Genomic DNA, 144,179 nt, shown 5'->3' on the forward strand with positions numbered 1-144,179 from the left:
ATCAAATAAATAAATAAGTCAATTGGTTCATGCTAATGAAAAGGAAAATTAAAAGAATGCGGTTTTAGGTTAATTACAGAAAGAGTGAAATCAACCAGTAGACTTATGGTCCTTTTTTTTAATAAAGGCATTATTTGATTTTATTCAATCAATAAACTCGATCGTAGTCAAATGTCACTTTAAGTCGTGACCCTCGATCATACCTGAGAGTGAGCTCCATGTGTGAGGAATGATCCATGAACGACGAGAACCTTGAGTCCGATCTCACGTGAGATCCAACCGACGACGCATCTGTATCACGTGACAAGGTATCTGCAAATAAACGAAACACAAGAATTGAAACTGACCATAGCTTAATTCACATGTTCCACTTTTCTTCCAAAATTCCCTAGACTGATTTTTGGTAATTTTTTTTTTCTAATTTGAGTCGTATCAATAAATGGAGTCAGAACAGCATGACACCAACAGTGATAAATAATTAGGCGTGTAGTAACTTAGTAAAACGTTCTTCACTGAATGAGGCTTCATTATGCTCGCTCGCGACAATAATTCGTGAATTCACGAATGAACTGTGTTCTCAGACAAATTCATTGCTTGCCGAATTAAATATTTGTCCATAAAGTAGTTCTTCTCACGAAATAGTTCTGTCTTGTAAATAACAATGTAAGAAGTGACTAAGAATTGTGTTTAAATTCAAACTGAAATACATGTTGAGCGCCTTAACATACTGGATAACTTAAGCTGCGTTTACCGAACACGCGGTATGCGGATTGCGGGTCGCGGCAACGGAATGCGGTATGCGAACGCGGTAAATATACCGCACTGTCTACTTATCGGTGGCGGGTATCACTTCAGGTTTCATAAGCATGGGGCCCATCTGGTCCGTCCCTTCTCAATCACGACGCAGCCGAATCCAGCGGGATGTAATCATCGCCGTTGGGGCCTTTGTGATAGCAAGGAAGAGACGTTCTAGATGAAGGCGAAGATGGGCAGTTCATCCTATTTTCAAGAGACGGAAGGAACAAGGAGCATATCACAACCTGGTACAGGAGCTGGGATTAGACGAAGATATGTTTCAACGCTACTTTCGATTCAGACGTGAGCAATTTGCCCAGCTCTTGTTCGTACTACGTGAGGATCTTGTCAAGTTCCATCGATCGACAGAAGTCCTTTGTCCAAGACAACGTTTGGCAATTTGCATAAGGTAATAAATAAACGCAAAGAGCACTTTTCACTACTTGTAATTGTTTCACTGGAATGATAGGAAACCAAATATTGACGTAAGATAGGTGCAAATGACTTAACTTTTTGACTTCACAATATTATGCCGTTAACTTAAGTAGTTTTTTGTCTAAGGCATGGCTTACAGGTAACAATGAAAACAATTAAAATCACAGCAAGTAATCAGAAACCCTTCTTGATTTAGATTCGCAACGCAACATGAGATTACTGTATGCGAAGTTGTTCTGTTCTGCACTGGTACTATTGAAAAGGCATGTGCATAGCCGCAGAAAGCAGGTCGGACGTTGCTCCAGAACACTCCGTTTTGGCTTCCGTATCCCTGTGTCCTCGTAGTGGGTAGATATCGGCGGCAGGTGCTTGTTAGCATATTGAACATTTGGAGCAAAAGGAGCAAGTTCATTTCGTGGTGGTAGAGGCGTTACTGGAATCTGTATTCCACTCTGATTTTCTGCGTTAAAAAAGACTTGTGACAATTGGAGCTTAATAAATGCTTGTGTTTCCTTTGGTAGTTCCTTCAAACGCTTGGCATAACTCACGAATAGCTAGCTCATCGGGATTAGTTTCCGTATTTCCTTGAAGTTCTTCATGATTCTTCTTGCTTTCATTAATGAAATCAGTCAGAGCTGCCTTCAATTGAAGAAGTGTCCTCTGGCTAAGTGTCGTTTTCCACTTCTCTTTGGAGTTTTTACCGACTCTTTCCAGTAGATGTGCTTGGGGTAGGCGAAACTGATGAAGCTGCTGTTTCCAGTGGCAGAGATTCACTAAAGGAGCTAACTTCAGACCTATGAAAAAAAGAATGAAAAAAAAAAGAATGTAGTCAATCTACTTATAACTATGCTATTTTTGCAGGTACCTGGTAACCGGGGAATCATATGCATCGCTCGCCTTCAGCTATCGCGTCGGTGGTCCACTACAATATCTAAGTTGGTACCAGAAGTATGCGATGCTATTTGGAAACAAAGAGATGTTGCGATGTATGTACCCAGCACCAGCGAACGACTGGAGATTGATAGCAGCTAACTTTTGGGAGAATTGGCAATTCCCACACTGCTTAGATGCACTAGATGGGAAACATGTGGTTATGATGAAGCCTTGGAAATCGGGGTCTCTATATTTTAATTATAAAGGGACTTGCTCTATCGTTCTAATGCCCTTGTTGATGCTAACCTTAAGTTCATTGCAATTAATACAGGTTGGTTGGGTAGAAATAGCGACGGAGGAAGCTTTGCCCGAAGTAACATGGGACAACGTTTCGCTAATGGGACATTCAATTTTCCATCTAGCTCTGTGATACCGGGTTTTGAAAGTCTTGGTCCTTTAACATATGTTGCGGTGGGAGATGAGGCGTTCCTCTACTTCCAAACTTAATGCGCCCTTTCCCTGGTAAAGATAACTCTCTGGAAAAGCAAATATTCAACTATAGACTAAGTCGAGCTCGCAGAATAGTTGAAAATGCATTTGGTATTTTGGCCGCTCGATGGAGGGTATTTCACACGAAAATCACCCTGCACCCATCCATGCCAATTCCGTCGTCAAAGCTGCATGTGTACTGCATAACATGTTGCAGAGGACAAGTACTCCAGGCCCAATTGACTCAGCTGATGGAAGAAATGGCAGAAATGGACGCCATCGATGGGCCTCGCTCCTTTGTCACGTATGGGAAACAGGGCCAGTGAAGAAGCAATTTCTGTTCGTAATACCTTCAAGGATTTCTTCATGAGAGATAAATCGCTTCCATGCAGAGACAACACGTGTTGAGAGGTTCTTTTGATGCTGATAACAATTGATGATACGTACCTGTTATCTTCATTAACACTCTGTGTACCAGCGTACGGATCGTTGTCGTCCGTTTCTCAATATCAGGAACATTAGTGTCGGCCCTGGAAAGAAACAAAGAATGGTGTGTTGTCGTTTCAAATGATTTTTCTTTTAGAAAGAACCTTGCAGTATTGCAGACTCGAACACAAACACTGATATAAACAAGACTTGTTGGGTCCTGAAAGTGCATGCATCTCTTGCTTGGATCAGAATCAGCAACACTTCTTCCTGCCAAAGTACATTGTGTTATTCATTTGAAAGTATAGGCCTAGACAATGACCAAGTTGTTTTATTTGTGAACTTACTCATTTTCAGCTATGTATGGTTCCAGAAACGACAGAATATCAAAGAACTTCCATTTTATGGACTTTTTTTAGCTGCGTCACCCACTTTTCTTTTCTTTCAGAAGTCTGCGTTGCTTCAGGGTAGCTATCTCGCAAGTTTTTCCATTTTCCTCGCCATGCCTTTCCTGTAATAATAAACAAAGGCCTTTTCTAGCCCTAGCACTTTTAAATAAGTAATACAATCATGTGCAAATGCGCAGATATCAACTCAAACATGATTGTTTGTTTGTTTGTTTGATTGGTGTTTATAGCCATACTTAAGAATCTTTCACTTATATGAAGGGCTTGCCAGCTTACGGGTTGAGCAAGCCGGAGTACCCGGAGAGAACCACCGACCTTTGTTGTGTGCTGGCCACTCTTTCACATATGTCATACATCCAGTTCCACACACAGAGCGCAACCCAGGAGTACATCACAGTGGTGAAAGGCAAGTGATTTCCAGCGAATGTATCACTGCTTTTTTGCAGATGTACAAGCGTTGTCAATCACTTAGCCACCAAGGCCCCATAACAGTGTGAGCGAAAGAATCATTACAATTCTCTGACCGAGGCTGGATTTGAGCCCGAGCTTCGTATGTCCGAACAGCTGAAAGACGTGCACCTTTAGCTACGCGGCCACGACCGGCTCCAAACTCAAACATGAAGCTCATCATCTAGTCCTTCCACTTTCAACGTTTTTGCTATGCTCTCCCAGGCATTACTCATCTTCTGCCCATCCATATGACTGTCGTCCTTGGCATCGTAGTTGAAAGGCCGTTCCCTGACGAGTCCGACCAAACGTTCGATTGCATCGTCGGGAAGTTGTTTCCCTCTCGGCATTTTAGCTGTATGAGCGCAACTTCGCACGCAGGACTGCATGGAAACAATAAAAGAAAGTTCGGATAATTGCTGCACGTGGACTCTAAACCGTTACGGTATATTATACCTCGCGGAAAGATCGCTACACCGACCGATCGGTTTTACCGCGTACTGCTTGCCGCGACCGACTCGCATAACGCATACCGCGTACCGCGTACGGCGGTCCGGTAAACGGATTTAGGGAAATGGCTTGGAGTGAAAAAATCTCTATACCGCATTCCGTTGCCGCGTCCCGCGATACGCATACCGCGTGTTCGGTAAACGCAGCTTTAGTCTACTTACATCAACCAGTCCAATGAATGCTTTCACCAAATAAATGGCTGTATGCCGTATTTATACTTTTTTTGCACTTGCCTTGTGACAACAAACGACAATCCGCTGTCGGGAAGCATGCACGAGCCACCCGAAGTTGAAAATGTCTGTTGACCAACACAAAGTGTGTTGTTACCAAGGTAACTAGCCATTGAATATCCAGGTAGTTGGCTAGAACCAATTTGTTTCCGCCATCTTGCCCGTCTGTTGCTGAACCAAACCTGAACTCTGGCCTCTGTGAGTTTTGTTCTTTGGGCCAATTCTTCTCTCGTATAGATATCCGGATATTGCGTACGTTCGAAAGCTGTCTCTAATGTGCTCAGCTGCTCCGCTGAAAAAGTAGTCCGACTTCTCCGTACTTTTCGGTTGACACGATACTTGTGTTCAACCGCTTGACCTTGGAAGGGAAAACAGTACATATGACCAAAGTTAAAATGTATGAGTAATCTTTGAAAACATTGATAACTTAGGTCCAAAGTTTATCTGGATTACATGCTTTCAGCATGTTTCCGGAATCACCATAAATGTATATATGTTAGGCTACAACCGAATGGTCACTAATCTATATAGAAGCAATTGTTCTTAATTTGTCGCTTCATCATTTTCTTTTTTTCCCTTGTAAAGTGTTTTGGAGAGTAAAGTGCTTATTCATTCTGAAATTGGAAATACCGGGTGTTGTAGCATGCATCTAATGACGAAATATAAGCGTATAAAGGTACAAATTAATCATATGCTTCCATATTAACAGTTAACAATAATGTTACCGAACTACAAAAAGGAGTATTTAAAATGGATTTAAGTGTTGCAAGAAGGCTAACCATATAAAATTTTTAACCTCTTTTTGAAATAATTGTTTTCCAGAGGTAATTTAAGAACAAAAAATGACGTCACACAGGTCAGCTACGATCACAACCGCAATTGTCCAGAGAGCAGATTGCTGGAACCCGATACGAGGAACTAACAAGGTTATTTGTATGATAATAGACCTAGATTGTCTGAGTACCATAAAATCTGTTGACCCCTGCTGTAACCGGATACACCACGGTGACCCCGCGGGGTCGGGACATGATCTAGCATAGAGTGGAGAACACCTGACCCCCAGACGAGCCGTGTAATCAAGTCCTTGTCCACATTACCTGGGCAATGGTATTTCCTGGTCTTTAACGTCAGGCATTGTTTTATAGCAACCTTCCTTTTGGGTTCGTCTAGAAACTGGTGCTACTAGTACTTGATAAGATGTTACACGTTGATAGTCATGAATTATCAATACTTCCATCCCTTTACATGGACTTTTTCATGAGAATTAACACGTTCTTCGCGTTATTTTACTGAATATTTTTAAATAAATTAATCAATTGGATACATTATCCCTCCTACATTTCCTTATATTTGTTTATTTCATTGGTGTTTTACGTCGTACTCTAGAATATTTCACTTATAAGACGGCGGTCCGCATTATGATGTGAGGAAACCAGTGTCTCAGTGCCCGGTAGAAACCCAAGGCCATCTGCTGGTTGATGGAAGATCTTTCCAACCACGGTCGGAGAGGAAGCCAGTATGAGCTGGATTCAAAGCGACCGTATTGGTAGGAGGGTCTTAAGTCATTGCGCCCCACTGGCACGCTAAAACTACCTTATAAAACCCAAGTATACTGCATATTAAACCGTGTAATTCGTTCAAGTTGAAACTACTGTGGTACAAACCGCAAGCTGACTGTTTTGAGAAAATACAGTTACACACAGATTTTTTTTAAGGCTACACTGGTAAGTGCATGAGATATCATTCAAGGCAATTCCAAGTGGCATCCATTTACAGAATAACTTCGCATACGGGTATATAACATAAAAGTAAATCATAATATGACGAGAATTTGACTTCAAATAAAGCATATCTCATCAGAAAGCCTGTCACAGGGAGTTATAATATAAAGACTCATGGTTATCAGGCACTTCAGAAACCACAGCCCTTGGCGAATGGGATGTTGACAACTGTGGGAACTGGTATAAAGCGTTGCATTATACCAAAAAGCTTGAAAACTCTTATTAGAACTAAAGGCTGATATACAGATTAAATGAACGTTGCTTCGTTCCTGATTTCCCAAATGTTTTAAGTAAAGCAAAGTTGAATGTAAACTTCATGAAACACTGACAGAAATGAATGCATTGCAACACCAAAATCTTGAGCCCTGTGTGCTTGTTAAGCACCACATAATACTTTCTTTACTATGAATACTGTTTAATGGTTACTGGATATTACCGACAACCAAAGTAGATCACGTTTCATTCACTCAAATATTTGTCTGTACGATGTTTTATTTGGTCAATGCAAAACTTTCGAACAAGATCTGAGTGGCCATTAAATGAACCTGGACCCAATATGTCAACATCGAGCTTAAAGGATATTGGAGGGATTTTACACACAACTCGAAGAGTTAAAGAAATTGGGATAAAGAAATTAATAATGGCAAGTTTAGCTGCCTGTATATGATGGCCACGGACAGTGAATTTCGCCACTCCTATTGTGGTGTCTTTGTATGTTCTTACATTCTTTTGGATGACTCTTGGAGTCCAGCAGTTTGGCTTTCAAAACAGCATGTCACTCGTGGAAAAGTTCATCAGTAACATGCCAAAAGTGCAGTTGTTTATGACTGGCCCTCTAAATTCCTCCGTGAATAAAAACTGACAGCCGCTTCGAAGAGAAAAAATCGTGAATACGCCCTTAAATACAATCAAGTAAATAAATAAATTTAGTCTTTTCGTATAAGGGTTGCGGACGACAGGGTGAAGAGGAAGTCATGAAAAACTATTTCACTGAAAAATGATACCAACAATTTTGGTTGAAATATGGACTTAATATTACGTGTCATGGTATGCTGTTCTGCATAAAATTAACTTTTACCTTCACGGTTTGTCTCCTCCTTGCCTTGCATGGAATTTGTCTCTGTCATGATCTCAGTATCACTTTCATCAGACGGACATCTTTGAGACACATCCGGGGAAATGCCCAAGTCAAGGTCCGAGCAAAGTCGTCCGGTTTTCGACCGAAGAACTCTGCTGATGGAACTGACACTGGGAATAGTGCTAGCATCACAAACTCCGTCTTTTAACAAACGGTCACGGATCTCCCAACTGAAGATTCCTGGCTGAGCCCGCTTGTACGCTTCAATCTTGTCTTCAACTTCCGGTGTGGCGACCCTCGGCTTGCTACCGCCAATCATGCCCGGACAAACATTTCCGGTCTCTTGATACCTGAGCAGAATCTTACTGACACAGCCGTGCGAGACCCGCAGTTGACGACTGATGACACAAGGTCTCACTCCACGGGCAGCTAGCTCCACGATCTTAAGGCGGAGATGGGTGGGCAGGGGGCGACCGTTAATGAACAACCCTCCGAGTTGGTTCACTCGGCCCTGTCCTGAAATCAGACGTTGAGAACACGTTGAACTAACGCCAAAGATGACGATAGCAGCCGACTTCCGCCGAAATTGGCTTTATATAATAGTATATTATCCGTTTACACTTTGTCCTTAAAAAACAATGCTTGGTATGAGAATAATCCGAAGAACAGGTAGATTATTGATGCTGTCCCTGGTTATTTTCCAGCCTGGTTCCTTTTCTAGCTTCATGCTCCTGTACAGAACATGGGTTCGAGCTCTTAACTTTGTTGACCAGTTTCTTATTGGGATCAAAGCGTCGCTCAATAAATTATATTTGAAGGCTTGATTATAGAGGGTTCACTCCACTCATGTGACCCGATTACTCTACTAATTATGACAATCAAATCTCGCTATTTTAAATCCCTTTTCTCAATTACGCCAGATTTAATAAATTGCTCTGTGCAGATACCGGTATAAACAGTTTTGAAACAGACCCTATGAAATAGGCCTACACAGAGAATGCTGTGAAACTTAAACCAAATGAGAAAAGGTATAACCGCTTTTCTTTAAATAATATATGGAGTAAATAACTCTAACAGAAGTATTTTTCTGGATAGGTTTGTGCTGTTTGGGTTACGTACACTTCAAATTCCTTTCACAAAAGAGTTAAACTAAAAAGGGCATGTAGATACATATGCGTGTTGTTTTTTTCATTTGTTTGGGTGGGAGATTTATAATATCTAATGTGAATATGCGTTTAAAGAGGAAAAGTCCATAGCGTAAAAGAACGTATTTTAAACACAATGAAATCATATTTTCATTTTTTCGGTGACGTGAACATTCAGAATATTTTATAGTATGTAAACCGAATGGATTTCTTTTAAATAACAAATCTATATATAAAAGTAAAATACGTTTAAACATGGCATTAAACCAAAATAAAGTAATTAACTAAAGTTTATAAGGTTTTTGGGGGATGATATTTAAATTCATTTACATTTCAGCTATTTAGATAGATATATAGTTTCGCTATCAAGCTGTAGCTGTTAAAAGTCATTAAGTAAAATATTTGCGTTTAACATTATTGACGCCATGACGCTCGTACATAGCTTGCTTTTCATCATGCAGTATTTGTATGCCCAGGCTTCGTTCTATCGTTGTTCATCACGTGACACAGTTGATATTTTATGCAGTGGAATCTGATGTCTAGAAATGTAAATAATTTTTTTGCTATTTTTTCAAAAAGAATGACAAATTATTATATTGTTTCATACTTCCATATACCAATGTTTGGCATAACTCGGCTCGACTGATAATTCATTATATTGATAAGAATTTTTTCATTACATTTTTCATCGTATTGTCTGCATTAACCACTTTAATTAGAAAAACTGCATATTTTATAGGTTAAGGTACGTGTAAAATTACAAGAACAAATTTCCCCAATCTGCTCTTTTATACATAGTTATACCAGAATATGTTTGTTTACTCCGCTTTGTTTGAATGAATGAATGATTATGGTTTAACGCCACATCGGCAATATTTCAGCCATATCGTGGCGAGCGCTTTGTTTGATAAATTTTGTTAAATTTTTTAAATATTGGCACATTGATTTGTAGATACAGTTTTCCATGGTCCTGTTTTGTTACACTTATGCACTATTTTTTTGAAATTCACCTTTCATCTTTAAAAATTGCTGAATATCTCATTAGCGTAACAAGATGCACTTCCATGTATTGGCAACAGTGTTACTCTTTTGGAAAGATATTCCGCCCAATATTGGTACAACTTTCGCTTTTTACAGGCATCCTTATTCTGTGTCGACTAATAAAATTATACTTTTTGTGAAGCCATTGAATTGGCAAATCCAACAAGTGTTGTTTTGTCTCCAAAATCAAATTAAAAACTGAAAGCTGCTCTTTTATATGCGAAAAGATTGAGGAATAAGGGTACCAAAGCAAACGAGTCATTCAAACAGGTTTTTTTTGTTTATTTACTTATTTGATTTGTGTTTTACGGCGTACTCAATAATGTTTCACTTATACAACGGCGGCCAGCATTACAGTGGGAGGACACCGGGCAGAGCCCAGGAGAAACCCACGACCATCCACAGATTGCAAATATATTTGATTGGTGTTTTACGCCGTACTCAAGAATATTTCAATTATACTACGGCGGCCAGCATTATGGTGGGTGGAAACCGGGCAGAGCCCACGACCATCCGCGGGTTGCTGGAAGACCTTCCCACTTACGGCCGGAGAGGAAGCCAGCATGAGCTGGACTTGAACTCATAGCGACCGCATTGGTGAGAGACTCCTGGGTCATTACGCTGCGCTATCGCGCTAACCAACTGAGCCACGGAGGTCCCCGCAAACATATTTAGCTTAGCAGGGTAGATACATATCATTAACTTATTCAAATACAGTACGATACGATTGTAAAATAGGGAATTTTTTGAAAATACATTTAGACATAAAGGACAAATGTTACTTTGAATTTAAGAATAATATTGTCCTGTTTTAATACGCATGAGCAATAACTGAATTTTAGGGTGATTGTACATTTTTTGATTTAATTTTTACAATGATGCCATTCAAATGAATTGATGTTGATCAGTAAACTGGTCAAGTGTATACACAAACATGAACTAAAATAAAAAGATTATGGACCTTTAGTGAAAAACAAACAGTAGGTAAAACAATAAGGGACAATTAAAACATAATTAGCAAAATGGCCCGCCTACAACAAAACTTTTGCAGGAATTAAAAATATCTGGGCAAAATTACACGATAACAAAAATTTGCAGGGGTCATGAATAAAGGACTCACACATATGTAAATAAAATACTTTCTTCTGAAATATTTATATGACCATGAAAAAAAAAAGAATTCTACCAACCAACCTTTAATGTAGGCATCAGATTCCATACTGGAACACCCCGACCCACACCACTCCATGGATTGTCTGCATCCGAGCGCGTAATCCGATTAAGTGAACGTCTGAATTGGCGAAACTGTAAAACGTTCATCTACCTGCTGTTTACAAGTTTACGTCTTAATTAACCGCTTAGGTAGAAATCTACGTGGGTATACGTTTCTGCACTAGACATTGGTTCGCTTTCAAGCAGTGCTCGTGGTTATCGAATTTAGTTATACTTTTATCGTATAAGAAGCGATCAGAAAATAGGACGACGTTGAACACCGTGAACCGGGGACCACGACAGACAGTATAACTCTGGAAGAGGTAATTTGTTCCGTGAGATTTCGGTTGGGTTAGAGAGGCAATCCGAAACCCCATGAGACAGATTAACCTTAAGGGATATTAAACGTGTGAGAGTGAATATTCGCTGGTGTCAAATCTCGACCTGAGTTAAATGCAAACACACTTCTTTTACCTGTCCGGATCATGAATAAAAGATGAGGCAATGAAGACAAAGGAAACGTCTGAGGTGTGCGTAAGAGAGGAGAAGAAACGTCATCGGAATGTGAATATAGACAAGAGTGACCTAAGTCGTATAAATGAAAAACCGTTTCTATATACATGTAATATTTGATATGAAATTAAGTGCTATAGATTTTGTAACTTCTTACTAACATGGAATTTCATTGAAGTATTAAGGCTAGATTTGAGAGTATAGGTAAAAAGTTGAATGCTCCGATGAGGTGAATAGGCATAAAAAAAACAAGGCAAGCTTCTCAGATTTTTGCATCGTTATATTCCAACTGCAGTTTCGAACTTCCGTTCTCATCATGGATACTGTGAGAGTTTACATATATATATTTAAAAGGTGTGTGACTGAGTTAAAGCTGAGTTATATGAGAAAGAGTGAGTTGGTGAGAAACGCGAAGTTTGTGAATTCATAAAGATTACCAGGCGATGTGTCAGTGACAGAATGAGTTTGATAGTGAGATGGTGAGGCAACGCTGGTGAGTTATGGAGGGGGTGAGTTGAATTAAGCTGATATAACGAGAGGGTGCGTCACTGTAAACAGATATAGTGAGAGGGTGTCAGTGGTGGATAAAGGCAGATTGAGGCATGGAGTTTGTGTGACCTGCATATGGGTCTTAGTCAATGCCTCAGGTTCGAGACATCGATACACAGATCAAAAGCTGGTGTCTTTCTCGATACACTTTACTTTGTCTTTCAGTGTAATATGGTACATTGTGCCTTTTCCCGCACAATGTACCCTTTCTAAACCGGACTGGCCATTGGACCATTGTAGGCGTTGTATGAATGAACACGACACAGTTTGGGCAGAATAGCTTTGGGCGGGAAGGGACAGATAGTTGCCAATTTACGATTTAAAAGCGAGAAAATTAAATACTTTTATGTTTTTATTAAAATTATAATTTTATTGATTGGATTTAATCATGGAACCATTCTGAAAATTGAAAACGAAAACCTTTTTTAGTTCAAATTCACACATTTCCTTTTTCCAATATTACCACTGAAACGAGCATTTGCAGTTATGTAACTAACTGCAGTCAAGTTCTAGCCTACTCTTACCTGTGTGATTTTTATGTTACGTAAACATCTCTTGTCGGATAACCGATCCCATCCTCCACACCCCACCCCCACCATCAGAGAAGACTGTGATGACAACAGAAGTGTTCACCCAGACACCTCCAACTGCGACGGCAACAGACGAGCATTGATAGGGTCACGTGACCCACATGTAAATTTTCACCAGAGACTAGATGTTTCAGTTATACAACGTCCTCAGCATTTAGTCTACAACACTTAAATCGCGCTAGACTCAACCATGTGGCCTCATTGATCAATACCTTGTTAACGTCCTGCAGAATTCATTGATGACTGTAACCAGTAACCACTGTGTATAAAGATATGGTCGTGCAGATACACTGAGTGGGATTTCTCAATATGTTTCTGACTGCTTTACACTGGGCATAATGAAGAGTCCGCTTTCGTCACGCAAGGAATAATTTAAAGTGCACACGGGCACATTTTATAAGTTTTTTTTCTGCTAATTTAAACCTTTATATTAATCTTTCTGATTCTGATTTTAATTCTTTAAATCTTCAATTCTGGAAATCCACACAGATGCACTGAAAAATATTTTATTAAAAATTACGCAGTGTAACAGCTTTTTATGACTGCCATTTTATACCATTGTGCTTATAATTATCAGATATTATAATTAATACAAAAATTATAATCAGTTTCAAACAATATACATGTATGCTGTGAGACATATATACATACATGAATATGTGTTGAAAAGGCAGGTGTTTGAATCGGGGCTGTCGTCGGTGAGTCCACATTCGCAGACATGTTTACATTGTTTATTGTTTACCATTAAACAGATCAGTTCTTCGTAGACTAGACTGGTGTAAAGTGTCTAAAGAATCTAATAAAAAAAACATGCTCGTTAACTAAACCGCAAGTTTTGCAAGTTTTAAAAATAATTGTGGCCCTTTTTCTTGTTGTACAAAGAAAACCTGCATGGAAGACATGAGGCTAAGGGGTATGAATAATTTTCCATTAATAATAATATGACTTGGAAAGAAGAGTTACTGTGGCAACTCCAACTAAAGACACAATTAAGACGATACATGATTAAATATTTGAAAAATCATTCTTGAAAATGGTTAATTGAAAAGTTGTACAGGTATATTTAAATCACTTTGAACGAAAAAAGTCATTCTTTAAAAAGCTTCAAATAAAACCGAAGAATTGAATCAAGTATGTCGTCGGATGATTTATTGGAGTTGCCACAATGTTCTACTTTATGGAGATGGAATCATTCTTCGTTGTCCATTAACAGCCATCTTATAATTGAAATAATCTAGAGTTTGGTTTGAAACCCAAATGGGATAAAGAAATATAGCTGAGCATGCAGCATGTTAGGGAAATCAAAGAAACTGACAATTCCATTATGATGTCTAAAAACAGATTTTCTCTCCTTACATTTGCAGTGTGTACACGTAGTCTTAAAACGACAGTTGACGGTGCACCGTTGTAGTGTTGTTCTCGTCCAGTCATATAAGCATTTTGCCAATCTGAGAGACACCCCCCAAAAAACAACGATTGTGTCATTCTTGCAGTGTTTGACTTCTGTCTGCAGGGATATTAAGATTCGCTGAAGAAATCCATATGTACCTGTTACCTGTAGGTTGTGTGATGGGGATGGGGTAAAGCGGTGGCAGGTAGGTGGATGATAGTGTAAGGATACCACACACTAGGTAAATGTGCATCAAATCAACCTGCAGTCACAAAACATTAAAAACAGGCATCTCTGATGCAACACTGGCTGCTGTTTTGGGTATAGACTTGAAGTGGACAAGGTAAATTTTCCTCCTTAAACTTAAAAATAAACCACTATAGGCATGTAGTTGTCATTGCATGTGTGTTTTCATTCGTCTGACAAGTTACATGTGCACTCACACATTATGTACGGCGATGGAACAAAAATGATCAATTTCAAGTATCTAGCATACATGTAAGTGTGATCTGTTGGAATATTGCCCTTGTGAAAATGAGTCTCTGCCCCACCAGATGTCTGTTTCTCCAACAGAACATAGTACGCTGTTCCTGCGACATCTCAAGCAGTTTTTGTTGTAGTATCTGGCCCAGTGTGGCATCCACCTCCCTTGGCAGCTGGGATTTTTTTGTTTTTGTTTTTGATTTTGTTTCCAATGTCCTCACACACAAGTTGAGAAAATAGACAGCTACACATGGCTTTCACATCCTAGTTCAATACCTATTGAGCTTTCTTCTTGGTTTCCCTCTTTAGACCTTGTCTCCCAATCATGGCTTCAGTGAACTTTGCCTGGTTTATGCATATATTGAACTGGGATCTACCTAGGTGAGTGGGGACTGCTAGCCGTTCAGCTTCCTCAAAGGCCTGACCAATCGGATGCAGTCCTCCACTCCCTTGGCCGACCTAGAATCCCCGTCATTGGTCAGGTACTACGCCATGACATATACCCCCACCAGCCTCCCCCCCCCCCCCTTCCAGGGGAAACGTCACAGGTTTTTCATATATGTACGGACAGTTTAAATGTCCATTCCTCATGCCCACCCAGGAACACCCAGTGTGGAACCTGATTACGGATGTAATTTCTCACTGATTATTTGAGGATTTCTGTGTTTTTACAGGTTAAAAAGTATAACTTTTCCCCCTTTTCTTGTGTCCCTTCAGCATGTCTCGGGAGGGTTGCCTTGCTGACAGTCTGAATGACCAATGTGCATGTACCGTGTGGCTTTCTTTTTGTGAGTAGCAAATTCATATTTCTCCCCTCCGTTTATCTCTTATAGATGCCAGTGTCACACTTTTGTGTTTGTTATGTGGAAAGTACTAATTTAGTCTGAGGCAACAACACAAGTGGTGGGATTCTTTTGCACTGTGAGTTGAGGTAAGCCAGCCAACCAATGACAGCCATGGGGGAGGCGGGGAAGGGGGGAGCGGGTGTTCTTTTAAAGGGTTTTATCATGTAAATCACTATGTAAAAGGGATACCAGTCTTTTCTTAAGCCCTATCCATGGAAACTGTGTCTATGAGCATTTCTGTATCAATTTGGATACATATGTTTACTTTAATGGTGATCAAAATGTACTTTTCTGGAATTTTGAAAATCCGCTTTGCTACCCCCTGTATCATTGTAAGTCAAATTTTGCACAAAGTTGCTAAAAGGCATGTTCTATATTTTGTAAGTGAATTGTCAAATGAATTACCTATCATTACCTATCTTGCAGATATACATGCCAGCTTTGCAAAACATTTGATCTGGTTGAGATATTTTGAACGGTATGTGCACTACAGAGCTTTGAACTTCGTGCTTGAGAACGGACAAACAGACACATTTCCAAGATAGGGGTACCCCAAGTTAAATTCCCCCTACTCAAAAGTTTTTGCATGTATCAAGCCCTAACTTTGTGTGTGAGGTTTAGAGGTAGTAGGAATTATATGGTGCAAAAATTATTGATTTTGAAAAAAGTTGGCTGGTGTGATAGGACACAGACCCCCATTACAACTTCCGTTTTTCGGTATTACGATTGTAATTCTGTGTATTATAGGGTGTAAAGTTGTCAGTAAACCAGCCTGTCAGTTTTAGTGTACAAGTGCATGCTTGGTATCAAAGTGATGGAAACAGTCTAAGCTTTGGACTGGTATGAGTTTTAATGATGAAAGTTTGAAATTCTGGACGAGCTCCTCTCAGCTGCGGCATAGAAAGGTCCAGATTTTGACGGCCAACCTATGTTAAGAGTTTTTATGGCTTCTTTCTCACAGGCTGGGCTAGGTATGCACCAAAGCTTATTGGCCACGGAATGTTTGGGACTGAGCTACAGTGCTAAACGTTAACATTGTCGCTCATGGAAAATTAATGGGTGTCCGTGGCCGTATGGTGAGATAAGGCCCGATGTCTCACACCTTTGAAGGTGTGTATCACTTTATGACTTTGCATGCATCTCTCTGTTTGTAAATCACTCAAGAGATAAGTCTGATATGACAGCGTATCTCAAGAGTAAAACTGGTGGGGAAGAATGACATTTCTGCACCAAAGACTTTGCAGCTGTTGTTAGATACTTTTAAATCAACATCAATATACAATAAAACCAACCATGGAATACTGTCTTAAATATGAAATATCACGTTTAGAAAATACTCATCTCTTCATTGTAATGGTCAGCCTACAACGACACAACGATGCAAGCAAGATTATGGATTGATATATTGACTGACTGACTACATGATTGATTAATTAGTGGCGTTTATCGGTGCTCTCCAGAATGATGATGGTGAGAAAGCCACTGGCAGACTTTCCGACATGTAACGTAGAGATGTAAATGGATAGCGCTATGCTATACTTTTGGAAGCCAAATGATTTCCAACAAACTTTATATATACCAAAAGGAAACGGTGAGATGAGCGCTGCCTACTGCTTGCTACACTGAACGCCCCAAATTGGTCGACGAAATTGAAAGCAAGACAATATCTGGAAAAACTCCTTCCATGGTTGTGATAGAATCGTAATGTTTATGGCTTTCTTTGTTATACTGACTGTTTTCTAAGTTTAAGAATTAAGACCGGGGTTTTTAACAAATCAGTTTTAGAGAAATACAATGGTATTCCAAGAAGCGGACATAGTTAAGCATTCGTCAAGTATACTTCTTAAATAGAACCAATTAGTCACAGCCTGTCACCTTAATCAACTGTCACAAACCTGGCATGACATCATACAGAATTTGTCCAAAATGGAAAATACGGGACTTATAATAATATACACTGGCACGTCGTTTAACCGGTTTTGTTCGATGTCGCGTGCAAACATTGTGAGTTCGCACAAGGATGTCGGTTCGTAACAGGGATAGAGAAGTGCATGTGCGTATGCTTGCGGTTTTACGTCGTATTTTTCAGTTATGTGATGACAAGGAGTTGTTAGGTGCTTGTTACCAGAGTGCTACTGCCACAAAGACACCAGACATGACACCCTACCCAGTCACATTGAACTAACACCGTGCCAACCAGCCCTGTTACCTTGCTCTAATCTCTAAGCGCTGAGTGCCAAGCGAGGCAGCAGTAAGTAGCATTTTAAAGTTTTTGGTATGACTCGATCCAGGTTTGATCCAGATCTCCCCGACTTCGAGATGGACGCTCTAATCATAAGGCCACCGAAGCGGTGAAGACAGAAGTATCTTTGATGTTAAACCTTTTTACACTCATATTACCAGATCCACAATAAAACATGTGTGTCTACGAGACCCTTCATCAGCTGTTTCAAAGCTTATTAAAATACTGATGCTTGTTGACGGTATTCATAGGCCTATGTCCCCCAATGTTTTCTCGCTTGTATGTTTAGCGACTTTGTCGGATTGGGTAGTGGGGGTAAATATGGGAATCTATAGGTGCGTCTAATCTCTTAATTCAATAGTCTAATAATATTCTGACTAAATTTAGTACATATATATAACCACTCAACAAACTAAGATTGGATTAAGATTGAAACTAGATACTGCGCTAGGTGTCTACAAACAACACATGACACCCCCACACCCCACGACCCCAAACCCCTTTGTAGCATTAGGGAACATTACGATGTACACTCACACATACTGTGTCGTTCAGGCCTACTCACAGTATAATACTCAAACCCAATGCAAACATGCTCAAGTCCAAAATCTGTAATAAGTGGTAAAATGAAAAAAAAAAGGAAAACATTGTTCTTCAAACATAAGTCAAATTATGACAATAAACGGCAATTATGACAATAGCGGCATAATGCGTATCAAACTTGAACAGTCTTTTTCTTAGATATGCTGCCCACGAGATTACGCCTCATACAGTCGGGCACGCACTGGGGACATTTGTATATCAAGATGCTTCATTCGCACAATGACATATTAAGACTACCATTCGACTGAAATATCGTTAGTCCTTGTACCTTCATCGACAAATTTCTTTAGAATTTTTTGTTTTTAAATACTTCTCTTCATTCTCGTCAATTTGTATCTGACTAACATATGTTGAGGGATGAAAAGAATTTAAAGTCTGCAATTAAATATCATTAAAGGCGTAGAGCAGACAGAGTATAACTGGTGAGATATGGCCTTTAGTCAATTTATCTCATGACAACTGACTGAGAATGATGAGTGATGAAATGAAATAAGTTTGCAATAAAACATAGATTTCGGCTGAATAAGAACCTTCATCGAAGAAATGCGTCTCATCATCCATATCAAGGTGAAGTATTTGCATTTAATAGGCTGATAAAGTTTACAACAAAATACAGACAAGAACGAAACATTGTTTTATATTTTTAGCCCTATGTATAGGCTAAAATCAAAATCATTATTAACGCCGATATGTCAAATACAGCCAGGGAGTATAGGGACTCACCATACATGACCACTGAATTTCGGTCAATTACAGATGTTAATGAACCATAAAATACAACTTAATGTTATCAGTGAGTTTGTACTCCTTGCCATCATGAGTATAAAGTTCAAGGAAAACTCAAATGTAATTATCTACTTAGTTGCCGGTCAACGCTGTTTAGATAAATCTTAGATGTTAACAAAACAGGAAAGCTGATGGCCTGGTGAAGTTTTTTAACATTTCCTTTTAAAAGTTAAAATATACTGAAAAAGCTTTTATGTGGTCATCACATGTTATTTTATCTATGTTTTTCACCGTCTTGATAAGCCTCTGTTACTCTATACGACTGCTGGTGTTACGAGCACTAAGATGAAATTTGGTGTGGAAGTTTATGTACCGTGCCTAGACAAAACTCTTTTTTTGTATACAGGTATACGTGTTCTTGTTTCAGTCAACTTTTCGGTGAGATTAGCTACAGGGTGTTTGTTGGATGTACCTGTTCACATGTGGGAGGGTGATACAGAGTGACGGAGGTAAACAACACGGAGATAAACTCATTAAGAGTTTGTTAATGACCAGGTATGACGTAAGACAGAGGAACACAAGTGCACAGATCCAGATGGTAGCTCTCCATCGTTGTCTTAAAGAGTTTTTGGAAGGGGGTGATACAGTTGCCAATAAACGCCCAATAAGGTCGAGTGGGTGCAGGGGGGTATGAGCGGTGGGGTGACAGGGTAGAGTGTTGACGGGATGCTCTAAACACAACAGCCGTATTGTCCGTTCACAGTTACCTAACATCCCAGGTACAGTTGGATATCATTAATAAAGTGCTAACGCTCTAACACACCGTTGTGTTACCTCATCGAGTCTCAGACTCCAGATGCTCCTGGTAATCCCCCGCATGTCAACACCCACCCGCGGGGTGGATGAGGCCCATTAACAGGTTGTTTGATTGATTCTCCACCAATCAGCCGAGTTATAAAACACCATAACCACGCTGAACCATCACAACGTCTTCGTCTTTGGTATGATCCGGACCTTCGTTTCTCATCGTCATCAACTACACCCGCTTTACGGATTTACCTGTCGTTGAATATTCCTTTTTTCACATCTTTCTATAAAGACTGGGATTATTCACGAGCTGTGAGAGATTAGATGTAAAACCGAACGATTTGTCAAAGTTCAATTCTTCACGAGCTTTTCGAGACGAAGTCAGTTTAGAATTCTTGTGATATATTACTACTTCGATATATCAAAGAATTCTGATGGAGTTCTCTGAAAACGAGGAGCTAGTGAAAGGTAAGATCTTTAATTACTTAGTTCAACTGATTTTTATTTAACATCATACTCCTTTAATTACGTAACCAGTTTTATCAGTAGCACTGAAAAATCTGATGACCGAAACGACTCTTCATTTAATTAGTCAAATGTATGGAAACTGCATGATTGACAAGTTCGAACTCTTATGTCGAAATCCACTCCAACCAAATTCATATGCATGTCGTGTAAACTGTGTGTACGTTATTCTTTTACTTTGACGATTATCACGACCGAATACCATGCTAACAGAAAACTACTTGAATGGATGATACACTAACGTTTACAGCATATCCCTTGAACCTGATTTACAATGTGTATTATTGGTTCTATCGGTTTTTTTCGTAATGATTTTTCTTTAAATATGAATTTTATTAGTTCATATATACTCTGCCTCACGGGACGTAACCACCTATTATACAAATTGTTTTAAGAGTAGTCAAATCATCGCAACAAAAGTTTAAACAATCAACCACAAAAGAAAGCACTTTCCCCCTATATCCTGGTTTTATTCCACAAATTTTGAATCAAAATCAGCATGACAAGATGTTTTGAATTTTAGTCAAAGTTACTTGAAAGAAGAGGAAGCCAGCAAGTTCCAGTAATTTTCGAAATACACGCGTCTATAATAACTCGAATGTAGTTACCGATATGTTATGTGGCCACAGAGATCATAACGTTCACTGGCAACAGACCAATATGGTCGCGTGTTCAAATCCAACTCTCGCTTCTTTTTCTGACACCGTGCGTTAGCAGATTACAAGCTACCTGTTGAGATAATGTGTTTTTTCCCATTTATATAGTAGGTCACCGTATAATATGCATGTATTTGAAAACTCATGGGCGTTGCTTTGCATATCAATTAAATAAACATGTTAGTTAATTTCATTACTATTTTTGTCATGTTTTCAACAGGTCAAGGAAAAATGAACCAGTTAGGAGGGATGTTCATTAACGGTCGTCCCCTGCCCACCCATCTCCGCCTTAAGATTGTGGAGCTGGCTGCGCGAGGGATGAGGCCTTGTGCCATCAGTCGTCAACTCCGGGTCTCGCACGGCTGTGTCAGTAAGATTCTGCTCAGGTATCAAGAGACCGGCAGTGTTCGCCCGGGCTTGATCGGTGCCAACAAAAGGCTCGCCAGTTCGGAAGATGAGCTGGATAGAGAAATGGAGAAAGGTGATCCGAGCTCAGACAGCGATTCCCAGGATTCTAGTCAAAACAAAGGTAAAACGGAAAAACCAGATATATTATACATGATCAAGAAATATTTGTCTTACAAACGAGTGAATACGGCTTGACGGTATGGTAGTCATGCATATCGCTTAAAGAACGATGCATGCACTATTTCATATATGTAAATTTATTTATTTATTTATTTGATTCGTGTTTTACGCCGTACTCAAGAACATTTCACTTATGCGAGGGCGGCCAGCACTATGGTGGGAAGAAACTGGGCAGAGCCCGGGCGAAACCCACGACCGTCCGCAGGTTGCTGACAGACTTCCCATCAACATAAAACTGAAACAGGGCACATTAATGTTGAGAAATGTTGCTAGTGGTATCGAATGATTTAAAAATTTTCGGCAATTTCCACTCACAAATGATGTAAACAAGTGGAAAAGTGTATGAAGAAGTACAGATTGCTGTGAAGAAATTTATGAAATCATCAGAAACATTCTTTTATTCTCAAAAGTAAACCTTCGTAAAAGTGATAAAAGTCCCGAACACTATATAGACTACCAATCAGTCAGACAAAAAGACTTTTCGCTTTTTTTTGACAGAAAACAAGTACTGTACAGAACCCGGTTTCCAGTTCACCAGGAAGCTGAGGCGAAGTCGGACATCTTTTTCACCGGATCAGCTAGAAATTCTCGAGAAAGCTTTCCAGCGGAATCACTACCCAAACGTCATCACGCGAGAAAACCTGGCGAGTCTGACAAAGCTGGCCGAGGCGAGAATCCAGGTATGGTTTAGCAACCGACGGGCAAGATGGCGGAAGAGCAGGAGTGAGGCCGCCAGCAAGAACAGCAACAACAACAGCAACTGTGCATATGGTGATATCTTCTCCAGTACTGGTGCTTATCAGCCGTCCCAAGAAGCCAAATCCACCATTAGTTACCTACCCAAAGATTATCCCGCCCCTGTATGCCCGGAAGCCAGGAACCATCCATTTGCCCAAGCCGTTCCACAGCTGAACCAGAACAACCTTGGGAGTAAAGGAGACTTTACAAACCTGGATCACCATCAATCGCAGTTCACTCAGTCGCCCTACTGGCGTGCACTTCTTCCTAACACGATCTCAGATGAAATGATGTCGAACAGTAGTGTTGGAACTACACAGAGGTCAGCTGGATGGCTTCCCGCCATGGACACTGGGCTCGGAAAATACTTACCGAACTCTCAGTGGAACGGCCTTTCTCATTGGTCTAGCGAGTCTAACTATCCAATCACTCACAGCTGCCAGCTCTACAAGGTCCCAGGTGAGGAACGAGTCCATGATTTAAGCAGTTTAATACATATTTTGTTCTCCACATGCTTTTATGTTCGTTAGTTCTACCTTTGTTAGTCATCCTAAAGACGTATTTTTACATCCAGGTTTTACGTAAAGGCCGGGTGTGAAAAAATAATATTCTAATTTTGAAGCACAGCAATGGGAAAATAAGGCTCGGGGATTGAAGAAATTAAGTCTTTATTTCGTTTCCTAGATATGACGTCCACCTCGTACCGCCTGTCCCATGTAATTACGCCCAGTCAAGGAGAAGTTGACGTAACCTACAACCAGCAGTATTTCTCGTCAGAGCCGGAGGTTTGTACACACTGGTTTTTTCATGCTCACTATGTACAAAATCTTGTTCATCCTCAGGAATACTGAAGCAGCTGTATCATCATTGCACACAGGACGTAGTGCCAAACTTGAAGCCAAAATCCCTTTATTAATGAGGTCGCGCGTTCGAATCCAGCTCAATCCCGCTAAATAAGCTACATACAGCTTTTACACCGGATTTCTGTGGGATGTGTCCGGTGTATATACTTTAGACAATCATTGTTAAGGCCGTGAAAGCCATGTAATCCAATATTTTATAAAACGTATTGTCACTGGCCGTGCTTTTTGTTTCAGTTGCGTTCATCCGTCTGCGAATCTCCCGTCAGCAGTCGAGGAACCCTTAGTCCGGAAATTCCCGAATACACCCGAGACTACAGTTGGACCTTGAATCTTGCCGATCTCTGTTCTTCCACTGATTTCGAGAGTAGCAGCGGGACGAAATTCCTTCATCCTTGTATAGCTGGTAGGTAGCAAAGACAAAAAAAAAAAAAAAAAAAAAAAAAAAAACATGTGAAAGGAATACAGTGAAAACATGCGTACATGTCAAAACAAAAAATAATACCAAAATGAGACAAACAAAATCATCGAAGACAGTGGTATAATTGTGAAAGTGTAACCTGGTCACAAAACTAACGGAGAGTCTTCCTTCAGTTAGGCTTTATTCGGACTGCAAGTTCTTGACCTTATTTGGAGAGTTACATAATGCATTAACTTTATGCATGGGTAGAATTGAAATATACACAAAACATAGCAATTAAAGCAGGTCGATACAAAACTTTACTTTTAGAAAAAGTTTCTGTGTGATACGATCGGGTGTTTTTGCCACTGTATCATTTACCCGAATATCACCCAGAATGCACACGCAGTGGTAAACGACGAACCCAGTGCTGTGTATACGAAAAGTTTTAAGTGAATATGTGTTTAATATTCCACAGGTGTTATTGGGGAGACAACAGCATCCTTATCGAACAATGAAGTCTTTCCATATTCGTCCATGTTCAAGAATGCTGCCGTGAGTGGGTTTAGCGACTATTACGACAACCAGAGGACGTTAACCTGTCTCTAAAGATGATGGAAGCCCTTGAATTCTGCATGTGTGGTAACGAGGTGTCAAACCGGGAGGAAGTCTTAGAGACATTCGGGCACTCTCTCACCCCATTATCATTCAAGATTACAGCCTGTGTTACATTTACGACCAAAGGGACGCTAAATGAAGTGCGTATGCGGATGATCTGGAACAATTAAATATGACTATTGTATTTTTTCAGCTAAAACAGAACAAAACATTGACATTTAGCTCATATATATTAACACATCCATGTTAAAGATTTTACAAGTTTTTCAAGTCCACTGTTTGCACTTGCATGTACATGGATAGGGTCGCTTTTGTTACTCTCAGAAAATAATCTGTTAATTTTAACAGAAAGTCTGTTGTATGAGCGATGCCAGAATGTATTCTGTTATGGCAGCAGATTATTCTGTTAAATATGAAACCACATGCTCTATTAATTCAACATGCAGATTCTATTAGACTAACACGATATTGTGTTGAATATGGTACAATATTGTTATACGAGCAGAATACATTCTAGCATCACTTAGACAACAGACTTTTTTGAGTGTCCAGTGTTACGGTCATCACTAAAGTTAAGCGATGTTTTTGAAGATCCGATGATAGTATGTTTCGTCACAAATTTAATACTCGGCTCACCTGTTATGTTTCCCACCAAAACTGTTAATCAATCTACTATGAATGTACATGTTTGTTTAGCCCTATAAATGTTTGTTAAGTAGAGACAAAGTATTCTATAACTGTTTTGTGAATTAGTTACTCGGTACCTTCTTTGTGCTTTGTATTCCTGTAATGCTTGTTTAGATAAGGGGAATTCTTTATGACCTATGTTCTGTTTTATTTGTTAGTATTTTCTATAGTTTTTAAATATACTGTTCTATATGTTATAAAACTTGTAATATACTGCCTTTGGGCTTAGAATATATTGGCACATTACTGGTTTTGTCTTGTTTCTATTCCCAGTGGTATGATTGTGTTTTTCGGGAGAGTATACTATATACAACATTTGTTAGATGCAGTAATCCGTGCATATTATAGCAGGAAAGTGTGTCTGCAGGGTCGCAAGATCGCACCAATGACTCGCACAACTGACGAACATACTTGCAGCTTCTTCAGTCTGCTACCCTCGACGGGGGACGCCGGGACCAATAACCGGAGCTAGTAATCCTACCAGAGACATAATTCTATTGCGGACTGCTGTGGAGCTGACCGTGGCTCAGTTGTAACATGCGACCTCCCTAACCAATCCATCGTTCATCTGGCCTTGGAGGACTGAAAAAGCAGTATAAGCATTAATGGGAAACGATTTGTTCTCCACCATTATGGCCACGTGCAAGTTTTGTATGTCAACGTCAGAGAGATCGTCAGTAAATTGCCAATTGTCGGTGGTCTGCTATGGGTACTCCGGCTGAATAATTCTTGAGAAGAATGTTAACCAACAACTAATCAATCATGCAATCCTTCCTGCATGCACGTGGCCACACATACACAAAATTTTGCAAATCAGAAACCATCATAACTGGCGTTGTCTTTAGGTTATTACAGTCATAAGTGCACGCGACTTGCGAGGAATATTACGAGAAAATAATTTGTACAAAATGCTCATAGGGCAGTTGATACTTGTACACAACTCTATATAGTATTGCGATAGTTCTAATACCTCATTTGAATCGGGTCTGATGAGTCGCATCACTTTACATTTTTTTTTTAATCAGAACCATAATTATGACTTTATTTCTTTACTCTAACATATTTTTGTGGTTTTACGCGGCCATTCTCAGGAATATTATACTTAACATTGTGGCGTTAAACGTGTACGACTGAAGGAAACCAGCCAAAATCGTCTGGTATTCATTAACTTTTGACATAAAACTGAAGAAGGATTCGCAGATATCACCTATTACATTTGTTAAACCATGGCTGTGTTCATAAAGATGATGACAACACAGCATTTTGTGTACCGGTAATGCAAGACGGAAGACATCTAATAATTTTGCTATAGAGTTCACAGCATTTTTATAGAGTTGCTTGAATTTCTCTTCAACAACATAAGGCCTATTTATGAAATTCGGAAAACCATACATTGATAGTGTAGGTATTTAGCGATGAGTAAAAATGATGTCCCTGTCTCTAGCATGACAGGTCTGTAACTCTTCCCGAATGAATTATTATATACTGTGCATAATATGCCGAAGTTATTTTAGAGTAATCTTGGTCGAACCCTACAGATGTCCGTGGGTTAACCTCAGTCCCCCCTTCTGGAGGTAGTGATGTAAAGTGAGTGTAGAGAGCGGCGCATGCACTCTTGAGAAGCATGGCCTATGACCACAAACTGCAGTTCAGCTCAGTAGTCAAGGCGGTCAACTAGTTAGACAATATTCATAGTCAAATGCAAGAAAGTGTATATTCTTTTATTACAGTTGTTTATAAATCTATGCGTCGAAAGAGACATTCGTATACCAGCTGTCAACCAATAAGGACGTTCCAGGTGAATAATCACAGGGCCAATTCCCAAAACGCACTGAAGAACTAAAACTGTATGTAAAGTACAAAAATAGGGCGGAATCATGCCAAGAGAAACAGTCAACATTCTTTAATAAAGTTGGAAAGACGCAAGGTATGTTTTAGGCAACTGAGTGAAATCAGTATTCAAATCGTGTACCATGCTAGAATATCAGTTGTGGATAACAAAATATGTATCTCAGTTGCGCCTTGATTGCAACTGTTCACATGTCTACAGTGGCCATCTAATTCAATACGACGAATACAACGCCCCTATAAAACCGCTGCAGTGGTATTTTAAAACTTCCTTCCCTATTACTTCGAGATTTCTGACGTTAGCTTTGTAAAAAAATTTATCATATGTATCTCGAAGGCATTCCGAGAGCACAAACCTGTACTGCTAAATGCACAAATCCTCCTCCATGGGCAAAGGGACTCTGGGTCGAACGTATCTTGCACTGGTAAAGAATCGTTTAAAACATTCGGAATCCGTGTTTGGATCACCGGCACCAAAATGAAACCGAATGGTGCCTGTGCCAATACCATGCCGTGCGCCAAGTTTAACCAAAGTCTGTGAATCGCTTTTTGCTGCTATGTCATGACTGCTAACAGTCATTTGACATTGATGAATGATCAGGTTTCTGGGCCACCAAAATATAACGGATTGGTGCTTGTACCAAGCCATGCCGTGCGCAAAGTTTCATGACTTTTTGCTGCTAAGCTGCTGACAGGCATTTGGCAAGGGTCAGACTGGCAAGATCAGATTTCGAACCACCAAAACCTGAAAGTATAACGGGTTGGTGCTTGGTGATAGCTTTTTAGTTGCTGACAAACTAATAAATTTCGGTAAAAACTATAGTCTATAACAAAGCGAGATATGCATGCACGATATGCAGGACTTTTGAGGCCAGCTGCTATCAGTACACGGATAGGTTTTAGCCAAGAAATCGGCTTTGAACTTCTACTATCTGATAATGTCTAGTATCAGTAGGCCTAAAAATAAGCTATCCTCAGACCGGATTTTCGGGCCTGGATAGTTGCAAATATAAAACCTAATGTGCCAACTCGGATATACAAGCAAACGCCTTCGCTCAAAGTTTCACAAGTGGGTGCATTTCTCTTGGAAGTAAATATGAACAAGGAATGTAGAAGCTCTAATTCCGGTCATAACTCGCTGCTAGGGACGCTACATGCATCGTGTTGAAGAAGGCCTCCGCGTTGGATTCGATGTCATGAGCTGCAGTCAATGCACACTTAAGACTTTTGATAAAACGACAACTTATAAATTAACATAGCGCACGCTCTGGACAGTCGTTGAAGTTGCACCAGTAGAAACTTGTTATTTACACGAGTACAGCATAATTCTGATAGGCCCATATATTTTCTTAGTTGGTTTATAATAGTGGCTAGTGTCAAATACCTAGCTTGCGCTAAACCAGCTCCCCGTCATTGAGAAATCAGGCTAGCAAATTCTCAGATGCCTTATTTAATGGAAGGTTTGACTTTTCCTTGCCATAAAAGGTGGAAAGGGGTGGGCTACAATATTTGAATTCCCCCCCAACCCCCAACCCCCACCCCCACTTCCCGGCTTCAAAAGCCACTTTGATCTCTTTACACTGGGCACTCAGTTTGAAGGCAGGCTCTAGCCATTATATTTGCTCTGAGTTTGGGATATGTTCTGTGTGGTAAGTATATTAATGACCACATTAATCTTGACTAAACTCTGTGTCAGAATCATTCAACAGTACAATTCTAGGTCTCCCCTCAATAGGCTGTTAAGGCCAATCCCAAAACTGTCCTCGAATCAACCCTGAAAACACTTTTGATCAACTTAAATACAAAGCTTTAAGAAAATGACAAACCAATGTAAAGGAAGTTTGGGTTTTCAATTTATTTCTGTTAACAGCATTACAGTTCTATCATTCATGTTGTACAGTGAACCTCTTGCATCAACAACCTAAAAGTCAACTACCACATACATGCACGTATTGGTTAGTTCTTACATTCAGAAATACCGAACCCTGTACCAGTCGACATGTCGTTGGCTTGTATCCTGTAACATGATTGGTAGAAGTTCTTTGATTGGTAGAAACTGACCAATGAGAACCAATCATCTAATAGAGATCATTCATCATTAATTATCTTCATCAGCCCGAGAAATAAAACATACTACTGGTAACCATCTGAGATAAGATAAATGTTAACAGATACTAATTTCCTCCCATTTTCATCTGGCTGCTTGATGAAAAGTATAAACCGGATAAATCAGATTTCCCCCCCCCCTCCACTAATTTCCAGTATCCACATCAGCATTTTTCAGCTGTCAGCATGGTAACGATGTAGGGATGTGTGAATGGCATGTACAACAGATTAATCAATCAGTTAATTTCAAAACACTTCATGAAAAAAAAAAACAGCCAGCTTCTTTAAAGAATACAATGCATCTGAATCACCAATAAAGTATCTCAAAATAATGAAGAATTAAACTGAAATTGGCTCAATACGTAACAGATAAGGTACTACAGTTGTCAGTTTTATAGGGTATGAATGTCTCTACTTTAAAGGATATGTTTTTTGTTTGATACAAACTTGATCAGTTTCACCATTTTGGCCATCCCGTCGCCATTGGTGACTATGACTTTAATGGAGTCACATGAAAATTGATGAAAAAATGTTAACATCAGAAAAACAGTTGTGGTAAGTTTTGAACAATCAGTTGGAAAATTCAGGTTTATAATCGAATTACAGCTTGTCAAACCATGAAAATAAGCAAGCAGAATAACTAATTCTTTTGTCATTCAGTGAAAATGGTAACAACTGAGGTAGTTACATGCCCACAAAATCATCTATATGAACTGATAAATAGAAATACCCAGGTAAATCGGTCATGTGAGCATTTTCTGGGAGTACAACCGTGCAAAAATGTTTTCCATACGTCTAACATTCTGATTACTCATTCAGTGCCAATTCCAAACTTCTTTAGTAGCTTCCTAGGGCCATAATACATAATGACTGAGATACATGTAAGTACCAGCCATTTCAAAAAAGAAAAAAAGGAAAAACCCATGACAAGGGAGATAACTCTTATGGATTAAACTTTAGTGACACAGAGCCATATGTATTTCTGTTGGAGAACTGAACATGCGTGTACATTTAACTTGCACAAACACTGGTACATGTTCTGGATTGTTCGGTGGTCAAGTCTCTTCCACTAGCACTAATACTAGCGAGAACAATGTACAGCAGATAAACACAACTCATGAACTGCATACACCTGCGGATCCTGCTAGTTTTCCTGAACTACACTTCTTGTACAACTTGCTCTTGACATACAACACAGCTTGCAGCAATAGCAACATTCAATGATTTCAAGCCATAGTTTGTGTTTTCTGTGGAAACAACTGATCCAACTTCTGCATACAGACTGAAGCTGAAATAATTTTTTTGGTATTTTTTTTTTCATGGTAATAATGATTACGTTTAAGTTCATTGCGTTCCTATCTGAAATCTGTCACAAAAAAGTTTAACCTTAACAGCTTTCATCAAAATTCCCCACTCAATCTGAAAACTTACCATAAACATCTGCAAATTAATTTTAGGTGAGAATATCATAAAAAAAAAAACAACTTAACAGCTAGGTAGAAATATTGTGCTCTAGCCATGAGTTTGTGCTTACAATTGGTCTGGCTCAAAGCGTTTACACCGTAAACAGTAAAGTTTTGACTCCCTACAATACAAACTTTGCCTCTTCAACAACAAACTGTGTAGCACTGCTACAGACTTAAAAAGGAATGTTCATTTTGTAGTTTTACATAACAAATATATATATATTTATATAGTATATATGCAGATACGTACAAGTAATACACCAAAAAACAAGGAAAAGAAAACAATTATGTACTGTTTTAATAAACTCAAAGAATACTTGGACTTAAGTTATCAGAACATAAATATCAGTTTGTATCCTTTTCCATATACATGCATGTATATATGGACAAACATCTGAAGTAATAAGCTTTGTTAAAATTTTTATCAGAATGAAAGGAATTGACTATACATAATGAAGGGGAGGTAATTCTTATGACAGGAGATACAAATCTCAGTAGTTATCTCCCTTTTACTCCTTAAAACATTTTACCTCAGACTACAGTGCCTATTTAACAAAGACAACTTTTTCCATGGAAGCCTTCTCATTTCACCGCAGGATTGTTTTCATGTAACAAGAGATAAAATGTGCCAAGAAAACCATGGCCAGAATAAAACTTCAGATTCTTCTTTGATGGATGAGTAATTTTTAAAATTACATTAAAACAAGCCATGGTATTTCCAGACATTTTTTTGAAATCCCAACCAAACTACATATACTGAACTTTCATTAATTATAAAACCGCTAAAATAATTTGTCCATTTTTATACAAGTTACCAATGAAAGAAAACAAATTGCATTGATTGACCAACAAAGAAAACAAATGAAAGGCAATAATCTTATGATGATCAATATTTATCATTTCCACTAATTCAACTGAGATATTAAATAATCTCCCAAGTTTATTCGTAGCTGTCTTCATTTTAAAAAATATGTGAACCTGTCACATCATTCTCTGCACATCACCAATATTACCCTCATATTTAACTAGTTGTCCTCTAAATGCCAACTACACAATTTATTAAAAATTCTGAAACGCTGTTTCGTGTGGCAGGGTGCCAAAAATAGTGACGTCATACAACCAAAATTAAAATTTCTAAGAAATAAACAGCTTAGTAAGTCACAAAAGTATTAAGGATGTCTAAGAAGGCTTAAAACAGGTTTGGCTTTTTCTTTTCTTTTTTTTTGCTTCAATTCCAGAGCTATAAACTTCAAAATGATATGTATCATTTACCCAACTACCACTGGGTCCTACAGTCACCATTATTTATCAGTATGTACAAAATATTTCTGTGGAGTACAAAGTTATGTACAACTTGTCATTACATTCGTGCATCATACACTCCTGTGGCACGAGTGTTAGGGAGGCCTCAGTATTAACCCATAGGGAACAGTTTGATACATAACATACAGACACATTTACAGTGCATTTCACTACATTGAGATGTTCAGATATGTACAATAACTGTGCAAGAATAATGTCTCTTTCATTTCAGATTTGAATATGCAAGGTGCATGAACATGATTGTCATCAGGAGGCAAAATCATGACAAATGTAACCTGTGTTAAGGTAACTAGAATACATCTACAAAATAACGACAAGGTGACTTTGATATAAACTTAATATTACCCACAGGGTAAAATTACCTGGAAAGGCTGTAATATTACCCACAGGATAATAAAATAACTGGGAAAGGCTGTAATATTACCTGCAGGGTAATGAAATAACCTGCGAAGGCTGTAATATTACCTACAGGGTAATACATTAGCCTGGAAAGGCTGTAATATTACCTACAGGGTAATGAAATAACCTGGGAAGGCTGTAATATTACCTACAGGGTAATGAAATAACCTGGGAAGGCTGTAATATTACCTACAGGGTAATGAAATAACCTGGGAAGGCTGTAATATTACCTACAGGGTAATGAAATAACCTGGGAAGGCTGTAATATTACCTACAGGGTAATGAAATAACCTGGGAAGGCTATAATATTACCTACAGGGTAATGGCATAACCTGGAAAGGATGTAACATCACCTACACAGTAACAATATAACCTGGAAAGGCCATGATAGAACCTGCTAGGCCATAACATACCCAACACGGCAATAATATAACCTCTCACAGAGTATAACTTAAATCGAAATATAACCTGTAGCAAGCTTATTTCATAGTCCCAGAAATCATCACATACAGTCAAATGTCCATGTGGATAACTGTAGTGTATCTTAAACTGATTAAACATGTGTAGATTCTATTAGGCTGAACTTTGCTGTTTGTGTGCTAAATACTTGTAGGACCGTCATCCATTATGTTGTATTTTTAGTAGGAGTCAATTTACACGCATATGCAGGTGTTGTAAAATTATGTGCCTGCAAAAATACACTAAAATTGCATGATGTCCCAGAGCTGTACTTCTGGAGTCATTCTCTGAAAGATTGCTGATCTTGAAATTTTGCAGTTTGAAATCTTAAATTTTGGAGCTTTCTCAGCTCATTCCAGACCTCTCATCCAAGGAAGCATAACTGGAGTAGTCCAAATGCAAGGTGATAAATTTGCGAAACACATATATATAGCCTTAGTGCAAGATTGTTAAATTTTACAAGTTTGCTCAGCGAATACATTGTTCTTTGTTTATCAGATGAGTCATGACAGTTAATTCTCATTTATATGTAATTCTGATTCATAGGTTTGAAAGATTTTTACACCCAGCAACATCATCACATCTTCCAATATCCATATGGCCATCAATGAAAAACGTACAATTATTTCATTTGTATTTGAGACAGAAAACAAAAGACTATACTAATCCCATGGGTATCAAATACCGTAATTAATGAGTTCATGTCTTATGTAGCACTTGGGATGAAAATCTCATAATTTACATGGTGAGAAACATACTTAAGTCTGTAGTTATCAGACACGGAATGGTGCAGTCTAGCATAAAGGACATCTGTGGAATAGCTGCTTATTTTGTCCAGATATCCAATATGGTTGTACTAACTGTTCCTGTCTGAATCCTAACTGACACATCCAGAAGCGATCTTCAATAGCACTAATTCAACAACCATAATACAGCCTTAATATTCAAAGTCTTTACATCTTATAAGACACAAGGCTTTGTTACAAAAAAAAATCTGTACACAAGTTCTTGCCCCAACAGAATATGTAAAATAGATCTGTTATGATCTATCCTCTAAAAGATTTGAGAAACACACGCAGAGAAAAACTTCCGAGCTAAATTTTCTAACAGAAGCCACAGTTCCTGTAGCTTTTTGTGATCACAATATGGTTCCAGGAAGAACTGAGATGACACAAATCACTTGACATTTCAGTGATCATTTTCAAACTTTCATCACCACCTCCACGTTTTTGAAGTAGTTCACTGTATCACATGTGAACACCCTGTACACAGTCAAACTTGGTGTAGAGATGCACACAAATGTCTGGACACAACCAGCATGCTTAATAATATACATGTATGCTTCCTCAGGTTGAGTTCACAATGAATCATAAATAATCCAGCATGTCATGAGGGCAGCAATGTCGGATTAAAATTTCGTGTAATCTTACACCAAGGCATCATGTTCAGTTATGAGCTGCTCTATGCCCTTTCATGTAGCCAACCCAGCGGTCAGCTGTAGTCCTGAATATAGGGTCTGATTCTATGGTGGCCAGTAATAACAACTGGTTAATGTGCGTTGTGTGGTAATCCCACCGAGCCAGATTAGGCGCCATGCCCAGTGTGAAATGGCGCAGGTCATATATCGTACCAGAACCAGTGTCAAACAACAACAGCATAGACTTGAGCGATTGAATGCCCGCATTGTACAAGCGTTCTGCCGGCTCGGCTTTGTCTGAAGGTGCCACTTGGGTCAGGTCGTACAAACCGATCAGCGAGAAAATAAATCCGTTCAGCACAAAACTACTGGGTGTCGTTGGGTATTCTTCGTACCAGTCATAGACGCCTGCGAACTTGGCCAGCACACCTCCCTGCTCGCTGCTGATCTCGTAAAGTTTAGTTGCGTCCAGAGCAGCGTCTAGGTACTTGTGGTCTTTTGTCATGAGGTAGGCACGGATTAGAAGGGAGATGGCTTGGCCCTGAGCCATAGCTGAATACCAGCCCGGTGGTAAGTCCAGCACTTCGGGTACCAGTCGACGCTTCACCATGATTGGCCAGCCGCCACGGCTATCCTGGTGCCGCACCAGCCAATCAGCTGCATCATAAAACTGGTCCAGATGTGATGACGATGATAGTGTCACGTTGTCGATGTAACCATGACCCCGCACACAAACACTGACCAGTTTCACGAAGTCCGACTTCAACTGGTTGCGTTTGGATTTGCCGTACTTCAAGGCCAAGCCTTTCTGAAGATCTATGATGAGATCTCGCGTTATACGACTCCATTTTTTCCTGCGATCGCCCAAGCCGTAGAAAATCTCTCTACCGTGGAACATCATAAGGGTTGTGCTCTGCACGTAATGAATGCGCATACTATCCCCATTGTTTGTTTCTAGCGTCACAGATATGCTTCCATTTGTAATGAACTTCATCTGAACATTAAAAATGTAGCCTGCCTCCTCATCAAGTGACATCACTATTCCACGACTCTTTAATGAATCTGAAATTATAACAAAATAAAATGTTGTATAATAATGACTATTTATCACAATCATTCAAAATGAAAAAATGCTGAAAAGTTACAAAGGAATCTCAAGAGACAAAAGGCAAAAACAATCTTCATATCACACGGCTTCTTCATAGACAGAAGATTTTCGATTTATTCATTCGCTTTGTTTCTTAATAAAGATTAATTCATATCCAGATATTCTGGTTGAGTAGTCCAGCAAAGCAATGGGCTTCTAAACATGCATCAAGTGGTGGACTTTCCAACATAAAGAGCAGACAAGCCAACATGCGGAGGACTTGAACCAGCCAACCAACAAACCTCACTAGTCAAGGGATCTGGATGAAAGATGTCCCCAGTTAAATCACTCACTCAATGACTGAGTTTCCTTCTTATGAACACATTTAAGGAAAGGATGAAACAATGTTCAGTGGAAGGAAACTTATCAGGCCTCAACTGTGAGAAGCGCCCTGACTAAAGAACCAATCGATTTATTTATTCATTTGGTCGGTTGATGCCACACTCAAGACTTCTCCACTTATACAAAGACCGTCAGTTATATGAGTGGATGAAACGAAAAAAGTGTGTGAAAGAAACCAACCACCAAACTTTTGTAAGTTACTGACAAATTATAGAAACAATTAAAAAATCAACAAGTTATAATTTTCAAATTTCTACTTCTAAAAATTTAGACCAACATATCTAGGATCAAACAACTGACCAATTAAATAATCGTATAATTAATTCAAACTTGTACAGTGTATTTCTAAAACGTCACACCAACATACCTGAAGTTTTGAACTCGATCACATTCGTATCCAGAGTTCCATCGCGTATGATGTCCATTTGTGACTTGCGATCTGGTACAGTCCAATCAGACACATCCTCCTCTTCTCCATCTTCCAGGATTACCACATCAGGCTTCCCATCTCGCAAGTACTTGCTGTAATGGCTCAGGCCATATTGGGCTATTTGGATAGGGTAGAAGTAGCCCTGAGGGCCCCACTGGGTGGACAGGGGCACAGCTGAAACACAAACCACAAAGGTTACTTGGGTATCTAATCTATACAACTGATCACAAGAACATGATGTTATCTGGTCAGCATCTGGATTTATGCTTAACCCGACACCACAGAAATTACCTGACCTGAAATTACCTGTACATAAACGGATAAACCATCACAATATACAGAGACTTCCACAACAAATGCACTGCATTTGATGACATATGTGCCAGCCAAGGTCACTCAAGGTTAACTCTCTGCTGGGACGGCTAAAGAAGTTCCCGACACATTACCCAGGGCAGATTTGGCAGTTAATTGCATAATGGCATGATTAAAATAAATGAGCTTGGCCATATCACCAATGACCATAGTTGTGACTATCACTTTCAATCTAAGTAATTTTCTTAGTCTATCTATGCAAGTGATCAAAATAACAAAGATGCAAGCTGTGTACCTGTACTTGACACAAAGTATATGCAATTGATCAAAAACCAAAGAAATTACCTGACCAAACCTGTACATTGTATATGCATGGATTTACATTAGTGTATCTATGCAAGTGATCAAAACCACAAAGAAGTATCCTGTATACCTGTACTTTACCCTAAATATACGTAACTGATCAAAAACCACAGAAGTTTTCTGACCTGTATACCTGTATTAAACCTAACAAGTACAATTCATCAAAAACCACACAGAAATTACCTGACCTGTGTGACTCCACTAACACCTAATCCATACCACTGATCAAAAACACATACACAACTGGCCTGTAGACTTATATGTAATCTGAACAGACGATCAAAAACATACACTATTTACCTGTATACCTGTCATTAAACCTAAACATAAACAACTGATCAAAGACCAAAGTTACCTAACCTGTGCACCTGGGCTTACAACTAATATATAAAGGTGATCAAAGACCACATGGAAGTTACCTGACCTGTATACCTGCACTTTCACTTATTCTAAACAACTGATCAAAAACTACACATAGTGTGTGTGGCCTGTCTATCTCTACTCATACAAGCAGTCATGTATGCCACCGTTTCTGCATAATTGTACTTGTATTAAATAGTACAGGTCACAAGCACTGAACTATAACAGCAAGATGGGGATTGATGTATTTGTATACAGCTTGCAACGCCTTGTGTAGCTGACAACAGACTGATGAAAAGAAGAGCTCTGCACCATTCCTCAGCATTTATACTCCTGCTCTGTAACAGTTGCACTGATTATTGGTTTGTTTTATTTGGGGTTTAAAAATCACACTTTCAACATTACTGCAATCATTGTATTTATAGCTGTCCTTCCACTAAACCAGGCATATAATCCAAAAGACATGACACTTCATAAATGTCACCATATTCCTCTTTGAATAAAGATGTCTTTGTAGAACACTACTTCTTTTTATTGAATTCCTAACTTGGGGATTTGCCCTAAAGAACCACAACATTTTAAAACAAGTGTAACAGATGAGCAGAGGAGTCTAATTTTCTCTGAGGGCACATTTATGCTCTGCTCTGATAGTGTAGCTATATCTTGTAGTTCATGCTTGGGAGGCTAGCCATGTGGCACACATCATGCCAGGCTTTCCTTGATTCTTTTGATAACCACCCACCACAGTTTCTACCTCCCTGAACTGAAGAGGTGAACAGGATGTGTAGTTCTCGTTTGTTGCCGTGGGTGATGCACCACAGATTCTACTCTGCTTTGATGATAGAGTTTGCAGCTCCATGGGTCAAACTATCAGCACTGAGATGAGTGGGGGTGGGTGTGGGGAGGTTGAGAAGTGATAAGGGTTCACATTTGGGACAGAATCCTAACAAAATTTCTGTTTCCAGAAGGCTCACTTTGTCCTAGGTGACACAAACATTATATTAACACGTTCCAGATTTTCACCCAGCACTGGTGAGTATTAAGACCTGTACAGGTTAACCTCTGGTAGGTCAGGAGTCAAAACATCTGAGATTTACAACACAAAATCACATTAGGGAAAAAGCCTCGCTAAATCAACTTACATAACACTGTCAGGGTCCCTGTCTCTCCCTCCCTCTCTCCCTCTTTCCCTCCCTCCCTCCCCCTCAAAAAAAGATCCTTCAGCTAATGAGAACCATCACAATATACAGAAGCTTCCACAACAAATGCACTGCATTTGATGACATATGTGCCAGCCAAGGTCACTCAAGGTTAACTCTCTGCTGGGACGGCTAAAGAAGTTCCTGACACATTACCCAAGGCAGATTTGGCAGTTAATTGCATAATGGCATGATTAAAATAAATGAGCTCGGCCATATCACCAATGACCATAGTTGTGACTATCACTTTCAATCTAAGTAATTTTCTTCCAATTTTTTCACTTGTGTCTCACATAACATTGTATCCATTTACACATTCTTTTCCCACATTTGCTTCCTACTGATTATGGTCTTTTCACAGCATAGCCGTGTCTCAAAGAATGAATTTAAAGAACATGCAGACTGTATTTCAAACTTTCCCAACATTTCCTCTACATAATTGAATGATTGTCAAGTGTGTAACGCTTAAAAATCATGGTGACACCCTTTTGCTCAGAGGTTACAAAGTGTCCACAAAATAACCTTGATAAAGCATCCCACCGACCTTGATGCCATGGTTTCTTCTTGTGATGTAACAAGTCACAACAAGCTAGAATTTATGACTGCATACTGAAATAATCCCCAACACCAACAATCATGGAATCACAAATCCTGCTTATTCCCCTTCTCCTGTGCTTTATTTGACAGATCTAAAACTGGGTGTAAACTTCATGTAAGCTGAACTAATTCAAATGGTTTGTGTTAATGTGTCCGTCCAATGAGTCTGAAGAATAGTAATGTTGAGGAAACCAGTTTCCTTCTCCCACCCACAAGCATGACTGTCATCATGTATTAAAGTGAAAAATTCACCAATCAAGTACATAAAATACCCTCTACAAAATGGTGCCCTACTTTAGTAAGGGGAGAGAAATATAGTCGGGATTGGGTGTGAGATGATTTCAGTGTTATACCTTCCATTCCGCTGATACACTTGACCCGATCGCGCACCTCCACATTGTAATGTTCAAAGGACATGAAAACTCCATCTGGACTGTACTTCTCTTTGGGAGGGAAGACTTTAGAGTAACTGTGCTGCCATTCAAAGCGCTCATAGCCATCATAATCTTCTATTTTACCATACACCTGTAAAGACAGAAACAAGACCACAGTGAGAATCCATCTAGACTCAAATTATCAAATCATAATGATAAGTATGAATAAATAAATTGATAAATAAAACATAAAACAAAAAAATACTGAATTTAAAAGTATATTTTCCAATCAAAGAATTTATCAGGAAGCTATGACAGAACCGTGTACAAATGTTCAGTCAATCAAGGCAACTGTAGATAACCCTGAAATTTATCTGAGCAGGCATAGAGTTACTGTATTTCAGCTAAAATGTATCATTTTAAACATATTTTTCTTGATTCACCCAACTTATGAGGCCATCTAAAAAAGACTTTTTTTTTGGTGAATTCTGAATAATTTCTTATCAAATAAAACATTTTAGGGCCTTCATGTGCTTACAACAGTGTCTATTTGCATACCAAACTACAGGTGAAACACAGTTACTGTTTTCATCTGGTTTTTCTCAAACATACTTCCAGTAGTTACACAGGGCACATTGAATCACTCAGCTAAATCAACAGTTTCAATGTTTATTTACTTAAAAGTAGACCATTCATTGTACACCAGCACACACAGCTCACACCGCCCATACAATGCAGCGAGTGGCTCCATCAGCGGCTCCATCAGGGGGTGTTAACAACTGTTAGTTGTTCTGCTATAGACATCTCCATCATCACTTACATTCACTGTAACCATCAATGGAGCCAATTTGCCACATTTACAATTGAGTTCATCAAAACACAATAACACTTAGCTGTGTTGACACAAGGAAAATAAACAAAAAAAAAAGAGACACCCCACATATTTTCTATTTTTCTGCGGATGACCCAAAACTTAAAAAAAAAATATGTTGTAGTAGATTACTTAGAACGGGATATCACACAAGGGGAGAGAACAGTTCAGGAGAGATTCATACCGCATGTGTACATGTGTATATGGTAGGCATATTAAAGTCGTATATACATGAGAGATTAGTGTAAATTTGCAAGAGATCTGACATCCCACAGTAAAACAACGTGGTCTTGCCCTCGGGCACCATGTTAGATGAATGGTCTCTGTTAAATGATGCCTAAAATCAACATCATGCACCACATGTTGGTCTGAAGACACAGGCTGGTGCTGACATAGACAACACAATTTGATGTGTAATAAGTCTAAATTCTCTAACTATTTGGTATTTCATACTGGTCTTTTTTATGACAGTGAATGAACTGTTATTTGATTTTCAGATAGATAGTAATTTGTACTTTTCTAATCCACTCCCCACATTTATTAAAATATCCTCCAAAGAATATTCTGCGAATCTTGCAGCTATGCATGTTTGTTCTGGCTTCAGTGCACAGCAATATAAATCTTCCATGGCCCACAAAAAAAGATCTGTTCCACAGATGCGGCTGTTGTCATGTAGTCAGATTTTATGAGCTTTGGAGGATGCAAGAGCTGAAATTCTGACCAGCCAATGCCTGTACCTGTCCACTTACGCTCCACACAGAGGTGATTTATATGCCCCACAGGGGCATACAGTATCTGTGTGGAGAATATATTACCACTGCTCTACTTAGATGTGATCCCTGCTAATTTTTTCTGCATAAAAAGAAACATTTGTTTGTAATAAATACTAAATCATTCCAATATGACAGCATCTGATATGAAATAATCGTTTGGAGCGCAGGGTTAATAATCCAGTAGCCAGGAGTTCAATACTAACATAAACCATGACTCACAATTTTCTCTAAATGCTCCCTAGACAATAACCAATGCCAGTCTTGACAGATTATAATTGTCAAACCTTTTTTGTATGTTTACCTGCTCATTTACTTTTAAAAAATCTGGATTCAAACTTGTCTCTTTTTTATTTCTACAAAGATTAAACCTTTCTTAACATCTTTGAGAGGCATTTAGAAGTTGAGTTGACAACGGTATTAGTATCTATACCGAAACGTCGCTTCCAAATAAAACAGAAGTTGTTATCCATATATCTCGTTATGTTATAACCCTTTCTTGCATCTAGAACAATATAACATGTATAGTATCTGCATTGCTGAGTATTTGATGGGAATGTCTGCCATAGTTCAGTTAAATATTGTCAAAGAAAGGATAATCCCTCATCGGGAATATCAAAAAAAAACAATATAGGAAACAGAACCAGGAAACATTTTGCATTTCAACTGAATGGTTCAAGCAGGCATGGCAAACGGGTTTTAGAGCAGGTTAACCCAGTACACCAATGAGCCCTCTTGGGGGCAAAGTATTCTGGCATTTCCCAGAGCGCTTAAACTCTGACCAGTCATTACACAGTTATTTATAAAGGTACTGTAGGTCACTCAAGGATTTCCTTTCCTTAATGTTCTTTTAAGTAAGTTCCTTCATTCTTTGGTTGGCCTTAAAAAATGACAACTCTGATACTCAAGTTGTTCTAAACAGCTGTTGTGGCAGTTGCTTGTCAATATTTTGTGTCCTCATTTTTTTCTTTTTCAAATTTTGTGACCAGGCAAGTTTTCAATTAGACACCAAATCTGAGTGCTACATCCTGTGTTCTGCATAGATGCTACTGGAAGGCATAGCCCTAAACCTGGACTATTTCAAAACTGTTATTCTTTTTGCCTTTCTGAACATGTTCACCAAAAGCTTAAATTCCATAGTTTGCATTCCTGCACATTTTACAACAAAAACATCAAGGGGAAAATAAGCTGCTTTATTTGCAAAAAAATTAGATTAATACTGGACATGTAAAAAAAGCTGCCACAGTCAACCATGTATTAAATCACAGTATATGCCATCCACATTACAAAAACAGTTGGGAAAATTTGAAATGTCCAAAACTCTTTGCTAAAAACATTTTTTTTTCTTTTCATTTTTGCCTTCATGGAAAGATAGGGTTATACAGCTACTAAAAGCCCATGTCATTGTGCTGGCAGTCTAAGCCATTTTTCTCTAAAAAATGATACTCTAAATTTTAGGGCCATTTCCACAAACACAGGTTAAAACCTTTTGGCACGTGGTAACACTAGACCAGTGGTCTCCCAGTTTTTATTCCCTTAGGATGCCAGTTGTGTGTTTAACAGGCTGCTGTAGCAATGCTTAGAGAAGACTTATCACCAATAACTCACAGCTAATGGGGATTCTGAGAGGGATATGGGAGTCATAGCCTTTAGGGAGCTAAGTTCTGGATCCTTGACACTGGCAGAAAGCTTGGCCAGCTTGTCTTCACTACACACGCGGCTGATCTAATACTTTGGCAATATAACCTTCCCAGCTAACCTACAAGGCGCAAAATGCTACTTTATTTGTCAAGAGTGGAATTGTCGTCACTTGCTCCTGAGATGTGCAGTTGTCTTGCCAAATGCTTTTGTAAGTTTTCTTCACTCTTCAGACACTTGTAATGCAAACATGTTTTGTAAATGCATTCTTGACCGTATGTTTTCAAAACTTCCCCAATTGTTCATACTGTGTGGCATATTTCCCAACACGCCCATAATGTGCAAAACTGCCTTAATTGTTCTCAAGGTAGACAGTCTTATTGTGTTCTCAAAGTGCACAGTCTTTTTTTTTATCGCAAGGTGTGCAGTCGTATTTTGATCTAACAGTGTGCTATCTTATTCTGATCTAAAGGTGTGCGGTCTTATTGTGATCTAACAGTGTGCACTCTTATTTTGATCTCAAGGTGTGCAGTCGTATTGTGATCTAACAGTGTGCAATCCTATTCTGTTCTAAATATGTGTAACTGTCAGAGCTTTATCCTTAAAAAGAGAACAATGTAATGTAATCCTAAAATACTGGCCCTCAGGGTTTTTAATCTCAAGAACATGGGACTTGCCAAGCTGTAATATGTAATTAAATAATATGATAGGTGTTTAGTGCCCAAAAGTTCATAAAAACTTATCGATTTTACCTGCGAAAACATAAATCTAGGAGAAGTTATGGAGTTAGTATTATGTTTATTTGTTTCCAGCAGCTTCATAAATCTGGTTTTGTAATACATCATATCCACAGCTGCCAAATAAAGATTAATGAACCATCTACACACAAAATGCATGGATAAGAATATCTCACTAGTAATCATGTGCCAACATGTTTATTTTATGTCTACACCGGATGTCTCAAAACTAACTTTATTGACAAAGCATTCATTTTGTACCTCAAATATGCTTCACTTGTCCTTGTATTTCCTGTAGATGAAACTGTGTATATGCATGTGTATGCCAAAAACATCTACACACAAAATTTCTCTTAGCAATCTTAGCACTCAATTTTGTGTTAAAACAAAAATAGCAGTACTCTTTTCAGAGCAGTTTTCCATGCAATTTTTCACACAAAATCTTTTCTTTCGAAGTCAACACTAATTTATTGAAGATTTCAAGATTCTGGACATACTGGAGAGCAAAGTCAAGAATAGAATAACCACTGCGAGCATATCAGCTCATATTTATGCAACTTTTTTAATCTATTGTTTTCAATTATTAACAGATACAGCGATATTGATTTGGGGGAAAAAAAGCAAGTCTGCACAATATTCTCAAAATATTACAGTAATAATAAATACAAACATCATTTATTGCCTTTTGTGTCTTTACATTAATGTCTATCGTATCCACATTTATAATCAAGCTCCCACTAGAAATAACTGCACCATGACATTTGTTCTTTTGTGTACACATTTCACGATATACAAAACCTGAAGCAAAAGAGAACAGTCAAAGTCATGGGTATTTTATGTGGGAAAAAAAGCCACTCAGGTGGAAAAATTATTCATCATAAATTTATTTCTTTGTACTACCTACTTCATGAGGCCTAAATATGGGTTGTGGCTCCAAGGAGAACTTACATGTCAGATTTTGTAAGTTTGTTGGAGTTTTCAGACAGGTTACAAAAACGATAGTGAAGATATGTGAGACACTTGTCATACTCACCATATTATGCCATCCAAAGCCATTCACATACCACTTTTAGCCTTAATTTTCAGACAACAAAAGTTTAACACAAAATTTTTTTTTCCTTTTACTGTTTCTGAGAAGCTCTGGTGAGATAGGTTTCTTTTGTGAGATTTCCAGAGGCAAAGCTAGAATTCAACATTGTAGTAAATATAACTCATTTACATTCTCAGGTTTTGAAGGAGGTAAATGAAATCGGTTGTATTATTTGCTTAAACTGTTACAATTATCACAGAAATAGTTTCTGTGATGATTTTATTAGAACTGTTTAAAATATTCGAGAAAACTGACCTTTACATGAAACTGACCTTTATCCTGAATGTCGTAATCACGCTGAACACTTTATTATAAACTGCCCATTAAATTTACACCACAAAATCTACAAGTAATCTATCTTACTTGCGCTCCCCTTATACGCCCTCAAGATTTTCATGTTAACCTTTATTATCTTAGCATATCAGCATCCGGAGAATTGTGAATAAATTTACATGAACTCCACACCAGTCAGCCAGCCATAATGATGGCTTTAATTCCAAAGTGTCCTATTCAGAGGAGAAGTGTTCTCACACCTCACCTAAGATACCTGAAATTTGATCAAGCACCTGAGTGACACAGGAAGTATTACCTATCCTGATTTGACCTCAGATAAACCCTGCAGTTTACACCTTTGGACACATACATGATGAGTCATATTCAAGTTTCAATCTGTGCTTCCCTACTTTCAGACCTAAAAAAATCCATATCCAACAATTTCCTTAGAGGCTTCTTTTCACTACTTTGTTCTATTTTCAGCAGAGCCTGGCGGATACCCATGACCATCCACAGGTTGCTGGCAGACCATCCCATGAACGGGAAGAGAGGCAGCCAACATGAGCTGGGTGAGAGGCTCCTGGTTCATTTCACTGTGCTATCCGACAAAGGAACAAAACATCATGCACTCACCTCAAAGTATTTCTGTAAAAAGCTAAACGGGAAGTAAACTTCATTTTCTTCTCTTCTCCCTTGAACAGAATACTCCCCATTGATCACACATTCAATTTCCTGATATTTGACTGGTCCCTTTTCTTGTGACATTTTTTCCACCATGTTGAAAGACTGAGCACCTCTGTTGTGGTAATGTAACTCTCCATCAATCTGCCGATTCTCGTCCCTAGCAACCAACCAAAAACAAACGATTCTACATAAAAAGGGCTTAAATTTGTCAAACAATTTGCAATCATAATGCAAAATCTATTCATCACCATATACTAATCAGTGGACTTTGTGAAAAACAAGTCTTTCCATACACACATATTTTCAAATCAGCTGTTGCAATTGTTTTTGTTTTGTGTTTTTTCAAACAGATCTCTCAACTTCTCAATCTGGATTAATGTATTACTGGTGTTAATTAACTTTGAGAAAAAATACCCAATCAATCTAACCTGCTCTCTTCAGCAACTCTTGGATCAAACAGCAAAGAATATTGCAACAGTCTAATTTTGTTTCATCAATCTAAGGCCAAAAAATGCCTGAACCATTCTCACCTAAAAAAATTGTCGTCTTTTTTATTCACATCACATCGTGTCCAAAGTGAAAAGACGAAGTAGACTCCACAAAGGAGCAAGCAGACAATGGCAGACTTGAGGAGTTTCCACCTACGCATCATGACAGGTACAGCATGTTACCACAAGCAACTCTCACTCTCTCACCTGCAAGAAAACAATTCATAACAATTTAACAAGATTAACACCAACATGGACTCACAGATTAACACCAACTTGTACTCATAGATCAACACCAACATGGACTCATAGATTAACACCAACTTGTACTCATAGATTAACACCAACTTGTACTCATAGATTAACACCAACTTGTACTCATAGATTAACACCAACATGCACTCACAGATTAACACCAAATTGTACTCATAGATTAACACCAACTTATACTCATAGATTAACACCAACATGGACTCGTAGATTAACGCCAATATGGACTCATAGATTAACGCCAACATGGACTCATAGATTAACGCCAACATGGACTCATAGATTAACACCAACTTGTACTAAAGGTCATGTACGTGACATAAACACATGTGAAATGGTAATGATAAGGATTGGAGCTTCATTGTCAGCATGCAGACATTAAAAAAATGCAAAAGAAATGAAAAAGCTAGCTTTTACATGTACTTTGACAAAATGAACACAGAGACAAATTATGAGCAATCATGTATGAACTCTCAACCTTCTGTTATACACATGAAAACAACCCGATAGATCTACTCTTTATCATAAATCAGCCACCATCATGTAACCCTTGTGACAATCATCTGAACAGTGTGACATCAACATCTGACATTACACGGCATGTCATTACTTCAGTTACTGAGAAGCAAAGATTACAAAAAAAAAAAAAATCAAAAGACTCACATCAAACGAAGAGTTTTGTGAGTGAAACATATAAATGGAGTCCTACCACGGAACAAAAGCAATATCAGCCGAACATAGAGGATATCCTCATCTCACATGTACCAACAGCCCCTGAAGAGTGTATTCTGACTACATGGACAGCTGTTGTGATATGTAGTACTATGGCTGTAGTTACAGGCTGATAGCACAACATCCCAACCAGAACAAGAACATAAGTTATCACAAAGTAGACTGGTAAATATGAGTGCAATTGTGCAGTCAATGTCATTATCCAGTTTTCTGGGCAATTAGACACTAATTTCCAAACATGCTCCAGTAGCTGGTACAATCATAGTCTTGTTACTTCAACAGTCCAGTCGCATGGTTATGCAAACTTACCTCAGATACTCTAATAATCCTCGCCCTGTATTCTGACTGCTAAACGAGGCAAAAATCAAAACTAACTAACTCAATTTAAAACTGACAGATTTACTGACACATTTGTTACCTTGTGTGTAAATGGCAGATAAAATGAATCGTAATCTGTGAATTGAATAAAGTTCAAATCTCCTGATAACCAATTTCTTTTCGTGGAAGCATTCCGCCTATTTCTAAACAGTATGCATGCAACAGCGTTTGGAATGATCAGGTACAAAATGTACGGTCATGCACATACTCACAAGCTGTTATTAATGGGATTAAAACACTTAATGATCTTTATAAACCACCGAAGCTTATTATTATTTAGATGATTTACATAAATATTTTCACGCATGGCACTGTGAAAATATTTCAACGATTGTTGATGGTAGCGTTGTTATCAACAACACGCATTCTGTGCATTCAGTTGTACGTAAAATATGTGACTTTATGGTGCTACGTAAAATTTTCCATATTTGGGAAAAATATTAGCATTTTTACACTTTGTCCTACAATCATAAGGTTAACAACCGAATGTAGCAGACTTCATTGATTGTGCCAGTTTGATTCTGACCAGATTTATTGCAGAGTATCAAGCAGAATAAACACTTGCTGTGAATGTTTCATATCTCAACAATTAACCCCATATAACAGTGGCGGAAACCACAGAAAAATCGAAGACAGGATGTTCTGATAACATCCTGTGTACATTCTGCTACACTGATACTGACTTCCTACTAAGCATGTGCAAACCACCAGCCCTTAGAATCGGTACACTGAAATATGGGAGACATTTGAGCGCAAACTTTAATTACAACTCCAGCTTGTACCAGCTATCTTGATGGAGAACTCTCCGACAAGAAAATACCACAATCACATTGATTTTCATCTAGCAGGCTAACAGTAATGAAGAGTTATATCTCACATAAAAAATCATTTCTACTCAGTCAAGTGCGGAAATTATAAATGCAAATGAGGCAAAAATACAAGTCGTGCAGAAAAGCACGATTTTATTGCAGTCCGTTTAACCCGTGTGGAGGGTTTACATGTACATCTGCACGGATGACTGACTCCCAGGGATTTGCCATCGATAATACACACCCATTGCGCAGAACTAACCACCACGGTGTGTGAAAACAGGAAACTTGTAAAAAAAACACAAACCTGAGAAAATTCTTATACTTTTACATTTGACTTGAAGCCTTTAATTATCCTACAGATGGGAGCTCTTGCCTTGGGAAAAACAGTTCGGTGAACAGCAGATCAAAAATTTCACCATTCATTTGGCTCTACTAGAAGATCAACCCAAATTTGATGAAAACTATCTACTCCGTGAAAGGAATGTGGAATTCTGTCCATGACAGGCATGTGTTTGGATACAAGCCAACCCATCCTTCAATCATGCAGAGGAATTCAAATGTGAAACAAAATCTCACTGTGTAGCAAACCTGACCAATACCACGAAGTCCAATATACCTTTTGAATATTCATAAAGGAAGGACATTATGTACATTACAACATTAGCACAGGCATAGATAACGGCTGTCAATGGTCTCAACAAACAATTTGTACAAATCCATATTTGAATCATCTTACATCATCACCCTGATAATTATCACTACTCTACCACCAAGATGAGCTTGAGACGTTGGAAGAAGTCAGATACGATCACCAAAATGAGCTTAAGATGTCTGAAGAAGTGCGATAAAGGATTATCACAATTTTAGAGAAATGCACTCGATAAAACATACACAAAAACAGCTTTGTACGTTTATAGGTATCTGCAGGCAGCCTTATCTGAGAACAGCGAAGGTGACGGCCATATATATACAAAGCTAATCATGATAAAAAGTATAACACTGTTCATTAACAGCAAAAATGCCGCGTACTACTGAGCTACTCCCATTCAGCAAAAACTATACTTCTCTAGTGCATGTGTCTTTAATCCAAATTTTCCCATCCATGTTCCAGAATTTAGCATCAGTTGCCCTCGTTGTGTAAATCAATTAATTTATGCTCACATAATATGATATATGTCCACCTTTCATGCCTGGATGAGTCTGGTGACCCAGAGCATATAGATGTCACAACAGAATACCTGTACTGCTATAGCAAAGTGAGCACTGATTGCTAAACAAACACAGGTAACCACTCCATCACTTCAGCCATTATACAGTTCCAAGGCTGATTAGGTCTGCTAGCTCAAAGAGTAAGTTAATCAACATGCAATCATGCCTCCAATAGGTAACTAAAGGTACAGCAAACACAAGCTTCTGGAGGCTACCGCCTGGATTGATTTTATAGTTGCACACAGAAGGTTCGATACTATAAGTAATCCCTTCCTATACAACCACACACGGACAAGACGGTTTATTAACTGTATCATCAGCACATCTAGTGTGTTTGAATTTATTCGACTAGAGTTTTATGTCCTAATCAACAAAGCTATATGCATCTCAGAGGGAAACTGGGGTGTGACAGTAGTGGTGGCATGATGCCATACACATTTGACCATTCTGTCAGAAGGGGCTTAATTTACAGCAAATGAAGACGACTGATGATGAATGATTAATATATTACACTGTCACAGGTAACAACATACAGGCCCTACACACTGTGACAGTTTGTCTGGGAACAGTTAGACTTGACAGAGTAAATTGCTGTTTGATGCAACGAGAATAATTGTGGAACAATGTCTCTCATCACAAGGGACTGACCTTAAGACTTATCACAATGTACCCATTTATCACACAACTGTTCCTGTATCCAGTAGCTGTTCAAAAAACCTACCGCTGTACACTTATCATCTGAGTTGTAAAAAAAAAAAAGAGCTTTGTACAGAAATGTTCTCATCAGCCACATTGTAGTTATCAGAGTCCGTCTAAGTTTCACTCACTGTGGTGCTCACGACTTTATCTCGAAGGAAAGCTAGGCGATCAAAATACTTCTGCTCATACTTCAGTGACAACATCCCTGTCAAATCTGATATAGCACTGCTCATGAAAAATATCAGAGAATATCCACACACCTGTTCAAAGGTGTGGAAGAATGGTGCAGACTGGAGGCCATACATATGTAAAGACAGAGTAGGTGATCATATTACATCAACCTCCATCTACAGCTTCATCGTCATCAGCATGGGAAGGTCTGGCAGCAACCTGCAGATGGTCGTGAGTTTCCCTGCCTGCTTTCCTCCCACCATAATGCTGGTCGCCATTGTACAAGAGAAATATTCTTTAGTACAGCGTAAAACACCAATCAAATAAATAAATAATCTTGATCAGCATGATCTATATAAAAACAATACATATCAGGCAGAGGACACATGCACTGAATCTATCTTTCCATTAAGATTCACTGCAACAAATTCAAAGTGCAAGCATAAAAGGTAAGTTAATTAATGGCTAATTTACGCCAACCTGGTTGAGCTAGCATATTACCATGTGGCAGTTGTATACACTGGGAGTACACGTTAGACTAACGATGTGTAAATCAATTTTCTTCCACATATAATAACAGGATGTAGCCTCTTCTGATACTGAGCTATTCAGGTAATAAATATCTTAATACAAGTAAATCCTCACCTGACACAGGTAATGCATCGACACAGGGACAGCACAAGTACAGGGGGTGAGGATAAGACGTGGCAGTGTCCCCCTCTAACACCGGATGTCCACCCTAGTTATGCATCAGTCCCACATGGGCTTAAAGCTCCATGGGCCATAAGAGACATGGTCTGTGAGGGCTTTCAGTGCTAGATGAGCTAGTACCGTCTCAGGTAACCCTTATTACTTGTGTGCCTTGGGAAAATCCTGCCCGCTCACCTGCGTGTGACGCTAACGGCTTATCAGGCCAGGACAGGCCCTGGTGATGATGAGGATCTGATATGGCCGTGACACTATCATATTACGCGAGGTGCAAAGAGAACATCACCGCTCAAGTTGTTCAGCTAAATGAAACGCAGTTGTTTGTCGGCTGAATTAGTGCTGATCAGAGGTGGGTGCTGCAGGTAACCTGCGCTGGTACGCCACTCAGGTACTAGCAATACAGCACAAACAGCAGAGCGGGTACAGGCCAAGCCCACGGTGTGCTAGTAAAGGCATATACTGGCTCAAACCATACAGCCCCTGGGGCTAAAGCTGTCAGAAAGCTGTGACATGTAGATAATGTGGCCAGAGTTTTTCCTTCATACCTTAATAAAATAACAATAACAGCCTATGTCCAGAGGATATACCCGTTACAGCTACACAATGCTCCAGTTGCTTTCAAGGCAAACTCAATCTATGAGGTCCGGTTTGAGCTTCTATTGTTATATCAAACCATATTATTGTTGCAAATAGTTTGACTTGATCACTCGGATCTACACTAGGACAGCAAGTCATGTGACACACAAAAGACATCTTTTCCACCTCGAATCTGACTAAGAATCTATCATTAGCGTATCATTAAGAATTTTGAGAAATCAGAGGAAGGCTACAAGTCCTGAAACATTCTCATGTACTAACATTTACCATCCATTTGTATTGGCTTTTGTCTTTCACTTTTTGTTATTTCTTTCAACGACACTTTTAGAGCATATTTTCATACTCCCAGAGCACGTTTCAATGACAGCATTTGTTAGACCGATGTTTACATGGAAAGTGTATGTTTCCATGACAGTAATTTTCGGACACACCACTCTCAATACTATTTTATTGGTAAATGTCACATCTTGTTCCCTTAAGATGGATTTTTATTTCTCTGTATTAATACATTCATTTGGGAGTAAATACATAACAACATAGAATGGTGTCAGTAATATTGCCGTTCTTCCAACTAATTAAAATTTCACTGATTACTACTCATTCAAAAATTGACAATAAAATATGTCTAAAACTGATGACATTATCATAGGAAAGGTCAAAGAATAAACATGTCAGCACATTGGTTAAGCTTCCCCAATTTAACAAGGAGACAAACTGAAGACCTATCTACAAATCAAGATAATTCTTCAACTACACCCACTGGCGTCATATAGATAATTAACCAGAACAAAAATCCCTGACAGCTAAAAGCACTTAAAGTGGAAATAGGTGATTTTATATTTATGGCAGATCAAACTCCCACGTAGAAAAGCCCTTAAGGAATCCTGGGACCCTGATGGCAGGACGGGAATCATCTAATAACTAATCAACTCCGTCCCTCATAAATACACATACACAAAGACGCCAGCTGACAGCCCACCGTTCACCCGGTTGCTTATAGCACGGCTTACGAACTTGCTGCGATGAGGATAAGATTCATACTGCGATTATCGTCTAAGCAGACCGATACCTTGTCTTGTGAGTACGATGAAAATCTATGAAGCTGCGCCATACCCTGGTATGAATCATCAACCACTGTCAGCCTTCATTCTAGGATGCCGAAGTTTACACCTTCAGGCAACAAATATCTACATCTACATGACTGTGAGCAAAGCATTTTTACATCCGTTTTTTGACTGCAGAGTTTATCTATTACGCAGGGGGTGTTTTAATCTGCCAGAATCTGGTCGTTGGAAAAGGTTGACTGTAATAAGCAATGGGTCGATTCCACAAAGCTTCTGACTGAAGACAAAATTGAAAACCTCATCACAGTACTTAGTTTTTGGATCCTAAAGTTGAAATTTTGACCTGTATGTCTTTAAATAACATTAACATGAATGAGCTACTCAACATTTTTACGGCCCAAAAGTAAGTACTAAACTAGCATTTTCTATTTTGGGTTAAGTTAAAAATGGATTTGTATAATCGGCCCAATTGGTACTTGTTGGTCATAACTAGAAAGCAGCACTGGGGTGGGGTGTCACATATGTCTGCGGTACAGCCTTACTTACGTACATGTAGCACTTTAATTAGAGATTATGTTCTTGGATATCGTGTGACAGGGATATATCTAGCACCATAATAATTAAAGCTAACATACACATACATTATTATGTCACTGTGAGATACTCAACCCCATTTCATCAATTATTTGATTTTTATTGTTACAACAAGATACATATGTTGCGCAAACAAAGACAGCTGGATGAATTGACAGGTATTTACACAGTACATGTAATCAGCATGTAAATCTGTCAGCTGCCATATATCTGATGACATCAAAATCTGTGGCCGATCGGCGAACTCTAGTTACATGTGCCCTAATAACTCATCTAATATCACCATATCTGACAGGCGATCATGCCACACTGCTATTACCTAGGTAATGTTAACAATTGAAAACTACCTTGAAGGTACCTCATCTACACGAAACAATGGCACTTGTGGCTGATAAGACTATCATAGATAAACAGCCTGATAAACAAGTCTCTGTGCTGTACTTCTCAACCCCATTTGCTTACAAAACAAACTTGTGTACTACATTACAGAGATGTTAAGTGCACTATTCTGCTTAGACTGACCTACTTCTAAGAAAGCCAAGCAAGGGGTATGGTCAATCCTGTCAAAGTACCTGAATGTATTCTAATTCTAATAAATCCTCATCCAAAATATGCCACACACAAACATGCCTTGTTAAACAGATACAGAAAAATATGCCACACACAAACATGCCTTGTAAAACGGATACAGAAAAATATGCCACACAAAAACATGCCTTGTTAAACGGATACAGAAAAATATGAGGAAGACTGCATGGGATGTATACTGCATATTTTACAAACAGATCCACACTTAATGGAAGGGATATGTATCTACAGCAAGACAGCGATCATTAAATATTTATTAATAATCATGACATATCATCACGGGCTTAGGCATGATCACGTATATTTTTACCAGTTACATTTCCAATAAAAAAAAAGCTTCAGACATCAAGTCACGACTCTGAACTTTCCAGAGATAAAAATGTTGTGTCTGTACCAAATAAAACAGACTTGAATATTAACGGAAAGAGTATTAAAAAGTGGATCATATTCAACTCTTGTTTTTTTCTAAGGTACATTTTGAACAAACTCATCCATCACTGGGTTAATGAATTCTTATTTCATGGTAGCTTTCACAGCCTAACCTGTCAAAATGTCAGTGGGGAATATTGGCAGCCCACTTGTGGCTATCACACAGTCACCTGTGGAAGACGGATCACAAATTGCTAGGTGATTAGCCCCACATAAATCACCTCACAGGTACGACAGCTCCTTGACCTTACCCTCTAACTACCGGTGCTTGGTCATAGTTCAAAGGGAAGGGTTTGTTTTAATACCTCTTCTGACTTGGACAAACTGCCCAGTAACAAACACTTCAACTTTTCATGCCCTGTTATATCAAGGTAATTTATCCATACAAATAGGCTAATAAAAAACAAAGAATGTTTTATGAAGAAAGAATTCTTATAAAGAAAAACAGATGAGATAGTGGACTTCCTGATCTAAGTAGTTTATGAGATGATAATTTTGTCTGCCACAAATGACCTCAACCCTGGGGAAATAAAGGGGCTTAATTCTGTTGCATTAAGTATAGGATAGGGTTGCATATTTCTTCCAAGAATATCATATGCCTAAGCCTTTGAATTTCACTTTGCTTAAGTTTTCTGGCTTCTTAAAGGTGTCACTCAATGTTCAGGACTGACTCATTTTAAGGTCGGTCAAAAATTGCCAGTACACAATCTGCTTATGTCATTCTTCATTATGCCGCAAATCACCATAAAACTGAATGTAAAAGATGGCAACCGTCACTTTATGCAACTAGTTCTGTGAAAAAAGGTTCTGTAAATGCTGAAAACAAGAAGGATCTGCATCTAAACTAAATTGGCAGACCAATTTGAAAGATTTCATCATGCAGGCAAGGGGCGACTAAGTGGCGTTCACAGCTACAAAATGGTGGATGAAATACAGTCCACTCGATTGCTCGACAATTGTTGTGTGTTTTGGGTTTTGCATCGTAAATTATCGGACAACTAATACTTCAGGTGTTAGTTAGTCATCAAGAGATGCACGAAAACATGCATGAAGTAGTTCATTTTGTGAATACAAAAACTGTGCGATTAGCTGTGTTTTCATTACCCGATCAAAATCATTGGGTGATACTTTTAATATGGAATTGCTGAACATCACAGTGAAGTTTAACTGTACCAGTAGACCAGGAAATGGCAGTTTTAAGATAAGTACCCAACCTAGAGCAGTCTGTGCACTCACATGTGATACATGTACATCAGTATGTGCATAATCAGCAAATGTAATTAGGCTCATTTATATGCAAATGGTGTGCTAAGTCCTATCAGCCTTCCTCATCACATTGTCATGAAGTCGAGCTTTCTGTTTTCACAAATCAATTTGGGTAAACCAATAACATTAGCATTCCAGGACAGGAGGCAAAAATATGGGAGACATTTTATACAGCTGAAAATGAGACTGGCTGTACACGCACTGTCTGTGCAAAGAAACCCTGCTATCTTGTAACTGTTTATTAATTATTAAAAGCTTAGACGGCATTGGAATTATGTGTAACGCTTCATTTGCCCAGGCCCAGCTAACAATTACCCTGATCGTCTGATGATAAAGAATTTTCACAAACTTGCCAGTCAATCATCCTGAAAATCTGTAAACGTTTAACTTTGGGTTATTTAGCTTAAACTATTTTCGGATCACTGAACATTTTGTGGAAGACAAGGTAAATCTAATGGTATAGGTTTTCAAAAATTTGGACACATACTGTAAATGTTTCACTTTTAGGAACTGCAGTCTGACATCAGTGGTGTTTAACATGGCTAAGTAATATCTGTAAACAAGCGTCATACTTATGTATATGGATGTTTCTTGAAACAGGATTCAATCCTTCTGGCTGAAAGACAACTGACTATATAAATGATGATAGCAGATGTCCAGCATTGTCCATACAGTGTCAATCCACTGAACTACCCTAGTTAAAAGTGAGCACACATTTAGGCCTGCTAGGGACTGGTCACATTCTCGACATGTGAGGTCATTCCTCCAGGTGAGATGGTAACAGATTGGGCATGACAACACCCATACAGGTGAGTTTATGCAAGTCCTGTCCCACCCCCACCCCCAACTTATCCTTTTGAAGAGTTAATGAGCCTGGGGATCAAGGGGGAGACTTTGTTCACAAGTGGGCAAGTTAGATCCAGGTCTCAAAGCCACAGGGAGTTGAGGCTTAATTCCATTAAAACCCCAGGTGACCGAAACCCATGCCCTGTTTCACAAACAACCCCCATGGACACCAACTAAATAGGCCTAAGTTAAACCTTTCTGGCTGATCAAACAAAAGTGGTCAGCTTGTCTGTGAGACAAAATGCAGACAAACATAGCACTGCAGGAATTGATAATAGTACAAGAAAAATATTGGATGAGCTCTCTGTCAATTCTATGCCTTAAACTACATGACTGACCCAGTTTTGGAACCTGGAATCTGGTTTTAGGCAAGGAGCCTAATCTCCCCAGTAAAGTTTACCAATATGTGGTGACAAACACTACAAAACTGACACCATTTTGTCTGCAAATATCATACCAGAAGGTCTGACCTTTACAGCTGTTTAAAATGGGAACTTTCACCCTGTGTGAACTGTGGAGAGTTGTTAATATGTATTACATAAAAGCAATTGCAAAGAAGCACAGAGAAAACCAGTAATACTGAATTTTTACTCTCTTACTATTTCTTAATATTTATAATTTCGATAAAATCTTCCATTTCAGCCAACTTTTTATTTAAAACAACAATTTTCTATGGATTATGACTTAAAAATAAAAACAATAAATCAGGTAAAAATGTCGTCTCATTAACCTTGCTGTGAGCTTTTGAATATGCAAGCAAACTTTGCCTGCAGACTACATCCTCAAAGGATGATTATCTACGGTTGGCATCAGATTTTCAATTAAATACAGCTTTGATCATTTTCTTTAGAACAAGCCAGAAAGAATGTTTAAGACATCAAACTGATGAAAAAGATGTTACATGTACATATACATAAAAAAAGATGTCTTTTTAAAACATATCTGATCATCAGTCCAACTTTGAAGTCACATGTATCTGAACTTTGTACTGAAGGTTAATCAAAACCTTCTTTGAGCAAATTTCCCCTAGGTACAAAAATGTATATATTTGTCTGTATATAAGAGGGGAACTGCTTGTTTATTATCCTTGTCATCACCACTGTCAAAATGCAGACCTTAAACTCACACTGAATACACTATTCTGTTTACTTGGATGGCGATAAGCCTGAAAATTCAAGATTGATTTCCCACAAACAGCTTCTCAAGTGGAGGACATTGGGGTATAAAAATCCACACTCTTGGTATAAATACACTCACACAAGCTGTGAAGCTGTTAACCTGAACAGAGGAAAAGCAGTCCTAAACGCCACTTCCAACATTGATACCAACACAGCTAAACATGAACACTGTCATCTCATTAAAGGTTACACATCTTTACAAACCACCATAAGGGTAACTGTACACTAGCTATTTAAGGTCAGTAAGTCAATCTTACTCCAAGGTCATTCCAGTTAGCACATGTTTTGGTGTAGGCTTTCCTCACAAGGGGATTCCCCACTGTGCCGTGTTTGTATTTACCAAAACCACTTTGCTTATAAAACCACTACAACCCAATCCAAAGTAAACCATAAGACACACCATGCAGGTCTACCTATACATACTGCATAGCTACTATATGCAAGCTGTAAACTATTTATGCAAACTAAGCACATAAACACATAATTTCATGTGGTTGTCCTCAGAACCATGCCAATTTTACTCAGAGGTAAAGACAAATATACCAGGGAATGCACCTGTGTTAATATCTTTCAATGCAATCTCTTTAACATCATAACAATCAAATATAAAATAAAGATGGCTAGCATCCATATGTTATTTCTACATTTTTCATCATTTATTCTATGTCATGTAAATACAGCCTAAGGCCTGGTTGTTCAAAACTGTTTGAAGACTTAATACCGGATTTAACTTTAAACCAAATCTTCAATTTCGTACTTAGCCCAAAAATAATTGTATAACAGTATATTAAATATGAACTCAGTCTCCTACTGTTGTACTATACTAGATTTTGGCCACCTGTATTAGCTGCTGAAGTTGGCTAAAATCTTAATTATAAAATTTGACTTAATACCAGTATTAGCTAATACACTTTTGAACAACTGGGTCCAAACTTGTGCAGAATGAAGTTGTATACCCTCCTTAATTAGGTTTAACCCTTTTCGTCCAGTCGTTTGAAACTGAAAATATCCTCAATGTCTTGTAAATACACAAGTCTTTATCTCATCATAATCTTGTTTGCACAGCTTTGGGTTGTTTTTGTCTGATGTCTTTTTTGACAAAGTCTGTCATATTGTGATATAATTGTTGTTTTAAGGGGCCTCTGGGAAAAACCTGTTGTCATATTAGTAGATGAGAAAGCTATATGTATGTTAAATGGATTAAACCACATTAAATGGGTTGGCTGATTACTTCAGGGCTTCATCTTCAGTTCGAGTCAAATATGTGCCCCTCAGGTTTCTAAACATTCTTCAAAACTTTGTTCCAGGCTAGTGGATATGCAGATATATGAAGACAGGAAGTCATACTTATAAATACTTGCTCATGCAAACCAGACTGACAATCCTATGTATGTGGACAACGTATAGGGATTAGTGGACCTGATTTGCATCTATTTAGTGCAAATTATATATCAATAAGTTGACAATCTTCAGTGAAAAAATTCCATATACACTATACTTGCTAACAGTTCATATATTCTATCACGCAAAAATTTAATCTTGCCTTTACATGATAATGTTATCAAAGCTAACTAAGGTACAAGGCAAAAACCAGCACTATATCAGCCACATCACACAAAGATTACTTATTTGATTTACTTAATTGCTGTTTCACAATGTACTCAAGAATATTTCACCTATACGACGGCGGCGAGTATTACGGTGGGAGGAAACTGGACAGAGCCCGGGGTGAAAACATCACCACCCGCAGATTGTTGGAAGACCTTCCACAAAGATCATAATTCACAAATACTAGCTGTAACTCAGATAATGTGCTACATGTATAAATGGACAGGTATTATCCTTGTACTCTTATAAATAACAATTAATGCTTATAATCATAAACGCTATAGCCATATTGTGCCAGAATATTAATATGCGCATGTATAATTAGGCTCAAGAGTATACACAGACTTCACAGTCTATATTCACAGCTTAACTGGAACAGATATAACATACAGCCCGTGATACTGACGATACCAATTAACCCACAAAATACCTAATGCAATCAAATCAAAACCTGACAGATCTGCGCCCAGTGTTTTTGTCAGATCGGGAGCGTCTGTATCATGTTGCGCATTAATCAGATCTGCACTATGTTAAATCTGAGCATACATCTATTAATATTGCATCAAACTTTGAATCAGTCTATCCTCATTTTGGGTGATGCACATCATATCACTGTTCATCCAACTCAGTACTTACGTAAGAAGATCGAAACAGAGCTTCCAGGTTCAGTTACAATTCACTGAGGTACATATAAACATTGACGCATAAATTCTAGCTTCGTGTAAATTGCAATACCAACAGACTTTCAAGTTAATTACTTTAAGCATTTCCTACACGGTTTTAAAAGGTTTTAATAGGTCTCTGATCTTATCGCTTAATCTGGCCAGGTACAAAAAAAATATATATGTCTTTGTGAATTAATATCCCAAGGGTACAAACTCCAAAAACAGGTTATGCATCTTGACTTGCCAGATAAAAATCTAAAGATTCTGTAATGTTTATTACACATACATTTCTATCCCATACATCTCACCTGAATACCAGGTACGTTAATTTTTCCAGGTATGTATCTTAACTTTGACTTGTATGAAAAATTCATGAGTACAAGACAAAGTTATATATCTATGTTACGAGGATATACACATTCTGCATTTAATACCTGAATATTTGTAAATATCCTTTAAACTATTGACAGATTTATGCACAAAATCCATCTAACAACAACTGTATAAGAAACCAATGAATTTCATTTCCGTGAAAAAGATAATCAAGATATAAATAGGCCTGAAACTCTCAGGTATAACAGCAAACAGAGGATTACCTTTCACAGAGCTGGTCTTCAGCTGGCCACAGTACAGCTACAAGTATATCCAACAGTCTATGACACCTGAGTATACTCACAGCCCTTTAACCTGACCAGGTATGAACAGCCCAGAGCGGCCTGTGACATGCCTAAACAGCGGCCCAATTAAGTAGTTAATTCTTGCTCTGTGTTCCAGCCTTAGTGTTGATCACAGTGGGGTTTGTGCTCTTTATTAGTTCTCAGTCATGCTGTGAGTCAGGAGGCCTCAAGAACATTACTGATCCTTACCTGACACTACAGGTACGTAATCCATTCAAAAGGGCTCAGCAGGGGGTTTTGTCCCCACCATGAAACCCCCAAGACACTTTACATGGATGATTACCTTTACCAGATCAAAGGCTGAACAAAGCCCACATTCATAACACTTTCTTCTCTTCCAGGTAACATTGTGTAAATATGAAAGCTCACAAGACTGAAAATGACCGAAAGAATGTCCCAAAGAGTAGCAAAGATTTTTAGCTTTGCTAGAACTTCAAATGTTCGTCGAAACATGAGCCTGTTCCTCGCAACAAATACCGCTTTAATAGTGCAGTTGAACCTGTCAAGGGTAAAAAAAGATTTTAGAATTCCCCTATCTAACAAATTAGCAACATATCAATTCAAAAAAAACTTTAGTAGGAGATAGCAATATGAATGTGTACTGAATTTTCTGTCAAATCTTTGGAAAGTTGGTATCTTTAAGGTCAAACTCATTTCTCAATGCCCTTCTTTGGAAATGTTTGAAACAGTTTCATACAACTCTTGAGAATGAATACTTAGTATGAACAGCTTGAGGATATGTGCCAATAAAATGACCATCATGATAGTAAGGTGATAGCTTATAAATTAATGATTAAAATCTCGTTAAAAAATTTTACATCCTGTGTCTAACATCTTGCTTGACATGCGAAGTTGCATGGAAAAGTATGAGACCCTGCAAATCTCAGTCAACAACTCCAATGTAAAAAGTTTTGTCGAGTTTGCACGATAGTAGATTTTTCTGATATGACAGGCAAAAAAGAACTTTAAACCAACAAACCCAAGATACGTTAGAAAGAAATTACACAATTAGAAGTGACATTTGTCTATAATTGCCTGACAGTCAGGAAAACAGCTATTGGATATGAGAGTTTCACAGCACCATGGAAAAAAAATCTATATTGATTTGTACTGAAAGCTTGTTTTTCACATCAACAGTCAAAGAAACAGTCGTCCATCTTCTATATGGGCAAAAACGATGTCACTGCAAAGTGTCACATGATTGACAGACCAACCCATTGGCGTTTAACACTACAATATGAGGCATCAGCAGTTTTTATGGTTGTCACTTGAAGAGATGATCTTCCACACTATACAACAACAACCAGAACTACAGGGATGGCAAGTGAATGGCAATGTGGCAATCTCCAACTTTAACCATTGTTTTACTATCGACACCTTAAACTACTAGAACAGGTTAATGTTCACACTTTATCATTTCAACATGACCATTTTTCTAACCCAGCCACATTTGTAGTTAACAACAGATGTACCAATTTACATTTATACCTTGAAGGTGGATTCCTGCTTCCATAATCAATGTATATGTTGGGGTTTAACGTTATATTTAACATTTTTTCGGCCCTATGATGAGAAAGAGTCAAATGTGTTTGTGTACATATATCGTTTCTCCATAGCCAGTCACTGCTGTTTTTGTTTCCTTGGGTCACAATGGTGTCTGGTTGTACCAGGCCAGATCCAAAGAGAGTATATTTTAATTTAGTGCTGCCTCACTAAAACACCACGTCAAAATAAACCTATCCGATTGGTTTACTATGCCATACTCAAGAATATTTCACTTATACAACAGAGGCTAGCATTATAGTGGGGAAAAAAGCAGGCAGAGCCCAGGGGGAAACCACGACCATCTGCAGGTTGTTGGCAGACCTTCTTGCATACGGCCAGGGAGGAAGCCAGCATGAGCTGGACATGAACCAACAGCCACCATACTGAGGAGAGACGCCACACACAAAGTCACACAATGTAACATTATAAACACTGACATGGTGCTACCCAGTAATTAGTCCATTGATCTGCAGGAGGCCACATGATTAAAAAACGATTTTAATAGTTGATTTATTTGAAACAATGCTCAAAAATATTTCACATATGCATCAGTGCATGGTCAGATTTATAGCAGGAGGAAACAACTGTGCCCTCAATGAGAACCTGGTAAACCTGAGCACTTAAAGTTGAAGCCCAAACTCCAGGAATATGTGACAGTATTGATTCAGGGTTAGTTGTCTTTTGGGAGAGCACACATATGCATAATCTGTACATAAATAAATTTTTCAAACCACAAGAATCTAAAGGTTTCATTGCAAAGTGTATTTCGACTTGAACTCAGATAGTCAGCCGAGAGGGTTGCAAAACCACAGAAGTGCAGATAACCGAAACTGAAGAAATGCAAAGTATATCACATCAGAAAGAAACTCGTGAAAACACTCTCGTGTCTAAAAATGAAAAACCTAATATTTCTGACGGGGTTAATGGATGATTATTGTTCTCACACAAGAACAATGAGTTTGGTTGAGTGGATCATAATACACTACAGACTGTTGGGCACCACTGGGTGACAGCAAGACAGGACAAAAACAGAGGCAGTACCATCTCTTCTTTGCAGAAAAAAATTGCTTCTGTTGGCAATTGGTCGCTTTATTTTATGGCTGTTATTACATCTCCCATGCTGTCTCAGAGGTGAGAGTTAAGTGACTAGGATCATCCATCATACCAGACAGGTAAAATGCATTAAAAACAAAACTTTCCCGCAGCGATCCTTAACCCATGCACGTTACAGCATTTCTTAGCAATAAAGTTGTTACGTGTATGTATGCTTAGTTTTTGATACATTTAACTAAGGCATACATTAAACCTTCACCATAAAACCATACCTTAGTGTGGTTTATGCAGGCTCAATATTTTTACACAGCTGCAGGCCTTTTATTTTACACACTTGTTCTATCTTTACACGGTGTGTGTAATAAAGGGCTACAGAATGGACGCTGACTGGCTGACAGTGCAAATAGGCTTTCCTCAGTTAAATCTTGCAGCCTAAGTCACCCTTGAATATACCTACCATACCTACATTCAGCTTAGGCTAGGCATACCTTGGACTTGCCTATTTCTACCTCACGCCAGCCAATCAGAATCAATTCTGTGTCCCTTTAAGGAACCGACTCAAAAAGAATGAATGATTATGACTGAAGGGACTTTGGCAAATATTGCAGTCATACGATGGCAAAGCTGAGTGAAAACATTCTTCCAAGCCAATTTCATGACACAGTTTGAAAATCTGGCCCAGGCCGAAAATCTAGCCAAGGCCAAAAAATAAAGCAACATCTTAAAAATGCATGAATTGCATTGATTCTCTCATATACGTTCAAAGGTTAAGGTATTAAGGTGTCAGGTATTATTTTAAGTAAAGGTATTTTGCTTCAATAACCTGTCAAAAGTTCTAACCTCCTGAATCTAAGGTCATGCCTGGAAAATTCGGTCTGACCATGACTCAAAGTTCAAGTATGGCTGATTTCATGAAGTCATGCAGGAAATGGAAATTCCAGGCAAGTCACATGGCTCTGTACAACATTTTTTTTCTTTCGTCAAACAACACGGAACATGTTACTAGATTAAGTTCATACTTACTCAGATCATTTACCACGTTTCACCTAACCTTGCTGGAAATGACACCTTCAAAGCGAAAGTATTTATCAGTGGAAACTCCCACGCATGGGTATGTGAATTCACACTAGGAGAAATACCTAGGCTGAACCACCATGGGGGTGTTTAACGGTGTCTGTTCACAGAAAACAAAAAACCTAACATTCTGGCAACAATACGATCAAACAGGATGTTGTAGGTAACATAAATACACACACATATCACAAAGGTAATGTTTTAATAAAACATTCAAACAGCTTCTGTTGCACTCACATCATTATCCACAAACTGTGTCCACTTACGTCTGTAAACAGTCACCAGTTTCGTGCGCACAAAAATCCAACCATTCATATACCCATGATGAACTTATCTGATCTAATCTGAAAATCACACATTACATGACAACCAGTTGTGGTAAAGTTAAGACATCTGATGAAGTCTATTTCAAAACTACAGTTTGAGTTCTGTTGTAAGTTCTCTTCCAGAAATATTAAGCTTGAGAGCAGTGTTCTCACTGAAAAGGGAGACAAAGGTATTGTCCAGCAAGCTAACTACACTTTTACAGCAACTTGTAGTTGTATGTGGTTGTTATCTTCAAATTTACTTATTTGTTTATTTCATCAGTGTTTTATGCCATTCTAAAGAACATTTTACCTGTATGACTGTAGTAAGCATTATGGTGGGAGAAAACTGGGCTCTAACCTCATCATTAAATAGAATGTGATGGGTTGTGAGCATGAACAAAATGTGGTAGCTGAATTTTTCTACTCTTTGATCAGTTTTATCATCATGTGTGAAATATGTACATAAATGTGTAACAGAACAGATAAGTAACTGTGCAAATCTCATGGGTTTAAACATCATTGCTCTTAGTTTATTGTTATTAGGTGGCTAACTACGACACTTCAGTATCTTAACAATATGTATCCAGGAGTAAGATATATGTTTCTTTTGTGTTCTCATACACAATATCCTGTCTGTAGTGTTGTAGTCTCTTTGTTCTGTTATACAGGAAAGGTCTGGTGACAGGCTAGGGGCAAAAACTGATAGGCTGACCATCACTCAATTCTTGTTTTTTTTTTTTTAACCAGCCAACCTGTGGCACTAGATCTGCTAGATTCTTTCTCCATTTCTTTCTTCTAATCAAGAATGTATCATTAAATCATCAGTGGCTTGATACTGAATGGGTATGTGTTAGTATTCACCTGTCATCCAGCATATGCAGTATGAAGATGTTAAGATCAGTCAGAGCACTGGACATTCATGCTGCACACATCCACATATCCTGAATCAGTAAGTAAACAAACATATGAAAGGCATATGCCATTTTACCTGATATTATCCCAGGATGGGCACACCTACAATACCAACATCACATTACAGGATGGGAGAACATACATTACCTAACCTGCATTACCAGGCTATAAGACTATATAGGAACACCTACATTATCCTCATTACATCAGAGGATGGGAAAAAAAGGATGGGAACACTTACATTATCCACCTCACATTAACAGGATTGGAACACCTACATTATCCACCTCACATTAACAGGATTGGAACACTTACATTATCCACCTCACATTAACAGGATTGGAACACCTACATTATCCACCTCACATTAACAGGATTTGAACACCTACAATATCCACCTCACATTAACAGGATTGGAACACCTACATTATCCACTTTACATTAACAGGTTTGGAACACCTACATCATCCACCTCACATTAACAGGACTGGAACACCTACAATATCCACCTCACATCAACACGATTGGAAACCTACGTTATTCACCTCACATTAACAGGATTGGAACACCTACATTATCGACTTCACATTAACAGGATTGGAACACCTACATTATTCACTTCACATTAACAGGTTTGGAACACTTACATTATCCACGTCACACAGCCAAGATGAGAAACACTAATCACATTACCTGATCTGCTGGACATGCACCTAACAAGTATGTCGAACAAACTTATCTGAACTGACATGCATAGTGGTGTTGTAACTGGCTAATGATGTCAGTACGACACAGAACACTGACAGATGCCCTGGCCTTTAACATCTGAGGCAAGAGACAATTGATTTCCTCGCTCACTCTGTTGACTTTATTACACCTTACACAGGCCATACCCACATTATGGCTTCTGTTGGAATGACAATTGTCAGTGCCTGATGCACATTTGAACTGCCAACAGACAAGGTTTTAAGCGTAGTATCCTATGGGGATTGAAGGCTGAGCTTATACTAATGGCTCTTTCCCTTTGCTTTATGAAGGCACCCTATCTCTACTATCACTATTCCCCAAGTTATATTGATCTCCCAAATCTCTCCAGTTATTTCCCTAGGCATTTACAAAGCAACTATGCTAATGCCTTGTACCACTCCCCTTATGGCACAGACAGCAACAGCTGCTGGTAGCATCGAACAGTCCTCTGTGCTATACTTTCAAAAGTTCCATCTCCAAAAATAAAATTTCCATCAAAACTTTTTAATATGTGTTGCAGCATGATCCCTCCACAAGAGAGAATTCTTTAGCATTTAAAAAAAAAGAACACCAAATCATTTCTGGACAAAAAAAAGATCATTTTTTCATCCTTTTAAATCAGTCAATTCCGAATGCAAAAAAAAAAAAATGGCAAAACTTGGGCTTGGTTTCAAATCAAAGTATTGCTACCTCTTACTACATAAAGAGACTTCCTTCTTCCAAAATATTTTGTCTCGAATCACAGCAGGCCATTAGTGGTAAAGCAGAAAGCTTTCCTCGCACTTACGTGACTGCACTTTTAAAGGCTGTGAGAAAAACTGACCAATTCAGGAGGAGCCTGACACTTATTTCTGGTGCTTCCGGACAGGTTCCTGTAATCTTGAGGTAACAGCTAATTGTCACACCTCACAGATTCCATTAGAACATTTGTCCCGGAGGAGTTCAGGCTTTTTCCCTCCCTTTCTTCATAGATCTGGAGACAGGAAGTCTTCGTGTGACGGCCGTGCCCAAGATTTCCTGCCTACAGAAAGCCTCCCCAACATGGTGCCCCTGTAAGCCAGCTTTTCTGTCACAAGAAGTATAAAAAAAGGCAGGGCTAGCTAGCTTCCAGGCTGGATGGGGTAATCCAACGAAAAAGCTTTTTGGTGAGCTGCTGAATTGGCACCAATTGACTTTCACAGTAATTACTGGTGTACAATGGCACTGGTCAAAAATGGCATGGTGCGACAGATCTGATGGGTTGGGAATGAATGAGAGAGGAGAGAATACAGTAGCTACACACAATAAACCAGACAATGTCTCCTACAACGGCCATCCATTTTCTCATCTTTTTGATGGCACCAATTTCGTCTCTCCGTCAAACCATGTGGTTGTGCCAAATTATTCAGGATCCCAAGTCTGTTTTTTGGTGTTGCCATCGTTCTCAGTGACCATCAGGTTATCACAGACGAATAAAAGCAGATGTGTGAGTGTGCTTGGTGTAATGACTTGACGCAGGCATAATTAACACTCTGCTGAGAAATTAGATTCTAGCCAATCTAGAACATCAAGCAATTTTAGCCATCGACAGCTTTTTTAAATGACCAATCAAGGGGGGGAAAAAAGGTGTGAAACAAGCTTCTAGAAGGGAAAAAGATTTTTATCACTTCCAATATCAAAGTTGATTAACATTCTACATCATGCCCATTCCTTTCTTTGCACTTGTACAAACACTGAAGTTGGCAGATAAAATGTTGATAAAATGCGTGGTCACAAGTCTGACATAAAAGAACATGTTCTGATGCTCAATTTGTTTCCTCAAGGAAAACTTGTATCTTTCATATGAAGTAGGATACCTTTACATGAGCTAATGCCCTGTCACACACATGTGTGGAAGGTTCTCAAATACTCATAACAAGACACCAATTGCGAATGAGTTGTAACACGACACCTTCCTTCCATGAAAATTTTCAACACTGCGTTGGAAACTTGGTCATCATACAGCACTGTACAGAGGCCATACATTGGATTGGCCACGCATGGTATCAATGCCAAGCCTTGTCTGTCTCGCGATTACTTCACATCAATGAGCAGTTCTAAAAAGCTGCAATTTAGACCTGATTTACATCCTATGAAAGCACACCCCTTAAAAGCAGAATTATGTTCAATAATTTCCAGCTGAGGGGGAAAAAAGAGGTACTGTACTTCCTCACTCCTATACAGCAGCCAGCCTGTGGGTTGAATACATGTACTGTCAAAGCTATAAACCATCCACAATGTTGGTAACAGAGGTTCAAAGTCCAGTAAATCAGTGCTGGCACAAAACTCACTCAAGTAAAAACTATTTGCTCAACACAGATTATTAAAAACCCTTTGTAAATCAAACTAAAACTTTTTTTTCACACGTTGGAGTTTGTAATGCAAAAATCAATTGATATGATTGGGTTATTACTGCAGGCGCTACAACCATCTGCCACAAACACTAATTGTTTTGACAGTTTTTATTGGCATTTCAAATCCCTCACAATCCCACAAGACGCTAACACCTTCAATGTCCAACTGCAATCTTGTTACTTCATCACTGCAGAACAAAGTGACCATAATGTGATATCAAGAAATAAATCTGGCAAGTTGTACATATCGACCATCAGGTCTTGTATGAAACCTTAAGAGTGATTCACAACCATACTGAATTAATTCTGGTGAGTCATTCTAAGAAAAATGTTCTTTAGCTTTTGGCCTAAAGTTTTTAAATGAATGCGCTGTTCATCAACTTTAATCAAATGTGATCCAGGATTAATAATTAAATGCATATGGCATCAATACTATCACATGTTTGACAAGAACGGAATGAACTGTATACTATATATCTTTCATAGTATTCCTACATTTATTTTTTTTCTATTTATTTGCTTTTTTATGCCATACTCAAGACTATTTCGCTTAAACAATGGAGATGAAACTAAGGTTTCTACACAATTTGAATCAGGTTTGTTTCAAAAATGTTATGCATCTTTCACAAAATGATATGATTCCGCGAGGGTCAAAGTCACCCATTATACAAATGTTCTACCATTTCTCTCAGGATATTAAACAATCTTTCAAATATGTTGAATATTCGATTAACAGTGGTGTTAAACATCAACTATTAATCAAACAAATAAGAACGTTTCTGATATCCATAAATATGTACTAAACACATGCAATTGGCTGAAATATGGTTAGACAAGTATTTTAATTCATTTTTATGAATATTTTGATCAGAACAGTTCAACAAAAAGAAGTCAACACTGGAATGCAAACCTTGGCTTCAGATCAACTGTCACGGTGAATTCCATTTTCACTGAAAGGCAATCCATCCCCGTCCACATGCTTCACAAAAAACTGCATTAAGTCATGATAATAAAATTTCAGCATTGATTACCACTGAAGAGAATAATAAATGTCTTTAGGTCATCATAACAGCAAATACCGCGTTGCATACAAAATATGGTTTAATGCTGCAAAAGTATCTGCCTCATGATGGTAAAAAAAATATCCCCAAATTAGACTTGCAAATCCACGCATAGCTGCACAAGAAGAGATGTTATGCAATAGCCGCAGCTCTGTGTGAAGCTCTGTGGTAACATTACACATTGCCAGGAATCGGCCAAATGCAGTGGGACAGAACGATAAAACGTAAAGCCCTCAGGACAGAATTGCCTTGACACTCAAGGTAAATTGATAAGCAATGGTCTAAGGGGCAGCAGTCTGATTGAAGCCTTTTATTTTGCTCAGACATCTTAGACGTGACTTTCAGTTGTGCAACGTCTTAACTGTGTAGCTCACAGAGGTGAGACTCCCATTCCGGATAACAATATGTAAATTAATACCCCAAGTTACATGACCTGTTACATTCGATCAATGAAAGCGATTCACATCTTAGGTATGGAAGTACCAGCCTGGAGTTATAAAACAGCTCATGGTCTTCTGAGCAGGCTCCTTTTAGACCTAATAGCTGCGACATACCTTCCAGGATAATGCCTTCGCCACAGAGAGTGAACATGATTAAACTGCCACGCACCTTTTGGAAATAAACCAATATCATCCCATGGTTTCATTTGCACCACTGGTTATCAATAGCCAGCTACCCGACCACAGAAAAATAAAAGTTCTTTCAATTTCCCTGGGACATAAAGCTAGAAGCTCGTGGTCTGAAGGGTTAGAGAGCTGAAGACCAGTCAGTCAGAAACGCAGATTAAAACCCCATTATGGCGGCCTCACTTTACGTCTATGAAACGTTCCACAATATGCAATTATAGCACAGTACTCCCAATGCAACCATCCAGTAGTCAGTGGAATAAAATACCTCTAGACATGGTCCTCTTGCAGTTGACTGATTTCAACTGGTAAGCAAGATCAAAGTCAGTTTTATGACTCTAACAAAATGGATTACGTCTTTTTACATTAATGAAAACACATTACCAGCACGATATTCTGAAGTTTGTGGTCCACTTAGCCCACACAAAGTTCTAAAGACTTCCAAAGAATTTTGTTCCTTATCCACAAGTTTTCAGTCATAAATTAATCACATTATACAATAAAGGCTCAAGACAAGCTTGATTCATTTTCCAGCAATTGCCATGGACATCAGTGGTTCCAGTTCCCCCTGCCTGAAAGTCCGTGTCCAGCATATCAATTACCGAGGCCCCAGCCTATCAATTAAAAACATATTTATCCTCCCCGAGGTCATGACATCTTGAATGACCTTATTAGTGTCCACCTCTGAGTTCTCTTAAGGGTCTTGCAGAATTAATTTAAGAAGAATTGCCTTGGTAGGACTGAATCTTCTCATTAAACTGGGATTAGTTTAAAGAGGCACATTAGTATCTGCAGACCGAGTAAAGAAATATGCGGCAGGATGACCTGTTTCCAATAGCCAAGATTTCTCAAGATAATACTTCAATATCTTAAGTTTAAGACTGTAATAAGATATTTACTTTGCAAAATGTAACAGTACTAAAAATTATGATTAATTTCTACTTATTAAATATGTCATTCTACCACAGACAATCGTTTATCCACAGAAATCTCTTGAGGGACAAAACACACGTTTGGGTGCTGTCAATAAAACATGTAAAACTTCTAAAATCTTGTACAAAATATATACGTGATAAAATATGGCGGACACTCATCTGTCTTCAGTAATATATGTTGGGTCCATCTAAATAATATTTAAGGTGTGGAAGACAGAAGGCTGGACAATTTGCAAGACAGAATGTCAGATGGGTATTCAATGCCCTGCTCTGCATTCCTAAACATTCTGCGCTATGTGTAATAAATCATATAGTATTCATTCACAGTGACCACAGGCAGCTCAGAATTTCTAAGCGATATGGAAGAGTTCGGTGTCAGAAGTCCGATATAACTCTTGCACAGGTCCCTACCCCTGAGTGACAGTAATCACATCTTAATGGTGGGGAATTTCAAACAGACAGTCTTGTCTAGGTAAACAGGGACCAGTTGCCCATCAGTTAACCTCAATGGATGACAAGATCTCTCCTCAAGCTTGGAGACCATCCAAAACTCAAGACAAGCAAATTGGTTGCCAAGCCCAGAACAGTACAGACCTAACAATGATAATTTTACAACACCTGCATCACCTTTATCCTTTTACGATGCTGTGAGTCCCAATTTAAGTCACCAACTGACTGAATATCTGATATCTGGATCTAAGTACACTATAGATGTCTGGAGTCCAGCAGGTAATCAATCCTTTTGGTAACAGTTTGAGCATGAGATAGTGGAGCCTGCAACTACCATGCTGAATTAACACAACACAAATAAACTTGTAAAGCAAAATCAGTCTTGCTCATTTAATATGTTATCAAACATATAAAAGTGCTTCCATGCAGCTGTTCAAAAGGTTACAATGTTTTCTTTTCTATGTACAGAGCCAAAAACCCAAGAGTTGTTGAAAGTATCAGGTATTATTTGTGATATGCAATTGTTAAATAAAACTGTCAAGCTGTTAAATTTTTTCCTCTCCCTCCCAAAACGAATATATGATCATTAAAACTGACAAAACTTCCTCATAAACACGAAAACAAGAGTGTATTTGCCAAAAAACTAACGTCACATAACAGGGTTTTCAGAAACCCTGTCTATGTCTCTGCACACTGTTTAGACTCATGATGGGTAACCAAAGCGTGAGGTATAACCTTGTAATTAATACGTCCATGGATGTAATGCACAAATTCGAACTTAACACGAAACAATAATGCACTCCACTGACCCCATATTAAAATGGATTCACTTCTAATTACCTTATGGCAAGGTTAAATATAACCTTTTATGGGAACAATATCAGGTTTCTGGCATTTAATCATAAGATAACACAGCCAGAGTCTTCATTTTAACATATGTTTACCATTTATGAAGCCCACAGTTACAGAATCAATACAAAATCAATAACAAGTAATCAAAATGCAACTGTTATTCGAAGCATACAGTGAGGTTACATCCTTCAACACAAAAAGACAGACAGCAGAATCATTTAACACATCCTCATCACTGGTTTAAATACCCTAAATGACCTAAAATTTCGCAAACAAAAGTAAATAAACGTCACAAAATTTTATTTTTGCTGCTGAAACTTAATATTTTTCAGTAGAATATCATCAAATGTTCCAAGCAAACCTCAAAACACCTTTTTGGAATCAACAGAACTCTCAGAATCAGGAAAAATGGGCAAGTTAGTCACGAATGAAATTTATGGTCATTTAGCCTAACTCCCTTCAGGTTTGTTTCTTTGTGAATAGCTCACTGCAGCCTATTACAAAGGTGTGATTATTAGAGCTTCGTTTTAAAATTCTAGTAATCTTCTTTGCTGCACAGGAGGACTGATATCGCAATTAATGTTGTATGAAGAAGAAATTCTTCAGATCATGAAAAAAAGAATCATGCTAGAGATATGCAGCAGATTGTTCTCATTTTCACAAGGTACACCTGTATCACACATCAATCACACATCAATCACACACATTGATCCTGTTATTAGCATAATAATCTTTTCTATATTCAACTTTTCTTTAAATGTCAAAAGTTTTATTTCAGGGAATCCCTCAGTTAAGTTTTGAAGGTGGTCCTAATCAGCCACAATCAAGAGTTAACGCATAAACCTTCACGAAAACTCTTCTTTTACATGTAAATAAAGACGACTGCCTTCAATATACAAAGCCTATCATAGTTAAGAGTAATTAGGCCTACCTGGAAATCATCTGTGTCATCACCATGGTCGATTTAATATTGGAACTGATTTCCTCTGTCAATCCATCAATGTGCAGAGTCAAAGCAAATTACGTCGGACTGAGACAAACCAACTTACCGGTTCTCTCCTCTAGGTCAATTTCCTGTCCAACCGATCAGTAACAGAGCAAAAATCCATAAAGTCTGTCCTCAGAAAACCACCCTCTTCTTGTGAGTTTTTCATGTCTGCTGAAATCCCTGCTAATCCAGGCACAGCCAACTGCGGTGATTTGTTGGTGTTGTTTTCCAACCAATAACAAGTCTCTTAAATTAGTATTATACAAGTGAGCCTGGCCAAGTTTACTTGTAAAGCTGAAGATCCCTTCTCGTAATTTACTGCGCCACAGTTAACACAGCCTTTTATTGGCCCAGTCAAATTTGCTCTGGTCATAAATGCTAAGCCCTCCTTGAATGTGACGAGCGATGCAAGGTACTAAGCTGGCTGGTAAGGGACTGACGGCCTTGTATCACCGTGCTCTACTGGCCAGTGTGTTGTTGAGAGCTGAGTCCCTGTGGCAGTGAGCGGACTGCATTCCGAGGTCTGTGACACACGCACACCGTCCCCCCACGCACCAGACCACCTGCCTGCCCAGCCAATACAGTCTGCGCTTCACAATGACCAGTGAGCTTACAACTAAATCCATACACCTTCTAGCCTACCTGACTTGCCTGAACAATACTGTCAGTCAAGCGACTCAATAGGCCTGACAAATGCGCACACTGGGCCAGATAATTGGAGCTTTTCCATGACACTGTTGCACATACTAAATAAGACTTGTTAGAGGTAGAAGGTGTATAGTAGGCAGACAGATCACAGTGACTGAAAACATGCCAACCAACAGGTGCTTGGGTGATGCCTTGGCGGCAGCTTGGAAAACATTGTTATACATGCCAAGCAACACATTGTATCTATAAATGCACAGAAGTTTGGAAAATGCTGTCAGAATAATTAGAGCCAGCAGGAAGTAAGGATGACACCTATGTCATCACAAAGCAATTTATCTATCCATCCAGTTTTTCTTTCTTTTTCTTTTGTTTTTTCTTTTTGGTACTGCTTGTATTAGTTTGATTGAATGTCATTTATGCTTTTTGACAGGTTAACATCAGAAAATAATACATCAGAGTTGACAGGTTAAACAATGAGCCTGTTTTGATCACCTTTTCCTGGCTTACTCCACACATAAACAACTGTTGCACATAAAAACTGAAATATCCTCGTGCAAGCCTACAGCATCAATTCAGTAAATAAACTAGATACAGCGCTGGGTGTTCAAAGAACACATCAACCTTTGTAGTTTCAGGGGTCCACGGTCAAGAAATGGTTCCTAAACAACCGCGTAATCAGCGTAACACTCTGAGAGGAGCTTCAAACAATCCAGCTTTAGTATACACACTGTCAACTAAGCACCTTACAGCTTTATTCACTTCACTTTGGTAGCACTGTTGGTGCTTCTTGTTACCAACATCCTCTAGATTATACATGATCTTAATGTGAAAAACATGGTATAAACAGGCATATAATAGAATTATATCATAATATATTTATCAAATCATACTTTATTATATCCTTGAACTATAAAACATTTCAAATTGCGTACGTCCCTCTACAACCTATTGCTCCCTTGGGATCAAGAAGTCGAAAGTTTTAAAACCACTTTCAAATTATTATTTCTTTTGTAACAATTTAGGTAAAAATATTGCCGGACAGCATAAATTCTGAGTAAGATATTGTAAAACAAATTTCAGTTAAAATAACAAAAAAGAACATAACAAATTTAATGCTTAAAATTTTGACTTAAGTCTAAGATTGCTTCGTGACCCTGGAGCCAGATACATACAGTTTGTGTGGTGTTATGGACAGAGATTCACTTTGTCTTAGCCAAGTACAAAATGTGCTAATGGTACATTACTTGGTATATCTCATAAACACCCACTGGTTTCCTGCCGAGCTGACACTACATTCAGAGATGTCAAGCTATGTTAATTTTCACCCATTTTCTACCAGACAGACTCTCAGACTATCTTCCTTATATCCATTTGGAGATACATTAGTACCTAGCAATGATCGCATATCGTGCGCGCGAGAAAATAATGTAGTGGTGCACAGAGTAGGTTCCTGCACTTAAAAATCTCTCCTTATTGTTTATGGTGCTCAGCTTTAACGGACTGAATAGCTGTGGTACATTAACATTGGTGGGACATGCGTCTCAATTCATGATCGGCCTACCCACATTTATGGTCATTCCTGTTATCAATTATTCGCCTCTCTCTTAACACAGCGGTACATTTTAAAAGAACTTCTAGATCTCCAACTGTTGACCGGTCAGAACATACAGCGGAGACTCTCCAGTGCACACCAAGTACCCAGAGATGCGCTACACGGCCGATGAACTATATGCTGGAATCAATCTGGGAGACAAAATACGCCAGCCTCTTTGCTACTGGAATGAAACAGACCTAGGGAAAGAATGCAGGGGAGGGACTTTGGTGTGTTTGTATAGGAAAGTTCACAGGAACACACAAAGCTTCACTTCAAATAAAGGTGGCCAAGTCCAGTAATTCCTTGCCAATATCTGTCTCCAGCCCTAATCAAGTCCCCTGTCCAGGCTATTAATCCGGCCACACAATGGCCACACTGGGCGAACGCACTAAAACCAATATTCAATTTCGACTGGACCCACTCCACGTAGGCTTTATGGTCTCCACTACATGAAATATTAGACCTTCAAAGAATTCATAATGGCAGCGATGTCTGTAATTCACCATTCCTTATGGCCATGTGCCATATAGAGCACGTAGGTGTCAGAGCAATCAGGGCCAATAGTGGCCTGTGATGACCAAGTGTTAGCATCAGCTCAGTGCTTTAGTACGCCCCTACAGACACATCATCATATTGTATCATACAAGCCTTGTAAACTCCCGTTTGTAGTTAATTAAATTAACCTGTCCAAACTGTGTGCCCACAGGAGCCCTCCACAAGATAGCCTCAGTTTCCTTCTGCACCCATTTTTTTCACCAGGATAAGAGAAATATTGCAAAATATAGGGAATAATATTATGCCACAGGCAACTGATAAAAAAATCTCTTTATATCTCTAGTATATCTAGTAGACAATATATCACATACCACAGATACAGTCACAGCATACCCACTGGATTCAGGGAATGGTGACATCAACAAGCAGAGAATATGATCTGAATGTATGTGTACATGATGATAAAATAGGCAGTCTGTAGAGTCAACAAATGCATCAGACACAGTATAAAACAGGCAGTCTGTAGAGTCAACAAATGCATCAGACACAGTATACAACAGACAGTCTGTAGAGTCAACAAATGCATCAGACACAGTATAAAACACACAGTCTGTAGAGTCAACAAATGCATCAGACACAGTATAAAACACACAGTCTGTAGTCAACAAATGCATCAGACACAGTATAAAACATGCAGTCTGTAGAGTCAACAAATGCATCAGACACAGTATAAAACATGCAGTCTGTAGAGTCAACAAATGCATCAGACACAGTATAAAACACACAGTCTGTAGTCAACAAATGCATCAGACACAGTATACAACAGACAGTCTGTAGAGTCAACAAATGCATCAGACACAGTATAAAACATGCAGTCTGTAGTCAACAAATGCATCAGACACAGTATAAAACAGACAGTCTGTAGAGTCAACAAATGCATCAGACACAGTATAAAACACACAGTCTGTAGAGTCAACAAATGCATCAGACACAGTATAAAACAGACAATCTGTAGAGTCAACAAATGCATCAGACACAGTACAAAACATGCAGTCTGTAGAGTCAACAAATGCATCAGACACAGCATAAAGTAGGCATCTTTACAGTCAACATGTGCATCAGACACAGTCAAGTCGAAAATCTTTACAGTCAAAAATTCAGATGCAGTCAAGCAGGAATAATCAACAAATACATCAGACACAGTCAAGCAGACAATCTTTAGTCAACAAATATTTCAGACACAGTCAAGCAAAGAAGTCACAATCCACAAATACATCAGACACAGTCAAGCCGACAATCTTTATCAGTTAACAATTCAGACACAGTCAAGCAGAAAGTTGCATAATCAACAAATACATCACACACAGTCAAGCCCACAATCTTTATCAGTTAACAATTCAGACACAGTCAAGCAGAAAGTTACATAATCAACAAATACATCAGACACAGTCAAGCAAAGAAGTCACAATCCACAAATACATCAGACACAGTCAAGCAGGCAATCTTTACAGTCAACAATTCGGACACAGTCAAGCAGAAAGTTACATAACCATGACATTGCAACATTCAAACAGGCCGAGCATAATATTATATTAAGATCCGGACTCCACAATTTAAGTCTGCTGGGGTTCTTGCAGGAAATACCTTACTCCAGCTCGAGTATAGTAAGCAAGGAATATACAACCTACATTAAATATTGTCTACCTTTCCCTGAGTTTCAATGTAATTAAATAAATTACCATCCAATACAGTCATACTCATTCAAAAATGTTGTATCAATGCAGCAGAGCACTGTTCAGATGTTACCTGTTCAGGATTAAAGTAGATAAAAAACGCAGAAGACTAGCTGTCAATTGTACATCCATTAGACCAATGTGCTATAACAGCCCAACCACCATCATTTACTACAAAGGCGGGTGCAGCAGAGCACTTCACTGGAAGGTCCTTTGGGTATGCTAAGGACATGAACAAGATCCATCCATCAGAGTACCATGAAAATAACTAGGGAAAGTTCTACTGAGAGTGCCTGGTACAAAAACCTGAGCAGAAACGGTTTTAAGGACCTCTGGGTGGGCAGGCTGTGCAATGGCTAGCTGAGAGTCTCTTAAGACCATTGTGGTACAATTAAGAGAACCCTCTCAGACACACTACAAGTCTCATGTACAGCCATTTTCACTCTGCCACACTAACTCCCCATCAGACAGAGTCTACTCACTTTTACCATATATCAATTCTAGGTATTGCATAGCAGACAAAAGCAAAGGCATGCTTGCGTCAAAACTTGCTGTAACTGGGTGTTCCTCTTCAATTAGTCAAGGGACAACTTTAGTTACAGTCAAAAACATAAACCTGAGAATAAAACTGAAGAATCATAATGCATGAAACATGAAAATATTCAAAAACATAGTGACAGTCATTCTCCATTTTGCATTCCAGGTACACGTATGTGAACCATCTTTTGCAAAACGCATCATTCCCTACCTCAGTGATTACCAAAATGAACTGTTGGATGAAAATCAAGCTGTCCTATCTTTAACTGATGCACGATCTCTACAAGTGTCAGAGATTCAGTCAAAGTTTTATTTACAGCTGTAAAAGAAACTATATGATAACAAGATGGCTGATCTAGCCAGGTATACTGGCCTGAATAATCTGAGAATTATCTCTTGCAGGCAAACTCTAATCATCTTGGAAGGTAAATTTTGTCCCTGACTGTTTTGACAAGAAAATATTCTCAGTAAATTGCAGAGTCTGTCATTTTGTGTGCTTTCAATACGTTTAGTTACTACAAGAGCCTGGAGCCTTGTCTCCCAACAATGTTTGCACCTGCTCTGTGTCAATGGTCTTTGGCAATTACCACACAGTTCACCAGCATGATTACATAACCTGTGCACTGATTCCACTTATCAGGTATTTCTACATGCTTTACAACTGTATACAAAAAAAAAAAAAGAAAAAAAAAAAACATAATCCCAAAAAATACAGATAAAAAAAATGTATTACTTTTTCAAACACTGTATCGCAAAAATTAAACCTAAAGTCAAAATTATTATAAGAGTCAAAATTATTTGTAAAGATTTTTGCTATAATGTTGAAGTTAACACGAAAATGAATATTGGGGATTCTCTCATCAACATTGGCTTCAGTGACCTTTTATGAGCTTTTATTGACAAAAATGAGTACAAAGTCTTGTTAACCTCTGGCAGGATAAACAAATGTGCCATTTTTAACAAATTTCCATGAAATAATCTGCAATATCTAATACAAATTTTTCTATCAGGAGAAAAATTTTAATGTCATGAATAAAATATCAAACCTTGCACATTTTTTATTCATTTCTATCCAAATTGTTTAGTTGCATAAACACATTGCCTTATCAACCTGTTGACTTTCTACCTTATACATACCGAGAATTAATATCTGGGATGGAATTTCGTCTCTGCGCTGATATACTCTGCCTGGATAGAATTTGCATGACAACGCCAATACAACACAAATTTGCAGAGTATAAAACCAAGCAAAAATGGCCCATAGCACACATTCCAAAAGCTGGGAAAAGACAATAAGATGCTGAACAACATGGGACTTGTAATCCTTGGTTACTGCCCTTACACATTGATCACCAGCTATTTATCAACTGTCAACATGCTTCCATATCTCCCAGCCAAACGTTCCCGCCTACAAAGGCATGAGGCATTCATGTCAGGAATAAACACCCTGGTTTCCTGCAGAGCGGGGAAGGATCGCCAGCTCTTCTGAGCAAACAGTTCTAGTCTGCACCTCCTTCAACCGCACGGCCATGAATTTCTTACGAGCCAAACATTATCTTACACACGTTTCTTGCCTTTGAAGCTTTGAAAACTTTTTACTTTCGTTTTTCTGTCATCATTCCTTGTGTGTAATTTTCGTCTTTTTTTTTAATCAGAAACTTTTTACTTTGTCTTCTTTCATTCAAACTTGTTGATCCAACTTTTCCTAATAGACAACTAATGGGTCTTGAACTATCAGCTGGTATTTGAGTGGCACAAGGGTATTTACCTCTGGGATGTAAACACACTGTGCCACAAATGGGGTCACAAAACAGAAATTCACAAACCTGTCTGATCAATCCCACTGGCTTACTCTGCAGTGAGGTTCTTGAGTGTGGGATGCCACTCAACTTTTCAACGATACAACTTTTCCCATTCCTTTCAGTGATTTATGTCATTTTTAACAGATTACTCTCAAAATCCACTCCCTTTAAAAAAAATTGCAAACTTTTGTGAATGAATTTTTACCTCAAGCCAATAAATGTTGAAATATCCTTTTCGGGTAGCAAAGTTAAAACACATATTCTCTAACTTGATTTGTGCGATTACTGCACAGTATCTAAGCCAGAGCATACACACATACCAAGAAAAACAAACAATGAAAGCACTTAATGCATATAAGTGACAAGAGATAATTATACTTTTTATTAAGACTCAGGGCTGTCTAATTCCAAACTAAGATCCTTATGCGTCAACTTCATATTTCTTCACATATACAAAAAAAAGAAAAAAGTAAAAAAAATTATACAAAAACATATGTACCACCCCCATGAGAGCCTTAGATAACTTCTGCTCACTGTGTATGGTTACCAAATACAGACCCCAAGAGCAGCCATTACATCACTGAGTAAAATTTACAACCATCATTTGGGAATTAAACATAGCCAGGGTTGGAGCACTACAGAGGAGCAGGGAGGAAAGCCTGACTGTAGATCTGTCAACATGTCGCAGCGCTGGCTTTTGATGCTACCCTTGATACTGTCAGTTAGTATATGTATACAGGCCTCAGCTGAGGCACTAGAGGGCTGCGCTGACAGGATTTTAATTTAACTTTCATTAGGGTGTCAAATCTAAGCTGTTTGTCAAAGATGAGAGATTCCATATAGCAGAACCATAGCTATCATATCCGATAGTTGAAGCACCTCTGTGTCTGAAGGGCTAGTCTTCTATGTGTACACAAATCTGACAAATCCCATCAAAAAACACACAAAATTACATATCTCCAACGATAAACCATCCTCTACGCTGATACAGATCAAAGACTAACACGGTCTGCAAACACAGGTAATAAAAAGCTGACATGCCACAAGACCTGTGTAACAGCATTAAGTGAAACACCCCACAAGAAAAAACAAGCTTCAGCCGTGACTGCGAATTCAAGGGGATAGCGATAATGTTGATAACGAAGCAGACAGAGATGACAGCGATGATGATGATAACTGTATCAGCTGCTTATTCTGCACCATCAAAGCCACATCAGGCAAGCACTGTACAACCTTTCCACAAGTGTACTTCATGAGTATTTAGGTTCATTTAGCAGCTCTCATTCCATCTAGGCCCATAGAAAGAATTACAGATTTTTCATGTAAAAAGAATGACTGATCCAGCTAAAATGTAGTTGATATAATACGACATACACATGTAAAGGTCACTCAAGGTCATATGTGTAAAATTTTTTAGAAAGTGTGATGTAAGGAAGTAAAACATCACTTTCCTGACAAGTGAAAAAGGCTTTTTTTATCTCTTTTTCAACCTTCAACAGGCTCAAGCTCAATATTCAAAGCCAAAATGTCCATGTCATCCTGTCAAACTGTTTCCCCTAAGTCACCAATCATCGGGCATAAAACAAAAATCAGAACACAACTTACCTGATTCATGAAAGACAAAATATGGTCATGTTTGATTCATTACAGAATTCTAACACCTAAAATGATAAACATATCAACAATTTCTCCAAACTGTGTCACATTAAACACATCGAGACAACAAAAGACCTGATCAATCTGATTTACTTACAGTTATCAGCTAGTACAATGTCTCTGGGGAGTTGGTTTACCATCCATCACTCCGAAAGCTCCAGTAATCAGCTAGGTGTTGTCTTCAGCAACAACAAACCCTTTACAGCTTGGCATTTCCACCTCCAAGCGTGAATCTGAAAACAGCACAAGAAACAAAACCCAGTCAGATCTTTGTCTTCATCAACTCAATGTAATTCTCAAGATATTTATATTGGTTTATTCATCCCACAGTTCATATTGGTTTATATTTATCTCATGCATGCTTCTATGTGCCATTCTCTATCAAAGTATTCACAACTAGAGAAAAAAATTACAGATAGACAAACTGGCAACTAAATCCCATGATCTTTTCCTTAATGCTCTCAGGCTTACCATTGGTTATAAACATTATTTGGTCAAATCATAATTACATCTTGACTTCGTTCGAGGGCCTCCATATTTATAGGGTACCCCAAAAACGGCCCAAATTGCACAAGTTAATCTTCCTTCCAAACTGACATCCCAATATTTCTCAATGATGGTTATAAATATGCATGATAAACATATGGAAATTAATACACAAAGTGGTCGCAAGATTCCAAATACAAAGATGATCAATCATTCATTTCAAATTTATACTAGGCGATAAATTTAAAACTATATGTAAATTCTCAAAGAAACTATGGAATTACTGGTAAATTCATTTACGGTTACTAACTGACCTACCATATATATATATATATATACATATATACACACACAACCATATAGAATAACCTGAAGGTACATGTAATTGTTTAAGAATGGGTCAGTAGACTAGAAACTTATTTCTTAAGGTTCAAAGAAATATATGTTAATGGTTTGCTACTTTGCAATACAACACAATAAATTCACATTAGCCAATTACAGTTGTGTGAACGAACCAAAGCCCAGACACATTAAATATCACCTTTTCATGGGCTTGATTCAAATGCAATTACCTTGCAGTACAGTCAATGAGTGTTCGAGGCTTTACATTACCTAATTCATCCCTTAAGACTGGTAACCCATGTCTGGCATAACCATGGCCGTACACCACATAAAACAGAAATCCAGCAGACTATGGCTCGGGCATGACCTACAGCATTCCTATTTATGTCCCTATTGTTGTTATCAGGCCTATTTTGACAGCAACTTGAGCAAATATTTATGGTGTTGCCCCCAGTTTATTCCATCTAGTACTGAGGACTTTTGTTTGAGTGCCTACGCACAATTGGACTCCTTCGACTCAGCTACAGAAAGTTAGGTCAGTTTGTTATAAACAAACAGATATATCCGGAGGACAGGTGATACCAAACAAAACACACAAACCCTGACAGTTACATCAATATTATATGACCACATCATAATTTGAATAAGCCAGTGTTTACAGCCCACTGAACTGGGTTTCAGTGTCAAATAGGTCTCCGCGGGCAACCTAATTACATGTACATGTATAGCTGTAACTATGTCATCTTTCCACATCAACAATATTCATATACAAAGAGATGACAGTCGTGTCCGTCCATCTGACACTTAATGATGTATGAGCAGCTCACAGAAAGAACACTCCAATGACTTGTATCACTACTAATTTGCGAACCTTACACTGTAAGTTAAGAGGTGTCCACACCATTTGTTTTTTTTTTCTGTATAATTGGTACTTGGCACTATAATAAAGAACTTTTTATTTCTATGATCGAAGTCAAGGTTATTGGTGGAGTAAACAGAAACACCTGGAGTATATAGAGGAGATTTTCACCTGTTAAGTAAGCTCAAAGTGTAGTCCTTATCCCATATTGCTGAAGGGCAAGAAATCATGCCCCTACATATGCAGCCCTTATAGGGGCGCCTCTGATAGTATATTACCACTATGCCCTGGAGAGCAGTGTGGTGCTGGTGTCCTCATATTATAACAATGTTATGCTATGAAAATAAACTGGAGATTAGCAGTCCTGCATGCTTCCAAAAAAAAACAAGAAAAAAAAAACGGAGTCAATGAAAACAAAAAACTACAGGTCTATCAATAACACTGAGGTATGTTAGTGCAGACAAACTCACCAATGTACTGAACACAGTCAGCAAAACTTCATGATGGACATATAATGTGTGTACCGTGGGGCACCTTCAACTTCACTATGGCCACAAGGACTACAGAATCACACCAATTATGATAAATCCAGAGTATTGGTATCTATTGTCCACCCACCCCCCAGCCATCTGGATTTTGAGGGGGAAGGGGGAAAGTCCAGGCTCAGCAGCCCTCGCTGTTTGTGTTTGTACGGTCAACAATATAGAGGGATTCCTGCCGTGAAATTCACAATGTGGTAATAATCAAAGACAGGGGCGCAAAGCCACATGAACTGAAGGCAAAGTGCTTTTTGGGTGGATGAGTAAAATGGCTATGATAATATTTGTGCTGGACTTAGCTGTTACAGGCAGATCAGGCCTTGAAGTTGATGTGGGGTATGCAGGAAGAGAGGCCACCATCTGGCTGACCATGAGGACAGCTGGGTCTCTATTCAACACCAAGAGATAGCCCTTAGGGTGCTTCCACTTATACTACCCAAAAAGTTTGGGGTGGTGCTGAATAGGGCACTGGGCCAAACTGGAATACTTGACCTCAAGCAACTTATAACAACTCCCCCCCCCCCCCATTCCCCCCTGATCATGTTCCATCTGGTACTGCCTAATGAATATCCTTCTAAGTGAATTTGATGTCCTCATTTGCTACGGCAATCAACTCTATACTATAAAGTTGTTATCTCTCAGTCAATCAGTCAGTCAAATTTCTGGCAACAAATCTCTTATTATGGACCATTTCCCCTCATTAATGAGGAATGAGAAAGTGACCACATCAAATTTTGTACGATATCACAGCTTTTCCAAATCTGTGCTCCTTTCTCTTCAACTGGACTTCACTTGTTTACTGGTTACTTTATTCACAATTTTAACCATGTCACCATCAGATCCAAAAAGACAAACTTTGATAAATCTAACTTCTGCACTTGTTAAACTTACATTTATCTAAATGAAAGAATATAAATATACTGGAATAAATTCCCGAATTGCAGAAACAGGTACAATGTGGATGGGTTTACTCTACCAGTCTGTGTAAAACTAAGAGATTTATTACAGCAACAGAAGTCAAAGTGTTCACTGAATAAATAACATCAGTGTACAAGTCTAATAGCAGTACAAAGTTGACATAGGACACACAAAACAATGGGACAATAACTTTAGGCTAGCATGGTAGCACAGCTAATAGGACTTGGTGGTTTGAAAACTGACCAGTGGTCAGTCTGTCCATTAAAGGGTAATGAAGCCAGTCTGTGGTATCTTAGCTGACCAGGACAGTCCTGGCCAGTGACCTGACCAACGGAAATCATAGCCATGTGTGAAAGGAATGCTCATTCCGATAACCAGCAAAAACATTGAGATTGTCCAGGAAATACAGTAAGGGGGTCCAAAATGACCCGATGCTTTTTTTCCTTGTTTAGTAAAATAGGTTATAAATCAGGAATGGCCACTAACTTCTACTAATTTCACTGTAAGACAAAGGATGATTTGTCCAAATTCAGGCAAAACTGCGATACAGGCGGCAATTGTAGGTCTCACTACAAATATATAAGGAGGAATGATGCAGTCATTTTGGCAATAGTGGAATTCCATAGTTTTAACTGTAACTTGTGACGCTTTGCACTTTATGCGTTTTCTTGCAGAAAGATTCCATGTAACAATAAAAAAAAAAATACTTACTGGAAGACAGACAACATAACTGAACTCAAAGAAGAAAATCCACAATGATAGCATCCAACCGCCTCTCTACAGCAGTCACACTTGACGGCTCGGTGGCACTGCTTCTTGACTCAGCTAGCCTACCTGTGTCAGTCCAACAGCTTTTAGCAGACCTGGAGGGACTTGGGTGTCTACATTACCTCCCTCCCTCCTTCTTAGTCACGTATATGACAACAACATGTCAATTGTGGTAAACCTCCCGACCCTTGGTCATAAGTGACACCTAGTCCTAACCTAGACAGGGACGTCACATAACAATACACTAAATATAGATGGAAATATTTCCCTCAGCAATAAGTCATTGTTCTCTTTGGGGGCTATGAGGGTTGCCCCACCCTAGGAAGCTGATGTTAACTTCCCCAGCCTCCTTGGCATGGCACTGGGGAGTGAGGCAGTTGCTACATTGGGTCGCACATACCAGACCCTGACTGAGAGTTCACCATACACCCAGCCCTACATAATACATGCACCAGTACATACTACAGAGAGAAATCTAATACACACATTGACTGGCACATTATAACTCACACAACAAACTTGAGCAAACCTAAAATAAAGTTCATATTTAAAATGCGCTTGAATCAGTTAGTAAATATCACAAGCATCCCATCTGTCAGACTAACCCAAATATAATTCAATAAAAATAGCAATACTGCCACCGGTCTTGCTATTATTTATTAAGACAGAACAAAATAGTTTTAAACACAAAAGAAAAAGAAACCTTCACATTGTAACAGTTTTTTTGCTGATCTCTCTTTAACACATCACCCTCTTCTCAGCGACATTTTTGGAAAACATCAACGTCAACATCAAGAAGGAAACTAAAAATACCTGTTACAAACCGAAAAACCAAATGGATATTCCTTTATCTTCGATCTCAAAAAGCAGACGCAAGCCTCGTTTTTTACACAGTTTACATTGTCAATGTAGAAAAATGCTATGAAGGTATTATGAAACCAAAAAGTGGTCGATAGTTGATATGATAGTTGTACCATGCAGTACATACCAGGAAACTGGCTGTTACGCAGTACCAGTTGCTACAGTGGGTACATAATGCTAGCAACACTTTATGGAAGTGAGGTAACTGAAGCAACATTATGCAATCACAGGTGTCAAAATATGACCCGCTCACCTGCTTGCCAGCAGGTAAATTTTCCAAACGGCAATGCACATGTATATGTATAAATACTGGATACTGCAGTTTTAGTTATGATGAATCATGATGGGGATGTCTAATGCAACTTTCCAGCGATTTCAGTGACTTGTTTTGAAGTTACCTCCCTTGATCAAATATGCAGCTGTGGAATACGGCAAATAGAAGTATACAGTGTAGTCAGACCGCTAGGTGCCGTTGTAACCGAACATAAAATACAAGAAGCAACATCAAGAGGTTTTCAAAATGTCAAACGCAATAAAACTGTCAGTCTTTCTGAACTTTCCGCTCTACATTTGACCCCACAAATGTCACCAGGCTGTGGTGGCAGAGTTCAAACAAGCCACAGGCTAAGTTGACGTTTATGTTCCCTGGCATAATGGTCCAAAGCCAGATAAGATTTCTGTACACTTGCATGATTATGAAACAAACTTTACATAATGTTGTCAGAGTTGAAAGGCTGACATACACTCGTAACTTTCTTTTAAATTCATTAGGCGCAAATTTCTGTTGTAACCAGACCCAGTGATCAAATTTTTAGCTTCAGTAGTTTATGGCACTTCCCTTTATTATGATTAGAGTTTTCAACCCTTTCACACATTTGCAAGGTGTTTATTCAAGTATATTCTCAAGGCATTATCCTGCGTTGACTGATAAAATTATACATTTTATGAAGCCCGTTAATCTGGCCAACCCAGCTAATGTAGCTTTGTCGCCGAAATCAAAGTTAAACGTCTGCATAAATTGTACTGAAAACTGCTCTTTCATATGTGAAAGGTTGAGGAACTGGGGTACACCGTGGTGCTTAGTGTTGAATTTTTACAGGTTGGTGGAGGTTTGTTACTGTTAAAATCAGTTTGAAGACATTTAGAAAAGCTGCTAAATTTTATAACAAAAGCACATAAATTATATATAAAAAGAAAATGTTTTTCTTTCCAAATGCTTTTTAGGTTGAATACAATACATAAAAAAGTCACATGATTATTACAACACCAATAATTACTAGAATAATCCTCTAAACCCTGACAGATGTATCAAACCAACAGGAGATATAGTGCAACAAAAGTAAGTTCGCCCTAAAAGTTTTTGGATATCTCCCGTGGTATGTACCAGATTGCAATGAAATTTTGCATACATCATCCCAGTAATCCGGCAGACGTGGTACATCAAGGATTAATGTGCAGGTGCAGTTGTGCCGTAATGGGCATGCGCAAACTGAAAATCGTTTAATTCTGAAAGTTTCACAAAAGGAGCCATTTGAATGGCTTTCCTAGTAAACCATGTGCCATGAATCAAGCCACAGCTACAAGCATAGGCTAGCTGGAAGAAAACACTCAGGCACTCTCCAAAAATCTGACACTTGAGGATATGCCAAAAACTAATTTTTAAAATTCATGCTGGTAATTTAAGCAATGTGTGAACAGGTTCAGCCTGACAAGTCATATAGCTGCTGAGGTGAGCGGAGTGCGATTGCACCACAACATACACCAACCTGTGCCCATGTTTCTACCACCAAGGTGAGTCAATCCTGTCACTTTTGTACATTATGTCAATCAATTTGGCAATGGGTCAGACAGAAAACTTCAATCCCAAACATTTCAAAACATGTATGTGTGGCAGTAAATGAACCAAGAGAAAAACTGATGGAACAGCTATGGTATGAAATAGAATATAATATGGCTGGGTGGGGTGTCATGTCTGGTGTCTGTGGCATGACACTTTAGTGGCGGCAGCACTTTGGCGATAGATACTGTTGTGTATATATATATATATATATATGTGAAGTCACCTAACAAATGACTTGTTGTCATCTTCAGCGTAAGAACAACGTAAAACCCCATGCATGTATACATACATACATACATACATACATACACACATACACATATGCACACACATTTTAACTGGAGGATCATACAACAGACACATGCTAAGGATAAGCAAGCCCTGGGCCTTGTGAACATGACTAACTCAACAGCCTTGATGCACCCAGCTAGCAAGAGTCCATGAGAGACACATTTAGTAAGACACCCAGAGCCCTCTGATAGGACACCTCTGAATGGATGCATCAGATGAGACACCCTAGTTACATTACCCCAAGACCGCAGTAGCCAATTACCAGTTAGTTTTAATCTTACAATGACAGCAAAACACCCCCCCCCCCCTGCCCCCCCCCCCCCCCCCAATAAAGAAGCCTCAAGTGTCAGGTTTAACTTTAAACTGTCTAGGGCCTTTAGCTGTCATGCTTATGCCTCAACGGATGGATTACTTTTCTTAATAAGAACAACATTATAAAGAAATATTCATTTAATTCAAGCTATATGTATGTTTCCCTGTAGCAGCATGTTACAATGAAAATGAAGTAATTTCCACCCAGATCCACAAAACAACTGTAGCTGGTCTTCATGTACTTTGTTACAATGCACACTGTCCCACCCCACTAGAGCCTCTATCATCTTGAAACAGTTTAAAGAGGTTTCATACTGAATGTTCCTACATTCACCTAAAACCATCTGGTTACAATCAAATCCTCAAATTTAGATAAGGGTTAACCTATTTATCATACAGACTAATGAGTTTTCCAAACACCCACTACAGCTTCACCTACCACCTCTGTACAGTTAATGCACCCAAGGGCTATACTGTCTGAAAAATTGGCATGCAATAACGTTCGGACTTTGATAAATTTCTAACCAACTTCTTACAGCAAAAGAAATTTCCTTAGAAATCTGTCTTTCAGGCAGGAAATGAGTATTTAAGAGCAAAAAGAAAATTTTATTCACTGCCAATTTTTGGGGGAAAATCTGAAGGAAATAAGATTTTGCCTCATTAGATTTTAAACAACTTGTTTAATATTGCTTTGCATCTTGAGCTTTTCCATCTTTTTTCTTTGTACAAATAAAGTCCTATTTACTTTTTCAATGACAACGGACATCAAAGCTAAATGTACAAAACACTCTAAAAGCGATTTCAGTTTAATCAAATGCTATAACCAAACACTTGTTGACATAAATCCCATGTGCTGGCAGATACGGTAAAATAAGGCAAAGATATTTCTTTGAAATGACAGTTTAAAATATCCATCATCAGATGCGCAAGAGCAGAGGTCTCTAGAGACCGAGTTCAAGTCTCCCTCAACTCAACATTTTCACCAGCATCGATTAGAATGCAGGAAATAACATTAATATGCAGCCATTCCCCGCAAGAATTCTGCAGATACTACTTCTAGGAGCCATTACATATCAAACATCACAATGTGGTTTAATACTTCAAACAATTCTTCCTCCATGTTTCATCACTTAGCCACAGCTAGCATGAAGATGGATAACATTCATGCCTAATGCTGCTGGGATTATTCACAAAGTCAGGTTTCATACATGTTCGGCATATTCCTGTTTACTGAGCCAAAAGTGTAGTGTTGCATCATTTGCATGTGTTAAATATGAATTCCTGACATATCTGAAAGATTTTTTCATTTCAATATAATTTTTGTGAAATATTTTAGTATGTCAATGCATGGAAATGTCAGAAACTAGATGGTAACAAGAATTCAATTCAATGAAGGCGAGCTACCAGGGCAGATATTTTGAGGTCCACCAGTGGCCAGCATTACTGGTGGAGGAAACCTGAGCACAGCCTGGGTAAAACCCATGACCATCCGCAGGTTGCTGACAGACCTTCTCACATATGGCCGGAAAGGAAGCCAGCATGAGCTGGACTTGAACACACAGCGACCTCATTGGCGAGAAGCTCCAGGGGGCAGATGTTTTGAGGAAGAGGAGGGTGTCTGTATATGCGTGTGATATTGTGTGCATGGTACATCTCCCTAAAAAGGCAAGATGAACTTACTGTAATTCACCTAAACTTTAGCCATTTTCAAGTGATGCACTTTGTTTGATTCAAACTTGAGGTGAAATACAGTGATTCTGACAGTTGCAATTTCAGCACAAGAGTATTGGACAACAGTGATACAGTCTGGCTGTCTTGACAACTGAGGTACCCCGAAACTTGCATTCTGCCAACATTAATTTGTAATTCAGCATTGTGGGCAAGATAGAAGTGGACACTTACACTGTCACCCTAAGAGATGTCATGTGGCATTTCCTGATGAATGCTCTGAACACCAGTGTAGCCAGACACACAAGGTACGTATGTATCTTCCTGACTAAACCTTGTCAAGATAGATAACACTTGTAACATCTCTACATATAAACTTCCTCATTATTACTCGATGGACTCGCTACAAGATGAGAATGAATGCATGTATAAACATGAATTGACCAGCAGCATTGAAGGCTACTGTCACCCAATCATACACATTTCTTTCATCTTTCGCTTTTAACTTTGATGTGGAGATCAAGGTTTCAAAACTGGACTGGAATGTCTTGGTAAATGCCTCAAGTGTACAACGTGTTATATACTGGACATGAATAAATACAGTGTTACAGTTTGGAGATGGCCATTTCTCAGTGTTTAACAGCTGGTTGTTGAAGGGTGTGATATTAATAGGAGCGATATCCCTGCTGTCTGTCAGTGAGGACTGGCCAGGGCTGGACTGGTCATTATCTGCATATTTCTGACCACTTGACCACATGGGTACTGACCAACCCCACTGCTGATAATCTAATGCCTGACATCCTGTAATTTTTCAAACTTTCCTCTGTTTTCACAGGGAACAGTTAGGCCTAATTTTGGCACAAGTAACATTCAAAGATGTCATTTTCATTGATGAATATTTTCAAAACCCAAAGGAACTTTCCGAAACAGAATGAATCAATGTTCTGAATAAATGGTATATTGTACAAACAATGCACAATCTACAATTGAATTTTTTGGTAGATTGTACAATCTACCAAAATTTATTGCTTTAGATGGAAGTGAGTAGGTGGTGGGTGATGGTAATTAGGTTATTAGATGGTAGTTTTAATTCCACGCTAAAACATTTGATGTTTGTATCATGTAAAAATTATGAAAGTTTTTCCATAAAAGATCTGAACCCTTTTTCCTATATTACATATAAATTGGTCTGATCAACCAAAGATGTGGGCTTGGGATATGTTTCTGAAACTACACACTCATTATTCATGCACATGTGCAGCCTGCCCATCAGGATAACACACACATGTAGGTCTTTTCTGAAAACTGAAAATATGACTAATTACTTATTTATTTATTTATTTATTTGCTTGGTGTTTTATGGCGTTCAAGAATATATCACTTATACATAGGTGGCCAACATTATAGTGGAAGGAAACCTGAAAATCTGTAAACCATACATGACAAAATGCAGTGATGAAAGAAAATCTGAGGGAGGTTCTCTTCTATCTCTGTCAAAAGTTTAATGATTTGTTTGGACGTCTTACAGACACTGTTAGACTTATGCACCAACATGGAAAGTTTGAGAGTGGTACATACTGCTGTTTTAGAGTTAACTAACTGCCATACAACCTTTTATACTAAACTGTGGATAAAGAAACATAAAGAAATGTTTATACAGCAAACTTAACAAATATTACCCACATTATTACTTCATAGTAAGAGAACTCTGCAACTAATTTTTAAATTAACAATTTATATTCATTTTATATCTTTTATGTCCTTTTGCAACTACGAAAGCATTGCAGCTCTATGGAGCCTTATAATAATCAGCTTGTAGCTATATTTTGCTTCCAAGATTCCTGGTGAGCTGGAAGTCAATTTTACTGTGGGATAATAAACATCTGTACACGATCTTTGATCCTAATCTGATCATGTGAGGATGTAACTAATGTATTATCAAAACTTTAGAAACATGTGTGATTACGTTCTACATGTCTGTAAGGAAGATTTCACCACTGATCACATGAAAATCAGAATTCTCTCCCATGAAATTTCTTTATCAGCACAATTTAAAAAAAAACATTGAAATTATCAAGATTTGCCTTTATTCAGAAAAGCAAGGAATGCCAATGTATTTTTGTGAGAGTATTATCACCAGCAGTTCTGGGCTTCACACTGTTTTTGACATCAAAGGATGGAGCCTCTGTGGCTCAGTTGGTTACTGCGCTAACGCAGCGATATGACCCAGGGGCCTCTCACCAATGCGGCTGCTGTGAGTTAAAGTCCAGCTTATGCTAGGAAGGTCTGTCAGCAACCTGCGCATGGTCGTGGGTTCCCCCCTGGCTGTGCCTGGTTTCCTCCCACCACAATGCTGGCTGCCATCGTATATGTGAAATATTCTTGAGTACGGCATAAAACACCAATCAAATAAATCAAAGAAGGACACTGGAACATTTGTCTTCAAAGTTATACTAGTGTTCATTAACGGTACATTTTACTCTGTTGAGTGAATTAAGCCTGGATGAGGGTAAATATACTTGTGCATGTGTGAGTTGCTTGTCAGGGCTGCCAGAGGTAATCCCAACATAGACTGAACATGCTTGAGCTAGGTGCACAAGAGGTGACAATAAAACATTATAAGATAGGATTGAAATACTGATTTAACACAGGTTAATTACATAGGTAAATTACTATGATGCCTGTAGGGTGATTGACAAAACAGCGACCAGTTTAGTCGCAGTGCTAAGAATGGCAAATCAGCTTAGACTCACATCAGCTTTTGTTGGCACTTGAATTTCACACACACTTCAAGAAAAATTTCTGTAAATTAACTCAATTCATGACCGAAAATACATCAATTAGTGAACTGAAACAAACTGAATATTCTTAAAGTAATTAACCCATTCCTACTGTGAGACAAAATTACGATACGTGTGGAACATCAGTTGACGCGCTCGATTATGGTGGTGCAATGTATGCCACCAACCTTTGCTGCTAAACTATTTGTTTATCTACAGGCATGTGATCCACATGTTGTAGCTCCTGGTTGGAGCCTACAGTTACATGTTCACCATGGCCCTATCACTATCGCCTGTGAGTGGACACATGCCCTTCACAGTCTGTCTAAACTTGTAACTAGTCAACTGCTTCTGGTAAAGGATACTGCTCACTTCCTGTACAAGGTACAACAGAGTCTTGATATGTCCCAAGGAGTAAATGTCCTAAAAAAAGTTATACATATACAAACAAATCTACAAAACGCTTTGAACAAGGCAACTGTTTAGGTGTAAAACAGCACAAAACATGAAAGAAGCAGACAGAGTAATTAAGAGTTTGGCATGCAATTTCAACTGTTTAGTAAATAATACTTCTACATGCACATTACTATTATTAAAATCCACATATATGGTCCAAAACAGTATATCACGCATGAAACTGACACCGATTTTGATAAATTTCAAGTACATACTCCATGTTTCGCAATCAGAAGGTAAAAAAAGACGGTGTGAAAGTAACTCCCTAGACAATGATAGAGCCCACAAACACCAGGTCTATACTCCAAAACTGCCTGTAATTTTATACCAGTTATTTCACTACAGCCAAAAGGCAAGAGACATTGTTGACCAAGCCATTTTCACATAATTACTGGGTCCATGTCACTGCCAGCCTGTACCAAGAGCTGGTCTATAACTCTCCCTTGCTAAGCCCCTTGGCCATTTCTGCTTGACCAATTGGGTACCAGAGCTTGTAAGAGCTAAAGTAGAACTGTTATAGCATCTGCAGGTACACAACCATCAACGGTATTTACCTCCATGTCGTTCAAACAGAGTCTAACTGTAAAGGTCAAATTTACCCTCGACCCATTGAGATAAATTGTATAACAGCTTGGGGGCCTCATAATACAGTCATAAGTGGTCACGCTTCCCCAATACTCATGTTGGGTTTTCTTCAAAGTTTCTGGCTTATTGATTTGTGAAATTTAATTCTTCTCATCGTGGATTTGCCTGTTCTCCCATGAGACCCTGTCTCTTTTATCTGAGTCTGTGTTCACTATCAGGCAGATTGGCTAACATGCCATGTCAAAGGAAAGGGCTCACTTTGAAATGGCAATAAATTTATAAACGCTGGTCCGTATCTAATTGCTCATGTGAAAATAGCTGAAGAAGTTAAAGCACTAATTCAACATTCTTTCTGATGAACCTGTAACGGGATTTCATGGCAATTAATTCAGTTATGTTGCAAAGATGTGCAGTACATCTGTATTTTTATCTTCCTTTAGATATATTATAAAAAGAACTAGAACTGCTCCTTTAAGAATTGAATAAACTGACAGAATATGACTTAAAATCTACAGGGTATCTTGCCAACTGAGATGCTGTTACAGCTGCTAATCAGGAGATTGAATACAACATACACAGAATGTTCTGGTGACTAGGTGGAAAGGCCTTAGGATCTCCTTCCACTTTAGAGTTACTATCACTCCATTCTGAAATATTCTGTACAAGACTACAGGTGCCTCATGGACACAGGCGTTAATCAGACTAACTGGTGCTTTTACAAGCCAATTTATTTATTTGATTTATTTATTTGATTGGTGTTTTACGCCACACTCAAGAATATTTCACTTATACGATGACAGCCAGCATTATGGTGGGATGAAACTGGGCATAGCCCAGTGGAACCCATGACCATCTCCAGAGGTCGGAGAGGAAGCCAGCATGAGCTGGACTTGAACTCACAGGGAAAGCATTATTCAAAGGCACCTGGGTCATTGCACGGTGCTAGTGTGCTAGCCCCTTCGGCCACAGAGGCCCCCCACCAATTTATTTCACACAGTGTCTTCATAAAAGGTTAAGCAAACATGACCAAAAAACACTTTGTTTTCCTATTGATGGACTACTGGGCTGGTGCCTTCAGCTTTTAGTGAATATTAATGGTGTAACTGGATTAAATAAATACACATCCATTGTTCAGCAGAAAAACAAGGCTGTCATTAAATTACAAAAAGCAACAAATATACTGTTAGGTCATGAAAACAATTTTGGAAAGATGGTTGAATTCCCAAACTGATAAAACTCACTGATGCACACCTCAATGTTTTAAAAACTGATTTTGATTAAAAACACTGATCATGGTTTATATCAATATGACGAAACCATAAGAAAATTAAGTTGCCTCCGAACAATGGAGCAATAACACATCCGCATGAAACTCTTTTAAAACATAACTGTCTCTCAACTCATATCAAGTTTCAATTCAACCGTGTGAAGTATATCAAGTTTCAAATCAATCCTGTGAAGTCTTCTGAAAAAATGAAAAATTGTGGAAAACCTAGGACATCATTTGTGTAAAAATTTCTCCCTTCTTAAGCCGTTATTATTCAGCTTAAATACACAATACATTGTGAAGCTAAAACTTTATCTGTACTTTATAACTGGTTGAGTTTTAGTTTAACAGCATAAAGCACAGCAAAAAAAGTCGGGGCAAATATCTGATTCGACTGAGTAATGGAAGGTACAGTGCACATACCAGCTTAGATCCCCTTGAATCCATGAGAATACGAACAAATAATGCATTTCTGTAATTATTCAACCTTTTTTGAAAAGTATTTATTCAAGTCAATTCTAAGGGCATTATTCTGTGTAGGCTGATAAAATTACAGTTTTGGTGAAGCCCTGAAATTGGTCAATACAACCAACGTAGTTTTGTCTCCAAAATAAAAATAAAAACATGCATAAATTGCATTGAAAGTTGCTCTTTCATATGCGAAAAGATTGAGGAATTAGGGTAACTCTGAATTTTAACTTGATGATGATCCAACAAATTATTGGCTGTGGTGAGACATCTTACCACGCAATGGTGTTATAACTGCAAACAAGAAGGAGCCAACAATTTGTACACCTGTACTATGCACAATATTAAACTGAAGGCTATATTTAAGTATTAGTTCTGTCCAAGTTTTGGCACACATTACTTGAAGGAAAGGTCAAACCATGTCCACAGAACTACTTGTGCGTCATTGATCACAATATATACCAGGTAAACAGGAAATCTCCGATAAGACCTGTCATTACAAGGTCATTTTTAGAAGTGGGCTACAATAAATCCAAGCCTACACTGTATACTTAAATAAGGCCAAGACAAACAAAAGTGTTTCCGCAGGCTCAAGTTCTGCGAATACTGCAGGGTACCTTAGGATTTTTGATGAATCAGCCAAGCATCAAACTTTCACTTTAATAAAATTATTTCAGTTTAACTTCTGTGGACAATTATCTATTATACAAAAGAAGGAATGATATAGGAGTTCATAACAGAAAACTTAAGCTAGTTTTAATTTCCATCACTTATCTCGACAACATAAATTTCCATAAGACAGGGCGAAATAAAAGTTTCAAGCCTAGCTATATTTGTTGATTATGTTGATATATGAACAATTCTTCACCCATGTTTAAACCAAAATGGCAACAGTGTTGACACTCATAAATGTCAATCAGTTCAAGTCAGGCTGGGGCAGTGATCATATGAAACTCATGGCAAGTCAATTAAGTAATGTCAAGTCGGTCATCTTGGAGTTAAATTTCGCTGTTCATGTCAGCTATCATGAAGGATAATCATATCTACTGAGATATATCAATCCTTTGTGTTCTATCCTTGATCTGACGATACCACTAGCATTTAACAATATTGAGGTTATGAGAGAAAAAGTTTCACTTGAAAGCAAAGGCAGAAATCATTCACACCATAAACCCCTTCATCCTGCTTATTTTAGAATGAACATGTGTACATGTAAGCTAAAATTGCAAAAATTAATTTGAAGCCTAACATAATAGAGCACAGGTAAATCTTACTTTGGGCTTTAGATAAAGACCCAAAATGGCTAGTGATATTGTTGTCAAAAATACTCAGACGTGATCAACATCGCAGTTACATGAAAATTACACATAATCAAATATGAAATGATGTTACAGCTTACATCACCTTACCTGTCCATCTTAAGCCTAATAATGTCAGCTAACTGGACAGGTGGGCCATGACTTAACTTCAAACACCATCCACCACAATCTACACTACTCCTATCGCCAGACAAGGCTTCCACGTTGGCAGAAGGTTAAATTTAACAACAATATTTACGGTATATATCTGAAATGTTGACAAGAACTGCCTGCAACACCTGCCGAAACCTGACCCAATAACCTGGAGAAGGGATTTCACTACTGTAAAGTCTGACCTCTGAACTTCTCTTGGGTAGTAAGATCCAGCCACAAAACTTGTGCAATTTAAAACTGACCTGTTGCCACTGTTTATAATGGTGAGAGATCAGATAAGCCACACAAAATCACCTGTCAAGATATCAAACTACAAAATCAATTTCTTCTCTGACAGGTAACTAAAGTGATCTGTATATTGGGCAATCGAAGCAATGAACTGTAATTTGAAGGTCAGGTTACTCCCTAAAGACCAGGTGTATCATTTGTCCTCTGTCACAGAGAACAAAGAGTAGAGAATGGTGTTCGTTTTTATTATGGATTACAGGCTCGATAAACAGAAATGAAAAGTCTTATCACAGTCTTGATCTAAAGACTTAAGAAACCAGAACTCATTCACAGCAATTACTCGATCTAAACCTGAAGACAAAAGTAAAGCCTTCAGACGTAAGCAGAATCATTAATGGTGGGCCAACACAGGAGATACGATATCCATAGGTGACTTGTTCAAACTAAGTGTACAACACCTTCAATTGAGCTTATCCCAGCCTTTTCTTCAGGATGACCTAACCCCCTCCCCCTCCTCCTGCCAGCTCCTGTAACATGAAAGCTAATCAACAGGAACTTATGGCCAAACTCTAATGTATTTTTAATTTTTTATTTTTATCTGATTGGCATTATGACACTGTAAAAAAAATTTTCACTTACCATGACAGCATTCAAATTAACAGGTAAAGGAAACATGAGAGCCTGAAGTAAAACCACTAAGCCTTGCATGGCTGTTACAGTGAAACAACCAGGGCAGGGGTCAAGAGTGGCTTAGCCTGACAGTCACATCAAGCTAGCATATTAACCAACATCAATATCCACTAAACTCTCAGCCACTTATATTTACACAGCATTGCAAGTTGCCTGTGTAAAATACTTGTATTATTTCCATACGAAAAAGTTGATGAGAACACATTTAAGGTCTATGAAACAAAAACAGCAAATCATCCAACCAGTCAGTCAATCACTGGAGCCTGGCAACTGTCTGGTCCCCCTCTCTTCACCACATTTCACCCATTACAGCACCCATGTTTCCAATTAGTTAACCACTGAACAAACACCCCTTCTGCTATCTTCATTAATCTGTCACTGGGTGGCGAACATGAGTTTTACAGCTGAACGCCTGAACACAAAAAAAGCATAGTGCTGATATTGTAACAGTGTGGCTCTCCTGCAGGTTTAATGGGAGCTGATGGAGAGAGAACTTTTCTTGAGAAGCTCTCTGGGACAAGCCGGATCAACACTACCACCTTAGAGCAACTCAGCATTAATTGATCTTTAACTGACATCAAGTCAAGTGACGGATTTATTTAAAGATAACCTATTGACCAAAGAATGTAAGCAAGTTTTTTCCACAGCTAAATTGTTTTAAACTCTGCTCTCCCCTTTGGCCATTTCCCATCCCAGTTTACACAACCTTGTCTTCACACACAGACAGTCAGAACAACTTTGGGCAAACTAATACTGTAGACATAACACAAAGCTATTAGCCTCTTGTCAAACAATAAACACATCATATTTACTGTTGCCAAGAAAGCATATCTTCAGCAATAACACAAGAAAAGAAAATCTAAGGAATGTTCGTATCTGCTAGTTAAAACTGGAAAATATTTTAACAAAAGAAGAAAGGCCACAATGAAAGGTATAAAAATTCTGCTTTTCCCCTTATCTATCATCCTCAGGGCACAAAAATTTGGGCATTTTCATACTTTCATTTCCTAAGGAAAAATATGCCTTTCTGGTCCAAAAAGTTTATGCAATTTTTCACACGTAATACTGAAGAAAAGATGGCGATTCCTCTTCATTTCCTGATCTTCAGGAAGTGTTTCTCTTGCATCCATTCATCAAGATTTCAGTTTCTATCTTTTGTTCCTTCCTATCTTTGGTGATCCACACAAAATGTCTCTCATGGTATCACAACCTTCTTTATATTCAACCTTCCCTTATGCAAAACACAATATTGTGGGCATATATGGTCTTTGTGTACAATACTGAGTTACATTGAGCCACAGAAAATGTCTCCCATGGTATCACAACCTTCTTTATATTCAACCTTCCCTTATACAAAAACACAATATTGTGGGCATATACTGTCTTTGTGTATAATACTGAGTTACATTGAGCCACAAAAAATGTCTCCCATGGTATCACAACCTTCTTTATATTCAACCTTCCCTTATGCAAAACACAATATTGTGGGCATATATGGTCTTTGTGTATAATACTGAGTTATGACAGGATGTCAAATGGGCAAGGCTGACAGGCTTCAAGACATCCCGTAAGAATAACATGCTTAAAAACAGACTTCTATTTAATCTAACGAGTACCAAAGAATCTAAACACACTGTATACAAGCTTTACATGAAAACTGTACACTCATTGTAAAATTTGAGATGCTTGATGGAACATCTTTGACACAGTAGTTTTTGCAAAAATAATTTGTGATGTTGATTGAAATAGTCATGCACAACACATAGGATCTAACAAACGATGCAAGGTGAGATATGTCCATCCTTTATGTATTTGACTATCCAAGTGATGGTGATTTAGAATGTCAGAACTAAAACTATCCCTCTTGTCATGAAGTGAGAGTGACAGGAAACCTATCATACTACAATTAAACATGGCATAGTGAGATGATTCTGGAGTAAAAGCCCCCATCTTTATATTGATTACCACAGCCACAACGCACAGGAGGACAATGGTCTACATGCCAGACTCAAATAACTCAGGGCTCCTGACCGTGATTGTTTTTGTTATCAAAGAATAATGAAGGAAGGTTGCATGTTTGCCAGATTATGCAATGGAGGACATTTGTGGAATTCCAGGCTCTGTCAAAACCAAACAGGTCATTGGCACAGATCATACAAAGATCAGGATTGTGTTAGAGGCTCCAGCAGACCAGCCCATGGAGAATTATGGAGAAAGTAAATAGGGAGGGGAGCAGCCTGTGGAAAGGAGGCTCACGAGGCACACCTGTGAACTACAATAAACCACAACTAAAATTACACCCGTGAGGAGACAGAAATAGTAATGTCAAGTACGAAAAATACCAGTGTTTCCCTGATTTATTTATGCAACTCTTTCGTGATGAAAGATTTGCCTAAAGTTTAGCTGTCTTTCAAGAGACACATTTTGTTTGATTCTGATTGATTCACCTACCTTAAATGGTCACTTAAAGAACTTTTTCATTAAGTTTGACTGAGGTGTTATGAATAAAATGTTTACATCCAAAGAGTCATATTAAGGCCTTTATGTGCTTCTGAAATTGCACATGCAACATTTTGTATCAAATAAAGCATTATAATGGTTTTACGTTATGATACAACATGTGGTGGACAACCTTCTCTGTGGATACTACCATATAACACCGTCTCTGTCAACACTTGCATACAGGTATGTGACATTCTCATCTGACATCAGCATGCAGCAGCTTTTCTGGTAAGTGTCCACCACTATCACAATTAATACCATGATACTAGCTTGCAAGCACCTGCTCGTCCAGTGGAACATTTTAATGACCATGGTATGGGTCAGAATCTAAAGATCCATCCTGGCCACTGTGCAGGCAGTGGTCAATGTCCACATATTGGAACCTTTAACAGCTAGCACCCCAGGCCAAAAACTACTTTTTAACCAAGTAAAAGCACTGAGCTGTTAAGGAGTGTTTCGGGTCAATTAGAGCCACCAGTCTCCACTGACCAGAGCGCTCAAGCATGTTAAATTGATTCTAGGGATAAGAATGATTGACCTTTCCACTGGTCACCCATCAACCAATAATGGACCACATTCCAGGTATACTCTAGCACTTGGGACATCTAGTAAAGTATCTATATGAATTGTATTTACACACACGGAGCTCATTAACTCGTGGCACAGGCGAGAAAAAAAACTGCTACTTATGTTTCTGAGATGCCTAATTTACTCCCCTCCCCTACCCAATCCTCTCACCCATTCCCTACCCCTTTCTCTCATCCTATCCATTCCCTGTTGCCACCTTACTCACTGGCCTCATTTCTGCCTGTACCCTTTATTCATTTTCCTTTCACACCAGAATAATATAGCATATGCTGCAGCCCACAGGGTTCATTAAAAAACACATTTATAGCTTAATCTTAGGTGTGATCAACACATGCACCACCCATCCCTTTGTATACAATGATATTCCTGACTGCAGAATGTAAAGAATTCATACTATGATACTCTTCACTTTGAAGCATCCGTGTATGACTCTTCTCTTCATCCCTACTTTAACATGCTTTCTCTCGACCTTGATTATTTCCTGGACGAAAAAACATCACGGTGAAACTACTACGCAGTATAATGGCTTCTTCATATAACATCGCATAAAGGCACAATCATACGGATGCTACTGCTTTACGTGTCCAAAGATAGACATTCAGGTACAGCTTCAAGCCATGTAACCCAGGACAGGTTATTTATTCAAAAATTAATATTTCTCTTGATACAACAACTTGACGTAATTATGACGCATCTTGTTAGCCTAAAGTGTGATACACACTGTCTCGTTGTTCACTTTGCACAACAACAAAAAATGCTACGAAAAACAGACCCAAATAAACCGTATGTACACCAAGTACATAACTGCAGTGTACAGTGGGTTGAAATGTTGACTACCTGGTGACACCTGACAAATACATAAGCTTACTTGAATGCAAATGACATATTATAGGTTCTAATCAGTCTCTACCTGCTTAACCTTAACCAAGGTATAACAAATTTTATAGAGACCCATTAAGATGCAAATGAAGAAAAGAACCATTAAGGAGATGAGCAACCTTGAAATTTATTACACTTATCAACCTTGATGTTCTGGAGGTTAAAAAGCAGACTTGAACTTTGTAACAAACACACTGGATACTTATTCACTCCTTAATGGGGGGTGGGGGGGGGGTGGGGGTTAACAGATCAGGGTTAAATCCAAAATGAACTTGAAATACACCTACAGAACAACTTTTGAGCACAGTTTTGAGAAAACTTGTCTTCATTTAAAAAGAGCCTGTAAGATATTGGAACTGGACAATGGGGTGAACTGTAGGCACTGTATACTGGAAACCCCAGACAACAGACATACATCACAAAATGCACTTCATATACAAGACAAATTTACAGGCTGCCCCACCTAATTCAGGCAATTCATATCGCATGATAAATATACAAGACTATACTGCACGAGTCAAGCAGCTTTTTCAAACTGCATTTGAGGGGAGATAAAATGAATCCGGACGCAAAACTTTTATTGAAATCAGAGGATATTTGAAAATTATTTCATGAAAACCAAACACGCCGTACACTGACACATAATGCCTTGACAGGTGTTCAATCTAACTGGACAAAATTATGAGTAGAACAACCCTTACAGACATGAGGTGTACACCTCAGTGTGAGGTATAGAAGAGGTGTGTATGGCGTGTATGCCTCATGTACAACCCTGCCATATGCCTATAACTCAGATGTACCTCAGGAACTTTGAAAAAAATCAACATTTAGAAGATGTACCTTAGAAACTTTGAAAGTTAAAAAAAATGAATGATGTACCTCAGGTACACCTTAGAAACTTGAGTTTTTGAGCAGTTTTTGAACACAACATAATGTACCTCAGGAACTTTAAAAAAATCAACACTTAAAAGATGTACCTCAGTACACCTTAGAAAATTTGAGAGTGAAAAATGTGGCTCAGGTACACCTTAGAAACTTTGAGAGTTTTTGATCATAATTTAGTATGTCATGTACCTCAGGTACACCCCAGCCACTTTTTTAAAGTTTTAAAACAAGAGATCAGACTTACACATCACTTCAGACAAAATGGTGAGTACAAAATTACAAATATTTTTGTGCAAAAGAAAAATGTTTACTAAATAAATATAAGAGTCTGTCTCACCCTATTATGACATTCAGTGTGCAAATATTGACCAATCACTCAGCACGGATATATCTGTCCCTGATTATTCCAAAATGGCTGCCCTGAACAAGGTGCAAGTATATTTCAGGCTGTGGGAAAGCAACCCAATTATGCAATGACTGATGCTTTCTGGAACAGAATTTCTAACATGTTTGGGCACATGAACAGTTCCAAAAGGCATAGAAAAGGAGTTGCACTAAATTTTGACCAAGCAGCTAGAAAGACTAGAAATGTATTTCACTGTTGTTGTACGTCAGCTGAGATTTACAGATACTGTAAACAAAGAACAGCATGCACTTACAAACTTACTTACATTTATCTATAATTTCTACAGCCAATATTTAAGTGTTTTGAGCTTGTTTTCTATCAAAACAAAAGTGAGAACAGTGTACATCCACCTTGCCTATAAGCATGTATCTCAGCTATACCTCACTTGTACCTCAGATACACCTCAGGCATCATATTTTTACCTAATATTTATAGGGTACACCTGCACTCAGGTGTACTACAGGGACCTCAGATACATCTTCAATATACACACCTTAGTTCAGATATGCTACACCTGAAGGGTACACCTCAGACGTACCTCATGTATAACTCTAGTACACCTTATAAGGTCAAGGGAATACATCAACAACTTGAATAATTGAAACTTTGTTCTATGCCAGACTCAAAACATTTTCACTTACATATAAACAATGAGGGTCAGTTCTATGGATATCGAAAGCTGGAGTGCCTTGGTGTAAACCACATTGCATCGGCAATATCGTGACGAACTTTCCGAAGTGTGATGGTGGAAGAAAATTAATGGTCTTCAATGAATATAAGACTGTGCTAGCAGCCTCTCAAGTCAGTGGCCACTGACCACTTATTGAGATCTACATGAAGGCCGTACAAAACAATGAGAACAAGTGAATCTAAAACTTGCTGTCCAAGGCAAGGGTTGAACTTGGAATGGAGGATTTATACACTGAACCCTGTCTCACGTTCCTTGTTCTAGCCCAATGACAGATAAGTATACCTATCAGAGCACATAGTGTAGTAACACAAAATATCATCTACATATATGAATATGACAAAATGGTGAGTACACCTATCAGAGCACACAGTGTAGCAACACAAAATACCATCTACATATATGAATATGACAAGATGGTGATTACACCTATCAGAGTACACAGTGTAGTAACACAAAATACCATCTACATATATGAATATATGACCAAATGGTGAATACACCTATCAGAGTACACAGTGTAGTAACACAAAATACCATCTACATACATGAATATGACAAGATGGTGATTACACCTATCAGAGTACACAGTGTAGTAACACAAAATACCATCTACATATATGAATATATGACCAAATGGTGAAGACACCTATCAGAGCACACAGTGTAGTAACACAAAATACCATCTACATATATGAATATGACAAGATGGTGATTACACCTATCAGAGCACACAGTGTAGTAACACAAAATACCATCTACATACATGAATACAGTTTGGCTTAAAAAGATCAGATAAATACCATCTACATACATGAATATAGTTTAGCTTAAAAATATCAGATAAATACAATCTACATACATGAATGCAGTTTGGCTTAAAAAGATCAGATAAATACAATCTACATACATAGTTTGGCTTATAAGATCGGATTAATGTGACAAAGAGGCAAAAATGTGTGCATGGCAACATTTGTGGAAGTAAATATATTCTAAGGGCTAGATGTCCACAGATGCAGTCACCAGGCTCTCGGCATTTAAAACCTAATTAGCATACACACAAGCTTCAATCTGCTGGGCTAACAGATCGATGAGTCCAATTTTCTCCAAGCGACATGTATCATATGCACAACAACAACAGCACAGAATTAGAGGGTATAGTGCAGGGCTATATAATTATCCCATACAGAATGTGTATATGAAAGAAAAGATCATGAAGAAAGCTCATATGAGTTTGATAGAGGTGTAAAACACTTTTAAGTGACAACAGAGTAGAACTTTCTTTTTAAACAGCTTACCTTAATTACTGCAATCAGCACAAATGACCAGGTTTATAGCGTATCCAGGTAGATTTCTCTGAGTAACACTTCAACAGGTATCGACCTCCACCTGTGGATGTCAGAGGGGAATAAATGGCTCAAACAACTTCATAAACACAGGCCCAGTGAAGCATAGCCTGATAAAAGGTAAGCGGCATTAATGACAACAGCGAACAGGTAGAAGGTTTACCTACACCAGGTAACACATGAACAGAGGCAGTGTACGTAATACAGCCTTAATACACAACCCCAGGGGCTACAATCTAAACGGAAACATCTACAGCCTGAGGGGGGTTCATAACACTGATTTTACCCCAGGTAAAAATCTCTGCCTGAAGTCTTAGACTAGCTACACATGGCTGGGTAAGGGCCTTCGCCGAAGCTGACTGCTTACATCCACTGTCTTAACACAGCACTCTGCCTGCTGTACCTAAATATAGCCTCAAAACAGGTACACTTCAAAGCTAGATAGCGATTGGTTGAGGTTTTTCTCTGGTTGTGTCAATCTGTGAGGCTTCCCAGCTGAGAATTTATCCAGTCCAACCACCTTCCTATTCCTATGCACTTCTTAACTTCTTTGTCAATCTCAAGTGGTTATCCTAAAGTAACATTTCACCAACAAGCTTACAGCACTAACTATATATATATATATATGTAGAAACACCATCAGAATACATGGCATTTGAATAATCGGCTTAAAATAAATGCACTTCAGCCAACCTCTAATCAACTTCCGATCCTTGTGTTTAACTTACCAGCTTTATATTTATAGACGTGCATAGTTATGTTAATACATGTGAAGAAGTTTCACTTTTGTTTTGACTCATGCCTCAACCCATTTATTTTTCCACCCTGCTGACTGACAACATACACACACAACTGAACAGAACTGGGTCAGGTGGTTTTCCTGTCTTCCTCCACACTGACACCGCTGAAAATCACTGAGGAGGGATGGGCATTTAGAACATATGTACCCAGGTAAATAGACATCAATTTGAATATAATAAATAACAATTAAAGCTGAATTTGCAAACAGACCAACATCCCAATTGCTTTATACATATGTATGTTTTTTGATATATCAGAACCACGTGTTTTGATTCCCCATGATTTTCTTATACAACAGACTTAGGAAACAAACAAGCTGTCAGCCATGTTGGTGAAAAATTAGGTACAGACTGATAAACCATGCAGATATGCTAAAATGAGACTGCCAAGATATGTCAAATCTTCTTAAAGAGATTTACATCAATGGTGTTCGAGGAAATCTACAAAATACCATTTTCTTTGAAATACACCAGAAACCAATTTATTCTTCAATCAATTATAATGCTTGCAATAATTTTTGAATTTATTCCAGTAAAATCACCTTTAAATAGAATTCTCTAAATATGCAAAATCAATTATCATGATTATGATGTCATTTTACTTCACTTATCATCCATGAAGCTTATCTATGAACCCATATTATCTTACCCCTATACAAGGATCATCATATCAAATAATGGTGGTCTGCTCTAAGAAATAATACAACTTTCCCACATGCAGAAATTTCCAGCTATTTATAATTACATGTAATTAAATGAGGCCCCGGCATGTAAATTGATTGAAATGGCACTCTTCCATTTTACCAACTTTTCCAGGTACCATGTATATAGTACTGAACAGTTGTATAATGCTCTAGTCTATTGATAAATATCCTCATATTGCAAGTGAGCAATTATTTACAGTAGAACATCGTTTCCTAAATCATGGGTTATTTCATTTTAGCAAATACTGACCATCATTTATCCCTTTGTTGATAATTTGTAGTAATTTGCTTTGAAAACACTGCTGGTCTTAACACATAAACAACACAGATGATCTTGCAACCATCCAAAATGATGTGAAATTGTGGGATATGCGAGCCCTTAGGACATGTCTTCTTATATGTATGACATAAATGTCAATTTTACATCAGACCTTGAGGCAGCAAATATGTTGCTTTAAAGTTTCATCCACCAATAATGATTGCCTGTAGATACGATCATATTCAAAGTGACTTATTTGCTGCTCATTTCTGACATACATGTATTTTTTCATTTTTGAGAGACCGGCCTGGATAGCACAGTTGGTAGAGCGTCCGCTTCGGGACCAGGATCAATCCTTGGTCAAGTCACACCTAAGACCTTAAAAGAGGAAGTTGTAACTTCCTCGCTTGGCGTTCAGCATGAAGGGGATAGTGCAACGACTGGTTGACCCGTATCAGTATAATGGCTCGGGCGGGGCAGCTTACTTGCCTTCGGTAAGTCGTCTCAGTGATGCAGCACTAAATAAAAGAGCGGTGGAAATCCGTCCTGCAACAAGGAGGCACATTACACGTGCATGCACCCTAATGATTCCTTCGTCGTCATACGACTGAAAAATTGTTGAGTACGACGTTAAACCCCAAGCACTCACTCACTCACTCATTTTTGAGACACTGGGTCTGTTCTTTTCAGTTAATATGTATACATGTATATGTAGCAGGAAGATTTAGTTTCTTTTTTTTTTTCACATGGTTAGTTCATCAAATAAACAACATATTCCTATCTTTGCTTTTTCCCAAACTGGCAGAGAGATTCTTTTTTTTTTAAGCACTGCTAATATCTGTCCTAAAAATGAGAAGAATTGGGGTAACCAAAGTCCTATAGCAGCCAGCCCATAACCACATCACCCCACATATTACTGCACAACCACCTGGCCAGCCATCACTCTCTTAGACAGAATAAATCATTGAATATTCATTGAGCCATTAATCATCAGCGTCTTTTTAGATTTATGTGTTTCGTTATATAAGTACATGTACCTCACGCATTTATCCAGGTTTTTCTATGAAATGTGAAAAATGAATGTCTGCTGTGTCGCCTGCTAACTGTAGAGGTGGCCATTAACAAATTTTATACAGTTTTAACATTGTGACTACATCGCACATGTTAAAATCCTCATCCTAAACCCACCCTGAATAACAGTTCAGTAAAAGTATGGAAGTACATAAGTATTACATGTACTTTTACAAGTATGGATGTATCTAAGTATTACATGTACCTTTTGCTTTTCTTAGCAGACTAACTTCTAACCTTTTAAACAGACTAACTTCTAAGTTTCCTAGCAGAATATCTTCTAAGCTTTCAAACAAACTAACTTCTAAGTTTCTTGGTAGACTAACTTTTAAGCTTTCAAACAGACTAAACTTTTCAAACAGGCTAACTCCTAAGCTTCCTAGCAGTCTAACTTCTAAGCTTTTCAGCAAAATGACTTCAAAGTTTCCAAGCAGACTAATTTCTAAGCTTCCGGGCAGACTAACTTCGAAGTTTCTTAGCAACTGACTTCTAAGCCTCCTAGCAGACACCTAATCTTCCCAACCCTGAGCAGATTGACTCCTATTAAAGCTTCCTCACAGACTGACTTCTAAGCTTCCAAGCAGACTGACTTCTACGCTTCCAAGCAGGCTGACTTCTAAGCTTCAAGCAGACTGACTTCAAAGCTTGAGAGAGAACAACTTGTACATGTTGGATGATGCTCAGTGTCTAGCATCTTACGTCTGAAGAAGTGCCAATTTTACATTTACTTACATGACAAGAATTCTCCTACTGCATTAACCAAAACTTTTTGGTATTATTTGAGTTTGTGTGAAATGTTATGTGTACAAGTAGGCTTGTTTTACAAGCCATTATGACTGGATTCAATTGACTTTCTACACACTAAAACAATACACTACTGCATTTTTACATTCCCACTTACAGATTTTTTTTCTCCTGATTTTTGACATCTAGGAAGCATGTGAAATTTTGAGACTCCAGTACCTGCCACTACAACCGGACCAATTCAAAACCGAAAATGGTGTATATGTCCCAGCTACTATATAGTAAACGCAAGCTGGCCACAATGTAGAATTGCCTTGTTGACAGTGATATCTATATGCGTCACCCCCTAATTAGGGTCAGTTATGGTAAATAACTTTATAATTGCTTCAGCTGATGATTAGCGTTACTGTTAATGTGTAAATACCCTTCACATATGTGTATGTGAACTGTCGCTTTGAAATATAATAGACCTTGGTAATGCCTAGAACAATCAGGTACTTCAGAAGCAAACATCAAGGTAACCCATCATAGCTAATTTATGAAACACAATAGCACAGTGTCCTTTCTATTTGTCCTGACCCTGCTGTGGGTACTTAGGAGAGGAATAAATGGAAATGACATCACAAGCATCATAAATTTAATATAATTGGTCATAAACTACCCATCCTCATTTTCCCAGCATGTTGGAACAGCAGCATCTATTTGTTTGGCAAGTACGCAATCAAGCTGTGATCAAGTACATATACATGTATCTGTGAAAGCAAAAGATGGACTTAGTTCCGAATACACTGAAAGATTCTTTCATTTCCGTGAATATTAAATAGTTCGGTACAACTTAGCACGAATGCTTAACTGAATGTCACCAGGCAAAACACTGAATGACAGTCAAATTTAGTCTTCTAGAATTAACACTACCACATAAGCCTTTGATCTTTGAAATTTCTGATCTTACTAATCATAATGGAACTTGGAGCAATACCATGTCTATGATGTTTCCAAAAGGAATGACTAATGGCTGTTTCTTGGAGTTTTGTTTTCTTGGACTGAATGTTAATTAAGATTGATTAACCAAATTTCTTGTTTGCAATGACATCTTTATGGGAACTACTAACCTGAATTGAGGAAACAAATAAATTTTTTTTTATATCTTTAAGAATATGAATGAAGTAGACCAAAATTCTGATGTGGTATAATACTTTTGTGGTTAACTTCCGATACAGAGCATATAAGGTGTATGTGTACGTAATATTTAAAAGTTTAATCTTATTGAGGTGAAAATCTGGTTCAGAACATTTGTCAAAGTTCTGAATTACTTGATCAATTCTGAAATTATGTGAGAATCTGCCTTAGTGTAAAGTACTTGGCAACACTTAAGTTTCATCATAAGTTCATGTCATTTCCTTCCCTATTTCTTCTTTCCACTGTTGATTTTTAAATTCATATTGCTGTTATATCATCTGAAAACACAACATATGGAAACCATACTTCTGCATGCTACACGTTAGCTGTATTGTTATTAATCTTATTTTATTTCACACAACCCACAGGACCAACATTTAATGGACATTGGACAAGTGCCTTTATAAACTGAGGCATGCCAATCTCCATAATTAGTAAAAAATAAATATGTAAAAAATATTTAAGCATCATGCTATAGCATGATTATAGCAAGTCAAAAATGACTTTTATTGTCAAAAGTGCATGCGCAGAAACTAAGAGGGACAGACAGACAGATCGACAAAAAGACCTACAATTAAGTCCCAATAATTGGTTTTGTAGAGGCAAGTAAATATCACAAAATATTACTTAAGGTGCTGATGGAAATTCACATTGTTTCCTATGAGGACACCATCCTACTTCCAAACAAACTTCAAAACATCTTTCTAAAATCAATAAAACTCTCAGAATCATGTAAAATTTGCAGCTTAATCAATGGCGAAATTTTAGGTCATCTAATTACCTCACTCTTTGAGTTCCAATGTCAAGAGATATGTCTTTATTGTCAGGAGACTATAACTTCCTGGGAATCATGCAGGCAAAGTGGGCATCTTTCAGGATATAAAGCATTGTATGAACATCATTGTTTGCAGCTGGAAGCACTCTGCTGTTTCATCTAAAGACATCCAGACCTTGTGGTACATGTACATGTTTAAAGTTCTTTTATACGATGTACATGTAGATAACAAACCGGCAGAGATGAAAGCCTAATTCATGGTTCTTGAGAAACATAGTTACACAGGCTGTTAAATCTTAAGGGGATGATCTAGCGTTACATTAAACTATAGAATATATTCCCATTGATTTTGAAGCCCATTTAGAGCCACAATGAATTAAGCATATACACGTAACAAGGACTGTCACGTATACTGTCTCTGTCATAATTAAACCATTCAAAATGCTCATGTATGCAGAAGCTATCAAAACTGTTCCCAATGCTATATCTATAACAAATTGTCCAAAACCTGTCTTGAAAGCATAAAAATGTTGTCCCTAGGAAGCATGAAGCCCTCATGACCTTACTGCAGGGACATCTATAAGAACATAAGACCATGGCGCTTAGGCTCGTGTTTGTCTTTAATAATTGATGATGCCTCAACTTAACTATGACAGTGTCCCTCTGTGCTCAGCAGAAAGCGTGCTAATGGCCAGGTAAAATTCAATTCTAATTAGACACCTCATTTATCAACTGGAGAAAACACATTTGGACAGCTACTCAGCAATGTGTTGACAAGGTGAGAACTGTTAAATGAGCTATTCTTTGCATCAAGCCATTTACACCTTCTTCTGTTTCAATAGAAGAACACCATCTTTTAAGGCATCTACAAGTACTGGCCTACAGATGTCCCTTACTCTGTAATTTGTAGATCTACAAATCTAGAGTCCATGTAACACAGAAGCTGTGGTACATGTACTTCCCAGGGAGCTGGTTTTTTGGCAACTAGTTGCATGTTGGTTTCCTGCTGGCTCTGTCGGGTCATTTAGGGCTTATACATCTAAAACATCACCGTAAATCTTGTAGCATATCTTTTATTATGATTGACACCTAGTAACCCTCAGGCTTAATATCACAAATTTAGACAGGATGGGAGACAAAAGTACTACTGGTCATCAAACCTTTTTTAATCCAAATCAATTTACTCCCAACTTGAGGACGCTTGTCAGAAACGTTTTCTGTTTTGGCGCTCCAACCCTTTGCAAGAACCAATCCTGGAAAGGCTTCAGACGAGAACTGCATTACCAAAGTTTTCAGTTCCCGCTGACTTCTATTATTAAATCAGCCACAGAACAGACAGTACAGATATTTGGGTGTCATGTGGAATGAATACACTACACAAGTGAAACACTTTCTTTAAGTGGCTTTATGGCGCAAAATCATAGTCATGTTGTATCTCTTGAAGATTCCTAAAGGTTTATAGGGTGATTGGCTTTGTTTTTTGTTTTGTAGGTTGCATTTCTCAAAACCAAATATGATAAAGTAATGGTAAAGATGAAAGTGTCTCTTGAGAGTAAGACCAGAGTAGTAATGGCAGTGTGATATCTGGTAAATGGTCATGTCGCAAAGTTCGTCCTCATCTTGATTTACACAAGTCGGGGTTTTATTCTGGCTGTTTATGTAAATACTTATTTATTAGCAATTTACAATGTGCATTTGCATTTGCACTGGTGAGCGACTCGGGAGTCAATTTTCCTGCAGTATCACTCTAGCCCCTGGGCCATGAAGGCCCCAGGAAAGTCTGAGCATCGTCCTGTTATAAACATGGATGGCTACATATATATACTAATATCAGAAAATTTTGATGAAAAGAAAAAACTGATAATTTTTACGTTTCTGTTGATCATACATATGATTTTATAAACATTTCAAATCCATACTCAGCATTATTTTTTACATATATGATGGCAGTTAGTTTTGGCAAGTCACTTACAACCTTTCCCATGAGTGCCATACAGATTTACATATTATACTGATGAAAGGCAATGAGGTGCTCGTAAAAGTCCTTTCTGCCTGTATCAAGACGGTCCAAAGCTGTGAACTCATTTGTTCTTTCCTTTCTTACATCACAATTATCGGTGTACTTGTGCTCATAAAACATATATGATGTACACAAACACTCCAATGTCACAGAAGAAAACAATGTGTTCTATTGTCATCTGGGCCTTCTGTGTAGCTCCTCCTCGAGTCACCCACAGGTCTTCAATAAATATTAGATTGGACATACAGCACCACGAGAACTGCTGACGATGCAAGGCCGCACATGAAATGACATTAGATTGGACATACATCTTCAGTAAGAGTGAGGCATACAATCTACAAAGCCAGGGTTGAACCTGCACCTATGTGATTTGACTGACTTACTGAATTTAAGTTTTTATACCATACTCAAGAATACTTCACTCACACGATAGCGACCAGCATTATGGTGTAAGAAAACTGTACAGAGTCAGGGGAAACCCACGACAATCAGCAAACTGCTGCAAGGCATTCCCAAGCACGGCACCTCATGTGTCTTAGCAGTTAAAGACACACATCTTAACCACTCAAGCTATACATACTAAAAACATTTCGTCTAGACAAGTAAAATTATAGTACTTATGGATGAATGTATAGATGAGCATACCCCAACTTATTTCTTAATTAAGTTTCAAACCAACTTCAGCTGAACTGTGTTTTTGCCACATGTAGCTATCGCGTATATGATGGGCCGTGCAGCTTCATCATGTCTTGTTTATACAACCAGCCAATCTAATCAACGGGGTGTCTAACTATTTATATATAGCCTGGTAGATGTAACATGATGTGACTGTCAGTTTTGAGGACTAGGATACATATCTGCGGACATTCGCCTGGGTCCAGCTGCCAGAATGTGGCTCCAATTTGGCCATCACGTGGGACAATTGGGAACCAGAGATTGGCCATTCTCTCAGATAACATGGGATCAGCTGCCTGATGATTATATATCATTCTGAAACGAGTTATTGATGGTACAACAACGGATACAAGTCTCATCATCGCATCAATCAAGCATAAGGCAGGATCAGGACACGTCCTTGTGCTTGTGTCTTGATCTTATCACTGCTGAATTCTACACGTAAAACTACCAGGTGTTCACATAAGAAACTGGAATAAACATCTAAACCGAGTATATGCCATAACATAACAACTTAAACTTGTTGAATGTCTTTCTGAGGAACTATTTAGATTTCTTCCAAACCAGAAATTCCTATTTTTCTCTGTCTCTGACAGTTTCACAGATTGTGGTAGATTTATTGTAATATAACTGAGATGACATTGACACCTATAAGCAAGTGCAATATTAAGTTTAGCAAAGCCATTTGGGGTATTAAGTCCATTTTGGGGTTGCTGAACACAATCATGTATCATACAGTGCGTGTAAAAACACATAAATTTTTACCTGAAACATTGCAAAAATTATTTAGAAAGAGAGGCTGTCAAAAAAAGTCACCAATCAGTCCAGGCAATGGGAAGTTTTCAGTCTTTGTTCATATGGCCTGTAACAACAAATTATGAAAAAGCAATACCAATACCTCCAAGTCCCTCAGGCAAAAAGGAGCACGAAAACAAAAATGATGGTGAAAGTTTGACACAATTTAAAAAATAGGTTACGGGTTAAGAAGTGCGACTGATGACGATAAATGTCTGCCAAAAACAGGATGCTGTCACATGATGACACATCGCATCAAAGGAACATTCTTTTTATTTCTTACCAGTATACATAAATGTTTATTACATCAAAAGGTGTGTAAATAACAATGCTGAGTTGTGTATAGACAATATAAACTTTTAATTAGACATACGCTCGTCGAACAACATAGTTTAATTGTATTTGTGAAAAAACAATCCTGCTTTTGTTCACTGCTCCAAAACAAAAACTAGAACAATGCATATGATTAGATTAAAAGTTAAACCTGCTTGTGATTAAATTAATTGAAATTAACTTTTTCTTTGGATTTGCTTCACCCTTAATGGAATAAACCTATTGTTGCATGACATCATCTCTTGTTAAAAGCGAATCCTTCATTAATGGTGTATTTCGCTGAACAAACTCAAAAAATGCTGAATTTCTTTCTGGGGTATGTCCCTTTTTAAGGCCAATGTATTTGACTTCCAGGACCTATCATTATATGTACATTATATCAGCCTTGATTAAAGATTAAGATTTATCTAACATTTGTATGTTGAACAATTTCTTTTTTCAATTTCTTTTACTTACATTATACACGAATGCATTATTCCTTTGTTTTTATTGCTTACCTCAGGCACCTGCTTGTGAACAATATAAGTGGGCAACTGCTATAATCACATGTTACTGTAACAGTATGCATGTAAGTTACAAACTTACACTGATAAGTGACATATATTAAAGGTGAAAAGTAGTGTCACAAAAAGATGTAACTGTCAATGTTAATAAGCGTCCAATAACCCCATGTACACAAATCAGACACAAATTAGTGAGGTGAATACCAGCACTATAAAACGTGCTAGACAAAGATAACCTTGGCCGAGTCCTGCATTACCACAGGTTAAGTACAGCATAACAACAGTTACCCTATTAGTCGAAACGCAAGCCTTACATCAAGGTTAATATAGCAATGCCACAAGAGTAGACATGCTACTTAATGGTGAAGTACTGTATTAAAGTTACCCTGACAGAGCCAACTATGTGCACCTAGACATGTTCTACTAACTGAGCTCTGACAGGTACTAATATTGTGTGCAGATAATTGAGGCTGCAGTCAGCTCCTCTGATGTCGGTGTGCGCAGGCGACTGTCCGCGTGTGGGTCTTATCAGTTAGAGTCATCTCTGCGTTACATCACCCCCATGGGACTGATTACTGGTACACCCTATTAACACTACCTTGGCCCCAGCCCATCAGAGCAGAACTGATTTCATGGTCAATTCCAAGTCACACCACTGAGAAGGTTTTTTCTTTTTCAGATGAAATAAGGCTTATATATGACATAGTGCAGCATAAACTCTGGTAAGAATTTCAGAGTTATTTTACAAGGTACACCAACACCACACTGATACTACATGTTCTTTTCATGGGGCTTCTATGGCTGAGTGGTTAACGAGCTAGCAATGACCTGGGAGCCCCTTACCTCTGAGTTCAAATCCAGCTCATGCTAGCTCATGGGAAGGTCAGCCAGCAACCTGCAGGTAGGCTTCTCCTGGTTTCCTGGTACCTGTGCTGGCTGCCGTTTTATAAGTGAAATGTTCTTGAGTAGGTTGGTAAAGTCACTGAATTAATGTTCATTTTTCTTAACAGTGGAATGGGGTTTTGCTGAAGAAAAACTTAAAACATACTTTATATATTTATTTACTTGATTGTTTAAAGTCATACTCAAGAATATTTCACTTCTATAATGGGATCCCGTCAACCGTCTTGACCAGAGAGCCCTTTGGCAAGTTAACTCTCACCACGTGTGAGATATTGAAGAGTAACATTCTTTTCTTTACACCATACAAGCAAAGCAGCTATTAAAGTTTGTCAAAAAAAACATGCATTTTTAGACAAATAAATGTCAAAAACTATTACTTTTGGTTGTGAAACATTCATATTCCAATATGATATCATTCTACCTTCAAAGCAAACCTTAAAATTTCTTTCTAGGATTAGAACTCTTTTCAGAATCAGGCACACTGAGAATCTTTATAGTCATGGACATAATTTCAGGTTTAGCACTTCTACAGTCTTTAAAAGTGTTTGTTTTTGGAAGCATCAGGTATCAAAACAGCTGGTACCAGATCTGATAAGACTCTTATCTTTCTAAACATCTACGCGTAACTAGTTGTCCATAGTTAATATATGGGAGATAATGTTCTACATTATTCATTTCACTAGTCCTTAGGCATGAGTGAGTGAGTGCTTGGGGTTTAACGTCGTACTTATCAATTTTTCAGTCATAGGACGATGAAGGAATCCTTAGAGTGCATGAAATGTGTCATCTTGTTGCAGGATGGATTTCCACCGCTCTTTTATCTAGTGCTGCTTCACTGAGACGCCTTACCGTGGGCAAGTAAGAAGCGCCGCCCGAGCCATTCTACTGATACGGGTAAACCAGTCATTGCACTATCCCTTTCATGCTGAACGCCAATCGAGGAAGTGACAACGTCCTCTTTTAAGGTCTTAGGTATGACTCAACCCCAGGAATGACCCTGGATCTACTGCTCCCCAAGCGGACACTCTACCATCTGTCCTTAGGCATGAAGTAGTGCACACTAACGAGAGACCATTATTACTGGAGGGCATTTGTGATCTTACAGGATCTTTATTCACACCTTTGATCTCCATTTTACTGGTAGGAGCTGGGGGTTGAATACTATGAATAAAAGCACTTACGGTAATTACGGTTAAAAAGTCCATATACTAATTACCTGCCAATCTCAAACTTGGTAAACACTCAAGAGGAAGGTTCTTTTACAATACAGCTCCTTTTTAATTAACAAAATTTTCTACCCAGCAGCAAATTTTATACAAACTTCATGTGAACCATATTGCCCCTTTAATTCAAAATTAGTATGTTTAGTTAAGTACTACTGTAATTCTTCAAACTTTTCACAGGTTTGCAAACCGTGTATTCAAGCCTATTCTGCAGGCATCATTTTGTGCAGACTGATGAAACTATACTTTTTGTGAAGCCCTGAAACTGGCCCACCCAACCACTGTATTTTTGTCTCCAAATCAATTCAAAAATGTGCATCAATTGTACTGAATGCTACTCTTTCAAATGTGAAAAAGTTGAGGAATTAGGGTAGTACAAACTGTCTCTTTTTAAATATGCACCCAAAGAAGGTTCTAGAAGGACTCTTTTTTATCATATTAACAATAAACCAGTCAAGAACAGAACAAGGGTTATGCTTCACAACATGGGAGCAGGAAACACTGCATTGGCCTATATACAAATATACAGAGACCACTGTTCATCACACAGACGTACACAACAGACATACCCCCTCAGGTATGAAAACTAAAATCCAGGTTAGCTTTTGTGGTGTGTCATTTTACCTACCTTTCAATGCACAATGTTTTTTTATCGGTTTGTAGACTATAATAGAAGTTGATCTCCTTTAATGGTACTTTGTGGGCAATGTAGGGTAAGGGGGTGTTTTGTTAACTTTTGTAAGGCTAGATTCATTTCACCGACCTGTATGGAAGGACACAAAACCTTGTTCACCTCATCAGCAAACCAGAGCACACAATACACATGTATCTCCTGGTGAGCCTATCAAAAAAGCTTTCAAATGGTAATACACAAACTGTAAAATATTTTCTAGTAACTTTTTTGGAAAAGATATTCTATCATCCCTCTGACAACGAAAGTGTGATGAGATGAGCAGAGGGCAAATACGATACAATCCAACAAATTCATTCAAACTCAAAGCTTTACAAGTCTGAAATAGTGTGACTTATTTTTAAAAAATTAAATTCTTAACAGCCTTAGATATAATACTGTGAAAGCCCAGATTTATCATCAGATTTTTTTATCTAAAAGGATAGATGAAAAGGAAGTCTAAAACAAAGTTTTAATGGAAATGAAGAAAGTTATGCGAAAAAATGAAAACAAAAAATTCATCTTTGAGGCATATTTTATATCTCTTCATACCTGCTCTAATTTATTTGCATTTTCCATCAATGGTCGCAAATTTTCAGAAATGACCCCATGTACTGATGAACTTACAGTAAGCACAGGTCCTGCTTACTTGTAGCTCACATCTACGCCCCAACTCTTCCTCTCAAGACTTACTAGAGTTGTTTTGACAGCTATGACCAGTGATGTCACCAATGCAGGCAACTTACATGACTATTTGGCTATTTGCAAACACTGTATTCAAAGCACCTAAATTTCACTCTAAAATTCACTGCCACCTTCACATATGTACCTAACAAGCTCCCTGCTACAAGACCACTGCTGATGTACCAAGAGATTTTGAGTCACAAACCTTTATACTGTTTAAGAGCCAATTTAAGTTCAAATTATTTGCAGCTTACATTGATCAAATAGCAATTTTCTTTTCTTTTCTTTTTTTTTTCATTTACACATACTTCGCCAAAAAATCTAAATCTTGCAATCATGATGAACACAGATACATATAAATAAGGTGCAAAACATACATCTTCAAAGTTAACTTAGATCTGGTTGCAAGGTTACCAAAGAGTTCGCCTGTAGGAGACACATGCATGCGAAACTTCAGCTCAATACATAAAGAACTGAAGTCAAACAATTTGGTAACTTATGGTAATGAATTTGCACACATAGCATCAGTAATGGAATGTCCCCCTTGTGTCATTGTGCTCTACCTGAGTTCAACACCTGCATTATACCCCCCACACATTGTTTCACATTGATTCCAATATACACAGGACTCTAAGTCTTGAGAGACCGGCAATGATGGCTCGATTGGTAGAGCGTTCACTTTGGGGGCGACACATCCAGGGTCAATCCTGGGTCAGCTAAAGGCCTCAAAAGAGGAAGTTGTAGGTTCCTCGGATGGCGTTCTGCATTAAGAGGACAGTACGACGGCTGGTTGATCCGCATCAGTATAACGGCTTGAGTGACATGGCTAAATTGCATTTGTTCAGTCGTCTCAGTGAAGCAGCACTAGATAAAGGAGCAGTGGAAATCCGTGCTGCAACAAGGAGGCACATTTCACGTACATGCACTCTTAAGCACTCCTTCGTCGTCGTAAGCCCTAAGCACTCATTCATTCACTCGTGAGTTTGTAATGTACGGTATTTAGTATGCACAGAGCAAATGAACGATGGAACATCCCCCTCATGTTACTGTTCTGTACATGTGTGGAAAAACCTCATCTTAATATCTGCAGTGCTTTTTATATATTCATTTGATTGGTGTTTTACGCCATACTCAATAATATTTCAGTTATATGACGGCGGCCTGCATTATGGTGGGAGGAAACTGGGCAGAGCCTGGGGGGAAACCCACAGCTATCCACAGGTTGCTGGCAGACCTTCCCACATACGGTCGGAGAGGAAGCCAGTACAAGCTTGAACGCATTGGTGAGAGGCTCCTGGGTCATTACACTGCGCTAGTGCGCTAACCAACTGAGCCACGGAGGCGCTTCAGTACTTTTTAAGACATCACCAACATTTTGTATAGCAGTGCTGTCCCTGTTATTAGACGCCATGCAAAGCTTGAGGTGTGACATAAGCTACCTATGTCTCCACTTTATAGAGATAAGCTAAAAATCACGAAAACATTTTCCAAAACATTTTTTAACTAAAAAGACTGGATACTTAGTAAAATTAGAGTGTTACCATGTAACAGAGATTCATGATTCAGACATTTAACTAATTTAATATAATTAGTGACACATGCTCATACATTTATGAATATAATTAAACTACACATGTAGCAGTGTAAAAACAGGCTAACAGTCTCAAAATGTGTCGTAAGATTTACATTACATTCATTGCAGGCAGGAACTTAGGAGGTATCTAAGAGTCTCGAGTAGTAAAACTGCCCTGAATTGGAACAAACAAGGGTCCACAGTCCTCACAAACAAGATTTATAGTCAAAGGCTTCTGAAAGAAGACCAAAGCTTAAGGCACAACTTTGTTTACCTCAATCTATTAACCAAGTTTGCAAAGAGGTGAATCTGAAGCAAACAAAGCTGGCCCTTTCTGGTGACATTTGGGTCACTCTATTCTCAAATCACAGCTCTAGATTCACACAAAGCGGGCCAGGGTTTAAGGTACATATGAACTAGCTCCAACTTATGACAATACACACGAAGGTAAATACTGTATGTCAAACCACAGGCCAGTATTTTTAGTGGTAAGAAATTCAGGTATGGAAATCATTGTGACCAATCATTGTTGTAATTCCTCAACACAAAAACTCTCATGTACATGAACATATATCATATGGACAGAAACATAAAGATTATTTAATATTTTGCGCAGATAAAGTATGGGGAAGCATGGCTTTGATAGTTCAGTTTTAAAGGAAATATTTGTATTTTCCAGAACAGCACTAATTGAAGGCCCTAATCTCCAAAATAAAGATAGAAAAAACATCTAATTCATGCACCAGACTGGTTTTTTTAGTCTCAATGCCTAACTACAAAAAACCCAGATTTTTCCACGCTTTTCAAGGCATGGAAAAAGTTACTTTCAAATTCCAGGCTTTTCAAAGTTTTCAAAGATCGTGCAAACTTGGTCCTCCACAGCTGAACAGGTGTATTAATCAGACTAGTCAGGTACAAAGACTAACAATACCTGGCCTGATAGATTTACTCACCTGTTATGAGAAAGGCAACACTGCTGTATGTGCACTTAAACATCTGTATTAATCGCTGTGTAATAAGAGCCATATAATCTGTTTAGGCAAACCTCAAGCTGGCAATCACACTTATTTTTTGCCCTTTTCTTGTGAGTCAATTTATCAATTTGTTTGTTTGAGACATTACTGAAATGTACCTGGCTAGTCTCGTTGAATGTGACTTATTTGATTAGCGTTTTACACCGTACTAAAGAATATTTTACTTATATGGCGGTGGCCGGGACAGTGAATGTTTGTACGTTCTCATTAGACCCACAGACAGCAATTCAGCCACAGCATGATCAGGATAAAAGCCTATCAACAAGGCATTCAGAGACTCCCACCAGCTCGCCTGCTATAGCAGTCAACCAGACAATGGAATCAGAACAAAGATAAAAGTCGTAAAGTGTTGTGGTGGTAAAGATGTCGTCATGGGGAGTTTGTGCACAAAATTGAGGAAGTGGTCTTTGATATGCAAATTGTGAACTGCATGCAGCAATCCGTGAAAAATTCCAACACTGTGAATGGCTGAGCAAATGTTGAGCTATGGTAGTAAAAAAACTTCACTCGCTGGAATGGTCTTTGATATGCAATCGCTTCCCATGATTGGTTATCCGTGTACTATGGGCGGCCAATGCAGCCCTCGGATTGGCTGAGCAAATACTCAGCTGACAACAGTCAGTGTCTGCATCATTGGTTTAAACATTTCGTCACAGTACAGGAAGGCACCGACCAGTGTCATAGGGTCCTAGTACTAATAAAGATGTGGAAAGCTTTCTACAGATACTGTGCATACCAGATAAATTTGTATACACCAAGGTAAATTCTTACGCTCTACAAATCTGGTAAAGTATCTAGAGAGTCAAAAAGTGCATAAAAATTGTTGCCCTACATGAAACTTTTCTTGATTACAAAAATGGTAAAAGTGGCAAAGTCCATAAATCTCATAATCAATAAAGTCACAGAAAGCCTGTATACAAGAAACTGTTGCCTGCATGGAGGCTTAATTTCTAGAGAACTTGTTTAGTACAGAAAACCAATAAAACAGTTCAACCTTCCACCAGTAGGCACTTGGTAGATGTACACAGGCGAAAAGAAATATAAACAAAACATAACTTTCTATCGCTGTATGTTTGAGATCCATGTGTGATAGCCCAATATACAAGAGTTAAAAAAAAAGCTTAACCTAGCTGCCATCCGAGAACGCGCATTTACACACCATACCTTAGACCAGAGAGCTAAAAAAAATCTTAACCTTCAATCCATGTGTGATAACCCAATATACAAGATCTAAAAAAAAGCTTAGCCTTCCATCCAAGTATGTGCATTTACATACAATACCTTAGACTAGAGAGCTAAAAACAATCTTGACATTCAATCCATGTGTGATAACCTAATATACAAGATGTAAAAAAAAAATCTCAACCTTCCATCCAAGTATGTGCATTTTACACACTATACCCAAGACTAGAGAGCTAAAAAAAAAAAATCAATGAATGAGAGCTCATTATACATGAAGAAGAGATATAAGAAAAAGGTTAACCTTTAATCAATGTATGAGAGCCCATTATACAGCAGGTAAAAAAAAAAAAAGCTTAAATACCAACACTGACACGGCCCCTTTCCCCCTCTCTCACAATACCTCGCCTTCCTTCGTATGTCATCACTGTAGCTTTATGGGTTATGAAAGAGATACATGTGGTTCATGTATCACCTTCTCACTGACTGCTGACCAGCCTTAGAGTGAGTGAGTGCTTGGGGTTTAACGTCCTACTCAACAATTTTTCAGTCATATGACAACCAGCCTTAGAACTACATATATCTGCAAAGCTTAAAGCCATGTAAATGGAACTCTACAAAAAGGGATGACAAGCTGATAAATATCACAGTCAACAGAATAAAAAAAAAACAACAAAAAATGTACAACTTATTTAAATAAACCTGTCTTTGAAAAACACATCAAGTGATTATGAATGCCTTTTACATATTTCTGTAAGGCCAAAACCGTTCGAACTGATGACAAAACATGCTCAATTTTTACGCCAAAAAAAAGTGTGAATAAATAAATATGCAAAATATTTAAGAAGTTAAGCAAATCCAATTTACATATTTCTAAGTCTTTGAGCCAGGGTAACTGTTTTCAAGATAATGCCATAGGAGTTCAGAAATATGATGTGTGTGGATGACACCTATCAGCAGATGCTGAGTTCACCTTGAAGGTCCAATTCCTATGCAAAGAATTAGAGTGTCTCTGACTAATGAAACATGGGAGGATGTTAGGGGTATACTATGGATATTATGAGATTTGGGAAGATTTGGCCATTATACCGCTCATTTCCTACGGGAGCGCTTGGAACATGGCTGGCAGATATACACATACCCACCAATACTCATCCAGCCTAATGCTTCCACTCTATGGCATAATCACCAGCCCAAAACCCTTATAGATATTTTCCCCCCGGAGATCTTGAGCCACTTGTCGAAGCACAGGCCACTTCATGAATTTATTAAATCCTATGAAGCCAGTTTTGCCTCCCACAGGGATGATTGCTCAGACAGCCTCTAGTGATACTGCCACAGGAATGGGCGTACTCTTACAAGGGTTTCACGGATTACAAGACACCAGCAGCAGCTTTCCCACTTGGCTAGACAGCCAGTATTCAGCGAGGATTTCAAGACTTTAGGCACCAGCCGTATTCATTTTGGCTTTATGGCAATTCTGAACTTGATCCTTTTCATTTGTTTTAAGCCCTCATGTCAAAACTCTGAACTGCTAATTAACATTTAGAAGCACTTAATTCTCATTTGATCAGTGACATTATTGACATTTTGAAAGGCGGGTAAATTCATAGTATTTCTGTTTTTTTTTTTTTTGCATTGCTTTCACAAAATATCAATTTTATTCCATGCTCTGATTCAGTGTATGCTGTGGTATTTTTCAGCAAGTGACGAACTACATGTAATAGCTTGTGAAGAATATCTGACTGGTGGCACTACAATGTTGCCAAACATACAACACAAAAAAAAAAAGAGACAAAGAAAAAAATTGGCTGGCAAACCAAAAAAATATTTAGATTTCATTACATCTGCGAATTAAGAACAGAATTATTAATTGCATGAATTCTAGCAGTTGCTCAGTTCCACTAGGGAGTACTTTGGTAACATTAATTTTTATAGCTCATGTCCTTAAAAAAAGACAAGGAACTGACAGCACAAAAAATAACACAACACGAAGAGATTCCAAGAAATTGTCAAAACTCGAATAAATGATGCAAGAATAACTCGTGATATGATGTTCTCCTTCTCTGGCTAATATGCTGACGTGTTAATTTCCTTTAGCCTTCAATAATATATATACAGTAAATGACTTAAAATTTTGCTCTTGATAATGTTGTACATTTTGCCTGATCCTGCAAGTTCTACTGATCTCAGAAGAGTCTTTTTGAAATTTGTTTGGACTGAACATAGGACAAGATCATGGAGGGAAAATGTAGCTTTTAGTATCAGAGGTTGTATTTGATGACCCCTGTTTGCCAGTTAATATTCACTTTCTTGGTAAAATTTTAGGCCATTTACCTTATTGACAATTTTACACGTACTTGTCTTAAATTCTTTGTTTCACTGCTCAGACAATTAGTGATTACAGACAACTTACTGACAATGTCAGATGTCAATGTCAAATATTGTAATGGGTTTAAACTCCTTCGTTGTGAAGATGGACAGCAGCAAGAAATGAACAATTCTGATGGAATTCTTAGGAAAATCTATATAACTGTTGTGAATGTAGTGAACTTCTCTCTCTTTGGTCAAAGCCATTAAAATGTTCATCTAAGGAATTCTTGACATTTTACTTCAAAGTTATCAAATGGCTCCTCCTGTTAGAAGTGAAAAAAGTTCAGAAAAAAAAATGACAATCTATCAGATGCAATGGATATGAATATTTCCCTGTGGAAAGTTGTGAGATTTCTGACAGCCGTGCTGTCATTTTCCTGTGAGCTATTCAGCTCTTGAGCAAAACAAATCCAAAATCAAAGGTCTAAACCACAAGATCATGCAGTGCAGTATTTCATTCGTTATCAGTAATGAGAGCACAAATGAACTTGACTAATTACTCAGCAATGATACTTATTTATTTATTTCACTGGTGTTTTATGCCGTAAAATCATTCCATGTATATGATGGTGACAAGTACTTTGGTGGGAGGAAACTGGGGCTGACTGTGATACTTAACACCAGTGTGTGATAGCAAAAACAACCCATGTAAGAATGTCAACACATTCATGCAGATAATATATTAAAATCTAAACCGAAGCACTGCAGTGAAATACACACACATGTAGTTGGATAATATGGACTCACACTTCCTTCATATTCACATGTCTATATGTCTGTTAAAAAAAAATGATAAAAAGTAAGGCCTACCTTCTGTGGAAAACAGTTACTTGTTGAAAATAACTACATTTCCACATCTTTGTTCCCACTTTAATTCCTCCCTTCAAGTGGTAATGCCTCACTAAAACATTATCTGAAGGATCTTAATGCCAAGGAGTCCAGATTTATTCTAAGACTGTAGCGAGAATTAAGTTTGAATCTATCCAGAGTATATTCTGGTATTGAACCCTGAAGTCCTCCTAAAACATGCTTTGATCTTTAACACCTCCATCCAAAGAGACACGAGTTCATCCGGGGTCAACCAAGACAATTTTGTGAGGAAGAGAAGAGGATTCTAAGGGCTTAAGACAGGGTGTTCACAACATAATGCCAATCCAACAAAACTCTTTTCATGGTAAAAGGTTTTAATCTTCAGGTACTTGGTAATGTGGATGGAATCTGTTGATCTGTGAGACATACTGAAAAGAACACTGTTGCTCTATCCAAATCCAATATCAGCCCAGAGTGTGATCCCAAGGACTGGACCGGACCAATTCCTACACAAGAAAAAAAACCCTGATCAAAGCTGCCTGAGTTGATCTGAGCTTTGTGATGATAGATCTGCGTCAGGGAAATTAGTTTAGAGTACGACCACTGCATGTTAATGCCAGGGCGCTGTAGCTCATGGCTCGCTGATGTTCGATGTTCGATCCAGACATTGGGTCTGGCCATCAGGAGAGGCATGATATCCACTCCGCCAGTTTGGTACCATCAACAGAAATGGAGGACAAGCTTGGACGACCATGCACAGCCATGTTTGCTTCGATATCATCTCTACTGGCTGGCGATTTTTTTTCATGACATTAAAAATGTATAAACATGTCTGTAAGCAGCGAAAAATAAAAAGAATAATTACTACCACAAAATCCAATTCAAAACCAAAACAGCTACATGTAGTTCCTTGTTATCATTCCTTTGACCTACAACAAAACGAAGTCTTAGAGATGTCTGTACATCCATACGTCATGTTTTCTTAAAATAATTGTGGGAAGCCTAACAAAATGCAATGTTTTCCGAATGAATCTATTGGATTTATCAGCCATACCTAAATGAAGAAATTGCAGAAGGCTATAAATCGAAGGTGTTGGCAAGTTTGACTTGCAGAGTTATGCCTTTTGGCAAATTTTGGACAGAGGATTAATTTCTCATTTGCGAGTTAATTAATGCGTAAAGTTGACTCTTTAACATGCCCATAGCCGTTACCAATATCAAAGTCATGCCATGCTACTCAGTTGTCACTGAACATGGTGTGCATCAGTTTAAAACAGTGTACATTCTCACACAAATGTAATATGCTGTTTTGATTTTTCTTCTTTCTAAGAAATGTTCACAGCTATTTCCTATGCACACGGTGTGATGGGCCTACCAACTGGTGATTTGAACCAGCAATCTCTGGTTTTGGAATCCACCCTCTCTACCCAAAGCATAAAAATATGAAAAGTTAAGTATGAAAATATACAGTTTTCACAGAAAAGGACTGCTAGATATTCTAGATAATGACAATAGCCATTTCAACAAAGAAACAAGGAACTTTATACCACTTTATAAAAGATATTCACTGTTAAATTAATTTCTTCTCCATGTAATGTGGAGGTTTACTTGGGTGTATGTATCCACATCACTACATATCACATATTAAATTCCTGTGCATCTCTTTGTCGGCAAAGCCCACCCTGAATCTTTAATAATGTTCACCTCAAAGGGATAACAGCTTAGAGTAAAACTAATTGAAGCATTAGAATGAATTCTAACCTGACCAGATTCAGCAATTGCATTTCCTGGCACAACTCTGCACTGTCATGTCTTAGGAAATCTAATCACCGTATTTGCTTCACAGAATCCAGTCAGTATCATTTACCACGGAATTTTAAATGGAAGCTTTCAATGAAGGCAAGTAATCAACAGTCTTACACATTATCTGAAAAAATTAAAAGTAATTTGCCTTTTGTAATGGCTGGCTAGGCTGTTGAAAAGCTGGTCAGGGAGATACGTGGGTGTAAGCATTTTTCAGAGTTTCATCTGTTTTACAATTCCCTCAGGGAGGGCTGTTATCACACAGTAATTAACAAACGAAAGAATGTAGAGGAAGTAAATTTCTTTCTGTCCACAGCAGCCAAATGAATTTTGAAATCCCATAAATGTTAAAATCTTACTATTAATTAAAATTCCACAAAATCATATGAGAAATCACCTGAAAATTGTTTTCTTGTGCGCTACCTGCTGTTACATAGTTTATCTCTGGATTTATGTTTTCAGTCAAGGAATTTTATTTGTAGTTTATTTTTATTTTGGGGGGGGAATTTTGCCAGTCATGCATCACATATTTGTGGTAAATAACATAAAATTTTACATCAAAAAGTGCATTTCAGAGGCAAATAAATATGATAAAACATTATTCTCGGTGATAGAACTGACATTTTTCCAGTTGGATATCATCCCACATGTACCTTCCAACAAATTTTAAACAACTTTCTAATTTATTTTTTTATCTGATTGGTGTTTTATGTTGCACTCAACAATATTTCACTTATACGACGACGGCCAGCATTATGGTGGGATGAAACTGGGCAGAGCTTGGGAGAAATCCACAACCATTCGCAAGTTTCTGACAGACCTTCCCACGTGCATGTATGGCCGGAGAGGAAACTAGCATGAACTGGACTTGAACTCACAGCAACCTCATTGGTGGGAGGTTCCTGGGTCAATGTGCCGTGCTGGCATGCTAACCCCCTCAGGCACGGAGGCTCCCAAAACTTTCTAATATCAATACAACTATCAGAATGTGGCAAAATGTGCAACTTTATAATGGATAAACTTTAAATTATTTAGAGTACTTCAAAAGGAACACTAATATTTTCCAAGCATCAGTTAACTCGGCTGTCAGAGCCATGATGTATATGGCTAAGGCTAAACTTACCACCTACAAGGCACAAGGAATCTAATAAGGTTCAACTGGAGCAGAAAAAAACACTATTACATTATTTGATACATCTGCCTGTGATTAGTGGAGTAGAGAATTGACAGGTCTGTGTCAAAGCAGCCAGGGGAGGTAACTGATTTAGGGTGATGGCTAAAGAATGGGTCAGTGGCTTTTTGTGGTGAGATGAGAGACAATGGTGGAGCTCCCTAACAGAGTAACCATCAGGTGATTGGGAACAAGCAGTCTTATGTGAGTGAATCATGTCTTATACAAAGGGCCTTGGCAGTGTGTAACCTCAGGGTCCTCGGCTGTCACATATATCAAGTTTGGCAAGATCCACATCTAGGCCATGCTTTGTGGAAAATATAGGGTATACAATTGTGGAGAAGGGCAAAACGCGGGAAGTACCCATATCACACCAGCACTTTTACCAGTCAACAGAACAACAAGGTGTGTTGTTTGATCTTAACCAACCAAGTCCATCACAGTATACATTATACCTTTATACAAAGGTATAAACTGCACAAGTAACAAAGGAAGGACATCAATTAAACTTGATTCCTGGGGATAACATATCCTGCTCGCTTTTACCTGCTTACTGACAGCAATAAAGCGATAAATAACAGGTTACCTGAATCCACTTCAAGCTGCTTAATGTTGTGGACCGCTCCAGTGTTCTAATCATCCAGGTCAAAGATTCAGATTTCGGCTGTAATTTGTGCCAGTAATCTCCTGTAGGCCCAATGGCTGACCCCTTTATCTCTACGATCTGGAATACACCTGGACAGCATGTCATTACTTCACAGGACACCTTACCCTGTTATCTGCTCAGTCTCAACAACAGGTGTTATTTGTCAACCTTTGCTACCTGACAATAGGTAATGGCGCTGACGTATAGCTTGCTGGCACAACCTCCACTTGGTAAAATGCCCAGATAATCAAGTACACCTTTATAGTGAGCCTTAAATAACTGTTGTGCACAATGCATCTTAAATAATACATATGCAGATGCATTTACTTATTTGATTTGCCTTTGACAAGAATATATTACCAATGCAGCTAAGTTGGTTAAAGTCGCATAAGCTAATGGTCTCAAGGCCACAAGTCAGATGTGTAAGTCGAGAGGTCTCCAAATGTATGAACATTTTATCATGTTCTATTGAACTAATGCATGTATGTTCTACAAGATTAATAAAGTAAGTATTAAATTACCCAAATCATCATTACCATGGGCAACTCGTAAAACTCCTTCCCACCTGTATCAAGACAGTCCAAAACAGTGTACTCATTTGCTTTTTCCTTTATTACATCACAACTATCGGCGTATGTATTCTCATAAAACATATATGAAGTACACACGCACTGCAACATCACCAGGGAAATGAACGCGTTTTATTGTGATTTGGACTTTCTGTGTAGTTTGTTCCGAAGTCTCCCATTTACCAATGTTTCTATCAGTGGCCAAAATGTCAACAGTGAACATCATCTACAAAAAACTCTACCAGGTGCCCAAATTACACATGGCTCTATCATTGGGCAAATCCCGAAGACAATCCACAAATGATTCCGTTTCTGGCCACACCTTGAAGACAATCCACAAATCCAATTACTGGCAAAAATCATAATATGATATTTCTGCCATTAGCCAAACTGGCCCAACCTTCAAAACCATCCACCAACAGCTCTACCAATGGCTAAATTATCAACATCATCCACCAATAGCTCTACCAGTAGCCAAATCATCAAAACCATCCACCCATAGCTCTACCAGAAGCCAAATCATCAAAACCATCCACCCATAGCTCTACCAATGGCTAAATTATCAACATCATCCACCAATAGCTCTACCAGTAGCCAAATCATCAAAACCATCCACCCATAGCTCTACCAGTAGCCAAATCATCAAAACCATCCACCCATAGCTCTACCAATGGCTAAATTATCAACATCATCCACCAATAGCTCTACCAGTAGCCAAATCATCAAAACCATCCACCCATAGCTCTACCAGTAGCCAAATCATCAAAACCATCCACCCATAGCTCTACCAGTAGCCAAATCATCAAAACCATCCACTCATAGCTCTACCAGTAGCCAAATCATCAAAACCATCCACCCATAGCTCTACCAGTAGCCAAATCATCGAAACCATCCACCCATAACTCTACCAGTAGCCAAATCATCAAAACCATCCACCAATAGCTCTACCAGTAGCCAAATCATCAAAACCATCCACCAATAGCTCTACCAGTAGCCAAATCATCAACACTATCCAATCCACACTGTGGCTTTACCAAAACGATTTCACTAATGGCTCTACCACTGGCCATATCCATGGTACTACCCACAAATGACTCTAATCTATCACTGTCAATATCAAATCAATATACATGTTTATGGTATCATTTGTTATTGCAGCTGAGGCAATGAGCGGACACCTAAACAATCAAAGATTAACGCCTGACACCCGTTACAACATGTGCCATGAAAAGAAGGAGGTACATGTATAACTATTCCCCAATTTACCCAACATAAATGGCTGTACGAAACGGAGTCTTCTTAATGTCTTTGTGCAGCATCAGGAATCAAAACGGCATAAATCACATCATAACGATGCAAGGATCAGGATGACATTACACTGTATAAATGAGGTCAAAATGACAATGTAGTCATGACATGATCTGCTTTCAATTCAACATCTGCTGCCTGCTGGAGGCATAACTAGTAAGATACATGTAATTCTTAACCCACGCTGTTATCAGATCTATAATCCAAGCTGTTACCAGACATACATGAATGTACATGTAATACTTAACCCAGGCCTTTATCAGATCTAACAATACTAAATGTTAACAGATTTCAATCAATATGAATAGTTGGAAAACATATACAGTTCCATGAAAAGTACATGCGGATCCCTTGTAGAATACTACATCTGAACAGGAAACATTTAATCTTTCAACCAATTCTACCACAAACAAGACTGATATACATGTAGTTAGGTGTATGAATAAGGTAGGGCTTACATGTTCGATGTTACAAGCAAAGAAAAAAAATGTAGGATAAATTGCAATTCTTGTTGGAGCAATCTGTGATCTCTTCCATTCTTTCAACAAAACATGCTTACATCTTCCTGTCACAATGCCGACATGTATAATCATCTGAGAAATAAAAATGTGGCACACTTAATCCTCACTGCGGACTGCCACAGTGATAAATATGGCTTAGTAAGGACAGTAATTTTGAGCCCTGAGGAACCTGCCCTAGCAGAGACAGGGTCACAAAGCGATCTTAACTGTTTGTGGCTCTGTAAATTCAAACGTCCAATGTCTGAATAATGGAATCATAGCCAATTACATGTATAGTTAAAAGTATTTTTGTCTCATACATATTAAATGCAAGACTCCAAAATAAGTATGCATCCTGTATACTGAGAGGCCTGCACCAAAACACTTGGGTAAATGTCCCCTTTTTCTCTACGATGATAACTAATTGTAATGTACAAGAGAAAATGCTACAGCAATAAATTCCACCCCTAAATTCCTCCTTCAAAATCAAAACCAAACAGTTATGCATTTTATAATGCCAAAATATCACAAATGGTCATAACTGTACAATTAACTGAATAAATCTCACAAAATCAATGTTAGATAAATGAAATGATGAGAAGTGAAAAAGAATTTGTCAAGATTTTATTGCAGTATGACTTCTTTCTGTCAGATTTTTAATCGCTTGCAAGAATTAGTGCACTTCTTTTCTTGACAAGCCTGCACAGCCAGCTTGTTGAGCTGTGTACAGATTTAACCAGGTTAGGGTCAAATGTAACCAAGATGAACGAGGATAAAAAAGCTAAACTTAATCATACCACAGATCTTCTTCCAATCTCTTAACAGGGAGAAACCAACCACATAGATTGCATTTTCACTAGTACAAAAATTAACGATGCCGTCATGTTTTTTGTCCACACTCGGCGTACAATTACACTGCCATTGATTTTACGTTTCCGACAAGGATTTGTTGAAAAATAGCTCCCACAAGGTTATGGCATTATCCCTACGTTATCCCCTCGTTTGCTTTTTTCTGCCCACTGCTGGACAAGAATAAATATTTATCTAGGGTGTTTTTCAGACACAAAAGATCCTCCAGGAATTCAATTTTGAAGTTTTCATTAAAGACCTAAACCCGTGAACATGTAAAAACGATCTCTGCACCTCGAAAAAAGCTGATATCGATTTAACAGATTGATCAAGACTTCATACAGCTCTGAGAGTTATTCCCAGGAATGAGCTCACTTTAAGGTCATCCTCCCAAGCAATCAGTTGTTCAAATTGCACTGCTGAACAGAAGCTGCACAAGGAGATATGGACATTAACAATAGAGGAATCTTTGAGTTTCAAGCTTTTAACAATAAAACTTCCAACCTCTTCATTTCAAACATCAATGGTTTTAATACTAGCTGTTGAACAAAATGTGCCGGAATGGCCCAAACATTTTACAAAAGGTAAGTATTTGCTTGCACATCTATGTCTATATGCAGACGTGACAGTGCCTTGTTCTGTCCAACAGGTTGGTTTCAATGCCAACATGTTCAAAGCAACTGACAAATGTCCACTTGTCTGTCCACTTGTGTGTCCACTTGTGTCATAGCATTGCTTTCCACCTTATATTTGGAAATGATGGTATCTAATTGTAACAGGTTTGTCTCAATGCTAACTTGTTTACAGCAATTCACAAGTGTTCGCTTGTCTGTCAACTTGTGCTTTCCACCTTATATTTGGAAATGATGGTATTTAACTGTAACAGGTTGCATGGTCTCAATGATGACATGTTTACAACAATCAGCACATTTCACAAACAATCTATTTAAACTGCAAGTATAAAAACTGTAAACTTAGGTCCATAACATCATGGCACAAAAATCCCTTCACTCGGAGTTGTTTTGAGACATTTCAATTTGCCTATTATACACTGGATTTGTCATTCCACAAGACAAGTCACTGTGAATCTATTGCACATGTTAATCAAGAAGAATGCAATCCATCAATAAAACTGTACAAGAAATTGCAATTGAGAAACAGCAGAACTTTTCCTCATTAGCCTTCATCAAGCGTTTATTGGCTGCGCTTTCTGAAAAGATAACATTAAATTGAAACTCAAGAGGTAAGATGCTGTTAAAGATACAAAAACATGGAATAATACCAACAATCAAGTTGATCCACTGGTGAGAGAATCAATTACCAATGTTATACAAGTGCTCACAAACTTCCCCTCCAATAGTGTTTCAAAATGTGTCCTAAGCTAAACAAAAAATACTGGATGAATTGAATTCTAGAAAAGCTCTGAAAAGCCGAAGGAGAGGAAAAAATTCAGATGTTTTTCAATTACCTTTAAAAATGTGTATGTAAAAATAAAAATTTAAGCATTTCTCTCTTAAGCATAATCAACTTAGGTACATCCTATTTTATTTCTTCTTGAAGAGAAAAAACATTTCCAAAACACTTAGATCAGTACAATTGAATCTGTGTTTATCGATATGAAAGAGTAAAGGAGATAATTCCCTTGGGCTAAATGATTTGTCCTGTCTTAATGAGTACAGTACCAGTATCTCCAGCTATTGTCCTGCCTCTAGGCAAGTTAACAATACCACTTGATTAGAGCATGGGAGAAAAAAAATATACAAAAAACAAAAATCCTATGATTACATCCAAAACATAGTAGTCAAATCTTACAAGCACCAGTGAATTCACTACAATCTTAAAATGTGGACAATCTATGCAGGACAAAATTTGATCTATACTATTTTTTCGATGGCACATTTAACAGAGCGATTCAACACCACTCTTCAAGCAATTGGTTCACTTCATTGGGTTCCTTTAGAGAGTACATCCAGAGCTTCAAGGCAAATCTAAACCATTTCTCTCAAGTGCTCTAAAAACACGAACCATTTACCAATCTTTTTTGTTTGTGATAACCTATATTTTGTGCCTTGAGACTCAATATGAAGAGTAAGATTTGCACCCACAAGCAACTACAAATTATACAATGGCTGAATACACATTATTAAACACTAGAAAACACTGGTGCGTTAGACATGTTGCACTCAACATCTGTGGTACCAAAATTTTTATTTACATCAATGTTATACCTTTCCATGCACATCATACGAGATGAACAAAGAGTTTCTTTTTTCTCATTCAGTCTTGACCCAAACAAAAGCAGAATTTGGGTGTCACAATCTATATATATTCAAACCACCAGCTAATACATACATGCACGTCATGAGTACCAGTCAAAGAGACAATAGTTCTGGATTCTGTCATCGCATGTCACGTACTAGGGTTTTATCTGGCCATTTGAAGCCCCCACTATCTTGGAGAACAGCTTTTTTCGCATGTTATTTGCAGTAAAACTAGTCCTTTTGTTAAAAATACGCAGCAAAGAAGCCGATTTTGATGTGTGACAGACAGTGTCATTTAATCTACGATCAAAGAACAATAACTTGTGGCGCAAAAAGAGCAGTTAGTTTTGGAAGTTTTCATTTTTAATGGTTATTTCACTTAAAAGTCTATCAAGTATGTGTTTCTCAGGCCATCTCAAGTTACAAAATATGAATAAAGCCTTCCTATTTAGTTCTTGGCTGGACGGCTTGCTCATGAAAGCAAAAATTCTGATACTAGATTACTGCTCACAAAATTAACTACTCAGATGGAAATTTAGAGGTTCATATTTTTACCTGAAAATTGAACTGGTTTTGATGCTAAGCAGACCTTTAAAGAGTTCCACGTGCAGGACTTAATTCAGCAAAATTTTACTATTATCACATTCAACAATTATACAGTAAAAAAATTACAGTAGTGTACATATATGTATAGGCAAATGTAAAATCATAAATGAAGGAGAAAAAAAAAAGAAAAAAAAATTTCTGCAAGCTGAGATGAAGAGTCATTTCCAAGACAATCTTGCAGGGAAAGCCAAAATGTCATATACAGATGTGTGAGAAAATGACTTGAGGTCAAATTCCATGTTCAACAGCAAAACTTATGAAAGGCACAAACTGGATTTTTTAAGAAAGTTGACAGAAGGGAGAGCTCGTCAAAGTCAAATTCTGTCAGAGACAAAAAGTTTTCAGTCAACATTCCTGTAAAACTTTAATAAGGTTTAAAGGTCTTGTTGAAGTGATAGGCATCAGTTTCTACCCCTGCTAACAGTTTTTCCATCTGGTATAATATCTGTACTCTTGCATGTTTGAATACAGAACAATTTCAGTCTCTTGTGTTTTGCAGACACTGCTAAAGAATATTGTAACTCACATGTATACCCATAAATTGCGTCCATGACTAACTTGCCCATTTTTCCTGATTCTGAGAGTTCTGTTGATTTTAGAAAGGAGTTTTGAGGTTTGCCTGGAACATTGGATGATGTTCTGCTGGAAAATTGTAAGTATCAGCACTAAAAATAATATTTTGTGACATTTATCTGCCTTTAAAAATGCACTTTTCAGCGTGAAATTTTAGGTCATTTAGGCTAATCTGTTCATTTATTTATTTATTTGATTGGTGTTTTACGGCATACTCAAGAATATTTCCTTTAAATACGACGGCGGCCAACATTATGGCCATGTATAATCAAAAGAATTATCTTACTGAAGGTCTTGTAATAACATGTTAAATAATGAAAGTCTTCAAAAAATCAGGATCGAAAGTGGCATGTTGAAAATACACTCTGTTCATGTATGTGTACCTGATCTGCAATACACATACATATACACACGTCATACTGACCTATTAGCAGACTCGTACAGGCGTATAATGTGAATTTCTAAAAATCTGCCTCGTGTGAATGACAGCCTATTTTGCAGGTGATTTTGTGCGCCCTGAAATTCGCTTGTATCACGTCAGATACTAGCGAAGAAATATGCTGGTGATTTCACTCGGTCAAAATAGTGTGTCTGTTTTGGCTAATTTCGATGACCAAGACTTTTGAGCTGACCAATCAAACAACACGGAATTGAGTTGAACTGTGAAATTTTGTTAGTGGCACATGGTTCACTAGGTCACATGACATAAAGTAATGACAGAAAAATCTGCCTAGTGTGTCTGCAACTATGCTGGAAATATCATCGGCGTTAAAAAATCTGCCTAGCGTGTCGCCGGCTTAACACCAAATACATTTGAAACAGCTTTCATAACCACATGTACTGTCAGTTCAATCTACAAAACCTGGGACGAATATAACATATATAAGAAGAGGATATGTTGTGTCGAATTTCATATGAAAAGTTTCAAGAAATAGGTTAGAGAACATCTCACATTTTAACAGAGTAGAGCTGTCAACAATCTACATCTGTGCCTTGTTTCAATCTCATTCAGGTTTTTCCTGGGGTATGATACACTAGCCATCACTAACTACTGGAAACTTAGACTTTCCTGCCCCTCACTGTCAAATCAATTCCCTCCCACCTCATCAGAGTGGTAATCCAAGCCGACTTAAAATCTTTACAGTAGAGGCAATAATGGTGGGGTTGTCACTAACACACGCCATCATGGGAATTTCTAGAGGAGGAGGGGAAGACAAAGGGAGGACTAGACTGTAGCAACATCAGGAACTGAACAATTTTCTATAATTAGCAGGGGCCTGTTATCACCAGAGAGCACCCAAGGACTTGATGTAAAGCCCACATAAAAGTTCCCCCAAGGATAATTCACTGGTAGCAAGGTTGTTGGTTAAAGGCTTTGCAGGTACAATTAAACTTTGATGAAATTGCAGGGTAGGGCAATACATAACGTAGATAGGCTTTGATGGATTGAGACGAGGTTCTGTGAAAAATTTACCTTCATCACCTGAAGCAGGTTTTATTGGCAACACTCATGAGCTGTGCAAGATTGGAAAACAAGGATCGGTGCATCATAACCGTTAAATACCACTTTGGCACTTGATTCCCTGAAGAAAAGTTAAAAATGACCTGAAATTAATTCCCAGATGGAGTAACCCTTTACTACATGTATATGTACATATCCCTTTTTGTTGGTTTTACATAAATGCTTTCTGTGCTTTCATTATAAGAAAAGCTTGTTTACCGTGTTGGACGATATGAGATGCATGTCAGCATGATATAAAAACAAATTTAATATCAACTACTTCTTCTCCAAATACAAGGAGTCAGCATAAAAGAACTAAACATGAAATACTAAAATTTACAACAGCTGCTTAAGACCACATAAATAATAATAAAGAGAAATTAATAATAAGAAAACATAAAGAGAAACTGAATATCATTATTATGCCAACAATGACAGTGCATCTTTTCTCTGCCATGACTTATCCAGTCAAATTTCCCTTTCCTTTCAGATACAGACTTAGTAGCCTGCTACAACTGTTCACTGATGGATTATACAAGTTCATGTTGTACAGCCTTGATACTCCCTTAGAGCAGACGTACTAACCAGCACAAATACAATCTACTTCTAGGTATACCCACAGGACAAGGTCATGTACATACACACTTATGCAATAGTCTCAGATGGTTTAATTCAGGAAACAATTTAACTGAAAACTAAACTAAAAGACAACTCCTTCTATAAACCCCCCAAAAAGGCAACCATGTGGTTATACGACAAGTATAAGTACCATACTCAAAAAAAAAAAAAAGGAAAACAAATCTCCTTGAGAAAACCAAGATGCCTTTATTGTATCTACACACCACAGGAATCCACCAGGGATTTTACCATTATGAAGGTCTCTTGATCGGAACCTCCAATTTCTCTTTTTGAAGTCCAAGGTTCACCATTACAGATACAACATTTTGACGTAAGGACAACCATGCAACAATATGGTTTCAGTATAACTGAATGCATGATTACGGCTGAATGCATGATTATGGCTGAATGCATAATTACGGCTGAATGCAAGATTACGGCTGAATGCATGATTACGGCTGAATGCATGATTATAGCTGAATGCATAATTATGGCTGAATGCATGATTACGGCTGATGCATGATTATGGCAGAATGTATGATTATGGCTGAACGCCACCTCGGCAATAATGCAGCAATATCATAGCGCTAGTAAGTTTTGAGGAGCATTCTGATATAAACCCAATGCCAAATGAAGTATTAAACTACACACTCATATCCCCAAACTCTTCTTCAGGGATCAGTTTATTATTGCCTATCTGCATGTAGACATATTACAAATCTATTCCAGCCTCCTGTAGAAATTGACCTTGTAACATAACATACATGTACATGTAGGTAAGCACACATCTTACATATTTCTAACTCACAGGATAATTGCTTACACTGGTAATGCAATTAGGTCTATAGAGAAATTGGTTTCCTGAGTGCCGGTGAAAAAAGTTGGCGTTAATGGGTATACATACATTATCCATGGCAAGAATTCAGGCATTGATGTACCCTTAAACTGGTCATGTACATGGACATTTACCCTCTACAACTAACATACACATCGTACTGTATACACAAGAGTGGCTACAGGATTAAGAGCTTGGAGACAACATGAGGGGCTATAAGTTGGCAAAACAGCGATTTAATTACGTACCTGACAGGGAATCTAATTAGTGACAGGTAATAGATTCCAAGCTTGACACTGACAGCCCAGCACGAGATTACCTGCCAGTTAGATGTAACCTTTGTCAACAGCGCTTACCATAAGCATTCTGAGAGACAAAGTCACTCCATTTAATAGCCACAGTTAAAAACTGACCTTCAGTACACATGTACATGTATTTAGACTAAGTGCAAAAAATTATATCCTTGGAGAACACTGTCATAATATGATGGACATGAAGATTCATTTTATTTATTTCTCATGACTGACTGACTGCAGATGAGGTGGAAAGTTGCATATTGACTTTCCTTCTGGAAACAAGCCATTTCCTGCCTAATTCTTGGCTCTTAATTAATGTCTAATTTAGATACATGTGTTGGACGCATGGCAGGGAAACCACCACGATACTTTGCATGAAAACATATTATACCTGGAACATAATCATATAACCAGTGTACCATCAAGTGACCAGTCTACTTCAGTACTATGTGTTACATCAATTACATGTACGTATTCATCAAAGCACCAATAGTACTGCAGCCTACAGTATTCATCTATTAATATAAAGCCCTGAAAGTCACCGAAACTAAAGCATTAGCATGGTTTCTGAAGTATGCAAAGGATCGATTGCCATGGTTACCATGGAGATGCATCCGGTTCCATATAGCATAGACATCATCATAGAACCCACAAATATTAGTGTACATGTACATGTCGATGTACTCACACTATCCACCAGCTTTCTAAAAGGAAATATGAACACGCATCTTACCATGTTCAAGCGTTTGAAATGGTCTAAAGCATTAGGCCTGAATATTCCATGTGTGTATTTCTGTCACAAAATATAAATATTAAAATTGCTTTTCCTTTCAAATGTAAACCAACAGGATTTTCAGACATGTTAAGTTTATAAATGAAACAGGGCCATTGGAAATTTAGACAATGTATCTTCTGTATGGATCAACACCAGAATATTTTTCTCATATTTGCACACAAGTGTATACAATGGTATAATACAGCCCATCTGTCGATACACATATTATCAACAAATATGTACATACATGTATTTGTACTCAGGGCGCACAGGGATTTTTATTTACCCCTAAACATCTTACACGATTAAGTTCCACAATGCACATGTCCATCAGAATCCTCAAGGAATCAATCCACCACAACGTGCAGACTTTCAAAGGTCACAGAAAATGATGAACATGATAAAACATGTACGTGAAGGCACACCAACGTAGGAAGGTTAGAAAAAAAAAAAACGGCATACAGTGTAGATGTGCATTGGCAGGGAACGGAGAAGAGGCCATGCGCTAAAACACTTTTTATTCTTCAACCTTTGTGCATGTTTGCAAGATGTTTATTAAAACATTTTTTGACAGTATTTTTCTGATAAAAGCACAATTTGGCAAAGCCCTGAAATTAGTCAACCCAACCAATGTAGTTTTGTCGACGAAATCAACAAGAAAAAGTAAATTAATTAATTGCACTGAAAGTTTCTCTTACATATGCAGGTTGGGGAATTCGGGAAACAACAAAGAAGTCAATTAAACTGCTTTAGGATATGTATGTATCTTGAATAATAAAACTTACCTACATGTAACACAGAAGCCAATGTTAGTCTCTCAAAACCATGGCAATTTTCTGTAGACATCAGAAAAAGGTGTGTCTGTCCTTCTCTATCGTTTACATTCAACCAGCATGATGAACTCGGGCACTCGATTGGCGGTCACTCGTTGGCAGCCTGGAATGAGGAAGGACAGATTTAGATTCCTCTATGAAGGAAGTTTTTTTTTTCTCACCCAAACTCTGTTCATGAGACTGAATTAAGTATTACCCCAGACCAGGAGCAAATTCAGGTAGAGTTGGCTGCTTCATCTGCTCTGTACACTGAAATACAACTGAATTGGCTGTGTCTTAACTTAAGTATTTACAGTTGGCAATTTCACACCCCACTCCGTCAATTCAATCATTGAATTTCATTAAAGTCTCAGGGCGGTCTGCTATTCTCCTGTGACAGAATGATGGATATATCCTTAATGGTACGTCTGCCTTTACCTTGACCAACAATCATACAAACTAACAGCTCAAGGTATTTTCAGCAAGTTATCATTGGCAACAACAGTTTACCCTAAAGTGAGTTGGTTTTGTCACAAGACTTAATACTACAGGTAAATTTCAATGAGATATGTACCATTAGTCAATAGAATAAATACTTAAAATAAAGTGTTTTGGCATGTGTCTGGAATACAATTTTTTTGGTTAAACTGACCCAGCTATAAAGCAAGATAAGAAAAGTTGTAAGAGACAATTCCACAATTTTATACAACACAAGGATAAATACAACACCAACTGCATGGTGCTTTGATTACTCCCATTAGCATTAACTAGAATATCACCTATTATAATTAACAATAAATAACATATTTTTTAAGAACTTTCAGGGAGATAAAACTTCTTACATAAGTTTTAAATGTAGAAAATTGAACTGTGCTGAAACATTTTGGCACATTGTTCTCTGTGTTAAAACAGTGAAGGGCCATACCAGCATAGCATGGTATTTGCTATTACTCAAGCTTTGATTTTCACGTTTTCATGGCCTGCATTAACACTCATCTGTCTTCTTCGCTGATGTGTATCCTCTGTGTGAAAATCGCTTTTAAAAAATCACCATTAAGTCCATGTTTTATGGCAATAGTGAACTGCAGTCAATGCTACAGACAGATTCCACAAAGACCAAGATTGGTAGAGCAGGTACATCAAGAGAAAACCAAGACAGCGTTCAATGGCAACTAGAATTAAACATCAAGAATAGTCCTGTGAACTAAAATTATGTACTGACAAGCTCAGGTATAAAGACCAGCTCTCGAACACTCCCCAAAGTAAAGATTAGTAAAGCTTTCAGGTCCATCCTTTCAAGCTGTCCTACATCACGCTCTCTTTTTATTACCTGCCTCCCTGATGATTCTCCCGCCTTCCGTAAGATAGCCATTGATAACAAATGTCACATACATTTAATACTTACATCTTGACAGACGAAGAATGTGCAACGCCAGACCTTATGTAAGAGTGATTAAATGTTCATGAAGAGATATTAAACATACCTGCTATAATTCCTCTAATCACACATTCATATCGACAATTACACAAACCTTCCGTGCACAAGGTAAACTTTATTACACATTAACCAACTTAACACAAAGATAAATTAACGTCAATAAACTTTCAATGAGGTGCAGATATCATCTGTATATTTTGGAACAAGTTCAAATCAGTTAGCTCACACCTTTTCTAAGGGTACACAAAAATGACTGATACATGGAAAAAGATTGCCAACTTTCATGTAGATGAATGGGACTGCTCCTTGATTGAATTATTCAAGGTTAAATACCTTATAAACAGGGAAGCTATTTTATGTAATTCTAAATTGGCTGAATTTCTGTAATTCTGAATTAATTCTGAATTTTCTGAGGTCATCAATGTATGTACTTTGCCAACTCATTAACCATAATCCATTATATTGGCAAAGCAAGAAAACTGGCTATTACATAACTCGACTGGTTCAGACGCATGTAGTTGACATAATTTAGCACTGCACATTTCAACATGCAGTACATGAAGTACATGTACAATATACAATACAATGTTGAATGTCACCTGATGTTAGTATACAGAGATGCAAAATCACATTGACTGAAATTTCAACCATCGCTACTTTATTAACTATGAACTGGAACTTTTTTTATGTATGTACATGTATGCTTGGGGTTTTAACAATTTCTCAGTCGTGTGACTCATTAGATGCATGCATTTACATGTATACTGTGACACCGGACATGACACCCCAGCCAGTCACATTATTCTGACACTGGGCCAACCGGTGTTGTTTCCTCGTTCTAATCTCTCAATGCTGAACATCAGATAAGGCAGCAACAACTACCATTTTTAAAGTCTTTGGTATGACCCAACCTGGGTTTGATCCCGTGTCTTCTGACTTTGATGTGGATGCTCCAACCATTAGGCCACCAAAGCTGTATCTGTAACTTTAACAATGATGTTGACATAAAGCCGGGCACATGTAATCTGACAGACACTGAGACAGTGCTCAAACACAATGCTATCTTCCTGCCAAAATACCTATCTATAAAGACCAGATTTTGCTTTGCAATCCAGCCAATACAAGAAACATTTGAATATAGCCAGCCACATGTTTATGATGGGATCTGTTCCCAGGCCAATGTGTTCAGGATGTCCTTGATATCTCCTGCACATTCCTCTTCAGATTTTACGCCTTAAGCATGAATAAACCCCTCATGATAGGCACCATATTGCTGCCATATGAGAAGACAGATCCCAGAGGTACATTGTAGGTTTGCTCAGTATCAATGCTACAGACATGACTGCATAAAAAACTCTTCAGATATTCCCAATATCTGAGAACCAGTTCACATGGGCCATCAGCTGGAGAGTTCAAACAACGTGCAGATAAAACAGAAGAGCATTCGGTATGGAGTTCCTATGATTTACTCCATCTTTCCTGTTTCGATGATACATGTACGTGGATATAGTCTCTTGAAGAAAATAAAGCATTGATGTCTACTGCCATCGGTCAATGCCACTCCATATCAATTTGTAAAAATTACCAGTTACTCTGCTGAGGTGGCCGGCAAAATTAAATCAATCGTTGCCTCCAAAAAGTCTGAGATTGATGCTGACGAGTGCTGGAGCCGATAGACAAATTGTTCAAATCGAATCTGGTAGTTTCCCAGACGACACCAGACAGACGAAAAACTATAATACTGTCTAGCACCAGCTCACCCCCACCTAATAAGGACAACTTATCACTATCTTTTTTTTCACACTTCATCTTGTATAAACACAGAAAGAATGAAGTTTGTTTCCAAAAGATATAATTTTCACTTTCGTAATAACAGATGATGGGAAAAGTTCTTATTGAAATTTACACTATTGTCTTGACATGAAA

General features: G+C 38.2%; 3 protein-coding genes across 6 annotated transcripts; 1 reads left to right on the forward strand and 2 right to left on the reverse strand.

Annotated features, from left to right (window-relative positions):
* Positions 1-148: 148 nt before the first annotated feature.
* On the reverse strand, positions 149-17,501 carry LOC135475768 (paired box protein Pax-3-B-like). Its single transcript, XM_064755707.1, has 6 exons — positions 17,449-17,501; positions 7,478-8,061; positions 4,616-4,970; positions 3,040-3,122; positions 1,779-2,024; positions 149-312 (listed from the first exon to the last, which is right to left on the reverse strand). Exons 1-6 carry the CDS (start codon positions 17,499-17,501, stop codon positions 149-151), a joined length of 1,485 nt encoding a protein of 494 aa, XP_064611777.1.
* A 2,550-nt stretch (positions 17,502-20,051) lies between these two features.
* On the forward strand, positions 20,052-23,993 carry LOC135475769 (paired box protein Pax-3-like). The gene is made up of 6 exons (XM_064755708.1): positions 20,052-20,085; positions 21,019-21,327; positions 21,885-22,583; positions 22,809-22,909; positions 23,222-23,390; positions 23,863-23,993. Exons 1-6 carry the CDS (start codon positions 20,052-20,054, stop codon positions 23,991-23,993), a joined length of 1,443 nt encoding a protein of 480 aa, XP_064611778.1.
* An 8,058-nt stretch (positions 23,994-32,051) lies between these two features.
* Positions 32,052-105,681, reverse strand: LOC135475097 (D-glucuronyl C5-epimerase-like). Of its 4 annotated transcripts, none has more exons than XM_064754840.1 (8): positions 105,553-105,662; positions 105,338-105,428; positions 81,359-81,494; positions 45,425-45,589; positions 44,844-45,051; positions 38,811-38,982; positions 35,564-35,800; positions 32,052-34,769 (listed from the first exon to the last, which is right to left on the reverse strand). In XM_064754840.1, the coding sequence occupies exons 4-8, from the start codon at positions 45,544-45,546 to the stop codon at positions 33,736-33,738; spliced, it is 1,773 nt and encodes a 590-aa protein (XP_064610910.1). In that variant the 5' UTR covers positions 45,547-45,589; positions 81,359-81,494; positions 105,338-105,428; positions 105,553-105,662; the 3' UTR covers positions 32,052-33,735. The 4 variants fall into 4 exon arrangements, with proteins under 4 accessions (XP_064610910.1, XP_064610911.1, XP_064610908.1 ...); XM_064754841.1 differs by having other exon boundaries at positions 105,549-105,633; XM_064754838.1 differs by having other exon boundaries at positions 105,338-105,681.
* Positions 105,682-144,179: the final 38,498 nt, after the last annotated feature.

The sequence above is a fragment of the Liolophura sinensis genome, chromosome 9 (genome assembly GCF_032854445.1).
Source record: "Liolophura sinensis isolate JHLJ2023 chromosome 9, CUHK_Ljap_v2, whole genome shotgun sequence".
Classification (NCBI taxonomy): Eukaryota; Metazoa; Mollusca; class Polyplacophora; order Chitonida; family Chitonidae; genus Liolophura; species Liolophura sinensis.

Excerpts from the sequence above, each read along its gene's own strand:
- LOC135475097 (XM_064754838.1), bottom strand. The coding sequence starts at position 45,546 with ATGATGCGTAGGTGGAAACTCCTCAAGTCTGCCATTGTCTGCTTGCTC. Across the intron at positions 35,801-38,810 it reads GTGTATCAGCGGAATGGAAG|CTGTGCCCCTGTCCACCCAG; the intron begins GTATAACACTGA and ends TTTGTGTTTCAG. Across the intron at positions 34,770-35,563 it reads GATCGAGTTCAAAACTTCAG|ATTCATTAAAGAGTCGTGGA; the intron begins GTATGTTGGTGT and ends TTATAATTTCAG.
- LOC135475769 (XM_064755708.1), top strand. The coding sequence starts at position 20,052 with ATGGAGTTCTCTGAAAACGAGGAGCTAGTGAAAG. Across the intron at positions 20,086-21,018 it reads AAACGAGGAGCTAGTGAAAG|GTCAAGGAAAAATGAACCAG; the intron begins GTAAGATCTTTA and ends TGTTTTCAACAG. Across the intron at positions 22,910-23,221 it reads ATTTCTCGTCAGAGCCGGAG|TTGCGTTCATCCGTCTGCGA; the intron begins GTTTGTACACAC and ends TTTTTGTTTCAG.
- LOC135475768 (XM_064755707.1), bottom strand. The coding sequence starts at position 17,501 with ATGCTACTTACTGCTGCCTCGCTTGGCACTCAGCGCTTAGAGATTAGA. Across the intron at positions 8,062-17,448 it reads CGCTTAGAGATTAGAGCAAG|CCAATTTCGGCGGAAGTCGG; the intron begins GTAACAGGGCTG and ends TATTATATAAAG. Across the intron at positions 2,025-3,039 it reads AGTGTTAATGAAGATAACAG|GTCTGAAGTTAGCTCCTTTA; the intron begins GTACGTATCATC and ends TTTTTTTCATAG.